This window comes from Oncorhynchus mykiss, chromosome 12 (genome assembly GCF_057628025.1).
Source record: "Oncorhynchus mykiss isolate SJ-2025 chromosome 12, ASM5762802v1, whole genome shotgun sequence".
Classification (NCBI taxonomy): domain Eukaryota; kingdom Metazoa; phylum Chordata; class Actinopteri; order Salmoniformes; family Salmonidae; genus Oncorhynchus; species Oncorhynchus mykiss.
The window spans coordinates 4,896,311-5,040,489 of record NC_143033.1 but is presented as its reverse complement, the minus strand read 5'-3'; the positions used below and the strand labels follow the sequence as shown (position 1 = coordinate 5,040,489).

At 44.3% G+C, this 144,179-nt stretch overlaps 2 protein-coding genes and 1 long non-coding RNA gene across 3 annotated transcripts; 1 reads left to right on the top strand and 2 right to left on the bottom strand.

Annotated features, from left to right (window-relative positions):
* Positions 1 to 39,590: 39,590 nt before the first annotated feature.
* LOC118937618 (uncharacterized) lies at positions 39,591 to 43,910 on the bottom strand. The gene is made up of 2 exons (XR_005034846.2): positions 42,833 to 43,910; positions 39,591 to 42,796 (listed from the first exon to the last, which is right to left on the bottom strand). It is a non-coding gene; the product is annotated as an uncharacterized LOC118937618 (long non-coding RNA).
* A 490-nt stretch (positions 43,911 to 44,400) lies between these two features.
* hook3 (hook microtubule tethering protein 3) lies at positions 44,401 to 106,135 on the bottom strand. The gene is made up of 20 exons (XM_090191567.1): positions 105,562 to 106,135; positions 81,802 to 81,887; positions 81,491 to 81,563; positions 81,182 to 81,365; positions 80,620 to 80,687; positions 80,440 to 80,502; positions 78,040 to 78,123; positions 76,107 to 76,270; positions 70,575 to 70,715; positions 68,005 to 68,206; positions 67,439 to 67,549; positions 62,776 to 62,860; positions 62,022 to 62,091; positions 58,093 to 58,233; positions 57,138 to 57,225; positions 52,924 to 52,958; positions 52,748 to 52,830; positions 52,401 to 52,606; positions 51,989 to 52,060; positions 44,401 to 46,386 (listed from the first exon to the last, which is right to left on the bottom strand). The coding sequence occupies exons 1-20, from the start codon at positions 105,616 to 105,618 to the stop codon at positions 46,246 to 46,248; spliced, it is 2,154 nt and encodes a 717-aa protein (XP_090047693.1). The 5' UTR covers positions 105,619 to 106,135; the 3' UTR covers positions 44,401 to 46,245.
* A 250-nt stretch (positions 106,136 to 106,385) lies between these two features.
* rnf170 (ring finger protein 170) lies at positions 106,386 to 118,783 on the top strand. Its single transcript, XM_036936766.2, has 7 exons — positions 106,386 to 106,465; positions 107,009 to 107,175; positions 107,375 to 107,453; positions 107,688 to 107,799; positions 112,587 to 112,660; positions 112,883 to 113,014; positions 117,084 to 118,783. The coding sequence occupies exons 2-7, from the start codon at positions 107,033 to 107,035 to the stop codon at positions 117,351 to 117,353; spliced, it is 810 nt and encodes a 269-aa protein (XP_036792661.2). The 5' UTR covers positions 106,386 to 106,465; positions 107,009 to 107,032; the 3' UTR covers positions 117,354 to 118,783.
* Positions 118,784 to 144,179: the final 25,396 nt, after the last annotated feature.

The following is a 144,179-nucleotide window of genomic DNA, read 5'->3' as shown; positions in this document are numbered from 1 at the left end:
GTCCCAAATGACACTATATTCAACCATAGGGCTCTGGTCAAACGTAGTGCACGATATAGGGAGTAGGGTGCCGTTTGAGACGTAACCTAGCAGTCACCCGACACAGCATTTAATCACACAGTCTGCTCCAGCAGCCAAGCTTCTCTAGTCTTTTCACGGCTTTAATAAAATGGCAGGTGACAAGTGCATCACGAAAACTCAAACCTCATGCTTGGGCTGTTTGACACAGTGAGAAAAAAAACCTCTCTGAATCGTTTTGACACCATGAAGTAATGACAGCTTCTGACAGATGGTCCATTACAGGGTTCAGTTAATTAAAACAGCCCTCAGTCGGAGCACATAGTCCAAACTCAGTGTGTTCGTTTAGTTGAAACAACCAGCTCTGATGTATCATTTAGTTGAGACAACCAGTTCTGATGTATCATTTAGTTGAGACAACCAGTTCTGATGTATCATTTAGTTGAAACAACCAGCTCTTATGTATCATTTAGTTGAAACAACCAGCTCTTATGTATCATTTAGTTGAAACAACCAGCTCTGATGTATCATGTAGTTGAAACAACCAGCTCTAACTTATCATTTAGTTGAAACAACCAGCTCTAACTTATCAATGTGTTTCAGGTTGGTTAGTGGTCCTCTCAGCAGTCTGTCTATAAAGGAATGGTTCTGTTCTCAACATAAGAGGGGTTTCTGACCATAATGTAGCTGTTTCCACAACCTCAGTGGATTTGATTTCTAAATGTATTCAGTAAAAACACTTCATTCTTCAACACGTATCGTTTTGAAGTCAAGGTACATGTTACACATTCAACTACCATGACATGTGCATCTCATTATACTAGGTTTGTAAAGCTACCGGTATTTTCCCAAAGCTACCGGTCATTTAACAAAATTCACAGAATCTTTGCTAATTTTGGTAATTAGCAAGTTTTCTATGGCAATCGATGGTAACTTTAGTAATTTATACATAAATAACTTTAAAAAAATGTTTTCATATATAGTATTATTTTTACAACTGTGTCCATATTGTCCAGTAGTTTCTAGTAGATAGACCAGATGATTCAAGAGAAAATAGCTTAATTGATCAACAACAGCATTATTTTTCAATTAACTCTTCAATTAACTCTTCAAGCAACTCTTCCAGCTTTTGACTTCTTTTACAACTGTCACCAAAACATTTACAAAATATATATTGACGTTGTAAAATACTGTAAATAAAAGTGTGTACATTTTTTTTTTTTTTTTATAAAATAAGATATTTCATGCTGAAACCCTCATGTTACATACCAATGATATTCACTAAGGTCATGGATTATCTTTAGGACGTTTTACAGCTTTGTCATTCTATTTTTCACGTACAAAAATTATCTTAATTGATTGTTTTATACTGAACAAAAATAAACGTAACATGCAAAAATGTCAGTTCATACAGTAGAAGAAAATCAGTCAACTTACATTTATTAGACCCTAATCTATGGATTTCACATGACTTGGCAGTGGCGCAGCTGCTGGAGAGCCAGGCACAGCCAATCAGAATGAGTTTTCCTCACAAAAAAAGGGCTTTATTACAGACAAATATTCCTCATGTTTCATCAGCTGTCTGGGTGGCTGGTCTCAGACGATCTAGCAAGGGAAGAAGCTGGATGTGGAGGTCCTGGGCTGGCGTGGTTACACATGGTCTGCGATTGTGAGGCCAGTTGCCAAGTTCTCTAAAATGACTTTGGGGGTGGCTTGTGGTAGAGAAATTAACATTCAATTCTCTGGCAACAGCACTGATGGACATTCCAGCAGTCAGCATGCCAATTGTACGCTCCTTCAGAACTTGAGACATCTGTGGCATTGTGTTGTGTGACAAAACTGCTCATTTTAGAGCGGCCTTTTATGGTCCCCAGCACAGGTGCACATGTGTAGTGATCATGCTGTTTAATTAGTTTATTGGTATGCAACATCTTTTAAGTGGATGGATTATATTTGCAAGGAAGAAATGCGCACTAACAGGGATGTAAACAAATTTATGAACAACATTTTAGAGAAATAAGCTTTTTGTGAGTTTGGAAAAATTCTAGAAAATTTTATTTCAGCTCATGAAACATGGGACCAACACTTTGCATGTTATCTTTATATTTTTGTTCAGTATATACGGGGTCAGTCAAAAGTTTGGACACACCAACTCATCCAAGGGTTATTCTGTATTTTTACTCTTAATACTATTTAATACTTATTTTCCACCATAATTTGCAAATATATTCATTAAAAATCCTACAATGTGATTTTCTGGATTTTTTTTTTCTCATTTTGTCTGTCATAGTTGAAGTGTACCTATGATGGAAATGACAGGCCTCTCATCTTTTTAAGTGGGAGAACTTGCACAATTGGTGGCTGACTAAATACTTTTTTGCCCCACTGTATATAAATCATAGAGAGTGTCACCAGCCAAGCACCCCCACACCATCACACCTCCTCCTCCATGCTTCACGGTGGGAACCACACATGCAGAGATCATCCGTTCACCTACTCTGCGTCTCACAAAGAAACGGCCGTTGGATCCAAAATTCTCCAATTTGGACTCATCAGACCAAAGGACAGATTTCCACCAGTCTAATGACCATTGCTCGTGTTTCTTGGCCCAAGCACGTCTCTTCTTATTATTGGTGTATTTTAGTAGTGGTTTCTTTGAAATTCGACCATGAAGGCCTGATTCACACAGTCTCCTCTGAACAGTTGATGTTGAGATGTGTCTGTTACTTGAACTCTGTGAAGCATTTATTTGGGCTGCAATCTGAGATGCAATTAACTCTAATGAACGTATTCTTTGCAGCAGAGGTAACAATGGGTCTTCCTTTCCTGCGGCGGTCCTCATGAGAGCCAGTTTCATCATAGTGCTTGTCACATATACTCCCTCCCCAGCCTCTAGGTCATCAGGCTGCTGATTATCCCGCACACCTGTCACCATCGCCAAGCGCACCAGCGTCTCATGACACTCACCTGGACTCCATTACCTCCTTGATTATCTTCCCTATATCTGTCTCTCACCTGGACTCCTTCACCTCCTTGAGTATCTTCCCTATTTCTGTCACTCACCTGGACTCCTCCTTGATTATCTTCCCTATATCTGTCACTCCCCTTGGTTCGTTCCACAGGTGTTATTGTTTCTCTTTCGTGTTCACTGTTTCTTTTATTTATTAAAACACTTCCTGAACTTGCTTCCTGACTCTCGTTACAGCACTTGATGGTTTTTGAAACTTTCTAAGTTCTTGAAATGTTCCGCATTGACTGACTTTCATGTCTTAAAGTAATGATGGACTGTCGTTTCTCTTTGCTTATTTGAGCTGTTCTTGCCATAATATGGACTTGGTCTTTTACCATATAGGGCTGTATACCACCCCTACCTTGTCACAACACAACTGATTGTCTCAAATGCATTAAGAAGGAAAATAAATTCAAGGCACCCATGTTAATTGAAATGAATCCCAGGTGACTACCTCATGAAGCTGGTTGAGAGAATGCCAAATATGCAAAGCTGTCATCAAGGCAAAGGGTGGCAACTTTGATTAATGAAAATATTTTTCGAACACTTTTTTGGTTACTACATGATTCCATATGTGTTATTTCATAGTTTTGATGTCTTCACTATTATTCTATAATGTAGGAAATAGTCAAAATAAAGAAAAACCCTGGAATGAGTAGATGTGTCCAAACGTTTGACTGGTACTGTATATTTGAGATGTGATAAGGCGGGGAGGGGAGGGGAGGGCCAGAGATGATTTTTTTATTTTTTTATTTTACTAGGCAAGTCAGTTAAGAACAAATTCTTATTTCTTAAGGCCTAGTGGGTTAACTGCCTGTTCAGGGACAGAACGACAGATTTGTACCTTGTCAGCTCGGGGATTCGAACTTGCAACCTTTCAGTTACTAGTCCAACGCTCTAACCACTAGGCTACCCTGCCGCCCCAATTACAGACACCGGTGGTAATCTGAAGTAGAGGGCCAGAGATAATTACAGACACCTGTGATAATCTGAAGTAGAGGGCCAGTGATAATTACAGACACCTGTGATAATCTGAAGTAGAGGGCCAGAGATAATTACAGACACCTGTGATAATCTGAAGTAGAGGGCCAGAGATAATTACAGACACCTGTGGTAATCTGAAGAAGAGGGCCAGAGATAATTACACCCCTGTGATAATCTGAAGTAGAGGGTCAGAGATAATTACACCCCTGTGATAATCTGAAGTAGAGGGACAGAGATAATTACACCCCTGTGATAATCTGATGTAGAGGGCCAGAGATAATTACACCCCTGTGATAATCTGAAGTTGAGGGACAGAGATAATTACACCCCTATAATAATCTGAAATAGAGGGACAGAGATAATTACACCCCTATAATAATCTGAAATAGAGGGACAGAGATAATTACACCCCTATAATAATCTGAAGTAGAGAGACAGAGATAATTACACCTCTGTGATAATCTGAAGTAGAGGGCCAGAGATAATTACACCCCTGTGATAATCTGAAGTAGAGGGACAGAGATAATTACACCCCTGTGATAATCTGATGTAGAGGGCCACAGATAATTACACCCCTGTGATAATCTGAAGAAGAGGGCCAGAGATAATTACAGATACCTGTGGTAATCTGAAGAAGAGGGCCAGAGATAATTACACCCCTGTGATAATCTGAAGTAGAGGGCCAGAGATAATTACAGACACCTGTGGTACTCTGAAGTAGAGGGACAGAGATAATTACACCCCTGTGATAATCTGAAGAAGAGGGCCAGAGATAATTACAGACACCTGTGGTAATCTGAAGAAGAGGGCCAGAGATAATTACACCCCTGTGATAATCTGAAGTAGAGGGCCAGAGATAATTACAGACACCTGTGGTACTCTGAAGTAGAGGGACAGAGATAATTACACCCCTGTGATAATCTGAAGAAGAGGGCCAGAGATAATTACAGACACCTGTGGTAATCTGAAGTAGAGGGACAGAGATAATTACACCCCTGTGATACTCTGAAGTAGAGGGTCAGAGATAATTACAGACACCTGTGATAATCTGAAGTAGAGGGACAGAGATAATTAGACACCTGTGATAATCTGAAGTAGAGGGACAGAGATAATTAGACACATGTGATAATCTGAAGTAGAGGGCCAGAGATAATTACAGACACCTGTGATAATCTGAAGTAGAGGGACAGAGATAATTAGACACCTGTGATAATCTGAAGTAGAGGAACAGAGATAATTACAGACACCTGTGATAATCTGAAGTAGAGGGACAGAGATAATTAGACACCTGTGATAATCTGAAGTAGAGGGCCAGAGATAATTACAGACACCTGTGATAATCTGAAGTAGAGGGACAGAGATAATTACACCCCTGTGATACTCTGAAGTACTAAAAGGACCACTAGAGGTTGTGGTAAATTACAAAATCCTGTAAAGTTAACCACATTTGGGTAGTTTACTGGTAAACTTTGAAAGTTTCCAGTAATATCCCCTCCCTTTGTCAGCCTAGCTATAATTTACGTGATGTGAAGGTTTCTATGAAAACTGAGGCAAGCAACACACACCACCACACCGAGAGAGGATGCATTTGAGTTATCGTGACATTTTTAGCCAGCGTGTCGTGACTCATGCTCTGAGCTCTGTCCGGTAAATCAAATGTATGTTTGAACAGCTGAGGTTTTTCTCACACAGCTTGCTGCAGCGGCCGGGTTGCCGGGAATTGATTAATTAAGCCACTTAGACCTCAGAGGACTGATATCTCAGGCCATAGACCTCAGAGGACTGATATCTGTACCGGAGCACCACATCTAGGTCCAAGAGGCTTCTAAACAGCTTCTACCCCCAAGCCATAAGACTCCTGGACACCTAATCAAATGGCTACCCAGACTATTTGCACCCCCCCCATACTCCTGCTACTCACTGTTATTATCTATGCATTGTCACTTTAATAACTCTACCCACATATACATATTACCTCAATTACCTTGACAACGGTGCCCCCACACATTGATTCTGTACCGGTACCCCCTGTATATAGCCTCCACATTGACTCTGTACCGTAACACCCTGTATATAGCCTCCACATTGACTCTGTACCGTAACACCCTGTAAATAGCCTCCACATTGACTCTGTACCGTAACACCCTGTATATAGCCTCCACATTGACTCTGTACCGGTACACCCTGTATATAGCCTCCACATTAACTCTGTACCGTAACACCCTGTATATAGCCTCCACATTGACTCTGTACCGGTACCCCCTGTATATAGCCTCCACATTGACTCTGTATCGGTACCCCCTGTATATAGCCTCCACATTGACTCTGTACCGGTCCCCCCTGTATATAGCCTCCACATTGACTCTGTACCGGTACACCCTGTATATAGCCTCCACATTGACTCTGTATCGGTACCCCCTGTATATAGCCTCCACATTGATTCTGTACCGGTACCCCCTGTATATAGCCTCCACATTGATTCTGTACCGGTACCCCCTGTATATAGCCTCCACATTGACTCTGTACCGGTACCCCCTGTATATAGCCTCCACATTGACTCTGTATCGGTACCCCCTGTATATAGCCTCCACATTGATTCTGTACCGGTACCCCCTGTATATAGCCTCCACATTGACTCTGTACCGTAATACCCTGTATATAGCCTCCACATTGACTCTGTACCGTAATACCCTATATATAGCCTCCACATTGACTCTGTACTGGTACCCCCTGTATATAGCCTCCACATTGACTCTGTATCGTAACACCCTGTATATAGTCTCCACATTGACTCTGTACCGTATCACCCTGTATATAGCCTCCACATTGATTCTGTACCGTAATACCCTGTATATAGCCGCCACATTGAGGGTTAGATTGAGGGTTAGGTTCAGGGTTATGGGTTAGAATGAGGGTTAGATTGAAGGTTAGGGTTAGATTGAGGGTTATGGGTTAGAATGAGGGTTAGATTGAGGGTTAGGTTCAGGGTTATGGGTTAGAATGAGGGTTAGATTGAGGGTTATGGGCTAGAATGAGGGTTAAGTTCAGGGTTAGGGGTTAAAATGAGGGTTAGGTTCAGGCTTATGGGTTAGAATGAGGGTTAGATTGAGGGTTATGGGATAGAATGAATGTTAGGTTCAGGGCTATCGGTTAGAATGAGGGTTAGATTGAGGGTTGGAATTAGAGTGAGGGTTAGAATTAGAATGAGGGTTAGATTGAGGGTTAGGTTCAGGGTTATGGGTTAGAATGAGGGTTAGATTGAGGGTTAGGGTTAGAGTGAGGGTTAGAATTAGAATGAGGGTTAGATTGAGGGTTATGGGCTAGAATGAGGGTTAAGTTCAGGGTTAGGGGTTAAAATGAGGGTTAGGTTCAGGGTGCAGGGTTAGAATGAGGGTTAGGTTCAGGGTTATGGGTTAGAATGAGGATTAGGTTCAGGGTGCAGGGTTAGAATGAGGGTTAGGTTCGGGTTTATGGGTTAGATTGAGGGTTATGGGTTAGAACGATGGTTAGATTGGGGGATATAGGATAGAATTAGGGTTAGGTTCAGGGTTATGGCTTAGAATGAGGGTTAGGGTTAGAATGAGGGTTAGGTTCGGGTTTATGGGTTAGATTGAGGGTTATGGGTTAGAACGATGGTTAGATTGGGGGATATGGGATAGAATTAGGGTTAAGTTCAGGGTTAGGGGTTAAAATGAGGGGTAAGTACACGGTTAGGGGTTAAAATGAGGGTTAGGTTCAGGGTTAGGGTTAGAATGAGGGTTAGGGTTAGAATTAGGGTTCAATTCAGGGTTAGGGGTTAGAATGAGTGTTAGGTTCATGGGTTAGGGGTTAGAATGGGGGTTTAGCTCAGGGTTAGGGGTTAAAATGAGGGGTAAGTTCAGGGTTAGGTGTGTGTGTGTGTGTGTGTGTCTAATGGTAATTCCTCTGTTCAGTGGTAACATCTCTGTCAGTGGTAATATCTCTGTTCAGTGGTAATATCTCTGTTCAGTGGTAACATCTCTGTTCAGTGGTAACATCTCTGTCAGTGGTAATATCTCTGTCAGTGGTAACATCTCTGTTCAGTGGTAATATCTCTGTCAGTGGTAATATCTCTGTTCAGTGGTAACACCTCTGTCAGTGGTAATATCTCGGTCCAGTGGTAATATCTCTGTTCAGTGGTAATATCTCTGTTCAGTGGTAATATCTCTGTCAGTGGTAACATCTCTGTTCAGTGGTAACATCTCTGTTCAGTGGTAACATCTCTGTTCAGTGGTAACATCTCTGTTCAGTGGTAATATCTCTGTCAGTGGTAATATCTATGTTCAGTGGTAACATCTCTGTTCAGTGGTAACATCTCTGTTCAGTGGTAATATCTCTGTCAGTGGTAATATCTCTGTCAGTGGTAACATCTCTGTTCAGTGGTAATATCTCTGTTCAGTGGTAACATCTCTGTTCAGTGGTAACATCTCTGTCAGTGGTAATATCTCTGTCAGTGGTAATATCTCTGTCAGTGGTAACATCTCTGTTCAGTGGTAACATCTCTGTTCAGTGGTAACATCTCTGTTCAGTGGTAATATCTCTGTCAGTGGTAATATCTCTGTCAGTGGTAACATCTCTGTTCAGTGGTAACATCTCTGTTCAGTGGTAATATCTCTGTCAGTGGTAATATCTCTGTTCAGTGGTAATATCTCTGTTCAGTAGTAACATCTCTGTTCAGTGGTAATATCTCTGTCAGTGGTAACATCTCTGTCAGTCCTCTCATCATCAGATGGTTATGGTAACATCTCTGTTCAGTGGTAACATCTCTGTCAGTGGTAATATCTCTGTTCAGTGGTAACATCTCTGTTCAGTGGTAATATCTCTGTTCAGTGGTAACATCTCTGTTCAGTGGTAATATCTGTTCAGTGGTAATATCTATGTTCAGTGGTAATATCTCTGTTCAGTGGTAACATCTCTGTTCAGTGGTAATATCTCTGTTCAGTGGTAACATCTCTGTTCAGTGGTAATATCTGTTCAGTGGTAATATCTCTGTTCAGTGGTAATATCTCTGTTCAGTGGTAACACCTCTGTCAGTGGTAACATCTCTGTTCAGTGGTAATATCTCTGTCAGTGGTAACATCTCTGTCAGTGGTAACATCTCTGTCAGTGGTAACATCTCTGTTCAGTGGTAACATCTCTGTCAGTGGTAACATCTCTGTCAGTGGTAACATCTCTGTTCAGTGGTAATATCTCTGTCAGTCCTCTCATCATCAGATGGTTATGGTAACATCTCTGTTCAGTGGTAACATCTCTGTCAGTCCTCTCATCATCAGATGGTTACGGTAACATCTCTGTCAGTCCTCTCATCATCAGATGGTTACGGTAACATCTCTGTCAGTCCTCTCATCATCAGATGGTTACGGTAACATCTCTGTCAGTCCTCTCATCATCAGATGGTTACGGTAACATATCTGTCAGTCCTCTCATCATCAGATGGTTACGGTAACATCTCTGTCAGTCCTCTCATCATCAGATGGTTACGGTAACATCTCTGTCAGTCCTCTCATCATCAGATGGTTACGGTAACATATCTGTCAGTCCTCTCATCATCAGATGGTTACGGTAACATCTCTGTCAGTCCTCTCATCATCAGATGGTTACGGTAACATCTCTGTCAGTCCTCTCATCATCAGATGGTTACGGTAACATCTCTGTCAGTCCTCTCATCATCAGATGGTTACGGTAACATCTCTGTCAGTCCTCTCATCATCAGATGGTTATGGTAACATCTCTGTTCAGTCCTCTCATCATCAGATGGTTACGGTAACATCTCTGTCAGTCCTCTCATCATCAGATGGTTACGGTAACATCTCTGTCAGTCCTCTCATCATCAGATGGTTACGGTAACTCCATGACTTTACGGTTCATAAACACAATCAACTCTTTAGACAGTTATGCTTTTTCAATCACGTGACAAATCTCATCGCTGAGCTAAAAGGTTCCACTGACCTAAGACACCTTTTCTTAGCCCAATAAACATCTGGTAGATCGGATGGAGTTGAACCATAGGCTGCTAATGTTATACACAGCCTATGAAAGGAAGGAAGGAGCCTGCGAACAGCTATTTTCAGTCATCTTACTGGAAGTTTAGTTAGTCATAGTTGTTAATAAACAGGACTGCAAACAGAGAACAAATGTTTTCCGTGAACATTCCAAACCCATTGAGAAACGAGATGGAGAAATTCTGGACAGAAAGCATGGATGGACCCAATGAACATTCCAAACCCATTGAGAAACGAGACGGAGAAATTCTGGACAGAAAGCATGGATGGACCCAATGAACATTCCAAACCCATTGAGAAACGAGACGGAGAAATTCTGGACAGAAAGCATGGATGGACCCAATGAACATTCCAAACCCATTGAGAAACGAGATGGAGAAATTCTGGGCAGAAAGCATGGATGGACCCAATGAACATTCCAAACCCATTGAGAAACGAGATGGAGAAATTCTGGACAGAAAGCATGGATGGACCCAATGAACATTCCAAACCCATTGAGAAACGAGATGGAGAAATTCTGGACAGAAAGCATGGATGGACCCAATGAACATTCCAAACCCATTGAGAAACGAGATGGAGAAATTCTGGACAGAAAGCATGGATGGACCCAATGAACATTCCAAACCCATTGAGAAACGAGATGGAGAAATTCTGGGCAGAAAGCATGGATGGACCCAATTAACATTCCAAACCCATTGAGAAACGAGATGGAGAAATTCTGGACAGAAAGCATGGATGGACCCAATGAACATTCCAAACCCATTGAGAAACGAGATGGAGAAATTCTGGACAGAAAGCATGGATGGACCCAATGAACATTCCAAACCCATTGAGAAACGAGACGGAGAAATTCTGGACAGAAAGCATGGATGGACCCAATGAACATTCCAAACCCATTGAGAAACGAGACGGAGAAATTCTGGACAGAAAGCATGGATGGACCCAATGAACATTCCAAACCCATTGAGAAACGAGACGGAGAAATTCTGGACAGAAAGCATGGATGGACCCAATGAACATTCCAAACCCATTGAGAAACGAGACGGAGAAATTCTGGACAGAAAGCATGGATGGACCCAATGAACATTCCAAACCCATTGAGAAACGAGACGGAGAAATTCTGGACAGAAAGCATGGATGGACCCAATGAACATTCCAAACCCATTGAGAAACGAGATGGAGAAATTCTGGACAGAAAGCATGGATGGACCCAATGAACATTCCAAACCCATTGAGAAACGAGATGGAGAAATTCTGGACAGAAAGCATGGATGGACCCAATGAACATTCCAAACCCATTGAGAAACGAGATGGAGAAATTCTGGACAGAAAGCATGGATGGACCCAATGAACATTCCAAACCCATTGAGAAACGAGATGGAGAAATTCTGGACAGAAAGCATGGATGGACCCAATGAACATTCCAAACCCATTGAGAAACGAGATGGAGAAATTCTGGACAGAAAGCATGGATGGACCCAATGAACATTCCAAACCCATTGAGAAACGAGACGGAGAAATTCTGGACAGAAAGCATGGATGGACCCAATGAACATTCCAAACCCATTGAGAAACGAGACGGAGAAATTCTGGACAGAAAGCATGGATGGACCCAATGAACATTCCAAACCCATTGAGAAACGAGATGGAGAAATTCTGGACAGAAAGCATGGATGGACCCAATGAACATTCCAAACCCATTGAGAAACGAGATGGAGAAATTCTGGACAGAAAGCATGGATGGACCCAATGAACATTCCAAACCCATTGAGAAACGAGATGGAGAAATTCTGGACAGAAAGCATGGATGGACCCAATGAACATTCCAAACCCATTGAGAAACGAGATGGAGAAATTCTGGACAGAAAGCATGGATGGACCCAATGAACATTCCAAACCCATTGAGAAACGAGATGGAGAAATTCTGGGCAGAAAGCATGGATGGACCCAATGAACATTCCAAACCCATTGAGAAACGAGATGGAGAAATTCTGGACAGAAAGCATGGATGGACCCAATGAACATTCCAAACCCATTGAGAAACGAGATGGAGAAATTCTGGACAGAAAGCATGGATGGACCCAATGAACATTCCAAACCCATTGAGAAACGAGATGGAGAAATTCTGGACAGAAAGCATGGATGGACCCAATGAACATTCCAAACCCATTGAGAAACGAGATGGAGAAATTCTGGACAGAAAGCATGGATGGACCCAATGAACATTCCAAACCCATTGAGAAACGAGATGGAGAAATTCTGGACAGAAAGCATGGATGGACCCAATGAACATTCCAAACCCATTGAGAAACGAGATGGAGAAATTCTGGACAGAAAGCATGGATGGACCCAATGAACATTCCAAACCCATTGAGAAACGAGATGGAGAAATTCTGGACAGAAAGCATGGATGGACCCAATGAACATTCCAAACCCATTGAGAAACGAGATGGAGAAATTCTGGACAGAAAGCATGGATGGACCCAATGAACATTCCAAACCCATTGAGAAACGAGATGGAGAAATTCTGGGCAGAAAGCATGGATGGACCCAATGAACATTCCAAACCCATTGAGAAACGAGATGGAGAAATTCTGGACAGAAAGCATGGATGGACCCAATGAACATTCCAAACCCATTGAGAAACGAGATGGAGAAATTCTGGGCAGAAAGCATGGATGGACCCAATGAACATTCCAAACCCATTGAGAAACGAGATGGAGAAATTCTGGACAGAAAGCATGGATGGACCCAATGAACATTCCAAACCCATTGAGAAACGAGATGGAGAAATTCTGGACAGAAAGCATGGATGGACCCAATGAACATTCCAAACCCATTGAGAAACGAGATGGAGAAATTCTGGACAGAAAGCATGGATGGACCCAATGAACATTCCAAACCCATTGAGAAACGAGATGGAGAAATTCTGGACAGAAAGCATGGATGGACCCAATGAACATTCCAAACCCATTGAGAAACGAGATGGAGAAATTCTGGACAGAAAGCATGGATGGACCCAATGAACATTCCAAACCCATTGAGAAACGAGATGGAGAAATTCTGGACAGAAAGCATGGATGGACCCAATGAACATTCCAAACCCATTGAGAAACGAGATGGAGAAATTCTGGACAGAAAGCATGGATGGACCCAATGAACATTCCAAACCCATTGAGAAACGAGATGGAGAAATTCTGGACAGAAAGCATGGATGGACCCAATGAACATTCCAAACCCATTGAGAAACGAGATGGAGAAATTCTGGACAGAAAGCATGGATGGACCCAATGAACATTCCAAACCCATTGAGAAACGAGATGGAGAAATTCTGGACAGAAAGCATGGATGGACCCAATGAACATTCCAAACCCATTGAGAAACGAGATGGAGAAATTCTGGACAGAAAGCATGGATGGACCCAATGAACATTCCAAACCCATTGAGAAACGAGATGGAGAAATTCTGGGCAGAAAGCATGGATGGACCCAATGAACATTCCAAACCCATTGAGAAACGAGATGGAGAAATTCTGGACAGAAAGCATGGATGGACCCAATGAACATTCCAAACCCATTGAGAAACGAGATGGAGAAATTCTGGACAGAAAGCATGGATGGACCCAATGAACATTCCAAACCCATTGAGAAACGAGACGGAGAAATTCTGGACAGAAAGCATGGATGGACCCAATGAACATTCCAAACCCATTGAGAAACGAGACGGAGAAATTCTGGACAGAAAGCATGGATGGACCCAATGAACATTCCAAACCCATTGAGAAACGAGATGGAGAAATTCTGGACAGAAAGCATGGATGGACCCAATGAACATTCCAAACCCATTGAGAAACGAGATGGAGAAATTCTGGACAGAAAGCATGGATGGACCCAATGAACATTCCAAACCCATTGAGAAACGAGATGGAGAAATTCTGGACAGAAAGCATGGATGGACCCAATGAACATTCCAAACCCATTGAGAAACGAGATGGAGAAATTCTGGACAGAAAGCATGGATGGACCCAATGAACATTCCAAACCCATTGAGAAACGAGATGGAGAAATTCTGGACAGAAAGCATGGATGGACCCAATGAACATTCCAAACCCATTGAGAAACGAGACGGAGAAATTCTGGACAGAAAGCATGGATGGACCCAATGAACATTCCAAACCCATTGAGAAACGAGACGGAGAAATTCTGGACAGAAAGCATGGATGGACCCAATGAACATTCCAAACCCATTGAGAAACGAGATGGAGAAATTCTGGACAGAAAGCATGGATGGACCCAATGAACATTCCAAACCCATTGAGAAACGAGATGGAGAAATTCTGGACAGAAAGCATGGATGGACCCAATGAACATTCCAAACCCATTGAGAAACGAGATGGAGAAATTCTGGACAGAAAGCATGGATGGACCCAATGAACATTCCAAACCCATTGAGAAACGAGATGGAGAAATTCTGGACAGAAAGCATGGATGGACCCAATGAACATTCCAAACCCATTGAGAAACGAGATGGAGAAATTCTGGGCAGAAAGCATGGATGGACCCAATGAACATTCCAAACCCATTGAGAAACGAGATGGAGAAATTCTGGACAGAAAGCATGGATGGACCCAATGAACATTCCAAACCCATTGAGAAACGAGATGGAGAAATTCTGGACAGAAAGCATGGATGGACCCAATGAACATTCCAAACCCATTGAGAAACGAGATGGAGAAATTCTGGACAGAAAGCATGGATGGACCCAATGAACATTCCAAACCCATTGAGAAACGAGATGGAGAAATTCTGGACAGAAAGCATGGATGGACCCAATGAACATTCCAAACCCATTGAGAAACGAGATGGAGAAATTCTGGACAGAAAGCATGGATGGACCCAATGAACATTCCAAACCCATTGAGAAACGAGATGGAGAAATTCTGGACAGAAAGCATGGATGGACCCAATGAACATTCCAAACCCATTGAGAAACGAGATGGAGAAATTCTGGGCAGAAAGCATGGATGGACCCAATGAACATTCCAAACCCATTGAGAAACGAGATGGAGAAATTCTGGACAGAAAGCATGGATGGACCCAATGAACATTCCAAACCCATTGAGAAACGAGATGGAGAAATTCTGGGCAGAAAGCATGGATGGACCCAATGAACATTCCAAACCCATTGAGAAACGAGATGGAGAAATTCTGGACAGAAAGCATGGATGGACCCAATGAACATTCCAAACCCATTGAGAAACGAGATGGAGAAATTCTGGACAGAAAGCATGGATGGACCCAATGAACATTCCAAACCCATTGAGAAACGAGATGGAGAAATTCTGGACAGAAAGCATGGATGGACCCAATGAACATTCCAAACCCATTGAGAAACGAGATGGAGAAATTCTGGACAGAAAGCATGGATGGACCCAATGAACATTCCAAACCCATTGAGAAACGAGATGGAGAAATTCTGGACAGAAAGCATGGATGGACCCAATGAACATTCCAAACCCATTGAGAAACGAGATGGAGAAATTCTGGACAGAAAGCATGGATGGACCCAATGAACATTCCAAACCCATTGAGAAACGAGATGGAGAAATTCTGGACAGAAAGCATGGATGGACCCAATGAACATTCCAAACCCATTGAGAAACGAGATGGAGAAATTCTGGACAGAAAGCATGGATGGACCCAATGAACATTCCAAACCCATTGAGAAACGAGATGGAGAAATTCTGGACAGAAAGCATGGATGGACCCAATGAACATTCCAAACCCATTGAGAAACGAGATGGAGAAATTCTGGACAGAAAGCATGGATGGACCCAATGAACATTCCAAACCCATTGAGAAACGAGATGGAGAAATTCTGGACAGAAAGCATGGATGGACCCAATGAACATTCCAAACCCATTGAGAAACGAGATGGAGAAATTCTGGGCAGAAAGCATGGATGGACCCAATGAACATTCCAAACCCATTGAGAAACGAGATGGAGAAATTCTGGACAGAAAGCATGGATGGACCCAATGAACATTCCAAACCCATTGAGAAACGAGATGGAGAAATTCTGGACAGAAAGCATGGATGGACCCAATGAACATTCCAAACCCATTGAGAAACGAGATGGAGAAATTCTGGACAGAAAGCATGGATGGACCCAATGAACATTCCAAACCCATTGAGAAACGAGATGGAGAAATTCTGGACAGAAAGCATGGATGGACCCAATGAACATTCCAAACCCATTGAGAAACGAGATGGAGAAATTCTGGACAGAAAGCATGGATGGACCCAATGAACATTCCAAACCCATTGAGAAACGAGATGGAGAAATTCTGGACAGAAAGCATGGATGGACCCAATGAACATTCCAAACCCATTGAGAAACGAGATGGAGAAATTCTGGACAGAAAGCATGGATGGACCCAATGAACATTCCAAACCCATTGAGAAACGAGATGAAGAAATTCTGGACAGAAAGCATGGATGGACCCAATGAACATTCCAAACCCATTGAGAAACGAGATGGAGAAATTCTGGACAGAAAGCATGGATGGACCCAATGAACAGAAACAGGTTGAATTCACATTATTTCCACGTATAAATATATATTTTAAAAAAAAATCTATCTGGTGACAATGCAAAAAGTCATCAATGTAAAGGAATACATTTTTTAAATAAAAAAAAAAAAACAACTTTTAACCTCAATAAAATGACATGTTTCATCGATTTCATGTTGAATTCACGTTAGTTGACAATTCAACGAAATGTAAATCGAATCGAAACGTTGAACTGACGTCTGTGTCAAGTGGAGAGAAACACTAGAACAATGAAACCTATTTCTAACCTTCAGAGAGTATTGTTTTTGGTGCCAATACATTGATTTGAAACGCTCCAAGGGAAATCTTTGGGGAAGGGCTTTACCAAAACATACTAGTGACTGTGAAGGATTACTCTCCGTTTCAATGTCAACAGTCATCTCTAACATGCAGTCATGAACATTACCCAGAACTGAACAGGCATCCCCCACAAGAGAACAGCTATTTGTTCTGTTAAACCTGGTGGTCTCTTGTATTTAGGCCAAAACCAACACAACACATCTCCAAATGAATTGGACAGCTAGCTAGTCTTTACCAAGGAACCTATTTAATCCGGAACATATTGGCGCCATTTTGTGGAAATGTTGGACCTCCTACATACCAAGCAGTCTGCCATGTCAGCGGATGAAAACGGTCCTTTCGATCTGAAGGCTACGGTTTATAAGGTTGGTCAAATAATAAAAAGGATGTGGTTGGTTGAGGAGAGCTATGGATGACATGATTGTCCATCTGCAAGTTCACTGATTCATTTCCAAGGCAATCAAACCCTTCCCATTACAGGAAGTCCTGTTTCATGTGGTTGGCTGACAGGATGACAGGATACATTTCAATGGATCCTCCTGTGAAGATATTCTCCCACACACTGTCACAATTAGGGTAGGAAAGGGAGGATATATTACTGGAAACTACCTAAATTTACCAGTAAAGTACCAGAATGTTGGTAACTTTCAAGGATTTTATGGAATTTTTATCAGATGACAACTAGTGGCGCTTCTGGGTACTTCAGATTACCACAGGGGTGTAATTATCTCTGGTTCTCTACTTTTATCACAGGGGTGTAATTATCACTGGCCCTCTACTTCAGATTATCACAGGTGTCTGTAATTATCTCTGTTCCTCTACTTCAGATTATCGCAGGGGTGTAATTATCTCTGGCCCTCTACTTCAGATTTGAACAGGGGTGTAATTATCTCTGGCCCTCTACTTCAGATTATCACAGGGGTGTAATTATCTCTGGCCCTCTACTTCAGATTTGAACAGGGGTGTAATTATCTCTGGCCCTCTACTTCAGATTATCACAGGGGTGTAATTATCTCTGGCCCTCTACTTCAGATTACCACAGGGGTGTAATTATCTCTGGCCCTCTACTTCAGATTATCACAGGTGTCTGTAATTATCTCTGGCCCTCTACTTCAGATTATCACAGGTGTCTGTAATTATCTCTGGCCCACTACTTCAGATTATCACAGGGGTGTAATTATCTCTGGACCTCTACTTTAGATTATCACAGGGGTGTAATTATCTCTGGCCCTCTACTTCAGATTATCACAGGGGTGTAATTATCACTGGCCCTCTACTTCAGATTATCACAGGTGTCTGTAATTATCTCTGTTCCTCTACTTCAGATTATCACAGGGGTGTAATTAACTCTGGCCCTCTACTTCAGATTACCACAGGGGTGTAATTATCTCTGGCCCTCTACTTCAGATTATCATAGGGGTGTAATTATCACTGGCCCTCTACTTCAGATTATCACAGGTGTCTGTAATTATCACTGGCCCTCTACTTCAGATTATCACAGGTGTGTAATTATCTCTGGCCCTCTACTTCAGATTATCACAGGGGTGTAATTATCTCTGTTCCTCTACTTCAGATTATGACCCTGAAAAAACACATTGTGGAATAACCCCAAAACAACACCTTGTGGAACTTTGGTTCAGAGGATGTTCCTAGAAAAAGGGGCCTCAACCTCAGTGTTACATACAGTGTAATGTCTGTCTAGGAGACTCTATACTCCAACCCCAGTGTTGTCTGTCTAGAAGACTCTATACTCCAACCCTAGTGTTGTCTGTCTAGGAGACTCTATACTCCAACCCCAGTGTTATATCTGTCTAGGAGACTCTATACTCCAACCCTAGTGTTGTCTGTCTAGAAGACTCTATACTCCAACCCTAGTGTTGTCTGTCTTGGAGACTCTATACTCCAACCCCAGTGTTGTCTGTCTAGAAGACTCTATACTCCAACCCTAGTGTTGTCTGTCTAGGAGACTCTATACTCCAACCCCAGTGTTGTCTGTCTAGGAGACTCTATACTCCAACCCCAGTGTTGTCTGTCTAGAAGACTCTATACTCCAACCCCAGTGTTATATCTGTCTAGGAGACTCTATACTCCAACCCCAGTGTTGTCTGTCTAGGAGACTCTATACTCCAACCCCAGTGTTATATCTGTCTAGGAGACTCTATACTCCAACCCCAGTGTTGTCTGTCTAGGAGACTCTATACTCCAACCCCAGTGTTGTCTGTCTAGGAGACTCTATACTCCAACCCCAGTGTTGTCTGTCTAGGAGACTCTATACTCCAACCCCAGTGTTGTCTGTCTAGAAGACTCTATACTCCAACCCTAGTGTTGTCTGTCTAGGAGACTCTATACTGCAACCCCAGTGTTGTCTGTCTAGGAGACTCTATACTCCAACCCTAGTGTTGTCTGTCTAGAAGACTCTATACTCCAACCCTAGTGTAATGTCTGTCTAGGAGACTCTATACTCCAACCCTAGTGTTGTCTGTCTAGGAGACTCTATACTCCAACCCTAGTGTAATGTCTGTCTAGAAGAATCTATACTCCAACCCCAGTGTTGTCTGTCTAGGAGACTCTATACTCCAACCCTAGTGTTGTCTATCTAGGAGACTCTATACTCCAACCCCAGTGTTATATCTGACACCTGTGATAATCTGAAGTAGAGGGACAGAGATAATTACACCCCTGTGATACTCTGAAGTACTAAAAGGACCACTAGAGGTTGTGGTAAATTACAAAATCCTGTAAAGTTAACCACATTTGGGTAGTTTACTGGTAAACTTTGAAAGTTTCCAGTAATATCCCCTCCCTTTGTCAGCCTAGCTATAATTTACGTGATGTGAAGGTTTCTATGAAAACTGAGGCAAGCAACACACACCACCACACCGAGAGAGGATGCATTTGAGTTATCGTGACATTTTTAGCCAGCGTGTCGTGACTCATGCTCTGAGCTCTGTCCGGTAAATCAAATGTATGTTTGAACAGCTGAGGTTTTTCTCACACAGCTTGCTGCAGCGGCCGGGTTGCCGGGAATTGATTAATTAAGCCACTTAGACCTCAGAGGACTGATATCTCAGGCCATAGACCTCAGAGGACTGATATCTGTACCGGAGCACCACATCTAGGTCCAAGAGGCTTCTAAACAGCTTCTACCCCCAAGCCATAAGACTCCTGGACACCTAATCAAATGGCTACCCAGACTATTTGCACCCCCCCATACTCCTGCTACTCACTGTTATTATCTATGCATTGTCACTTTAATAACTCTACCCACATATACATATTACCTCAATTACCTTGACAACGGTGCCCCCACACATTGATTCTGTACCGGTACCCCCTGTATATAGCCTCCACATTGACTCTGTACCGTAACACCCTGTATATAGCCTCCACATTGACTCTGTACCGTAACACCCTGTATATAGCCTCCACATTGACTCTGTACCGTAACACCCTGTAAATAGCCTCCACATTGACTCTGTACCGGTACACCCTGTATATAGCCTCCACATTAACTCTGTACCGTAACACCCTGTATATAGCCTCCACATTGACTCTGTACCGGTACCCCCTGTATATAGCCTCCACATTGACTCTGTATCGGTACCCCCTGTATATAGCCTCCACATTGACTCTGTACCGGTCCCCCCTGTATATAGCCTCCACATTGACTCTGTACCGGTACACCCTGTATATAGCCTCCACATTGACTCTGTATCGGTACCCCCTGTATATAGCCTCCACATTGATTCTGTACCGGTACCCCCTGTATATAGCCTCCACATTGATTCTGTACCGGTACCCCCTGTATATAGCCTCCACATTGACTCTGTACCGGTACCCCCTGTATATAGCCTCCACATTGACTCTGTATCGGTACCCCCTGTATATAGCCTCCACATTGATTCTGTACCGGTACCCCCTGTATATAGCCTCCACATTGACTCTGTACCGTAATACCCTGTATATAGCCTCCACATTGACTCTGTACCGTAATACCCTATATATAGCCTCCACATTGACTCTGTACTGGTACCCCCTGTATATAGCCTCCACATTGACTCTGTATCGTAACACCCTGTATATAGTCTCCACATTGACTCTGTACCGTATCACCCTGTATATAGCCTCCACATTGATTCTGTACCGTAATACCCTGTATATAGCCGCCACATTGAGGGTTAGATTGAGGGTTAGGTTCAGGGTTATGGGTTAGAATGAGGGTTAGATTGAAGGTTAGGGTTAGATTGAGGGTTATGGGTTAGAATGAGGGTTAGATTGAGGGTTAGGTTCAGGGTTATGGGTTAGAATGAGGGTTAGATTGAGGGTTATGGGCTAGAATGAGGGTTAAGTTCAGGGTTAGGGGTTAAAATGAGGGTTAGGTTCAGGCTTATGGGTTAGAATGAGGGTTAGATTGAGGGTTATGGGATAGAATGAATGTTAGGTTCAGGGCTATCGGTTAGAATGAGGGTTAGATTGAGGGTTAGGGTTAGAGTGAGGGTTAGAATTAGAATGAGGGTTAGATTGAGGGTTATGGGCTAGAATGAGGGTTAAGTTCAGGGTTAGGGGTTAAAATGAGGGTTAGGTTCAGGGTGCAGGGTTAGAATGAGGGTTAGGTTCAGGGTTATGGGTTAGAATGAGGATTAGGTTCAGGGTGCAGGGTTAGAATGAGGGTTAGGTTCGGGTTTATGGGTTAGATTGAGGGTTATGGGTTAGAACGATGGTTAGATTGGGGGATATAGGATAGAATTAGGGTTAGGTTCAGGGTTATGGCTTAGAATGAGGGTTAGGGTTAGAATGAGGGTTAGGTTCGGGTTTATGGGTTAGATTGAGGGTTATGGGTTAGAACGATGGTTAGATTGGGGGATATGGGATAGAATTAGGGTTAAGTTCAGGGTTAGGGGTTAAAATGAGGGGTAAGTACACGGCTAGGGGTTAAAATGAGGGTTAGGTTCAGGGTTAGGGTTAGAATGAGGGTTAGGGTTAGAATTAGGGTTCAATTCAGGGTTAGGGGTTAGAATGAGTGTTAGGTTCATGGGTTAGGGGTTAGAATGGGGGTTTAGCTCCGGGTTAGGGGTTAAAATGAGGGGTAAGTTCAGGGTTAGGTGTGTGTGTGTGTGTGTGTGTGTGTGTGTGTCTAATGGTAATTCCTCTGTTCAGTGGTAACATCTCTGTCAGTGGTAATATCTCTGTTCAGTGGTAATATCTCTGTTCAGTGGTAACATCTCTGTTCAGTGGTAACATCTCTGTCAGTGGTAATATCTCTGTCAGTGGTAACATCTCTGTTCAGTGGTAATATCTCTGTCAGTGGTAATATCTCTGTTCAGTGGTAACACCTCTGTCAGTGGTAATATCTCGGTCCAGTGGTAATATCTCTGTTCAGTGGTAATATCTCTGTTCAGTGGTAATATCTCTGTCAGTGGTAACATCTCTGTTCAGTGGTAACATCTCTGTTCAGTGGTAACATCTCTGTTCAGTGGTAACATCTCTGTCAGTGGTAATATCTATGTTCAGTGGTAACATCTCTGTTCAGTGGTAACATCTCTGTTCAGTGGTAATATCTCTGTCAGTGGTAACATCTCTGTTCAGTGGTAATATCTCTGTCAGTGGTAATATCTCTGTCAGTGGTAATATCTCTGTCAGTGGTAACATCTCTGTTCAGTGGTAACATCTCTGTTCAGTGGTAACATCTCTGTTCAGTGGTAACATCTCTGTTCAGTGGTAACATCTCTGTTCAGTGGTAATATCTCTGTCAGTGGTAATATCTCTGTCAGTGGTAACATCTCTGTTCAGTGGTAACATCTCTGTTCAGTGGTAATATCTCTGTCAGTGGTAATATCTCTGTTCAGTGGTAATATCTCTGTTCAGTAGTAACATCTCTGTTCAGTGGTAATATCTCTGTCAGTGGTAACATCTCTGTCAGTCCTCTCATCATCAGATGGTTATGGTAACATCTCTGTTCAGTGGTAACATCTCTGTCAGTGGTAATATCTCTGTTCAGTGGTAACATCTCTGTTCAGTGGTAATATCTCTGTTCAGTGGTAACATCTCTGTTCAGTGGTAATATCTGTTCAGTGGTAATATCTATGTTCAGTGGTAATATCTCTGTTCAGTGGTAACATCTCTGTTCAGTGGTAATATCTCTGTTCAGTGGTAACATCTCTGTTCAGTGGTAATATCTGTTCAGTGGTAATATCTCTGTTCAGTGGTAATATCTCTGTTCAGTGGTAACACCTCTGTCAGTGGTAACATCTCTGTTCAGTGGTAACATCTCTGTTCAGTGGTAATATCTCTGTCAGTGGTAACATCTCTGTCAGTGGTAACATCTCTGTTCAGTGGTAACATCTCTGTCAGTGGTAACATCTCTGTCAGTGGTAACATCTCTGTCAGTGGTAACATCTCTGTTCAGTGGTAATATCTCTGTCAGTCCTCTCATCATCAGATGGTTATGGTAACATCTCTGTTCAGTGGTAACATCTCTGTCAGTCCTCTCATCATCAGATGGTTACGGTAACATCTCTGTCAGTCCTCTCATCATCAGATGGTTACGGTAACATCTCTGTCAGTCCTCTCATCATCAGATGGTTACGGTAACATCTCTGTCAGTCCTCTCATCATCAGATGGTTACGGTAACATATCTGTCAGTCCTCTCATCATCAGATGGTTACGGTAACATCTCTGTCAGTCCTCTCATCATCAGATGGTTACGGTAACATCTCTGTCAGTCCTCTCATCATCAGATGGTTACGGTAACATATCTGTCAGTCCTCTCATCATCAGATGGTTACGGTAACATCTCTGTCAGTCCTCTCATCATCAGATGGTTACGGTAACATCTCTGTCAGTCCTCTCATCATCAGATGGTTACGGTAACATCTCTGTCAGTCCTCTCATCATCAGATGGTTACGGTAACATCTCTGTCAGTCCTCTCATCATCAGATGGTTATGGTAACATCTCTGTTCAGTCCTCTCATCATCAGATGGTTACGGTAACATCTCTGTCAGTCCTCTCATCATCAGATGGTTACGGTAACATCTCTGTCAGTCCTCTCATCATCAGATGGTTACGGTAACATCTCTGTCAGTCCTCTCATCATCAGATGGTTACGGTAACTCCATGACTTTACGGTTCATAAACACAATCAACTCTTTAGACAGTTATGCTTTTTCAATCACGTGACAAATCTCATCGCTGAGCTAAAAGGTTCCACTGACCTAAGACACCTTTTCTTAGCCCAATAAACATCTGGTAGATCGGATGGAGTTGAACCATAGGCTGCTAATGTTATACACAGCCTATGAAAGGAAGGAAGGAGCCTGCGAACAGCTATTTTCAGTCGTCTTACTGGAAGTTTAGTTAGTCATAGTTGTTAATAAACAGGACTGCAAACAGAGAACAAATGTTTTCCGTGAACATTCCAAACCCATTGAGAAACGAGATGGAGAAATTCTGGACAGAAAGCATGGATGGACCCAATGAACATTCCAAACCCATTGAGAAACGAGACGGAGAAATTCTGGACAGAAAGCATGGATGGACCCAATGAACATTCCAAACCCATTGAGAAACAAGATGGAGAAATTCTGGACAGAAAGCATGGATGGACCCAATGAACATTCCAAACCCATTGAGAAACGAGACGGAGAAATTCTGGACAGAAAGCATGGATGGACCCAATGAACATTCCAAACCCATTGAGAAACGAGACGGAGAAATTCTGGACAGAAAGCATGGATGGACCCAATGAACATTCCAAACCCATTGAGAAACGAGATGGAGAAATTCTGGACAGAAAGCATGGATGGACCCAATGAACATTCCAAACCCATTGAGAAACGAGATGGAGAAATTCTGGGCAGAAAGCATGGATGGACCCAATTAACATTCCAAACCCATTGAGAAACGAGATGGAGAAATTCTGGACAGAAAGCATGGATGGACCCAATGAACATTCCAAACCCATTGAGAAACGAGATGGAGAAATTCTGGACAAAAAGCATGGATGGACCCAATGAACATCCCAAACCCATTGAGAAACGAGATGGAGAAATTCTGGACAGAAAGCATGGATGGACCCAATGAACATTCCAAACCCATTGAGAAACGAGATGGAGAAATTCTGGACAGAAAGCATGGATGGACCCAATGAACATTCCAAACCCATTGAGAAACGAGATGGAGAAATTCTGGACAGAAAGCATGGATGGACCCAATGAACATTCCAAACCCATTGAGAAACGAGATGGAGAAATTCTGGGCAGAAAGCATGGATGGACCCAATTAACATTCCAAACCCATTGAGAAACGAGATGGAGAAATTCTGGACAGAAAGCATGGATGGACCCAATGAACATTCCAAACCCATTGAGAAACGAGACGGAGAAATTCTGGACAGAAAGCATGGATGGACCCAATGACCATTCCAAACCCATTGAGAAACGAGACGGAGAAATTCTGGACAGAAAGCATGGATGGACCCAATGAACATTCCAAACCCATTGAGAAACGAGACGGAGAAATTCTGGACAGAAAGCATGGATGGACCCAATGAACATTCCAAACCCATTGAGAAACGAGATGGAGAAATTCTGGGCAGAAAGCATGGATGGACCCAATTAACATTCCAAACCCATTGAGAAACGAAACGGAGAAATTCTGGACAGAAAGCATGGATGGACCCAATGAACATTCCAAACCCATTGAGAAACGAGACGGAGAAATTCTGGACAGAAAGCATGGATGGACCCAATGAACATTCCAAACCCATTGAGAAACGAGACGGAGAAATTCTGGACAGAAAGCATGGATGGACCCAATGAACATTCCAAACCCATTGAGAAACGAGACGGAGAAATTCTGGACAGAAAGCATGGATGGACCCAATGAACATTCCAAACCCATTGAGAAACGAGACGGAGAAATTCTGGACAGAAAGCATGGATGGACCCAATGAACATTCCAAACCCATTGAGAAACGAGACGGAGAAATTCTGGACAGAAAGCATGGATGGACCCAATGAACATTCCAAACCCATTGAGAAACGAGACGGAGAAATTCTGGACAGAAAGCATGGATGGACCCAATGAACATTCCAAACCCATTGAGAAACGAGACGGAGAAATTCTGGACAGAAAGCATGGATGGACCCAATGAACATTCCAAACCCATTGAGAAACGAGACGGAGAAATTCTGGACAGAAAGCATGGATGGACCCAATGAACATTCCAAACCCATTGAGAAACGAGACGGAGAAATTCTGGACAGAAAGCATGGATGGACCCAATGAACATTCCAAACCCATTGAGAAACGAGACGGAGAAATTCTGGACAGAAAGCATGGATGGACCCAATGAACATTCCAAACCCATTGAGAAACGAGACGGAGAAATTCTGGACAGAAAGCATGGATGGACCCAATGAACATTCCAAACCCATTGAGAAACGAGATGGAGAAATTCTGGACAAAAAGCATGGATGGACCCAATGAACATTCCAAACCCATTGAGAAACGAGATGGAGAAATTCTGGACAGAAAGCATGGATGGACCCAATGAACATTCCAAACCCATTGAGAAACGAGACGGAGAAATTCTGGACAGAAAGCATGGATGGACCCAATGAACATTCCAAACCCATTGAGAAACGAGACGGAGAAATTCTGGACAGAAAGCATGGATGGACCCAATGAACATTCCAAACCCATTGAGAAACGAGACGGAGAAATTCTGGACAGAAAGCATGGATGGACCCAATGAACATTCCAAACCCATTGAGAAACGAGATGGAGAAATTCTGGACAGAAAGCATGGATGGACCCAATGAACATTCCAAACCCATTGAGAAACGAGATGGAGAAATTCTGGACAGAAAGCATGGATGGACCCAATGAACATTCCAAACCCATTGAGAAACGAGATGGAGATATTCTGGACAGAAAGCATGGATGGACCCAATGAACATTCCAAACCCATTGAGAAACGAGACGGAGAAATTCTGGACAGAAAGCATGGATGGACCCATTGAACATTCCAAACCCATTGAGAAACGAGACGGAGAAATTCTGGACAGAAAGCATGGATGGACCCAATGAACATTCCAAACCCATTGAGAAACGAGACGGAGAAATTCTGGACAGAAAGCATGGATGGACCCAATGAACATTCCAAACCCATTGAGAAACGAGATGGAGAAATTCTGGACAAAAAGCATGGATGGACCCAATGAACATTCCAAACCCATTGAGAAACGAGATGGAGAAATTCTGGACAGAAAGCATGGATGGACCCAATGAACATTCCAAACCCATTGAGAAACGAGACGGAGAAATTCTGGACAGAAAGCATGGATGGACCCAATGAACATTCCAAACCCATTGAGAAACGAGACGGAGAAATTCTGGACAGAAAGCATGGATGGACCCAATGAACATTCCAAACCCATTGAGAAACGAGACGGAGAAATTCTGGACAGAAAGCATGGATGGACCCAATGACCATTCCAAACCCATTGAGAAACGAGACGGAGAAATTCTGGACAGAAAGCATGGATGGACCCAATGAACATTCCAAACCCATTGAGAAACGAGACGGAGAAATTCTGGACAGAAAGCATGGATGGACCCAATGAACATTCCAAACCCATTGAGAAACGAGACGGAGAAATTCTGGACAGAAAGCATGGATGGACCCAATGAACATTCCAAACCCATTGAGAAACGAGACGGAGAAATTCTGGACAGAAAGCATGGATGGACCCAATGAACATTCCAAACCCATTGAGAAACGAGACGGAGAAATTCTGGACAGAAAGCATGGATGGACCCAATGAACATTCCAAACCCATTGAGAAACGAGACGGAGAAATTCTGGACAGAAAGCATGGATGGACCCAATGAACATTCCAAACCCATTGAGAAACGAGATGGAGAAATTCTGGACAGAAAGCATGGATGGACCCAATGAACATTCCAAACCCATTGAGAAACGAGATGGAGAAATTCTGGACAGAAAGCATGGATGGACCCAATGAACATTCCAAACCCATTGAGAAACGAGACGGAGAAATTCTGGACAGAAAGCATGGATGGACCCAATGAACATTCCAAACCCATTGAGAAACGAGACGGAGAAATTCTGGACAGAAAGCATGGATGGACCCAATGAACATTCCAAACCCATTGAGAAACGAGATGGAGAAATTCTGGACAGAAAGCATGGATGGACCCAATGAACATTCCAAACCCATTGAGAAACGAGATGGAGAAATTCTGGACAGAAAGCATGGATGGACCCAATGAACATTCCAAACCCATTGAGAAACGAGATGGAGATATTCTGGACAGAAAGCATGGATGGACCCAATGAACATTCCAAACCCATTGAGAAACGAGATGGAGAAATTCTGGACAGAAAGCATGGATGGACCCATTGAACATTCCAAACCCATTGAGAAACGAGATGGAGAAATTCTGGACAGAAAGCATGGATGGACCCAATGAACATTCCAAACCCATTGAGAAACGAGATGGAGAAATTCTGGACAGAAAGCATGGATGGACCCAATGAACATTCCAAACCCATTGAGAAACGAGATGGAGAAATTCTGGACAGAAAGCATGGATGGACCCAATGAACATTCCAAACCCATTGAGAAACGAGATGGAGAAATTCTGGGCAGAAAGCATGGATGGACCCAATGAACATTCCAAACCCATTGAGAAACGAGATGGAGAAATTCTGGACAGAAAGCATGGATGGACCCAATGAACATTCCAAACCCATTGAGAAACGAGATGGAGAAATTCTGGACAGAAAGCATGGATGGACCCAATGAACATTCCAAACCCATTGAGAAACGAGATGGAGAAATTCTGGACAGAAAGCATGGATGGACCCAATGAACATTCCAAACCCATTGAGAAACGAGATGGAGAAATTCTGGACAGAAAGCATGGATGGACCCAATGAACATTCCAAACCCATTGAGAAACGAGATGGAGAAATTCTGGACAGAAAGCATGGATGGACCCAATGAACATTCCAAACCCATTGAGAAACGAGATGGAGAAATTCTGGGCAGAAAGCATGGATGGACCCAATGAACATTCCAAACCCATTGAGAAACGAGATGGAGAAATTCTGGACAGAAAGCATGGATGGACCCAATGAACATTCCAAACCCATTGAGAAACGAGATGGAGAAATTCTGGGCAGAAAGCATGGATGGACCCAATGAACATTCCAAACCCATTGAGAAACGAGATGGAGAAATTCTGGACAGAAAGCATGGATGGACCCAATGAACATTCCAAACCCATTGAGAAACGAGATGGAGAAATTCTGGACAGAAAGCATGGATGGACCCAATGAACATTCCAAACCCATTGAGAAACGAGATGGAGAAATTCTGGACAGAAAGCATGGATGGACCCAATGAACATTCCAAACCCATTGAGAAACGAGATGGAGAAATTCTGGACAGAAAGCATGGATGGACCCAATGAACATTCCAAACCCATTGAGAAACGAGATGGAGAAATTCTGGACAGAAAGCATGGATGGACCCAATGAACATTCCAAACCCATTGAGAAACGAGATGGAGAAATTCTGGACAGAAAGCATGGATGGACCCAATGAACATTCCAAACCCATTGAGAAACGAGATGGAGAAATTCTGGACAGAAAGCATGGATGGACCCAATGAACATTCCAAACCCATTGAGAAACGAGATGGAGAAATTCTGGACAGAAAGCATGGATGGACCCAATGAACATTCCAAACCCATTGAGAAACGAGATGGAGAAATTCTGGACAGAAAGCATGGATGGACCCAATGAACATTCCAAACCCATTGAGAAACGAGATGGAGAAATTCTGGACAGAAAGCATGGATGGACCCAATGAACATTCCAAACCCATTGAGAAACGAGATGGAGAAATTCTGGACAGAAAGCATGGATGGACCCAATGAACATTCCAAACCCATTGAGAAACGAGATGGAGAAATTCTGGACAGAAAGCATGGATGGACCCAATGAACATTCCAAACCCATTGAGAAACGAGATGGAGAAATTCTGGACAGAAAGCATGGATGGACCCAATGAACATTCCAAACCCATTGAGAAACGAGATGGAGAAATTCTGGACAGAAAGCATGGATGGACCCAATGAACATTCCAAACCCATTGAGAAACGAGATGGAGAAATTCTGGACAGAAAGCATGGATGGACCCAATGAACATTCCAAACCCATTGAGAAACGAGATGGAGAAATTCTGGACAGAAAGCATGGATGGACCCAATGAACATTCCAAACCCATTGAGAAACGAGATGGAGAAATTCTGGACAGAAAGCATGGATGGACCCAATGAACATTCCAAACCCATTGAGAAACGAGATGGAGAAATTCTGGACAGAAAGCATGGATGGACCCAATGAACATTCCAAACCCATTGAGAAACGAGATGGAGAAATTCTGGGCAGAAAGCATGGATGGACCCAATGAACATTCCAAACCCATTGAGAAACGAGATGGAGAAATTCTGGACAGAAAGCATGGATGGACCCAATGAACATTCCAAACCCATTGAGAAACGAGATGGAGAAATTCTGGACAGAAAGCATGGATGGACCCAATGAACATTCCAAACCCATTGAGAAACGAGATGGAGAAATTCTGGGCAGAAAGCATGGATGGACCCAATGAACATTCCAAACCCATTGAGAAACGAGATGGAGAAATTCTGGACAGAAAGCATGGATGGACCCAATGAACAGAAACAGGTTGAATTCACATTATTTCCACGTATAAATATATATTTAAAAAAAAAATCTATCTGGTGACAATGCAAAAAGTCATCAATGTAAAGGAATACATTTTTTAAATAAAAAAAAAAAACCAACTTTTAACCTCAATAAAATGACATGTTTCATCGATTTCATGTTGAATTCACGTTAGTTGACAATTCAACGAAATGTAAATCGAATCGAAACGTTGAACTGACGTCTGTGTCAAGTGGAGAGAAACACTAGAACAATGAAACCTATTTCTAACCTTCAGAGAGTATTGTTTTTGGTGCCAATACATTGATTTGAAACGCTCCAAGGGAAATCTTTGGGGAAGGGCTTTACCAAAACATACTAGTGACTGTGAAGGATTACTCTCCGTTTCAATGTCAACAGTCATCTCTAACATGCAGTCATGAACATTACCCAGAACTGAACAGGCATCCCCCACAAGAGAACAGCTATTTGTTCTGTTAAACCTGGTGGTCTCTTGTATTTAGGCCAAAACCAACACAACACATCTCCAAATGAATTGGACAGCTAGCTAGTCTTTACCAAGGAACCTATTTAATCCGGAACATATTGGCGCCATTTTGTGGAAATGTTGGACCTCCTACATACCAAGCAGTCTGCCATGTCAGCGGATGAAAACGGTCCTTTCGATCTGAAGGCTACGGTTTATAAGGTTGGTCAAATAATAAAAAGGATGTGGTTGGTTGAGGAGAGCTATGGATGACATGATTGTCCATCTGCAAGTTCACTGATTCATTTCCAAGGCAATCAAACCCTTCCCATTACAGGAAGTCCTGTTTCATGTGGTTGGCTGACAGGATGACAGGATACATTTCAATGGATCCTCCTGTGAAGATATTCTCCCACACACTGTCACAATTAGGGTAGGAAAGGGAGGATATATTACTGGAAACTACCTAAATTTACCAGTAAAGTACCAGAATGTTGGTAACTTTCAAGGATTTTATGGAATTTTTATCAGATGACAACTAGTGGCGCTTCTGGGTACTTCAGATTACCACAGGGGTGTAATTATCTCTGGTTCTCTACTTTTATCACAGGGGTGTAATTATCACTGGCCCTCTACTTCAGATTATCACAGGTGTCTGTAATTATCTCTGTTCCTCTACTTCAGATTATCGCAGGGGTGTAATTATCTCTGGCCCTCTACTTCAGATTTGAACAGGGGTGTAATTATCTCTGGCCCTCTACTTCAGATTATCACAGGGGTGTAATTATCTCTGGCCCTCTACTTCAGATTTGAACAGGGGTGTAATTATCTCTGGCCCTCTACTTCAGATTATCACAGGGGTGTAATTATCTCTGGCCCTCTACTTCAGATTACCACAGGGGTGTAATTATCTCTGGCCCTCTACTTCAGATTATCACAGGTGTCTGTAATTATCTCTGGCCCTCTACTTCAGATTATCACAGGTGTCTGTAATTATCTCTGGCCCTCTACTTCAGATTATCACAGGGGTGTAATTATCTCTGGACCTCTACTTTAGATTATCACAGGGGTGTAATTATCTCTGGCCCTCTACTTCAGATTATCACAGGGGTGTAATTATCACTGGCCCTCTACTTCAGATTATCACAGGTGTCTGTAATTATCTCTGTTCCTCTACTTCAGATTATCACAGGGGTGTAATTAACTCTGGCCCTCTACTTCAGATTACCACAGGGGTGTAATTATCTCTGGCCCTCTACTTCAGATTATCATAGGGGTGTAATTATCACTGGCCCTCTACTTCAGATTATCACAGGTGTCTGTAATTATCACTGGCCCTCTACTTCAGATTATCACAGGTGTGTAATTATCTCTGGCCCTCTACTTCAGATTATCACAGGGGTGTAATTATCTCTGTTCCTCTACTTCAGATTATCACAGGGGTGTAATTATCACTGGCCCTCTACTTCAGATTATCACAGGTGTCTGTAATTATCTCTGTTCCTCTACTTCAGATTATCACAGGGGTGTAATTAACTCTGGCCCTCTACTTCAGATTATCACAGGGGTGTAATTATCTCTGGCCCTCTACTTCAGATTATCACAGGTGTCTGTAATTATCACTGGCCCTCTACTTCAGATTATCACAGGGGTGTAATTATCTCTGTTCCTCTACTTCAGATTATCACAGGGGTGTAATTATCACTGGCCCTCTACTTCAGATTATCACAGGTGTCTGTAATTATCTCTGTTCCTCTACTTCAGATTATCACAGGGGTGTAATTAACTCTGGCCCTCTACTTCAGATTATCACAGGGGTGTAATTAACTCTGGCCCTCTACTTCAGATTACCACAGGGGTGTAATTATCACTGGCCCTCTACTTCAGAGTACCACAGGGGTGTAATTATCTCTGGCCCTCTACTTCAGATTATCACAGGGGTGTAATTATCTCTGGCCCTGAAACAACACCTTGTGGAATGACCCTGAAACAACACCTTGTGGAATAACCCTGAAACAACACCTTGTGGAATGATCCCGAAACAACACCTTGTGGAATAACCCCGAAACAACACCTTGTGGAATAACCCTGAAACAACACCTTGTGGAATGACCCTGAAACAACACCTTGTGGAATGATCCCGAAACAACACCTTGTGGAATAACCTCGAAACAACACCTTGTGGAATAACCCTGAAACAACACCTTGTGGAATGACCCTGAAAAAACACATTGTGGAATAACCCCAAAACAACACCTTGTGGAATAACCCCAAAACAACACCTTGTGGAATAACCCCAAAACAACACCTTGTGGAATAACCCTGAATCAACACCTTGTGGAATGATCCCGAAACAACACCTTGTGGAATAACCCCGAAACAACACCTTGTGGAATAACCCTGAAACAACACCTTGTGGAATGACCCTGAAAAAACACATTGTGGAATAACCCCAAAACAACACCTTGTGGAACTTTGGTTCAGAGGATGTTCCTAGAAAAAGGGGCCTCAACCTCAGTGTTACATACAGTGTAATGTCTGTCTAGGAGACTCTATACTCCAACCCCAGTGTTGTCTGTCTAGAAGACTCTATACTCCAACCCTAGTGTTGTCTGTCTAGGAGACTCTATACTCCAACCCCAGTGTTATATCTGTCTAGGAGACTCTATACTCCAACCCTAGTGTTGTCTGTCTAGAAGACTCTATACTCCAACCCTAGTGTTGTCTGTCTAGGAGACTCTATACTCCAACCCCAGTGTTGTCTGTCTAGAAGACTCTATACTCCAACCCTAGTGTTGTCTGTCTAGGAGACTCTATACTCCAACCCCAGTGTTGTCTGTCTAGGAGACTCTATACTCCAACCCCAGTGTTGTCTGTCTAGAAGACTCTATACTCCAACCCCAGTGTTATATCTGTCTAGGAGACTCTATACTCCAACCCCAGTGTTGTCTGTCTAGGAGACTCTATACTCCAACCCCAGTGTTATATCTGTCTAGGAGACTCTATACTCCAACCCCAGTGTTGTCTGTCTAGGAGACTCTATACTCCAACCCCAGTGTTGTCTGTCTAGGAGACTCTATACTCCAACCCCAGTGTTGTCTGTCTAGGAGACTCTATACTCCAACCCCAGTGTTGTCTGTCTAGAAGACTCTATACTCCAACCCTAGTGTTGTCTGTCTAGGAGACTCTATACTGCAACCCCAGTGTTGTCTGTCTAGGAGACTCTATACTCCAACCCTAGTGTTGTCTGTCTAGAAGACTCTATACTCCAACCCTAGTGTAATGTCTGTCTAGGAGACTCTATACTCCAACCCTAGTGTTGTCTGTCTAGGAGACTCTATACTCCAACCCTAGTGTAATGTCTGTCTAGAAGAATCTATACTCCAACCCCAGTGTTGTCTGTCTAGGAGACTCTATACTCCAACCCTAGTGTTGTCTATCTAGGAGACTCTATACTCCAACCCCAGTGTTATATCTGTCTAGGAGACTCTATACTCCAACCCCAGTGTTGTCTGTCTAGAAGACTCTATACTCCAACCCCAGTGTTGTCTGTCTAGGAGACTCTATACTCCAACCCTAGTGTTGTCTGTCTAGGAGACTCTATACTCCAACCCCAGTGTTATATCTGTCTAGGAGACTCTATACTCCAACCCCAGTGTTATATCTGTCTAGGAGACTCTATACTCCAACCCCAGTGTTGTCTGTCTAGGAGACTCTATACTCCAACCCTAGTGTTGTCTGTCTAGGAGACTCTATACTCCAACCCCAGTGTTGTCTGTCTAGGAGACTCTATACTCCAACCCCAGTGTTGTCTGTCTAGGAGACTCTATAGTCCAACCCCAGTGTTATATCTGTCTAGGAGACTCTATACTCAAACCCCAGTGTTGTCTGTCTAGGAGACTCTATACTCCAACCCCAGTGTTGTCTGTCTAGGAGACTCTATACTCCAACCCCAGTGTTGTCTGTCTAGGAGACTCTATACTCCAACCCTAGTGATGTCTGTCTAGGAGACTCTATACTCCAACCCCAGTGTTGTCTGTCTAGGAGACTCTATACTCCAACCCCAGTGTTGTCTGTCTAGGAGACTCTATACTCCAACCCCAGTGTTGTCTGTCTAGGAGACTCTATACTCCAACCCCAGTGTTGTCTGTCTAGAAGACTCTATACTCCAACCCCAGTGTAATGTCTGTCTAGGAGACTCTATACTCCAACCCTAGTGTTGTCTGTCTAGGAGACTCTATACTCCAACCCTAGTGTTGTCTGTCTAGGAGACTCTATACTCCAACCCCAGTGTTGTCTGTCTAGGAGACTCTATACTCCAACCCCAGTGTTGTCTGTCTAGGAGACTCTATACTCCAACCCCAGTGTTGTCTGTCTAGGAGACTCTATACTCCAACCCCAGTGTTGTCTGTCTAGGAGACTCTATACTCCAACCCCAGTGTTGTCTGTCTAGGAGACTCTATACTCCAACCCCAGTGTAATGTCTGTCTAGGAGACTCTATACTCCAACCCCAGTGTAATGTCTGTCTAGGAGACTCTATACTCCAACCCCAGTGTTGTCTGTCTAGGAGACTCTATACTCCAACCCCAGTGTAATGTCTGTCTAGGAGACTCTATACTCCAACCCCAGTGTTGTCTGTCTAGGAGACTCTATACTCCAACCCCAGTGTTATGTCTGTCTAGGAGACTCTATACTCCAACCCCAGTGTTGTCTGTCTAGGAGACTCTATACTCCAACCCCAGTGTTGTCTGTCTAGGAGACTCTATACTCCAACCCCAGTGTTATGTCTGTCTAGGAGACTCTATACTCCAACCCCAGTGTTATATCTGTCTAGGAGACTCTATACTCCAACCCCAGTGTTGTCTGTCTAGGAGACTCTATACTCCAACCCCAGTGTTGTCTGTCTAGGAGACTCTATACTCCAACCCCAGTGTAATGTCTGTCTAGGAGACTCTATACTCCAACCCCAGTGTTGTCTGTCTAGGAGACTCTATACTCCAACCCCAGTGTAATGTCTGTCTAGGAGACTCTATACTCCAACCCTAGTGTTGTCTGTCTAGGAGACTCTATACTCCAACCCCAGTGTTGTCTGTCTAGGAGACTCTATACTCCAACCCCAGTGTAATGTCTGTCTAGGAGACTCTATACTCCAACCCTAGTGTTGTCTGTCTAGGAGACTCTATACTCCAACCCTAGTGTTGTCTGTCTAGGAGACTCTATACTCCAACCCCAGTGTAATATCTGTCTAGGAGACTCTATACTCCAACCCCAGTGTTGTCTGTCTAGGAGACTCTATACTCCAACCCTAGTGTTGTCTGTCTAGGAGACTCTATACTCCAACCCCAGTGTTTTCTGTCTAGGAGACTCTATACTCCAACCCCAGTGTTGTCTGTCTAGGAGACTCTATACTCCAACCCTAGTGTTGTCTGTCTAGGAGACTCTATACTCCAACCCCAGTGTTATATCTGTCTAGGAGACTCTATACTCCAACCCCAGTGTTATATCTGTCTAGGAGACTCTATACTCCAACCCCAGTGTTGTCTGTCTAGGAGACTCTATACTCTAACCCTAGTGTTGTCTGTCTAGGAGACTCTATACTCCAACCCCAGTGTTGTCTGTCTAGGAGACTCTATACTCCAACCCCAGTGTTGTCTGTCTAGGAGACTCTATACTCCAACCCCAGTGTTATATCTGTCTAGGAGACTCTATACTCCAACCCCAGTGTTGTCTGTCTAGGAGACTCTATACTCCAACCCCAGTGTTGTCTGTCTAGGAGACTCTATACTCCAACCCCAGTGTTGTCTGTCTAGGAGACTCTATACTCCAACCCTAGTGATGTCTGTCTAGGAGACTCTATACTCCAACCCCAGTGTTGTCTGTCTAGGAGACTCTATACTCCAACCCCAGTGTTGTCTGTCTAGGAGACTCTATACTCCAACCCCAGTGTTGTCTGTCTAGGAGACTCTATACTCCAACCCCAGTGTTGTCTGTCTAGAAGACTCTATACTCCAACCCCAGTGTAATGTCTGTCTAGGAGACTCTATACTCCAACCCTAGTGTTGTCTGTCTAGGAGACTCTATACTCCAACCCTAGTGTTGTCTGTCTAGGAGACTCTATACTCCAACCCCAGTGTTGTCTGTCTAGGAGACTCTATACTCCAACCCCAGTGTTGTCTGTCTAGGAGACTCTATACTCCAACCCCAGTGTTGTCTGTCTAGGAGACTCTATACTCCAACCCCAGTGTAATGTCTGTCTAGGAGACTCTATACTCCAACCCCAGTGTAATGTCTGTCTAGGAGACTCTATACTCCAACCCCAGTGTTGTCTGTCTAGGAGACTCTATACTCCAACCCCAGTGTTGTCTGTCTAGGAGACTCTATACTCCAACCCCAGTGTTGTCTGTCTAGGAGACTCTATACTCCAACCCCAGTGTTGTCTGTCTAGGAGACTCTATACTCCAACCCCAGTGTTGTCTGTCTAGGAGACTCTATACTCCAACCCCAGTGTAATGTCTGTCTAGGAGACTCTATACTCCAACCCCAGTGTTGTCTGTCTAGGAGACTCTATACTCCAACCCCAGTGTAATGTCTGTCTAGGAGACTCTATACTCCAACCCCAGTGTTGTCTGTCTAGGAGACTCTATACTCCAACCCCAGTGTTGTCTGTCTAGGAGACTCTATACTCCAACCCCAGTGTTATGTCTGTCTAGGAGACTCTATACTCCAACCCCAGTGTTGTCTGTCTAGGAGACTCTATACTCCAACCCCAGTGTTGTCTGTCTAGGAGACTCTATACTCCAACCCCAGTGTTATGTCTGTCTAGGAGACTCTATACTCCAACCCCAGTGTTATATCTGTCTAGGAGACTCTATACTCCAACCCCAGTGTTGTCTGTCTAGGAGACTCTATACTCCAACCCCAGTGTTGTCTGTCTAGGAGACTCTATACTCCAACCCCAGTGTAATGTCTGTCTAGGAGACTCTATACTCCAACCCCAGTGTTGTCTGTCTAGGAGACTCTATACTCCAACCCCAGTGTAATGTCTGTCTAGGAGACTCTATACTCCAACCCTAGTGTTGTCTGTCTAGGAGACTCTATACTCCAACCCCAGTGTTGTCTGTCTAGGAGACTCTATACTCCAACCCCAGTGTAATGTCTGTCTAGGAGACTCTATACTCCAACCCTAGTGTTGTCTGTCTAGGAGACTCTATACTCCAACCCTAGTGTTGTCTGTCTAGGAGACTCTATACTCCAACCCCAGTGTAATGTCTGTCTAGGAGACTCTATACTCCAACCCCAGTGTTGTCTGTCTAGGAGACTCTATACTCCAACCCCAGTGTAATGTCTGTCTAGGAGACTCTATACTCCAACCCCAGTGTTGTCTGTCTAGGAGACTCTATACTCCAACCCCAGTGTTGTCTGTCTAGGAGACTCTATACTCCAACCCCAGTGTTATGTCTGTCTAGGAGACTCTATACTCCAACCCCAGTGTTGTCTGTCTAGGAGACTCTATACTCCAACCCCAGTGTTGTCTGTCTAGGAGACTCTATACTCCAACCCCAGTGTTGTCTGTCTAGGAGACTCTATACTCCAACCCCAGTGTTATGTCTGTCTAGGAGACTCTATACTCCAACCCCAGTGTAATGTCTGTCTAGGAGACTCTATACTCCAACCCTAGTGTTGTCTGTCTAGGAGACTCTATACTCCAACCCTAGTGTTGTCTGTCTAGGAGACTCTATACTCCAACCCCAGTGTAATGTCTGTCTAGGAGACTCTATACTCCAACCCCAGTGTTGTCTGTCTAGGAGACTCTATACTCCAACCCTAGTGTTGTCTGTCTAGGAGACTCTATACTCCAACCCCAGTGTTGTCTGTCTAGGAGACTCTATACTCCAACCCTAGTGTTGTCTGTCTAGGAGACTCTATACTCCAACCCTAGTGTAATGTCTGTCTAGGAGATCCAAGACTCCAACCTCAGCTCATTTCCCAGGGAATTGGTGAAGGCATTCCTTCACACCATTCCCTGACCAACCACAACCTCCCCTCCCGGCTCCAGTGTGTTCAAAAAGCTGCCATTTGAAACCGCAGTGTCAGTCAGGACGGGAGGCACCAAGCAGGCAGTTCTGCTTGTATTGTAACCTGTAGTAGTACGTTCCGCATCAAGATGGGAAGCAGACGAAGGACAACTCTCTCTCAGCATTACAATGTTAAAACAGAGAAGGGGAGGGAGGGTGGGGGGGTGTTTGACCGTCATTCTCCCACGGACGATGGCACAACACAATCAGTGGCTTAGAAAAAGGTCTTACAACATTGTTTTTTTTTTTTGGGGGGGGGGGGGGGGGGTGGTTAGAAAACGTGAATATGACTTTCTATAAAAAGACTCAAGAGAAACAGGTTTTATACAATATTTATTACAACTCCCTCGCCAGCTGTACATGTTCGCATCATATCAACAAGTTTTACAAGGACAGGTAACTGTGAAATCCATCCGATTTAAAATATCACGTTCTCTTCTCAAATGACCGCGCACTTCCTCGTTCACTGTTTGTTTCTCCCATACGGCGGTGCGTACACATCGTATACAAGCATCAATATAAACACATGGAAAAATGGACAAGGTTATTTGGTAATTCAGTTAAATGTAAAATACAAGTGTTCTTCCTATGAATAAAAATACAGTAACCAAAAAAACCTGCTGATAAATTCTGACTGAAAAGCCGATTATTATTATTATTATTATTCAACTAATATCTTCTCCCAGAGGTTTATTATAGCCTGGTTAAACCATACTGGAACGCTGATCGCCATTGTTTGAAACATTCAGTCTGGTTTAACCAGGCTATAAATGTTTATTGTCCCATAGTTCCGGCTTCCATGTCAAGACCGCACAAACCGATCTGGGACCAGGCTAGGAGACTAACTGATCTGGGACCAGGCTAGGAGACTAACTTGATGTGGGACCAGGCTAGGAGACTAACTGATCTGGGACCAGGCCAGGAGACTAACTGATGTGGGACCAGGCTAGGAGACTAACTGATTTGGGACAAGGCTAGGAGACTAACTGATGTGGGACCAGGCTAGGAGACTAACTGATCTGGGACCAGGCTAGGAGACTAACTGATGTGGGACCAGGCTAGGAGACTAACTGATGTGGGACCAGGCTAGGAGACTAACTGATGTGGGACCAGGCTAGGAGACTAACTGATGTGGGACCAGGCTAGGAGACTAACTGATCTGGGACCAGGCTAGGAGTCTAACTGATCTGGGACCAGGCTAGGAGACTAACTGATCTGGGACCAGGCGAGGAGACTAACTGATCTGGGACCAGGCTAGGAGACTAACTGATGTGAAACTAGCTCTTAGTTCCAAACTGCACCCTATTCCCTATATAGGGCCCATAGGGCTCTGGTCTAAAGTAGTACACTAAGTAGGGTATAGTGTTCCATTTGGGATGCAGTGGGGTAGTTTTACGTTTATCGGGAGACGTGCAAAAACCAAACAGGACAGACGGTTAAGAGACACGTTGCCCTACCAATCATATCAACACACGTCAGGAGACCAGTCTTTCACACAAGAAGAGTCAAACAAAGTTCATCAGTTGCATAATAAGATTAACACATATATTTTTGTTATTATGTGAAAACTTTAATTAAAAAAGACAACAGAATCCAGGATCTACACTACTACAGCCCCTAAACCGTCTCTTCCTCACACTGGTTTTACACTGCCCCTTTAACACGTTCATAACATCCTTGTTGACTTGCTGCCTGTCTGTCCACACCTGGGTCGTGTTCATTAGGGCACATACGTTTCAAAAACATTGTGCAACACAAAAAGGCAAATAGTACTCCCTGTTTCTGTCCATTTTGGTGCATGATGAACATGACATCGCTTCAAAAAGGCTTTTGGGGAAAAGTGTTTCATATCAAATCAGCCTACTAGCTTTATAAAAGGTTAGACAGGTTATCCTCTCTCATTTAATACAACCAGAGAGAGAGAGAGAGAGAGAGAGAGGACTTCTCCCACTACTCTACCATTTAGAGAGAGAGACTTCCTAGCAGCCCCAGCTCCCCAACCTCACTAGAGGCTGTTGTGTCTGGTAGTGTCAGAGACAATATGACCAGTCAGAGACAATATGACCAGTCAGAGACAATATGACTAGGCAGAGACAATATGACCAAGCAGAGACAGGACGGAGACAATATGACCAGGCAGAGACAGGACAGAGACAATATGACCAGGCAGAGACAGGACAGAGACAATATGACCAGTCAGAGATAATATGACCAGTCAGAGACAGGACAGAGACAATATGACCAGTCAGAGACAGGACAGAGACAATATGACCAGTCAGAGACAGGACAGAGACAATATGACCAGTCAGAGACAATATGACCAGTCAGAGACAATATGACCAGTCAGAGACAGGACAGAGACAATATGACCAGTCAGAGACAGGACAGAGACAATATGACCAGTCAGAGATAATATGTTCAGTCAGAGACAGGACAGTGAAAATATGACCAGTCAGAGACAATATGACCAGTCAGAGACAATATGACCAGTCAGAGACAGGACAGAGACAATATGACCAGTCAGAGATAATATGATCAGTCAGAGACAGGACAGTGACAATATGACCAGTCAGAGACAATATGACCAGTCAGAGACAATATGACCAGTCAGAGACAGGACAGAGACAATATGACCAGTCAGAGATAATATGATCAGTCAGAGACAGGACAGTGACAATATGACCAGTCAGAGACAATATGACCAGTCAGAGACAATATGACCAGTCAGAGACAGGACAGAGACAATATGACCAGTCAGAGACAATATGACCAGTCAGAGACAGGGCAGAGACAATATGACCAGTCAGAGACAATATGACCAGTCAGAGACAGGACAGAGACAATATGACCAGTCAGAGACAATATGACCAGGCAGAGACAATATGACCAGTCAGAGACAATATGACCAGTCAGAGACAATATGACCAGTCAGAGACAGGACAGAGACAATATGACCAGTCAGAGACAATATGACCTGTCAGAGACAGGACAGAGACAATATGACCAGTCAGAGACAATATGACCAGTCAGAGACAATATGACCAGTCAGAGACAATATGACCAGTCAGAGACAGGACAGAGACAATATGACCAGTCAGAGACAGGACAGAGACAATATGACCAGTCAGTGACAATATGACCAGTCAGAGACAATATGACCAATCAGAGACAGGACAGAGACAATATGACCAGTCAGAGACAATATGACCAGTCAGAGACAGGACAGAGACAATATGACCAGTCAGAGACAGGACAGAGATAATATGACCAGTCAGAGACAGGGCAGTCAAGTTGTTTAACATGTCCAAATGATAGGTAGAGGATGAAACGATTAATGAACTAGCGAAGTAGAGTTGAGAAAGTTAAAACAAAACATTGGGATTGTGAATTTAAAAAAAAAACCTAACCAAAAAATAAATAAAAAAATTATTTAATTTAGCATCTGTCCTAACCCAAAATCATAAATAACTTTCTCTGTTAGCTGCGCACCTCTGGGGCCCTGCGCACCTCTGGGGCCCTGCGCACCTCTGGGGCCCTGCGCACCTCTGGGGCCCTGCGCACCTCTGGGGCCCTACATTGTCCTGCTTCTGCTCCATGTGCTCTCTGCCTGTTCCATAGCAACGGCTCCGCTCGGATGATGAGAGAGAGACAGAGCTTTCAGCCTCTTTTTCCTTCACAAAAAAAAAAAAAAAAAAAAACTCGACCAAACTCACGTAATAGTATTATTTTCTGTCAGATATTCTCTCGTGTCGAGTCTAACAATGTTTTTCCGGTCTTATATCAGATGAACTCGGTTGTTATTATTTGATGAGGTTGGTTCACTCCTGACACCATGTTATGATGATAAGAGATGACTGTACAGAGACGCTGCTCAGCAGAGCAGGAGGCAGCAAACCGGGACCACATTCTGACCCCTTTTTTTAACATCAATTTTTATTTTTATTTTTAATTTATTTAAAAAATGTTTACAAATCTTGGTTTTTAAATGGTACTTTTAAAATGTTAAGGAAAAATTTCCACGTCCAAAAGCTTAAAGTTCAAGACAAAACCACGAGGAGAGTTGTCAGAACACGTCAACAACGGTCTCTTTTATATCACGTTAAAACGTCTCGTATATCACTTTAAAACACGACGATGATGATACACACCCCTCGCCCCAAAACCCCCTTTTTTTTACAATGATTAATTTTTTTAAAATCAAAATCAGGAGATTCTAACGTTCCTAGTATGAAGTCTGTCTACGTTCTCCTAAATCACAACGGTAGTCACGTGAACACAGCCCAACCCGCTGGCAATCTACTGCTCATTTCATTGGACAGACACCACGGAGGGAGTACAGTACGTTAATTAGGTGGCTCAGAGTTAGACACGACGCATCAGAGAAGGAAAGGCGTAGCGCAGTGAGAACAGGAAATACGCCCCCACGTTAAACCCCCAAGATCAATTTCATATGTTATAAATCCACGTCCTCGTGGCAACAGTGGTTCTTTTACGAGTTCACGTTTTGTATTTCAGAAACCCCTTTTTTCGATACTTTCAAAATGACAATTTCCATCTGTTAGATACAGTCAGATACGACCACTGACTGTTAGTCCACTGCCTAAAACATGGACACTACCGTTTAGAAAGCAGCTGGTACACGACACACTGAAATATGAACGAAGGACCGTTTGTGGAATTCCCTGAAACAACGCAGGAGGACACGGGAGAGAGATTCTTGATCGGTGAATCGCCGGTTCCAATAATCAATAATGACGGCGCTGGCTGATATGAGCAGACGACAGAGGGGAAGAGGGCCTCATTTCAGGATCATTAATAATTCAGCCAATTAAAAAATGGTTTGATTTTAGAAACCAGTCCATTACAAATAGGAAGCTTTCTACTGTTAACATTTCTGATGATGATGATGATGACAATGAAGAAAGGCCTTGTCTAAAACACCCGGGGACACTTGTGGAATATCCTCTACAGCTAAATACACTGCCAACAGGCTAGAGGACTCCCTATACAACTAACCTTTCAAATCTCCCACTACAGGCAACAACAAGACCGTCTAACACGGACAAACGGAACCAACAGCGTTACTGAACACACATAAAAGGACACCTAAAGAGACCAACTCAGAGACATACCATATCCCTCCTCTGGTACTATACATGTCCTGACAGTCACTGACTGCACGGCATTACATCACGTTCTGTAAACATCAGATCAAGATACGAAAATATCCTCAGATTTTAGAACCATTTAAAAAAAAAAAAAAAAAATTAAAACAGCAATCCGCTACCAATTTGTGAAAACTGCATCTCTGCTCACAACATTGTGTTAGAAAATAAATGAGTTGTTATTAGAGAGAGAGGATTCCTGACAGAATGGGAACAGAACGGTATCAGAACAGGAACAGAACAGGAACATGTTTTAGAGAAATCTGAAAACAGTTATTAGATAGAGGATTCCTGACAGAACGGTAACAGAACGGTAACAGAACGATAACAGAACGGTAACAGAGCAGGAACAGAACAGGAACAGAACGGTAACAGAGCAGGAACAGAACAGGAACAGAACAGGAACAGAGCAGGAACAGAGCAGGAACAGAACAGGAACAGAACGGTAACATAACGGTAACATAACGGTAACAGGAACAGAACGGTAACAGAACAGGAACAGAACGGTAACAGAACAGGAACAGAACAGGAACAGAACGGTAACAGTATGGTAACAGTATGGTAACAGAACGGTACCAGAACAGGAATAGAACGGTAACAGAACGGTAACAGAACAGGAACAGAACAGGAACAGAACGGTAACAGAACGGTAACAGAACGGTAACAGAACGGTAACAGAACAGGAACAGAACAGGAACAGAACAGGAACAGAACAGGAACAGAACGGTAACAGAAGGGGAACAGAACAGGAACAGAACAGTAACATGTTTTAGAGAAATCTGAAAACAGTTATTAGATAGAGGATTCCTGACAGAACGGTAACAGAGCGGTAACAGAACGGTAACAGAACGGTAACAGAGCGGTAACAGAGCGGTAACAGAGCGGTAACAGAGCGGTAACATGTTTTAGCGAAATGTGCATAATAATAATAATACTGTCAGTTAAAGATCCAGGTAGACCAACTCATCCATCCTGAACTGAAGGACTGAAGAGGACAGAGAACAGCAGAACGGTACAGGAGAGGTTTAATCCATCCTGAACTGAAGGACTGAAGAGGACAGAGAACAGCAGAACGGTACAGGTTTAGTCCATCCTGAGGTGTCTGGATTGCTTGGCAGAGCAGATGCCCGTTACAGAGTAGCGTCTGTCTGTCTGGTGGATAACTGGAGGGTTCCGGGGCTGGGGTCAGTTGTTGCCGAGGCTACCTGGCCTGGAGGGTCAGGACTCAGGGTGAAGGGTCAGGTAGGGGTCATGGTGCCGTGTCTACCTGGCCTGGAGGGTCAGGACTCAGGGTGAAGGGTCAGGTAGGGGTCATGGGGCCGTGTCTACCTGGCCTGGAGGGTCAGGACTCACGGTGAAGGGTCAGGTAGGGGTCATGGTGCCGTGTCTACCTGGCCTGGAGGGTCAGGACAGGGCTCAGGGTCAGGTAGGGGTCATGGTGTCGTGTCTACCTGGCCTGGAGGGTCAGGACTCACGGTGAAGGGTCAGGTAGGGGTCATGGTGCCGTGTCTACCTGGCCTGGAGGGTCAGGACAGGGCTCAGGGTCAGGTAGGGGTCATGGTGTTGTGTCTACCTGGCCTGGAGGGTCAAGACAGGGCTCAGGGTCAGGTAGGGGTCATGGTGCCGTGTCTACCTGGCCTGGAGGGTCAGGACAGGGCTCAGGGTCAGGTAGGGGTCATGGTGCCGTGTCTACCTGGCCTGGAGGGTCAGGACAGGGCTCAGGGTCAGGTAGGGGTCATTGTGCCGTGTCTACCTGGCCTGGAGGGTCAGGACAGGGCTCAGGGTCAGGTAGGGGTCATGGTGCCGTGTCTACCTGGCGGTGGTAGGCTGTACGTGTCCGGGGTAAGAGCGGCGTGTGCTGGTAGCCTGTCTCTGGCGGGCCAGGAAGGACTGTCCTGAACCCGTACTGGCCAGACGGTCCTCTGCTGCCTTCTTCTGTAGAGCCATGCCCTGAGGGAGGGGGACACACACACGGTGGCTTCATTAAGACAGATATTCATTAAAGGAATTGATGGTTAAATCCCCTGCGTCTGTTGTGGGACATTTCTTCAAACGTTTTACTCACAATCACTGAAACCAGACAGCACCACTACTACAAATAACACACTGAAACCAGACAGCACCACTACTACAAATAACACACTGAAACCAGACAGCACCACTACTACAAATAACACACTGAAACCAGACAGCACCACTACTACTACAAATAACACACTGAAACCAGACAGCACCACCACTACTACAAATAACACACTGAAACCAGACAGCACCACCACTACTACAAATAACACACTGAAACCAGACAGCACCACTACTACAAATAACACACTGAAACCAGACAGCACCACTACTACAAATAACACACTGAAACCAGACAGCACCACTACTACAAATAACACACTGAAGACAGACAGCACCACTACTACAAATAACACACTGAAACCAGACAGCACCACTACTACAAATAACACACTGAAACCAGACAGCACCACTACTACAAATAACACACTGAAACCAGACAGCACCACTACTACAAATAACACACTGAAACCAGACAGCACCACTACTACCAATAACACACTGAAGACAGACAGCACCACTACTACAAATAACACACTGAAGACAGACAGCACCACTACTACAAATAACACACTGAAACCAGACAGCACCACTACTACAAATAACACACTGAAACCAGACAGCACCACTACTACAAATAACACACTGAAGCCAGACAGCACCACTACTACAAATAACACACTGAAACCAGACAGCACCACTACTACAAATAACACACTGAAACCAGACAGCACCACTACTACAAATAACACACTGAAACCAGACAGCACCACTACTATAAATAACACACTGAAACCAGACAGCACCACCACTACTACAAATAACACACTGAAACCAGACAGCACCACCACTACAAATAACACACTGAAACCAGACAGCACCACCACTACTACAAATAACACACTGAAACCAGACAGCACCACCACTACTACAAATAACACACTGAACCAGACAGCACCACCACTACTACAAATAACACACTGAAACCAGACAGCACCACTACTACAAATAACACACTGAAACCAGACAGCACCACTACTACAAATAACACACTGAAACCAGACAGCACCACTACTACAAATAACACACTGAAACCAGACAGCACCACTACTACAAATAACACACTGAAACCAGACAGCACCACTACTACAAATAACACACTGAAACCAGACAGCACCACCACTACTACCAATAACACACTGAAACCAGACAGCACCACTACTACTACCAATAACACACTGAAACCAGACAGCACCACTACTACAAATAACACACTGAAACCAGACAGCACCACTACTACAAATAACACACTGAAACCAGACAGCACCACTACTACAAATAACACACTGAAACCAGACAGCATCACCACCACTACAAATAACACACTGAAACCAGACAGCACCACCACTACAAATAACACACTGAAACCAGACAGCACCACCACTACTACAAATAACACACTGAAACCAGACAGCACCACTACTACTACAAATAACACACTGAAGACAGACAGCACCACTACTACAAATAACACACTGAAACCAGACAGCACCACCACTACTACAAATAACACACTGAAACCAGACAGCACCACTACTACAAATAACACACTGAAACCAGACAGCACCACTACTACTACAAATAACACACTGAAGACAGACAGCACCACTACTACAAATAACACACTGAAACCAGACAGCACCACCACTACTACAAATAACACACTGAAGACAGACAGCACCACTACTACAAATAACACACTGAAACCAGACAGCACCACTACTACAAATAACACACTGAAACCAGACAGCACCACTACTACAAATAACACACTGAAACCAGACACCACTACTACAAATAACACACTGAAACCAGACAGCACCACCACTACTACAAATAACACACTGAAGACAGACAGCACCACTACTACAAATAACACACTGAAACCAGACAGCACCACTACTACAAATAACACACTGAAGACAGACAGCACCACTACTACAAATAACACACTGAAACCAGACAGCACCACTACTACCAATAACACACTGAAACCAGACAGCACCACTACTACAAATAACACACTGAAGACAGACAGCACCACTACTACAAATAACACACTGAAACCAGACAGCACCACTACTACAAATAACACACTGAAACCAGACAGCACCACTACTACAAATAACACACTGAAGACAGACAGCACCACTACTACAAATAACACACTGAAACCAGACAGCACCACCACTACAAATAACACACTGAAACCAGACAGCACCACCACTACTACAAATAACACACTGAAACCAGACAGCACCACTACTACAAATAACACACTGAAACCAGACAGCATCACCACCACTACAAATAACACACTGAAACCAGACAGCACCACTACTACAAATAACACACTGAAGACAGACAGCACCACTACTACAAATAACACACTGAAACCAGACAGCACCACCACTACTACAAATAACACACTGAAACCAGACAGCACCACCACTACTACAAATAACACACTGAAACCAGACAGCACCACCACTACTACAAATAACACACTGAAACCAGACAGCACCACCACTACTACAAATAACACACTGAAACCAGACAGCACCACCACTACTACAAATAACACACTGAAACCAGACAGCACCACTACTACTACAAATAACACACTGAAACCAGACAGCACCATTACTACTACAAATAACACACTGAAACCAGACAGCACCACTACTACAAATAACACACTGAAACCAGACAGCACCACTACTACAAATAACACACTGAAACCAGACAGCACCACTACTACTACAAATAACACACTGAAACCAGACAGCACCACTACTACAAATAACACACTGAAACCAGACAGCACCACTACTACAAATAACACACTGAAACCAGACAGCACCACTACTACAAATAACACACTGAAACCAGACAGCACCACTACTACAAATAACACACTGAAACCAGACAGCACCACCACTACTACAAATAACACACTGAAACCAGACAGCATCACCACCACTACAAATAACACACTGAAACCAGACAGCACCACTACTACAAATAACACACTGAAACCAGACAGCACCACCACTACTACAAATAACACACTGAAACCAGACAGCATCACCACCACTACAAATAACACACTGAAACCAGACAGCACCACTACTACAAATAACACACTGAAGACAGACAGCACCACTACTACAAATAACACACTGAAACCAGCCAGCACCACCACTACTAATAACACACTGAAACCAGACAGCACCACTACTACAAATAACACACTGAAACCAGACAGCACCACTACTACAAATAACACACTGAAACCAGACAGCACCACTACTACTACAAATAACACACTGAAACCAGACAGCACCATTACTACTACAAATAACACACTGAAACCAGACAGCACCACTACTACAAATAACACACTGAAACCAGACAGCACCACTACTACAAATAACACACTGAAACCAGACAGCACCACTACTACTACAAATAACACACTGAAGACAGACAGCACCACTACTACAAATAACACACTGAAACCAGACAGCACCACTACTACAAATAACACACTGAAACCAGACAGCACCACTACTACAAATAACACACTGAAACCAGACAGCACCACTACTACAAATAACACACTGAAACCAGACAGCACCACTACTACAAATAACACACTGAAACCAGACAGCACCACCACTACTACAAATAACACACTGAAACCAGACAGCATCACCACCACTACAAATAACACACTGAAACCAGACAGCACCACTACTACAAATAACACACTGAAACCAGACAGCACCACCACTACTACAAATAACACACTGAAACCAGACAGCATCACCACCACTACAAATAACACACTGAAACCAGACAGCACCACTACTACAAATAACACACTGAAGACAGACAGCACCACTACTACAAATAACACACTGAAACCAGCCAGCACCACCACTACTAATAACACACTGAAACCAGACAGCACCACTACTACAAATAACACACTGAAACCAGACAGCACCACTACTACAAATAACACACTGAAACCAGACAGCACCACTACTACTACAAATAACACACTGAAACCAGACAGCACCACTACTACAAATAACACACTGAAACCAGACAGCACCACTACTACAAATAACACACTGAAACCAGACAGCACCACTACTACAAATAACACACTGAAACCAGACAGCACCACTACTACAAATAACACACTGAAACCAGACAGCACCACCACTACTACAAATAACACACTGAAACCAGACAGCATCACCACCACTACAAATAACACACTGAAACCAGACAGCACCACTACTACAAATAACACACTGAAACCAGACAGCACCACCACTACTACAAATAACACACTGAAACCAGACAGCACCACCACTACTACAAATAACACAATGAAACCAGACAGCACCACTACTACAAATAACACACTGAAACCAGACAGCACCACTACTACAAATAACACACTGAAACCAGACAGCACCACTACTACAAATAACACACTGAAACCAGACATCACCACTACTACAAATAACACACTGAAGACAGACAGCACCACTACTACAAATAACACACTGAAACCAGACATCACCACTACTACAAATAACACACTGAAACCAGACAGCACCACTACTACAAATAACACACTGAAACCAGACAGCACCACTACTACAAATAACACACTGAAACCAGACAGCACCACTACTACAAATAACACACTGAAACCAGACAGCATCACCACTACTACAAATAACACACTGAAACCAGACAGCACCACCACTACTACAAATAACACACTGAAACCAGACAGCACCACCACTACTACAAATAACACACTGAAACCAGACATCACCACTACTACAAATAACACACTGAAACCAGACAGCACCACCACTACTACAAATAACACACTGAAGCCAGACAGCACCACTACTACAAATAACACACTGAAACCAGACATCACCACTACTACAAATAACACACTGAAACCAGACAGCACCACTACTTCTTGTTTTTAATCTCGATGGAGTTTTCATTATAAGTGACATAGGAAATCATACAGCGCCCTCTAGTGTTTGAAATGACTAATACAACGTATTATAAACTGGGTGGTTTGAGTCCTGAATGCTGATTGGCTGACAGCCGGGGTATATCAGACTGTATACCACAAGTATGAACAAAACATGTATTTTTACTACTCTAATTACATTGGTAACCAGTTTATAATATAGCAATAAGGCACCTGGAGGGGGTTTGTGGTATATGGCCAATATACCACGGCTAAGGGCGTTGCATTGTGCCTTAAGAACAGCCCTTAGCCGTGATATATTGTCCATATCCCACAAACCCCCTCGGGCTTTATTGGTTAAATATTGTGCTGGTTCAATATAACACTGACCATGTTGTACCAGGCAGACACTATGAGTTTCTCCTCCTGGTCTCTCTGAGCCTTGGTCTTGTCGTAGTCTTTCTGTAGAGGGAGATCAACAGAGGAACAGTAGGTTAATAAACGGGTCTGACTGAGAAGGTACATGTAATAAAGTGGTGGTATTAAGATCTCTCTCTCGCTCTCGTCCTGTCCTTAACCTAACCCAACACCTTTCTCAAACCCAACCCCTATGTGAAGTATCCTGCAGCTGGTTCTTCAGGGTCCTAACCCTAACCCTAAACCCAGTTCAACCCCTACACCAGCCCCTTGGTACCTCCAGGGAGTGCAGCATTCTCTCCTTCTCCTGCAGCTGGCTCTTCAGGGTCTGGACCTAACCCGTAACCCTAAACCCAGTTCAACCCCTACACCAGCCCCTTGGTACCTCCAGAGAGTGCAGCATCCTCTCCTTCTCCTGCAGCTGGTTCTTCAAGGCCTGGACCTCTGGTGCCGAGCCCTGGTTCTGTTTAGGGTCCAGGGTCCGGATAACACTCTTCGCCTTCTCCAGGTACTTCTTATATCTGTCCTCCATCTGCTTCATGTCTTCATCCTTCTTCTTCAGTGCCTCCTCTAGCTCCTCCACTTTCTGGGCTGGAAGGAGAATCAACAATGACACGATAGTTAAGACTTACAACTAAGTCACTATGGATAAAAGCATCTGTGCTAAAGTCTAATTTGTGTAATATTCTAAAATGTTACACAACTACAACGATAATAGATGTTTAAACTCACAGCTAGATGTGTATTTGGGTTCCAAGTCATCAATGTACGCACTCTTCTTCTGCAGTTCGCTGTTCACCTCCCGTAACTTCTCCCTTTTTTAGAGAACACAACATCAGCAACAAACAAGTCAGGGTCATCACTTAAAAAAAAAAAACGCATCCTTAATTGATCAAATAGTTACTTACATGTGTACATCGTTCTTCTTCTTCAGAATGATTGACTAAAAAAAATAAAAAATAAATGTTTGGTTATGATTTCATCAAGACGAGACACTTCCTTGGCTGTCCACCAGAGGGCGCTGTAAAAGCACCAATGATGTCACATTACATTCAGCCTATACGGTGCTGGAGCGACATGTTAACAGGTTGTCGAGACATAGTACAATACTGTAACCCTGGGAATTATGCCGCGATACACATATTTGATGTTGGTATATTGACTTTCTGTTTTTTGTTCCCCCCCCCCCCCATAAATTAAATGAAAAGGTGAACTGGAAATTGGACTTCCAGGTTCTAAATGAATGATTTAGAGGTTAAGAGTCATATCTCGTGTTTTATGAAACAGGTGTAGCTAGGAGCTAAGAGTCATATCTCGTGTGGTATGAAACAGGTGTAGCTAGGAGCTAAGAGTCATATCTCGTGTGGTATGAAACAGGTGTAGCTAGGAGCTAAGAGTCATATCTCGTGTGGTATGAAACAGGTGTAGCTAGGAGCTAAGAGTCATATCTCGTGTGGTATGAAACAGGTGTAGCTAGGAGCTAAGAGTCATATCTCATGTGGTATGAAATAAGACCTGTAGCTAGGAAACAAAGCCTCTATAGGAGACTAGTAGCACCCTGATTTAAAAATCACCAGCAAGAATACTGAACAAAAATATAAACACACAAAATGCAATGATTTTACTGAGTTACAGTTCATAGAAGGGAATCTGTCAATTTTAATAATATATTTTATAATAATTTTGATTAATTAGGCACTAATCTATGGATTTCACTTGACTGGGCAGTGGCGCAGCCATGGGTGGGCCTGGGAGGGCCCAGCCAATCAGAACTAGTTTTCCCCCCCCACATAAAAATAGCTTTTATTACAGACAAATATTAATCAAGTTTCATCAGCTGTCTGGGTGGCTGGTCTCAGACGATCGCGCAGGTGACAATGCTCGATGTGGTGGTCCTGGGTTGGCGTGGTTACACGTGGTTGTGAGTTTGGCTAGACGCAATGCCAAATTCTCTAAAACGAAGTTGGAGGCGGCTTATGGTAGAGAAATGAACATTAAATTCTGTGGCAACAGCTCTGGTGGAAATTTCAGCGGTCAGCATGCCAATTGCACACTCCCTAAAAACTGTTTTTGTCCCCAGCACAAGGTGCATCTGTGTATTGATCATGCTTTTTGTTCACAAAATGTGAGATAAATAGGCTTTTTGTGCATATGGAACATTTCTGGGATATTTTATTTCAGCTCATGAAACCAACACTTAACATGTTGCTTTTATATTTTTGTTCAGTATAGATTGAAAATGCAATTCTTAACCACTAATCTAACTACACTGAGTGGACAAAACATTAGGAACGTTTTGTACACTCAGTGTATAATGGAAGGAAACTATTGGAGTGAAGGAGTCTAACTGGGATTGATCTCCAAGCCATACTTACAATCACCTGAGGGGGAAGCAGGGTTAGAGAGAGAGGATGATTTAATACAGGACAAAACCAGGGACCCACAGAGAGAGGGGGGGGGCGAGAGAGAGAGGGGGGCGAGAGAGAGAGAGAGAGGGGGGCGAGAGAGAGGGGAGCGAGAGAGAGGCGAGAGAGAGAGAGGGGGCGAGAGAGAGAGTGAGAGGGGGGCGAGAGAGAGAGAGAGGGGGGCGAGAGAGAGAGAGAGGGGGGCGAGAGAGAGAGAGAGGGGGGCGAGAGAGAGAGAGAGAGAGGGTGAGGGGGGAGAGAGAGGGTGAGGGTGGGAGAGAGAGAGAGAGAGAGAGAGAGAGAGAGCAGCATTTCAGTTAGATTGGTCATGCAGTGAGGAGACAAAGACAGGAGGCGGTTACGTCATCACACACAATACTCTTCCTGCAGATGTCATCGATGACAGTTCCATTATCCAATCAGGAGAGCTCTATACACACACACACGACCTCTAACCTTCAACCAGGATAGGTTGGCCGGGTAAATCAATGCCTTTCCAACGCTACAACATGAGTGATGTTACACAGACGACAACCGAGAGAACACACACACACACACACACACACACACACACACACACACACAGTGTTAGAATGTTAGTGACACATAAAACATCCATGCAGTTTATGGGTTGATATGAGGACAACGAAACAGACTAACATTAGTAAACATTCGTAGAAATGTATTCTGGGTAAAAGAGCCAGATAAGAGAATGAACTGACATGACGTAGCAGTAAGAGCCATCTCCCTTCACCCGGATCTAATGTGAACACCCCCAGAATGACACGGTGTTGTGTAGTTTAATGTGAACACCCCCCAGGACAACAGGGTGTTGTGTAGTTTAATGTGAACACCCCCAGGATGACAAGGTGTTGTGTAGTTTAATGTGAACACCCCCAGGACGACAGGGTGTTGTGTAGTTTAATGTGAACACCCCCAGGATGACAGGGTGTTGTGTAGTTTAATGTGAACACCCCCAGGATGACAGGATGTTGTGTAGTTTAATGTGAACACCCCCAGGATGACAGGGTGTTGTGTAGTTTAATGTGAACACCCCCCAGGACGACAGGGTGTTGTGTAGTTTAATGAGAACACCCCCCAGGACGACAGGGTGTTGTGTAGTTTAATGTGAACACCCCCAGGATGACAGGGTGTTGTGTAGTTTAATGTGAACACCCCCCAGGACGACAGGGTGTTGTGGGGGGTTCTGTAGTTTAATGAGAACACCCCTCCAGGACGACAGGGTGTTGTGTAGTTTAATGTGAACACCCCCCAGGACGACAGGGTGTTATGGGGGGTTCTGTAGTTTAATGAGAACACCCCCCAGGACGACAGGGTGTTGTGTAGTTTAATGAGAACACCCCCCAGGACGACAGGGTGTTGTGTAGTTTAATGTGAACACCCCCAGGATGACAGGGTGTTGTGTAGTTTAATGTGAACACCCCCCAGGACGATAGGGTGTTGTGGGGGGTTCTGTAGTTTAATGAGAACACCCCCCAGGACGAAAGGGTGTTGTGTAGTTTAATGTGAACACCCCCCAGGACGACAGGGTGTTGTGGGGGGGTTCTGTAGTTTAATGTGAACACCCCCAGGATGACAAGGTGTTGTGTAGTTTAATGTAACCACCCCCAGGATGACAGGTTGTTGTGTAGTTTAATGTGAACACCCCCAGGATGACAGGGTGTTGTGTAGTTTAATGTAAACACCCCCAGGATGACAGGTTGTTGTGTAGTTTAATGTGAACACCCCCAGGACGACAGGGTGTTGTGTAGTTTAATGTGAACACCCCCAGGACGACAGGGTGTTGTGTAGTTTAATGTGAACACCCCCAGGACGACAGGGTGTTGTGTAGTTTAATGTGAACACCCCCAGGACGACAGGGTGTTGTGTAGTTTAATGTGAACACCCCCAGGACGACAGGGTGTTGTGTAGTTTAATGTGAACACCCCCAGGACGACAGGGTGTTGTGTAGTTTAATGTGAACACCCCCATGACGACAAGGTGTTGTGGGGGTGTTGTGTAATTTAATGTGAACACCCCCCAGGACGACAGGGTGTTGTGTAGTTTAATGTGAACACCCCCAGGACGACAGGGTGTTGTGTAGTTTAATGTGAACACCCCCAGGATGACAGGGTGTTGTGTAGTTTAATGTGAACACCCCCAGGATGACAGGGTGTTGTGTAGTTTAATGTGAACACCCCCAGGATGACAGGGTGTTGTGTAGTTTAATGTGAACACCCCCAGGACGACAGGGTGTTGTGGGGGGTTCTGTAGTTTAATGTGAACACCCCCAGGATGACAGGGTGTTGTGGGGGGTTCTGTAGTTTAATGTGAACACCCCCAGGATGACAGGGTGTTGTGTAGTTTAATGTGAACACCCCCAGGATGACAGGGTGTTGTGTAGTTTAATGTGAACACCCCCAGGATGACAGGGTGTTGTGTAGTTTAATGTAAACACCCCCAGGATGACAGGTTGTTGTGGGGGGTTCTGTAGTTTAATGTGAACACCCCCAGGATGACAGGGTGTTGTGGGGGGTTCTGTAGTTTAATGTGAACACCCCCATGACGACAGGGTGTTTACATGACCGTGTCTGTAGTTTCCAGTTCTTTAACAGTTGTTCTGATCGTTGTAATGTAATAAACCGTGCCATCTCGTTAAACAGCAGCAGGTGAGATGGTCTGAGAGGCTGATCTGAGATCAGTTTAGTGGTACTCACATCCTCTGCTTTGGAGCCCTGTTCCTGAAGACTCCTCTGCAGCTCCTCCACCTGACTCTGACCTTCGATCAGTCTCTGGTTCACCAGTCTGGAACACACACATTGTCACCATCATTCAGTGTGTGTGTGTGTGTGTGTGTGTGTGCGCAGGGGGTTACAATTAGGGTTAGAACTAGGTTTAGAGAAAATAGGATTTGGTATTCACAAGGACATAGACATATGTAGTGTGTGTAGTGTGTAGTGTGTATAGTGTATAGTGTGTGTAGTGTATAGTGTGTATAGTGTATAGTGTGTAGTGTGTAGAGTGTATAGTGTGTATAGTGTATAGTGTGTAGTGTATAGTGTATAGTCTGTATAGTGTGTAGTGTGTATAGTGTGTATAGTGTGTATAGTATAGTGTATAGTGTGTATAGTGTATAGTGGGTATAGTGTATAGTGTGTATAGTGTATAGTGTATATAGTGGGTCTAGTGTATATAGGGTATAGTGTATATAGTGTATAGTGTGTATAGTGGGTATAGTGTATATAGTGTGTAGTGTATAGTGTGTATAGTGTATAGTGTGTAGTGTATAGTGGGTATAGTGGGTATAGTGTATATAGTGTGTAGTGTATAGTGTATAGTGTGTATAGTGTGTGTAGTGTGTATAGTGTGTATAGTGTGTGTAGTGTGTGTAGTGTGTATAGTGTGTATATAGTGTGTATAGTGTATAGTGTGTATAGTGTGTATAGTGTATAGTGTGTATAGTGTATAGTGTGTATAGTGTGTAGTGTGTAGTGTATAGTGCATATAGTGTGTAGTGTATATTGTATAGTGTGTAGTGTATAGTCTGTATAGTGTATCGTGTATGTAGTGTATAGTGTGTAGTGTAGTGTGTAGTGTATAGTGTATATAGTGTGTAGTGTATATAGTGTGTAGTGTATATAGTGTGTAGTGTATATAGTGTGTAGTGTGCACCTGTTCTCTGTCTCCAGTTCATTCTTCCTACTGTTAGCGTCCTCTAGTAAACTCTGCAGCAGAGCGATCTTCTCATTATCAGAACCCTCCTGGGCCAGCTTCAGCATGTTGTTTTCATGCTGCAGTCTGATCAGCTTCTCTCTGGAATACAGGACCAACACATTATCCACATTACTGTCTAACACATTACTGTCTAACACATTATCAGAACCCTCCTGGGCCAGCTTCAGCATGTTGTTCTCATGCTGCAGTCTGATCAGCTTCTCTCTGGAATACAGGACCACCACATTATCCACATTACTGTCTAACACATTATCAACATTGCTGTCTAACACATTAATGTCTAACACATTTCTACATTACTGTCTAACACATTATCAACATTGCTGTCTAACACATTAATGTCTAACACATTACCTACATTACTGTCTAACACATTATCAACATTGCTGTCTAACACATTAATGTCTAACACATTTTCTACATTACTGTCCACCACATTACCCACATGACTGTCTAACACATTACTGTCTAACACATTTTCTACATTACTGTCCACCACATTACCCACATGACTGTCTAACACATTACTGTCTAACACATTACCAACATTACCGTCCAACACACTACCAACATTACCGTCCAACACACTACCAACATTACCGTCCAACACACTACCAACATTACCGTCCAACACACTACCAACATTACCGTCCAACACACTACCAACATTACCGTCCAACACACTACCAACATTACCGTCCAACACACTACCAACATTACCGTCCAACACACTACCAACATTACCGTCCAACACACTACCAACATTACTGTCCAACACACTACCAACATTACTGTCTAACACACTACCAACATTACCGTCCAACACACTACCAACATTACCGTCCAACACACTACCAACATTACTGTCCAACACACTACCAACATTACTGTCCAACACACTACCAACATTACTGTCTAACACACTACCAACATTACCGTCCAACACACTACCAACATTACTGTCCAACACACTACCAACATTACTGTCTAACACACTACCAACATTACCGTCTAACACACTACCAACATTACCGTCCAACACACTACCAACATTACTGTCCAACACACTACCAACATTACCGTCCAACACACTACCAACATTACTGTCTAACACGGTAACACACAGAGACAGACAATAACATGTTACTATCTAACACAGTAACATGTTACTATCTAACACAGTAACATGTTACTATCTAACACAGTAACATGTTACTATCTAACACAGTAACATTAGCTATTATACAGCTTCAACATCATCTACATGTTGTTTAAATGTATGTAAACTACTAAGCCACGCCCCTACTAAGCCACACCCCCACTCCACTGATAGAAGCACACTCACACACACTACATGTTGTTTAAATGTATGTAAACTACTAAGCCACGCCCCTACTAAGCCACACCCCCACTCCACTGATAGAAGCACACTCACACACACTACATGTTGTTTAAATGTATGCAAATTGTAAAGTATTTTGTCTGTAATGTTTTTGTTCGTTATGTGTCCCAGTAAGACTAGCGGTCACCATTGGCGTCGGCTAACGGGGATCCTAATAAAAATAACAAACAAAAATCAGACGCTCTCTGGAACAAAACACAGAGATTTACAAATGATTTAGTCTCGGTCAGGCTTTGTCCACTAGGACCAGACAGCCCAGGGCCCGGTTTCCCAAAAGCAACCGAAGTTCATTGTTAAAACCTTCATAGTCAGCAGCATTTGCCACCCTGCATCCCACTGCTGATCTGTCTTTGAAGCGAAGTAGGGTCGGTCCCTGGATGGGAGACCAGATGCTGCTGGAAGTGGTGTTGGAGGGCCAGTAGGAGGCACTCTTTTCTCTGGTCTACAAAAATATCCCAATTCCCCAGGGCTGTGATTGGGGACATTGCCCAGATGGGGTGTTAAATGGAGGGGGGGGGGGTCATTAAAGATCCTATGGCACTTATGGTAAGAGTAGGGGTGTTAACCCCGGTGTTCTGGCTAAATTCCCAATCTGTCCCCTCATACCATCACGGTCACCTAATCATCAAATCAAATCAAATTTATATAGCCCTTCGTACATCAGCTGATATCTCAAAGTGCTGTACAGAAACCCAGCCTAAAACCCCAAACAGCAAGCAATGCAGGTGTAGAAGCATCCCCAGCTTCTTCAATTGTCTCATTCATCCCTGTAACTATTCCCCAGGTCTTTGCAGTAAATGAGAATGTGTTCTCAGTCAACTGACCTGGTAAATTAAGGGATACATAAAACGATTATCGTTAAATCTCTGAGCTGTTTCCCCAAAACCATCATTATTATTGTTGCACGTGAAAACGCTCCTAATCTAAACGCCGGCGGTTGATGCTTTTCTTCATACACAGAAGATCTCCGATGAACATGGACACACAGACAACGTGATTCCATCGAAAACTTCAGAACAAAGTTTGCCAATGTCTTCGCAATTGATACAAACAAAACGACATATAAAAACAGTCTAAGGCACTGCATCGCAGTGCAAGGGGCATTGCTGCAGTCCCCGGTTCGAATCCAGGCTGCATCACATCCGGCTAGCTGTGCTGTGTTTCCAGCCACTAGACTGAGCTACGCTACGCTAACGCTAGCTGTGTTTCCAGCCACTAGACTGAGCTAGGCTATGCTAACGCTAGCTGTGTTTCCAGCCACTAGACTGAGCTACGCTACACTAACGCTAGCTGTGTTTCCAGCCACTAGACTGAGCTACGCTACGCTAACGCTAGCTGTGTTTCCAGCCACTAGACTGAGCTAGGCTACGCTAACGCTAGCTGTGTTTCCAGACACTAGACTGAGCTAGGCTATGCTAACGCTAGCTGTGTTTCCAGCCACTAGACTGAGCTATGCTACACTAACACTAGCTGTGTTTCCAGCCACTAGACTGAGCTATGCTACACTAACGCTAGCTGTGTTTCCAGCCACTAGACTGAGCTACGCTAACGCTAGCTGTGTTTCCAGCCACTAGACTGAGCTACGCTAACGCTAACGCTAGCTGTGTTTCCAGCCACTAGACTGAGCTACGCTACGCTAACTGTGTTTCCAGCCACTAGACTGAGCTACGCTACACTAACACTAGCTGTGTTTCCAGCCACTAGACTGAGCTACGCTACACTAACGCTAGCTGTGTTTCCAGCCACTAGACTGAGTTACGCTACGCTAACGGTAGCTGTGTTTCCAGCCACTAGACTGAGCTACGCTACGCTAATGCTAGTTGTGTTTCCAGCCACTAGACTGAGCTACTAGACTGAGCTACGCTACGCTACGCTACACTAACACTAGCAGCAGGGAATGCCATTCCATAGCTCATGGAAAGCAGCTAGAACAAAACTGATGTAACTCTGAAGGATCTGGAGACATACTGAACATTACATAATTGACAAGCATAACTCTCAGTCCATAATACATTACCCGGCCAGGCCACTCATCAGCCTTATACAAAGCAGACGGAACAAAACAGAAAAAGCCTTGAAGGTATCTGGCTGTGCCGAGCGGAGTATGTCAAATCGACGAGAGGAGAAACGTCCAGAGAAGAAGAGGTCTAATTGGTTTAGTGTAAAGAACGTCTTTGAAGAGATCACATAAAGTCAATGAGCCTTGATAAGGGTTTATATACACATATGGGGATCTAACGGAAACAGAGCACTAATCTTTGAAATGTTGATAAAGTATGATAACAGATGTCAGCGTGAGGACCGGAGATAGTTAAACAACACACGTGCTAGTTATGACTCAACCGATTTCAACATTCCTCCCTGCAAAACAGAGCCTGTTGGATGGAAGTAAACATGGTGTGAGCTGCATTATGGGTGAATGTAATACGCATGATTCAGTGGGTGGGGGTTCAACAAATCATACCGGATCTCTGGGGTGATGATCTCTTCAGCCAGCGAATCAGAGCCCTCGTTACTGCCGAGTGGAACCATGCCTGGAGATCAGATCAACAAGGGGATACACAGATCAACAAGGGGATACACAGATCAACAAGGGGATACACAGATCAGACAAGGGGATACACAGATCAACAAGGGGATACACAGATCAGACAAGGGGATACACAGATCAACAAGGGGATACACAGATCAGACAAGGGGATACACAGATCAACAAGGGGATACACAGATCAACAAGGGGATACACAGATCAACAAGGGGATACACAGATCAGACAAGGGGATACACAGATCAACAAGGGGATACACAGATCAACAAGGGGATACACAGATCAACAAGGGGATACACAGATCAACAAGGGGATACACAGATCAACAAGGGGATACACAGATCAACAAGGGGATACACAGATCAGACAAGGGGATACACAGATCAACAAGGGGATACACAGATCAACAAGGGGATACACAGATCAGACAAGGGGATACACAGATCAACAAGGAGATACACAGATCAACAAGGGGATACACAGATCAACAAGGGGATACACAGATCAGACAAGGGGATACACAGATCAACAAGGGGATACACAGATCAACAAGGGGATACACAGATCAGACAAGGGGATACACAGATCAGACAAGGGGATACACAGATCAGACAAGGGGATACACAGATCAGACAAGGGGATACACGATGGGAGTGTGTCTGTTTTTCACCTGTAGAGAGTTGTTCCTTCTGAGCCTTAACACAACGCAGCTCCTCAATGGTCTCCTTCAAAGAGTCTCTCTCTGACCTCATACGCTGGAGGGAGAGAGGGATAAAGGGAGAGAGAGAGAGAGACAGAGAGAGAGAGAGACAGAGAGAGAGAGAGACAGAGAGAGAGAGAGAGAGAGACAGAGACAGACAGACAGACAGAGAGACAGAGAGAGAGAGAGAGACAGAGAGAGAGAGAGAGACAGAGAGACAGAGAGACAGAGAGAGAGAGAGAGAGAGAGAGAGACAGACAGACAGACAGACAGAGACAGAGACAGAGAGGGAGACAGAGAGGGCGACAGAGAGGGAGAGAAAGGGAGAAGCTGTTACAGAGTTGCAGGTACTAATGTTGACCACGGCCTCTTCCCGTTACAGACCACCCGTTACAGACCACCCGTTACAGACCACCCGTTACAGACCACGGCCTCTTAACGTTACAGACCACCCGTTACGGACCACGGCCTCTTCCCGTTACAGACCACCCGTTACAGACCACGGCCTCTTCCCGTTACAGATCACGGCCTCTTCCCGTTACAGACCACCCGTTACGGACCACGGCCTCTTCCCGTTACAGACCACCCGTTACAGACCACGGCCTCTTCCCGTTACAGACCACCCGTTACAGACCACGGCCTCTTCCCGTTACAGACCACCCGTTACAGACCACCCGTTACAGACCACCCGTTACGGACCACGGCCTCTTCCCGTTACAGACCACCCGTTACAGACCACGGCCTCTTCCCGTTACAGACCACCCGTTACAGACCACGGCCTCTTCCCGTTACAGACCACCCGTTACAGACCATGGCCTCTTCCCGTTACAGACCACGACCGCATTCTGTCATTATTACTGATGACTGGTTGACTGTCCTATAGTTCTGTAAACTTCAGTAGTACTGAAGTACAGTACTTTAAAGTCAATGTTGTCCTGTAGTTCTGTACAGTACTGTAAAGTCAATGTTGTCCTGTAGTTCTGTACAGTACTGTAAAGTCAATGTTGTCCTGTAGTTCTGTACAGTACTGTAAAGTCAATGTTGACCTGTACAGTACTGTAAAGTCAATGTTGTCCTGTAGTTCTGTACAGTACTGTAAAGTCAATGTTGTCCTATAGTTCTGTACAGTACTGTAAAGTCAATGTTGACCTATAGTTCTGTACAGTACTGTAAAGTCAATGTTGACCTGTACAGTACTGTAAAGTCAATGTTGTCCTGTAGTTCTGTACAGTACTCTAAAGTCAATGTTGTCCTGTAGTTCTGTACAGTACTGTAAAGTCAATGTTGTCCTGTAGTTCTGTACAGTAGTGTAAAGTCAATGTTGTCCTGTAGTTCTGTACAGTACTGTAAAGTCAATGTTGACCTGTAGTTCTGTACAGTACTGTAAAGTCAATGTTGTCCTGTAGTTCTGTACAGTACTCTAAAGTCAATGTTGTCCTGTAGTTCTGTACAGTACTGTAAAGTCAATGTTGTCCTGTAGTTCTGTACAGTAGTGTAAAGTCAATGTTGTCCTGTAGTTCTGTACAGTAGTGTAAAGTCAATGTTGTCCTGTAGTTCTGTACAGTAGTGTAAAGTCAATGTTGTCCTGTAGTTCTGTACAGTACTCTAAAGTCAATGTTGTCCTGTAGTTCTGTACAGTACTGTAAAGTCAATGTTGTCGTGTAGTTCTGTACAGTAGTGTAAAGTCAATGTTGTCCTGTAGTTCTGTACAGTACTGTAAAGTCAATGTTGACCTGTAGTTCTGTACACTATAGTAGTACTGAAGTACCCTTAATGTAAAGTCAATGTTGTCCTGTAGTTCTGTACAGTACTGTAAAGTCAATGCTGTCCTGTAGTTCTGTACAGTACTGTAAAGTCAATGTTGACCTGTACAGTACTGTAAAGTCAATGTTGTCCTGTAGTTCTGTACAGTACTGTAAAGTCAATGTTGTCCTGTAGTTCTGTACACTACAGTAGTACTGAAGTACCCTTAATGTAAAGTCAATGTTGTCCTGTAAACTATAGTAGTACAGTACTGTAAAGTGAAAGCCAACCTGTAGTTCTGTACAGTACTGTAAAGTGAAAGTCAACCTGTAATTCTGTACAGTACTGTAAAGTGAAAGTTGACCTGTAATTCTGTACAGTACTGTAAAGTCAATGTTGTCCTGTAGTTCTGTACAGTACTGTAAAGTCAATGTTGTCCTGTAGTTCTGTACAGTACTGTAAAGTCAATGTTGTCCTGTAGTTCTGTACACTACAGTAGTACTGAAGTACCCTTAATGTAAAGTCAATGTTGTCCTGTAGTTCTGTACAGTACTGTAAAGTCAATGTTGACCTGTACAGTACTGTAAAGTCAATGTTGACCTGTACAGTACTGTAAAGTCAATGTTGACCTGTAGTTCTGTACAGTACTGTAAAGTCAATGTTGTCCTGTAGTTCTGTACAGTACTGTAAAGTGAAAGTCAACCTGTAATTCTGTACAGTCCTGTAAAGTGAAAGTCAACCTGTAGTTCTGTACAGTACTGTAAAGTGAAAGTCAACCTGTAATTCTGTACAGTCCTGTAAAGTGAAAGTCAACCTGTAATTCTGTACAGTACTGTAAAGTGAAAGTCTACCTGTAGTTCTGTACAGTACTGTAAAGTGAAAGTCAACCTGTAGTTCTGTACAGTACTGTAAAGTCAATGTTGACCTGTAGTTCTGTACACTACAGTAGTACTGAAGTACCCTTAATGTAAAGTCAATGTTGTCCTGTAGTTCTGTACAGTACTGTAAAGTCAATGTTGTCCTGTAGTTCTGTACAGTACTGTAAAGTCAATGTTGTCCTGTAGTTCTGTACAGTACTGTAAAGTCAATGTTGACCTGTAGTTCTGTACACTACAGTAGTACTGAAGTACCCTTAATGTAAAGTCAATGTTGTCCTGTAGTTCTGTACAGTACTGTAAAGTCAATGTTGTCCTGTAGTTCTGTACAGTACTGTAAAGTCAATGTTGTCCTGTAGTTCTGAACAGTAGTGTAAAGTCAATGTTGTCCTGTAGTTCTGTACAGTACTCTAAAGTCAATGTTGTCCTGTAGTTCTGTACAGTACTGTAAAGTCAATGTTGTCCTGTAGTTCTGTACAGTAGTGTAAAGTCAATGTTGTCCTGTAGTTCTGTACAGTACTGTAAAGTCAATGTTGACCTGTAGTTCTGTACACTATAGTAGTACTGAAGTACCCTTAATGTAAAGTCAATGTTGTCCTGTAGTTCTGTACAGTACTGTAAAGTCAATGTTGTCCTGTAGTTCTGTACAGTACTGTAAAGTCAATGTTGACCTGTACAGTACTGTAAAGTCAATGTTGTCCTGTAGTTCTGTACAGTACTGTAAAGTCAATGTTGACCTGTAGTTCTGTACACTACAGTAGTACTGAAGTACCCTTAATGTAAAGTCAATGTTGTCCTGTAAACTATAGTAGTACAGTACTGTAAAGTGAAAGCCAACCTGTAGTTCTGTACAGTACTGTAAAGTGAAAGTCAACCTGTAATTCTGTACAGTACTGTAAAGTGAAAGTTGACCTGTAATTCTGTACAGTACTGTAAAGTCAATGTTGTCCTGTAGTTCTGTACAGTACTGTAAAGTCAATGTTGACCTGTACAGTACTGTAAAGTCAATGTTGACCTGTAGTTCTGTACAGTACTGTAAAGTCAATGTTGTCCTGTAGTTCTGTACAGTACTGTAAAGTCAATGTTGTCCTGTAGTTCTGTACAGTACTGTAAAGTCAATGTTGTCCTGTAGTTCTGTACACTATAGTAGTACTGAAGTACCCTTAATGTAAAGTCAATGTTGTCCTGTAAACTATAGTAGTACAGTACTGTAAAGTGAAAGTCAACCTGTAATTCTGTACAGTACTGTAAAGTGAAAGTCAACCTGTAATTCTGTACAGTACTGTAAAGTGAAAGTCAACCTGTAATTCTGTACAGTCCTGTAAAGTGAAAGTCAACCTGTAGTTCTGTACAGTACTGTAAAGTGAAAGTCAACCTGTAATTCTGTACAGTCCTGTAAAGTGAAAGTCAACCTGTAATTCTGTACAGTACTGTAAAGTGAAAGTCTACCTGTAGTTCTGTACAGTACTGTAAAGTGAAAGTCAACCTGTAGTTCTGTACAGTACTGTAAAGTCAATGTTGACCTGTAGTTCTGTACACTACAGTAGTACTGAAGTACCCTTAATGTAAAGTCAATGTTGTCCTGTAGTTCTGTACAGTACTGTAAAGTCAATGTTGTCCTGTAGTTCTGTACAGTACTGTAAAGTCAATGTTGTCCTGTAGTTCTGTACAGTACTGTAAAGTCAATGTTGACCTGTAGTTCTGTACACTACAGTAGTACTGAAGTACCCTTAATGTAAAGTCAATGTTGTCCTGTAGTTCTGTACAGTACTGTAAAGTCAATGTTGTCCTGTAGTTCTGTACACTATAGTAGTACTGAAGTACCCTTAATGTAAAGTCAATGTTGTCCTGTAAACTATAGTAGTACAGTACTGTAAAGTGAAAGCCAACCTGTAGTTCTGTACAGTACTGTAAAGTGAAAGCCAACCTGTAGTTCTGTACAGTACTGTAAAGTGAAAGTTGACCTGTAGTTCTGTACAGTACTGTAAAGTGAAATGAACCATTGTAACACCTACATCCTTTTCTTTCTGGAGAGAGTCCACCTTCTCCTTGAGTCTCTTGTATTCAAACTCCATCTTGTCTGTCTTTTTAGACTCCTCAGACAGCTTGTTCTGCAGCTCTACCACCTGGGGACAACAAGGACAGTATGTTAACCTGTCTCTCTATGTGTGTTTGTAGTGGTGTTCGGTCTCTATCCATACCTGTCTCTCTCTGTGTGTTTGTAGTGGTGTTCGGTCTCTATCCATACCTGTCTCTCTGTGTGTTTGTAGTGGTGTTCAGTCTCTATCCATACCAGTCTCTCTGTGTGTTTGTAGTTGTGTGTAGTGGTGTTCAGTCTCTATCCATACCTGTCTCTCTGTGTGTTTGTAGTGGTGTTCAGTCTCTATCCATACCCGTCTCTCTGTGTTTGTAGTGGTGTTCGGTCTCTATCCATACCTGTCTCTCTGTGTGTTTGTAGTTGTGTGTAGTGGTGTTCAGTCTCTATCCATACCTGTCTCTCTGTGTGTTTGTAGTGGTGTTCAGTCTCTATCCATACCTGTCTCTCTGTGTGTTTGTAGTGGTGTTCAGTCTCTATCCATACCTGTCTCTTGTAGGACTCCAGCTGTCCTCTCGTGGTGTTGGCCTTGCGTACTTCTTCCTCCAGACTGACAGTGTTCTGCATGTACAGAGTGTTCTTCTCCTCCAACAGCTTGACCTGTCTCCTCAGATCTCCCAGGTCCTCCAGCTTCTTCTTATACGACTCCACCATGACCTCCAGCTTGGACACCTTGTCTGACGAGTGTCTGTGTGACACAAACACAAGCTAAGGGTTAGTGTCTATACAAAACGTTGTAGCGCTGCCAGTGGGCTGCAAACTAGTGGACCACTACATGCTACCATGGTTGGGGTCAATTCCATTTCAATTGAGTCAACTCAGGAATTAAATTGAAATTCCAGGGGTTAGAGAGAGAGAGAGAGACAGGTCACCAGAGAGACAGGTATGGATAGGTTGTAGGGGGGGGGTTAGGGTGTAGGAGGGTTGGGGTGTAGGGGGTTAGGGTGTAGGGGGGGTTAGGGTGTAGGAGGGTTAGGGTGTGTTAGGGTGTAGGGAGGGTTAGGGTGTAGGGAGGGTTAGGGGGGTAGAGAGGGTTAGGGGGGTAGAGAGGGTTAGGGTGTAGGGAGGGTTGGGGTGTAGGGAGGGTTGGGGTGTAGGGAGGGTTGGGGTGTAGGGAGGGTTGGGGTGTGGGGAGGGTTGGGGTGTGGGGAGGGTTGGGGTGTGGGGAGGGTTGGGGTGTGGGGAGGGTTAGGGTGTAGGGGGGTTAGGGTGTAGGGAGGGTTAGGGTGTAGGGGGGTTAGGGTGTAGGGAGGTTTAGGGTGTAGGGATGGTTAGAGGGTAGGAAGGGTTAGGGGGTAGGGGGGGGTTAGGGGGTAGGGGGGTTGGTGTGTAGGGGGGTTGGGGTGTAGGGGGGGTTAGGGTGTAGGGGGGTTGGGGTGTAGGAGGGTTGGGGTGTAGGGGAGTTGGGGTGTAGGGGGGGTTAGGGTGTAGGAGGGGTTAGGGTGTAGGGGGGTTAGGGTGTAGGGGGGTTAGGGTGTAGGGGGGTTAGGGTGTAGGGGGGGTTAGGGTGTAGGGGGGTTAGGGTGTAGGAGGGTTAGGGTGTAGGAGGGTTAGGGTGTAGGAGGGTTAGGGTGTAAGAGGGTTAGGGTGTAAGAGGGTTAAGGTATAGGATATAGGGGTTAGGGTGTAGGATGGTTAGGGTTTAAGGGGTTAGGGTATAGGGGTTAGGGTGTAGGGGGGGTTAGGGTGTAGGGGGGGTTAGGGTGTAGGAGGGTTAGGGTGTAGGGGGGGTTAGGGTGTAGGGGGGTTAGGGTGTAGGGGGGGTTAGGGTGTAGGCGGGGTTAGGGTGTAGGCGGGGTTAGGGTGTAAGGGGGTTAGGGTGTAAGGGGTTAGGGTGTAAGGGGTTAGGGTGTAAGGGGTTAGGGTGTAAGGGGTTAGGGTGTAGGGGGGGTTAGGGTGTAGGGGGGGTTAGGGTGTAGGGGGGTTAGGGTGTAGGATGGTTAGGGTTTAAGGGTTAGGGTGTAGGGGTTAGGGTGTAGGGGGGTAAAGGTGTAGGGGGGTTAGGGTGTAGGGGTTAGGGTGTAGGGTATAAGGGTTAGGGTGTAAGGGTTAGGGTGTAAGGGTTAGGGTGTAAGGGTTAGGGTGTAAGGGTTAGGGTGTAAGGGTTAGGGTGTAAGGGTTAGATTATAGGGTGTAGGGGTTAGGGTGTAGGGGTTAGGGTGTAAGGGTTAGGGTGTAAGGGTTAGGGTGTAAGGGTTAGGGTGTAAGGGTTAGAGTATAGGGTATAGGGGTTAGAGTATAGGGTATAGGGGTTAGTGTATAGGGGTTAGGGTGTAGGGGTTAGGGTGTAGGGTATAGGGGTTAGAGTGTAGGGGTTAGGGTGTAGGGGTTAGGGTGTAGGGGTTAGGGTGTAGGGGTTAGGGTGTAGGGGTTAGGGTGTAGGGTATAGGGGTTAGGGTATAGGGGTTAGGGTATAGGGGTTAGGGTGTAGGGGTTAGGGTGTAGGGGTTAGGGTGTAGGGGTTAGGGGTTAGAGTATAGGGTATAGGGGTTAGGGTATAGGGGTTAGGGTGTAAGGGTATAGGGGTTAGGGTATAGGGGCTAGTGTATAGGGGTTAGCGTGTAGGGGTTAGGGTGTAGGGTATAGGGGTTAGAGTGTAGGGGTTAGAGTGTAGGGGTTAGAGTGTAGGGGTTAGAGTGTAGGGGTTAGAGTGTAGGGGTTAGGGTGTAGGGGTTAGGGTGTAGGGGTTAGAGTATAGGGGTTAGGGTATAGGGGTTAGGGTGTAGGGGTTAGGGTGTAGGGGTTAGGGTGTAGGGGTTAGGGGTTAGAGTATAGGGTATAGGGGTTAGGGTATAGGGGTTAGGGTGTAAGGGTATAGGGGTTAGGGTATAGGGGCTAGTGTATAGGGGTTAGCGTGTAGGGGTTAGGGTGTAGGGGTTAGGGTGTAGGGGTTAGGGTGTAGGGGTTAGGGTGTAGGGGTTAGGGTATAGGGGTTAGGGTATAGGGGTTAGGGTATAGGGGTTAGGGTATAGGGTATAGGGGTTAGGGTATAGGGGTTAGGGTATAGGGGTTAGGGTATAGGGGTTAGGGTATAGGGGTTAGGGTGTAGTTCCTACCTGAGTACATCCATTTCGTCCTTCAGTGTCTGGGCCTCGTCAGCCAGGGATGTGAGCTCTTCATTCTGTCCTCTCAGCTCTGTCAGCTCCTTCTCCAACTCCCTACAGTGGATACGATAGTCATCCTTCGCTGCCTCCATTCTGCAGACACCCCAGAGAGAGAAACGTACACCTCAGTCCAAACTGACACAACAACAACACACACAGTGACGACAGATGTGGATACACAAACTCACAGGTCACTCACAGTACCTCAAAAGCTTCAACATGAGATTGGAGGTGATGAGGTTTTCATGCAAAATGAAATTCTGAAAGTTGTTAGAGGATGTTGTGCCCAGTTGGTGCGGCTCCAGGTGAGGGGGGGTACCAAGCGCCTTAGAAAACGCCCCCGAAGGAGAGCGGTCTACCGCCCCAGAAGGAGAGGGGTCTACAGCCCCAGAACGAGAGGGGTCTAACCGGTCTACCGCCCCAGAAAGAGAGGGGTCTAACCGGTCTACCGCCCCAAAAGGAGAGGGGTCTAACCGGTCTACCGCCCCAGAAGGAGAGGGGTCTAACCGGTCTACCGCCCCAGAAGGAGAGGGGTCTACCGCCCCAGAAGGAGAGGGGTCTACCGCCCCAGAAGGAGAGGGGTCTAACCGGTCTACAGCCCCAGATGGAGACGGGTCTAACCGGTCTCCCGCCCGAGAAGGAGAGGGGTCTAACTGGTCTCCCGCCCCAGAAGGAGAGGGGTCTAACCGGTCTCCCGCCCGAGAAGGAGAGGGGTCTAACTGGTCTCCCGCCCCAGAAGGAGAGGGGTCTAACCGGTCTCCCGCCCCAGAAGGAGAGGGGTCTAACCGGTCTACCGCCCCAGAAGGAGAGGGGTCTAACCGGTCTACCGCCCCAGAAGGAGAGGGATCTACCGCCCCAGAAGGAGAGGGATCTACCGCCCCAGAAGGAGAGGGGTCTACCGCCCCAGAAGGAGAGGGATCTACCGCCCCAGAAGGAGAGGGATCTACCGCCCCAGAAGGAGCGGGATCTACCGCCCCAGAAGGAGAGGGATCTACCGCCCCAGAAGGAGAGGGATCTACCGCCCCAGAAGGAGAGGGATCTACCGCCCCAGAAGGAGAGGGATCTACCGCCCCAGAAGGAGAGGGATCTACCGCCCCAGAAGGAGAGGGGTCTACCGCCCCAGAAGGAGAGGGGTCTACCGCCCCAGAAGGAATGGGGTCTACCGCCCCAGAAGGAGAGGGGTCTACCCAGTCTACCGCCCCAGAAGGAGGGGGGTCTCCCCAGTCTACCGCCCCAGAAGGAGAGGGGTCTCCCGCCCCAGAAGGAGGGGGGTCTACCCGGTCTACCGCCCCAGAAGGCGACGGGTCTACCGTCCCAGAAGGAGAGGGGTCTACCGCCCCAGAAGGAGAGGGGTCTACCGCCCCAGAAGGTGGGTTTACCCGGTCTACCGCCTGAGAAGGAGGGCGGTCTCCCGCCCCAGAAGGAGAGGGGTCTACAATGGATGAGCGCCGAAACCCATTGTCCAGCGTTTCCCAAAACTGGTCCTGGGACCCAAAGTAGTGCACGTTTTGGTTTTTGCCCCAACTCATCATCATCAAACTTTGATCACTTGAATCAGCTGGGTGAGGGTGACCTAGACCGCTGGCCCCCAGGGAGAGAGGTCCCATGGGTGAGGGTGACCTAGACCCCTGGCTCCCAGGCAGAGAGGTCCCATGGGCGAGGGTGACCTAGACCCCTGGCTCCCAGGCAGAGAGGTCCCATGGGCGAGGGTGACCTAGACCCCTGGCCCCCAGGCAGAGGTCACATTGGGTGAGGTTGACCTAGACCCCTGGCTCCCAGGCAGAGTGAGGTCTCATTGGGTGAGGTTGACCTAGACCCCTGGCCCCCAGGCAGAGTGAGGTCTCATTAGGTGAGGTTGACTGAGACCCCTGGCCCCCAGGCAGAGTGAGGTCTCATTGGGTGAGGTTGACCGAGGCCCCTGGCCCCCAGGCAGAGTGAGGTCTTATTGGGTGAGGTTGACCTAGACCCCTGGCCCCCAGGCAGAGTGAGGTCTCATTGGGTGAGGTTGACCGAGGCCCCTGGCCCCCAGGCAGAGTGAGGTCTCATTGGGTGAGGTTGACCGAGGCCCCTGGCCCCCAGGCAGAGTGAGGTCTCATTGGGTGAGGTTGACCTAGACCCCTGGCCCCCAGGCAGAGTGAGGTCTCATTGGGTGAGGTTGACCTAGACCCCTGGCCCCCAGGCAGAGTGAGGTCTCATTGGGTGAGGTTGACCGAGGCCCCTGGCCCCCAGGCAGAGTGAGGTCTCATTGGGTGAGGTTGACCTAGACCCCTGGCCCCCAGGCAGAGTGGGGTCTCATTGGGTGAGGTTGACCTAGACCACTGGCCCCCAGGCAGTGTGAGGTCTCATTGGGTGATGTGTTTTTACCTCCAGTGGAACAGGGGCAGCAAGGGGGCTGAGGCCACCACAGGTGGGTTGGGGGCAGGGTGGAGGGGCTGGTAGTCCCAGCTCAACAGAGAACATTGGGCTCTCACTGTCAGAGATGTGTCTGTTACTTGAACTCTGTGAAGCATTTATTTGGGCTGCAAACTGAGGTGCAGTTAAACTCTAATGAATTCATCCTCTGCAGCAGAGAACTCTGGGTCTTCCTTTTCTGTTGCGGTCCTCATGAGAGTTTCATCATAGCGCTGGATGGTTTTTGCGACTGCACTTGAAGAAACTCTTAAATTTTTTAAGTAATGGACTGTCATTTCTCTTTGCTTAATTGAGCTGCTCTTGCCATACTATGGACTTTGTATTTTAACAAATAGGGCTGTCTTCTGTATACCACCCCTAGTTGTCACAACACAACTGATTGGCTCAAACGCATTAAGAAAATAAATTCCACATATTAACTTTAAAACAAGGAACACCAATTCATGGAAATGCATTCCAGGTGACTACCTCAAGAAGCTGGTTGAGAGAATGTCAAGAGTGTGCAAAACTGTCATCAAGGCAAAGGGTGGCTACTTTCAAGAATCACAAATATAAAATATATTTTGATTGTGAGCAAGATGGCGCCAATTGAGATGGCAGCTTCGCTTCTAGTCCTTAGAAATTATTAATAAAAAAACAAAATACAGCACAGTTTACTTATGTATAATTTCTTACATTGTTAGCCCAGAAAACCTTAAGTGTTATTACATATAACCGGGAAGAACTATGAATTATCAACTATAAATATGACCATGACTCCATCTTGTTGCTCCCCTACTATAGGCAGAATCTAAAACAGGAAGCGCTTAGGTCTATCCAACGCTGGTTTGACCAATCGGATTCCACTCTTCGAGATTGTGTCGATCACGTGGACTGGGATATATTCCGGGTAGCCTCAGACAATAACATTGACGTATACGCTGACTCGTTGAGTGAGTTTATAAGGAAGTGTATAGGAGATGTTGTTCCCACTGTGACTATTAAAACCTTCCCTAACCAGAAACCATGGATTCATGGCAGCATTCGAGCAAAACTGAAAGTGCAAACTACCACATTTAATCATGGCAAGGCGACTGGAAATATGGCCGAATACACACAGTGTAGTTAATCCCTCAGTAAGATAATCAAACAAGGAAAGCGTCAGAATAGAGACAAAGTGGAGTCGCAATTCAATGGCTCAGACACGAGACGTATGTGGCAGGGTCTCCAGACAATCATGGCTCAGACACCAGAAGTATGTGGCAGGGTCTCCAGACAATCATGGCTCAGACACCAGACGTATGTGGCAGGGTCTCCAGACAATCATGGCTCAGACACCAGAAGTATGTGGCAGGGTCTCCAGACAATCATGGCTCAGACACCAGAAGTATGTGGCAGGGTCTCCAGACAATCATGGCTCAGACACCAGACGTATGTGGCAGGGTCTCCAGACAATCATGGCTCAGACACCAGAAGTATGTGGCAGGGTCTCCAGACAATCATGGCTCAGACACCAGACGTATGTGGCAGGGTCTCCAGACAATCATGGCTCAGACACCAGAAGTATGTGGCAGGGTCTCCAGACAATCATGGCTCAGACACCAGAAGTATGTGGCAGGGTCTCCAGACAATCATGGCTCAGACACCAGACGTATGTGGCAGGGTCTCCAGACAATCATGGCTCAGACACCAGACGTATGTGGCAGGGTCTCCAGACAATCATGGCTCAGACACCAGAAGTATGTGGCAGGGTCTCCAGACAATCATGGCTCAGACACCAGACGTATGTGGCAGGGTCTCCAGACAATCATGGCTCAGACACCAGACGTATGTGGCAGGGTCTCCAGACAATCATGGCTCAGACACCAGACGTATGTGGCAGGGTCTCCAGACAATCATGGCTCAGACACCAGACGTATGTGGCAGGGTCTCCAGACAATCACGGACTACAAAGGGAAAACCAGCCCCGTCGTGGACATGGACGTCTTGCTTCAAAACAAATTAAACAACTTCTTTGCTTTGAGGACAATACAGTACCACCGACACGGCCCGCGACCTAAGACTGTGGGCTCTCCTTCTCCGTGGCTAACGTGAGTAAAACATTTATACGTGTTAACCCTCGCAAGGCTGCTGGCCCAGAGGGCATCCCCAGCTGCATCCTCAGAGTATGTGCAGACCAGCTGGCTGGTGTGTTTATGGACATATTCAATTAATCCTTACCCCAGTCTGCTGTTCCCACATGCTTCAAGAGGGCCACCATTGTTCCTATTCCCAAGAAAGCAAAGGTAACTGAACTAAATTACTACCGCCCAGTAGCACTCACTTCTGTCATCCTGAAGTGCTTTGAGAGACTAGTCAGGGATCATATCACCTCCACCCTACCTGACACCCTAGACCCACTCCAATTTGCTTACCGCCCCAATAGATCCACAGACGATGCAATCGCCATCACACTGCACATTGCCCTAACCCATCTGGACAAGAGGAATACCTATGTGAGAATGCTGTTAATTGACTACAGACCATGGGTCTTGACCCCACCCTCTGCAACTGGGTCCTGGACTTCCTGACGGGCCGCCCCCAGGTGGTGAAGGTAGGAAACAACATCTCCACGCCGCTGATCCTCAACACTGGGGACCCACAAGGGTGCGTTCTCATCCCCCGCCTGTACTCCCTGTTCACCCACGACTGCGTGGCCAAGCATGCCTTCAACTCAATCATCAAGTTTGCGGATGACACAGCAGTGGTAGGCCTGATCACCAACAATGACGAGACAGCAGTGTGGTGTGTCAGGAAAATAATCGCTCACTCAATGTCAGCAAAACAAAAAGAGATCATCGTGGACTTCAGGAAGCAGCAGAGGGAGCAGCCCCCTATCCACAGACGGGACAGTAGTGGAGAAGGTTGTGTGTTCCTCGGCGTACACATTACCAACATGAATGAACTAAGGATAAAACATTACGTCATATAACATCCCGACACCACCACATGTTCATTGTCATTCATTGTGCTCTTAAGGTGGGGAAGAGAACCAGCTGGGCCACCACCTGTTTGCCGGTCATCCCTCCCCACCCATCCACCTGAAGGTGTTACCTGAAGGTCTCCTCCTGGAGATGTTCTAGCTGTGTCTGCAGCTGCAGGTGTCTACGTCCTACAGGACTGTTCAGGTCTTCTATGGAGTCAGACTGGTTGAGACGCTCCATGAGGATCTGGTTCTCGGCCAGGAGACTACCCCTCTCCTCCTGTAGCGCTGCCACCTGGTGGGGGGGAGGGGAAACACGTCAATACGGTCAACTTTTCCGAGAGGCTCATATCATTGAACAAACCATCTACTATTTAGTTCAGTTTTTACAAAAACACCATAACATGTTTCTTAAAACATAAAACACAGGATTTTTTTTTTTTTTTTCATGAACACACAAATTGATTTCAAAATCAGAAAAAACAAACAAAAAAAAAAGCAAATCACACAAAACAAACCACAACTCTTACAGGACAGTGTAAACTGGGCAACGTGCTTTTATGTGGCCTTCTCAACAACGTGATGGCAGGAACAAACTCACTTCACACATGTTTTATATTTGAGTTAGTTAGCAGACGCTGTTATCCAGAGTGACTTACAGTCAGTACATTCATCTCCAGATAGCTAGGTAGACCAGTCATAGTCAGTACATTCATCTCCAGATAGCTAGGTGGACCAGTCATAGTCAGTACATTCATCTCCAGATAGCTAGGTGGACCAGTCATAGTCAGTACATTCATCTCCAGATAGCTAGGTGGACCAGTCATAGTCAGTACATTCATCTCCAGATAGCTAGGTGGACCAGTCATAGTCAGTACATTCATCTCCAGATAGCTAGGTGGACCAGTCATAGTCAGTACATTCATCTTCAGATAGCTAGGTGGACCAGTCATAGTCAGTACATTCATCTCCAGATAGCTAGGTGGACCAGTCATAGTCAGTACATTCATCTTCAGATAGCTAGGTGGACCAGTCATAGTCAGTACATTCATCTCCAGATAGCTAGGTGGACCAGTCATAGTCAGTACATTCATCTCCAGATAGCTAGGTGGACCAGTCATAGTCAGTACATTCATCTTCAGATAGCTAGGTGGACCCGTCAAAGTCAGTACATTCATCTCCAGATAGCTAGGTGGACCAGTCATAGTCAGTACATTAATCTTCAGATAGCTAGGTGGACCAGTCATAGTCAGTACATTCATCTTCAGATAGCTAGGTGGACCAGTCATAGTCAGTACATTCATCTCCAGATAGCTAGGTGGACCAGTCATAGTCAGTACATTCATCTCCAGATAGCTAGGTGGACCAGTCATAGTCAGTACATTCATCTACAGATAGCTAGGTGGACCAGTCATAGTCAGTACATTCATCTCCAGATAGCTAGGTGGACCAGTCATAGTCAGTACATTCATCTCCAGATAGCTAGGTGGACCAGTCATAGTCAGTACATTCATCTTCAGATAGCTAGGTGGACCAGTCATAGTCAGTACATTCATCTTCAGATAGCTAGGTGGACCAGTCATAGTCAGTACATTCATCTCCAGATAGCTAGGTGGACCAGTCATAGTCAGTACATTCATCTCCAGATAGCTAGGTGGACCAGTCATAGTCAGTACATTCATCTCCAGATAGCTAGGTGGACCAGTCATAGTCAGTACATTCATCTACAGATAGCTAGGTGGACCAGTCATAGTCAGTACATTAATCTTCAGATAGCTAGCAATATACTGCATCTAAAGTAAATCTGGCGACATTAAAATGATGACAAAAAGGTTTTCCATCAGTCCTAAAACGAACGTTCAGGCGGGCATCAGTCCTAAAACGAACGTTCAGGCAGGCATCAGTCCTAAAACGAACGTTCAGAACAATATTAGGTCGAAACTTGCAGCCCGTGATCAGGACACCATGGTGAACTATGACCTAGACCTGTAGCCGTCACAATAATGCAGTCAGAGTCCGAGCACCTGTTCACATAAAGCAATTAAACCAAAACTTGAGGCCAACCTGCATGTCCAGCTCGTGACATCTCTGTGCGATCTCCTCCTTGGTGACTAGAGCGTCGTTCAGATCCTCCACGGTCTTCTTCAGCTGGAAATAAAAACTAATACGTCAGAATTGACATGGAAAAATTCAAAATAAATGCTGATACACGAAAATCATGTTTATTGTACAGTGGCAAGAAAAAGTACGTGAACCCTTTGGAAATACCTGAGTTTCTCCATAAATTGGTCATAACATTTGATCTGATCTTCATCTAAGTCACAACAATAGAGAAACACAGTTTGCTTAAACTAACAACACATAAACAATTATACGTTTTCATGTCTTTATTGAACACACCATGTAAACATTCACAGTGCAGGGTGGGAAAAGTAGGTGAACCCTTGGATTTAATAACTGGTTGACCCTCCTTTGGCAGCAATAACCTCAACCAAACGTTTTCTGTAGTTGCGGATTAGACCTGCACACCTGTCAGAAGGAATTTTGGACCGTTCCTCTTTACAAAACTGTTTCAGTTCAGCAATATTCTTGGGATGTCTGGTGTGAACCGCTCGAGGTCATGCCACAGCATCTCAAATCGGGTTGAGGTCAAGAATCTGACTTGGCGACTCCAGAAGACTATTCTTCTGTTGAAGACATTCTGTTGTTGATTTACTTTTGGCTTGTTGTCCTGTTGCATCACCCAACTTCTGTTGAGCTTCAATTGGCAGACAGATTACATTCTCCTGCAAAATGTCTTGATAAACTGGGGAATTCATTTTTCCGTTGATGATAGCAAGCAGTCCAGGCCCTGAGGCAGCAAAGCAGCCCCAGACCATGAATATTTTGCCAGTAGCACTGTGGAACATCCAGGTGCGCTTTTGCAAACTTCAGACGTGCACCAATGGTTTTTTTTGGACAGCAGTGGCTTCTTCCGTGGTGTCCTCCCATGAACACTACTCTTGTTTAGTGTTTTACGTATCGTAGACTCGTCAACAGAGATGTTACCATGTTCCAGAGATTTCTGTAAGTCCTGAGCTGACACTCTAGGATTCTTCTTAACCTCAATGAGCCTTCTGCGCTGTGCTCTTGCAGTCATCTTTGCAGGAAGGCCACTCCTAGGGAGAGTAGCAACAGTACTGAACTTTCTCCATTTATAGACAATTTGTCTTACCGTGGACTGATGAACATCAAGGATTTTAGAGATACTTTTGTAGCCCTTTCCAGCTTTATGCAAGCCAACGAGTGTTTTTTATAGGACAAGGCAGCTCTAACCAACATCTCCAATCTCATCTCATTGATTGGACTCCAGGTTAGCTGACTCCTGACTCCAATTAGCTTTTGGAGAAGTCATTAGCCTCGAGGGTTCACATAATTTTTCCAACCTAATTAATTAATTAACCTAATTAATTAATTTTTCCAACCTACACTGTGAATGTTTAAATGATATATTCAATATAGACGAGAAAAATACAATAGTGTTATTAGTTTAAGCAGACTGTGAAGATGACATTTGATGACCACTTTTCCAGAGGGTTCACATAATATTTCTAGCCGCTGTATTAATAACCTCTTGAAACTAGGGGGCACTATTTTTTATTTTGGGAAAAATAACATTCCCAAAGTAAACTGCCTATTTCTCAGGACCAGATGCTAAAATATGCATATAATTGACAGCTTAGGATAGAAAACACTCTAAAGTTTCCAAAACTGTCAAAATATTGTCTGTGAGTATAACAGAACTGATATTGCAGGCAAAACCCTGAGGAAAATCCAATCAGGAAGTGCCTCTTATTTTGAAAAAATAAAAGACAGAGGTAGCCATTTTTCCTCTCGCTCCTACTGAAAAGCCAATTGTCCCGGTTGATATATTATCGAATAGATATTTGAAAAACACCTTGAGGATTGATTATAAAAAACATGTGCCATGTTTCTGTCAATATTATGGATATAATTTCAGCGTTGTTGTGACCGGTGGATTTCTGAACATAACGTGACAAACAAACAGAGGTATTTTGGGTATAAAAATACTCTTTATGGAACAAAAGGAACATTTGCTGTCTAACTGGGAGTCTCGTCAGTGAAAACACCCGAAGATCGTCAAAGGTAAACGGTTAATTTGATTGCTTTTCTGATTTTCGTGACCAAGCTTCCTGCTGCTAGCTGGACATAATGCTATGCTAGGCTATCGATAAACTTACACAAACGCTTGTCTTGCTTTGGGTGTAAAGCATACTTTCAACATCTGAGATGACAGGGTGATTAACAAAAGGCTAAGCTGTGTTTCACGAATATGAATATTTTCTAGTAATATTTTTTGACCGTTGCGCTATGCTAATTAGTGTAGTCGATGACAATTCTCCCGGATCCGGGATGGGTAGTTCTTAAGATATAAACATTCTCTGGAACATCGTATCATCTCACCTGTCTATCGATGTCAGCGTACGATTCATTTCCTCCAATAACTGGACACTCTTTGCTCATCAGCTACAAAACATGGAGACAATACACAGTGTGATGTCATCAGTTACAACACATGGAGAGCCTACACAGTGTAGTACGTGTCAAAGCACAAAGTCCTTTCAAATGTTTACAAAGGCCTACCTCTTGAATGGCTGTCATGACAACATGTTGAACAGATTCCTCCAGCATCATTATGGTCTGGATGTTCTCTAGAAGGGCAGAGAGAGAGACAGAGTGAATGACTACATGTTCAGTCTAAGAAGTTCAGATACACCATGACAACAACTGAGCGTGACGAAGCCTTGAGATGTTGAATGTTGAAGATAAACTGGGAGCCTCTCATCTTAAAACACATCCTCAACTGAACTCTGGACACTGTCTAGACCCTTCAAACCTCAACTCTGGACCTCCAAGCCATTGTTTTTATTGTTCCCCTCTAATCAGGGACTGGTTTAGACCTGGGACACCAGGTGGTTGCAATTGATTATCAAGTAGAACAGAAAACCAGCAGGCGCTGAACCTTGTAGTGAAAGAGTTGAACACACTGGGTTTAGACTCGAGGACCGGGCCGTGCCCGTCCAGGCTCGAGGACCCGGGCCGTGCACAATAACAACCAACAGTAACAATCTTGAGCGCTTCTTCAGAGACACAACAGAGACAGCCTATAGAGACATCTTAGCCCATGCTGAGCCGACCGACAGACCTTGTTTCTGCTCACAGTTGACAGCACAGCCCAGTATGAGTTGCAGCATCCTGCCCAGCTCTGCAGCGTCTGAGTGTTCTCCTATCAGGTTGATGTCTGGCAGGGTGAAGTCATTGATCTGCTGTTGAAGGACCTCCTGGTTGTAGTCCAGTATACCTTTCAACACCTTCTTTAGATTACTGATCTGAAAGGAAGGAGGGAAGAGGTGACATTGGGACTGTGGCACTGACAAGGGCTTTAGAGCAGATGGCAGCAACACATAAAGACAATGTATTAAAACCACCATCATCATCATCATCATCATCATACCTTTAGCCGCCAGTTATCTCCCACCTCGGGCTTGATCCTACTGATCCAGTTGTCAGTGAAATAGACAATGTCTCTGGAGGAGAGAAAGGTAAGTGGTCACATACAGGAGAAAGACACAGCAACAACGCCTGGCTACAAAACGCCTGGCAACAACGCCTGGCAACAACGCCTGGCAACAACGCCTGGCTTAATGGTTTCACAAAACTTATTTCCAGCAGTTAAAAAGTAAACAAAAAAAAAAATATATATATATATATATATATATATATATATATATATATATATATATATATATATAAATTGACACTTACATTTTCTGTAGGGCCTGGGCCATGACAACTCCACTTGTGAGATCGTCCACTGTTTTGCATGGTGCCTCCAATCCAAACGTCTGGATCTGTAAAAAAGGACAATTTAGAAAAACAATCATTTCCCGCTATGAAATATTACAGAGATACCCACACCTAGCTGTGCCACTAGAGATTCTGGGTTCAAGTCCGGGCTCTGTCTCAGCCGGCCGCGACCGGGAGACCCATGGGGCGGCGCACAATTGTCCCAGCGTCGTCCGGGTTAGGGGGAGTGTTTTGCCGGCAGGGATGTCCTTGTCCCATCGCACACTAGCGACCACTGTGGCGGGCCGGGTTTAGTGCACGCGGGCATGGTCGCCAGGTGTACGGTGTTTCCTCCGACCCATTGGTGCGGCTGGCTTCCGGGTTAAGTGGGCATTGTGTCAAAGAAGCAGTGCAGCTTGGTTGGGTTGTGTTTCAGAGGACACGCGGCTCTCGACCTTCGCCTCTCCCGAGTCCGTAGGGGAATTGCGGCGATGAGACAAGACTGTAACTAACAATTGGATACCATGAAATTGGGAAGCAAAAAGGGGTAAAAAATAAATAAATAAAAAGAGATACCCACACCTTAAGTCGTATCCATCATCACTTGACACCTAGCCCTCGCCCCTATTCATTCCTCACATGGCCACTGTACATTCCCAACTTCCTTTGCAAAAATGGAATGGAACTCTACAAATGATTAGTTTGAGCCTTGAGGCCACTCTGACTTTCACAGGAAATTAGTAAAAGACTTTGTTCTCTCTCTCTCTCTCTCTCTCTAGACCCAGCAGTGTTTCCAGTCTAAACACCCCCCCCCCCACCCAAATACTGTCAGCGCTCAGATGGAGGTGTCACGTGGTCCTGTTCCTTCCACCTCCTTCAGTAGATAGCTACCACAGCCCTCTGCGGATTCCTAGAAAAACACAGCTGTGAGTCTACTCTCCTGTCCTCTCCCACTCGTTCACCCCTTCTCCGTCTGTCTGTCTAGTAGCAGTCTGGTTTCACAGGCTCTCCACTGACTTGGTGTTGAAATAATGGAGGCTCAAAATGAGTTTCCATCTCAGAGCATCAGATCACGTGATGCCAGCTCAAGTAATAGTGACTGCAGAGTAGAGTTGATAAACTCCCTGTCAATGTGCCTGTGACCTGCTTGTGGCTCGGCTGCTCTGTCAGATAGGATGTCAAGAAAAAGTACTCAATTGTCATACTTGAGTAAAAGTAAAGATTGCTTAATAGAAAACGAATCAAGTAAAAGTGAAAGTCACCCAGTGAAATACGACTTGAGTAAAAGTGAAAGTCACCCAGTAAAATACGACTTGAGTAAAAGTGAAAGTCAAACAGCAAAATACGACTTGAGTAAAAGTGAAAGTCACCCAGTGAAATACGACTTGAGTAAAAGTGAAAGTCACCCAGTAAAATACGACTTGAGTAAAAGTGAAAGTCACCCAGTGAAATACGACTTGAGTAAAAGTGAAAGTCACCCAGTAAAATACGACTTGAGTAAAAGTGAAAGTCACCCAGTAAAAAACGACTTGAGTAAAAGTGAAAGTCACCCAGTAAAAAACGACTTGAGTAAAAGTGAAAGTCACCCAGTAAAATACGACTTGAGTAAAAGTGAAAGTCACCCAGTAAAATACGACTTGAGTAAAAGTGAAAGTCACCCAGTAAAAAACGACTTGAGTAAAAGTGAAAGTCACCCAGTAAAAAACGACTTGAGTAAAAGTGAAAGTCACCCAGTAAAATACGACTTGAGTAAAAGTGAAAGTCAAACAGCAAAATACGACTTGAGTAAAAGTGAAAGTCACCCAGTAAAATACGACTTGAGTAAAAGTGAAAGTCACCCAGTGAAATACGACTTGAGTAAAAGTGAAAGTCACCCAGTAAAATACGACTTGAGTAAAAGTGAAAGTCACCCAGTAAAAAACGACTTGAGTAAAAGTGAAAGTCACCCAGTAAAAAACGACTTGAGTAAAAGTGAAAGTCACCCAGTAAAATACGACTTGAGTAAAAGTGAAAGTCACCCAGTAAAATACGACTTGAGTAAAAGTGAAAGTCACCCAGTAAAAAACGACTTGAGTAAAAGTGAAAGTCACCCAGTAAAAAACGACTTGAGTAAAAGTGAAAGTCACCCAGTAAAATACGACTTGAGTAAAAGTGAAAGTCACCCAGTAAAATACGACTTGAGTAAAAGTGAAAGTCACCCAGTAAAATACGACTTGAGTAAAAGTGAAAGTCACCCAGTAAAATACGACTTGAGTAAAAGTGAAAGTCACCCAGTAAAATACGACTTGAGTAAAAGTGAAAGTCACCCAGTAAAATACGACTTGAGTAAAAGTGAAAGTCAAACAGTAAAATACGACTTGAGTAAAAGTGAAAGTCAAACAGCAAAATACGACTTGAGTAAAAGTGAAAGTCACCCAGTAAAATACGACTTGAGTAAAAGTGAAAGTCACCCAGTAAAATACGACTTGAGTAAAAGTGAAAGTCAAACAGCAAAATACGACTTGAGTAAAAGTGAAAGTCAAACAGCAAAATACTACTTGAGTAAAAGTGAAAGTCACCCAGTAAAATACGACTTGAGTAAAAGTGAAAGTCAAACAGCAAAATACGACTTGAGTAAAAGTGAAAGTCACCCAGTAAAATACGACTTGAGTAAAAGTGAAAGTCACCCAGTAAAAAACGACTTGAGTAAAAGTGAAAGTCACCCAGTAAAATACGACTTGAGTAAAAGTGAAAGTCACCCAGTAAAATACGACTTGAGTAAAAGTGAAAGTCAAACAGCAAAATACTACTTGAGTAAAAGTGAAAGTCACCCAGTAAAATACGACTTGAGTAAAAGTGAAAGTCACCCAGTAAAATACGACTTGAGTAAAAGTGAAAGTCACCCAGTAAAATACGACTTGAGTAAAAGTGAAAGTCACCCAGTAAAATACGACTTGAGTAAAAGTGAAAGTCAAACAGCAAAATACGACTTGAGTAAAAGTGAAAGTCACCCAGTAAAAAACGACTTGAGTAAAAGTGAAAGTCACCCAGTAAAAAACGACTTGAGTAAAAGTGAAAGTCACCCAGTAAAAAACGACTTGAGTAAAAGTGAAAGTCACCCAGTAAAATACGACTTGAGTAAAAGTGAAAGTCACCCAGTAAAATACGACTTGAGTAAAAGTGAAAGTCACCCAGTAAAATACGACTTGAGTAAAAGTGAAAGTCACCCAGTAAAAAACGACTTGAGTAAAAGTGAAAGTCACCCAGTAAAAAACGACTTGAGTAAAAGTGAAAGTCACCCAGTAAAAAACGACTTGAGTAAAAGTGAAAGTCACCCAGTAAAATACGACTTGAGTAAAAGTGAAAGTCACCCAGTAAAATACGACTTGAGTAAAAGTGAAAGTCACCCAGTAAAATACGACTTGAGTAAAAGTGAAAGTCACCCAGTAAAATACGACTTGAGTAAAAGTGAAAGTCACCCAGTAAAATACGACTTGAGTAAAAGTGAAAGTCACCCAGTAAAATACGACTTGAGTAAAAGTGAAAGTCACCCAGTAAAATACGACTTGAGTAAAAGTGAAAGTCAAACAGCAAAATACGACTTGAGTAAAAGTGAAAGTCAAACAGCAAAATACGACTTGAGTAAAAGTGAAAGTCACCCAGTAAAATACGACTTGAGTAAAAGTGAAAGTCACCCAGTAAAATACGACTTGAGTAAAAGTGAAAGTCAAACAGCAAAATACGACTTGAGTAAAAGTGAAAGTCAAACAGCAAAATACTACTTGAGTAAAAGTGAAAGTCACCCAGTAAAATACGACTTGAGTAAAAGTGAAAGTCAAACAGCAAAATACGACTTGAGTAAAAGTGAAAGTCACCCAGTAAAATACGACTTGAGTAAAAGTGAAAGTCACCCAGTAAAAAACGACTTGAGTAAAAGTGAAAGTCACCCAGTAAAATACGACTTGAGTAAAAGTGAAAGTCACCCAGTAAAATACGACTTGAGTAAAAGTGAAAGTCAAACAGCAAAATACTACTTGAGTAAAAGTGAAAGTCACCCAGTAAAATACGACTTGAGTAAAAGTGAAAGTCACCCAGTAAAATACGACTTGAGTAAAAGTGAAAGTCACCCAGTAAAATACGACTTGAGTAAAAGTGAAAGTCACCCAGTAAAATACGACTTGAGTAAAAGTGAAAGTCACCCAGTAAAATACGACTTGAGTAAAAGTGAAAGTCACCCAGTAAAATACGACTTGAGTAAAAGTGAAAGTCAAACAGCAAAATACGACTTGAGTAAAAGTGAAAGTCACCCAGTAAAAAACGACTTGAGTAAAAGTGAAAGTCACCCAGTAAAAAACGACTTGAGTAAAAGTGAAAGTCACCCAGTAAAAAACGACTTGAGTAAAAGTGAAAGTCACCCAGTAAAAAACGACTTGAGTAAAAGTGAAAGTCACCCAGTAAAAAACGACTTGAGTAAAAGTGAAAGTCACCCAGTAAAATACGACTTGAGTAAAAGTGAGTCACCCAGTAAAATACGACTTGAGTAAAAGTGAAAGTCAACCAGTAAAATACGACTTGAGTAAAAGTGAAAGTCACCCAGTAAAATACGACTTGAGTAAAAGTGAAAGTCACCCAGTAAAATACGACTTGAGTAAAAGTGAAAGTCAAACAGTAAAATACGACTTGAGTAAAAGTGAAAGTCACCCAGTAAAATACGACTTGAGTAAAAGTGAAAGTCACCCAGTAAAATACGACTTGAGTAAAAGTGAAAGTCACCCAGTAAAATACGACTTGAGTAAAAGTGAAAGTCACCCAGTAAAATACGACTTGAGTAAAAGTGAAAGTCACCCAGTAAAATACGACTTGAGTAAAAGTGAAAGTCACCCAGTAAAATACGACTTGAGTAAAAGTGAAAGTCACCCAGTAAAATACGACTTGAGTAAAAGTGAAAGTCACCCAGTAAAATACGACTTGAGTAAAAGTGAAAGTCACCCAGTAAAATACGACTTGAGTAAAAGTGAAAGTCACCCAGTAAAATACGACTTGAGTAAAAGTGAAAGTCACCCAGTAAAAAACGACTTGAGTAAAAGTGAAAGTCACCCAGTAAAATACGACTTGAGTAAAAGTGAAAGTCACCCAGTAAAATACGACTTGAGTAAAAGTGAAAGTCACCCAGTAAAATACGACTTGAGTAAAAGTGAAAGTCACCCAGTAAAATACGACTTGAGTAAAAGTGAAAGTCACCCAGTAAAATACGACTTGAGTAAAAGTGAAAGTCACCCAGTAAAATACGACTTGAGTAAAAGTGAAAGTCACCCAGTAAAATACGACTTGAGTAAAAGTGAAAGTCACCCAGTAAAATACGACTTGAGTAAAAGTGAAAGTCACCCAGTAAAATACGACTTGAGTAAAAGTGAAAGTCACCCAGTAAAATACGACTTGAGTAAAAGTGAAAGTCACCCAGTAAAATACGACTTGAGTAAAAGTGAAAGTCACCCAGTAAAATACGACTTGAGTAAAAGTGAAAGTCACCCAGTAAAATACGACTTGAGTAAAAGTGAAAGTCACCCAGTAAAATACGACTTGAGTAAAAGTGAAAGTCACCCAGTAAAAAACGACTTGAGTAAAAGTGAAAGTCACCCAGTAAAAAACGACTTGAGTAAAAGTGAAAGTCACCCAGTAAAATACGACTTGAGTAAAAGTGAAAGTCACCCAGTAAAATACGACTTGAGTAAAAGTGAAAGTCACCCAGTAAAAAACGACTTGAGTAAAAGTGAAAGTCAAACAGTAAAATACGACTTGAGTAAAAGTGAAAGTCACCCAGTAAAATACGACTTGAGTAAAAGTGAAAGTCACCCAGTAAAATACGACTTGAGTAAAAGTGAAAGTCACCCAGTAAAATACGACTTGAGTAAAAGTGAAAGTCACCCAGTAAAATACGACTTGAGTAAAAGTGAAAGTCACCCAGTAAAATACGACTTGAGTAAAAGTGAAAGTCACCCAGTAAAATACGACTTGAGTAAAAGTGAAAGTCACCCAGTAAAATACGACTTGAGTAAAAGTGAAAGTCACCCAGTAAAAAACGACTTGAGTAAAAGTGAAAGTCACCCAGTAAAATACGACTTGAGTAAAAGTGAAAGTCACCCAGTAAAATACGACTTGAGTAAAAGTGAAAGTCACCCAGTAAAATACGACTTGAGTAAAAGTGAAAGTCACCCAGTAAAAAACGACTTGAGTAAAAGTGAAAGTCAAACAGTAAAATACGACTTGAGTAAAAGTGAAAGTCACCCAGTAAAATACGACTTGAGTAAAAGTGAAAGTCACCCAGTAAAAAACGACTTGAGTAAAAGTGAAAGTCACCCAGTAAAATACGACTTGAGTAAAAGTGAAAGTCACCCAGTAAAATACGACTTGAGTAAAAGTGAAAGTCAAACAGTAAAATACGACTTGAGTAAAAGTGAAAGTCACCCAGTAAAAAACGACTTGAGTAAAAGTGAAAGTCACCCAGTAAAATACGACTTGAGTAAAAGTGAAAGTCAAACAGTAAAATACGACTTGAGTAAAAGTGAAAGTCACCCAGTAAAATACGACTTGAGTAAAAGTGAAAGTCAACCAGTAAAAAACGACTTGAGTAAAAGTGAAAGTCACCCAGTAAAAAACGACTTGAGTAAAAGTGAAAGTCAACCAGTAAAATACGACTTGAGTAAAAGTGAAAGTCAACCAGTAAAATACGACTTGAGTAAAAGTGAAAGTCACCCAGTAAAAAACGACTTGAGTAAAAGTGAAAGTCACCCAGTAAAATACGACTTGAGTAAAAGTGAAAGTCACCCAGTAAAATACGACTTGAGTAAAAGTGAAAGTCACCCAGTAAAATACGACTTGAGTAAAAGTGAAAGTCACCCAGTAAAATACGACTTGAGTAAAAGTGAAAGTCACCCAGTAAAATACGACTTGAGTAAAAGTGAAAGTCACCCAGTAAAATACGACTTGAGTAAAAGTGAAAGTCACCCAGTAAAATACGACTTGAGTAAAAGTGAAAGTATTGGGTTTTAAATAACCTCAAGTATCAAAAGTAAATGTTACACCATATTCAGCAAACCAGACGGCATAATTATTGGTCATTTTTTGTTGTTGTTGTTGTTGTTGTTGTTGTTGTTGTTGTTGTTGTTAATATATTGACGGATAGCCAGGGGCACACTCCAACGCTCGGGCATAATTTTAAAATAAAGAATGTGTGTTTAGTGAGTCTGCCAGATCAGAGGCAGTAGGGATGACCAGGGATGTTCTCTGTTTAGTGAGTCCTCCAGATCAGAGGCAGTAGGGATGTTCTCTGTTTAGTTAGTCCTCCAGATCAGAGTCAGTAGGGATGACCAGGGATGTTCTCTGTTTAGTGAGTCCTCCAGATCAGAGGCAGTAGGGATGACCAGGTATGTTCTCTGTTTAGTGAGTCCTCCAGATCAGAGGCAGTAGGGATGACCAGGGATGTTCTCTGTTTAGTGAGTCCTCCAGATCAGAGGCAGTAGGGATGACCAGGGATGTTCTCTGTTTAGTGAGTCCACCAGATCAGAGGCAGTAGGGATGATCAGGGATGTTCTCTGTTTAGTGAGTCCTCCAGATCAGAGGTAGTAGGGATGACCAGGTATGTTCTCTGTTTAGTGAGTCCTCCAGATCAGAGGCAGGAGGGATGACCAGGTATGTTCTCTGTTTAGTGAGTCCTCCAGATCAGAGGCAGTAGGGATGTTCTCTGTTTAGTTAGTCCTCCAGATCAGAGGCAGTAGGGATGACCAGGGATGTTCTCTGTTTAGTGAGTCCTCCAGATCAGAGGCAGTAGGGATGACCAGGGATGTTCTCTGTTTAGTGAGTCCTCTAGATCAGAGGCAGTAGGGATGACCAGGGGATGTTCTCTGTTTAGTTAGTCCTCCAGATCAGAGGCAGTAGGGATGACCAGGGATGTTCTCTGTTTAGTGAGTCCTCCAGATCAGAGGCAGTAGGGATGACCAGGGATGTTCTCTGTTTAGTGAGTCCACCAGATCAGAGGCAGTAGGGAGGACCAGGGATGTTCTCTTGATAAGTGTGTACATTGGACCATTTTCTTGTCCTGCTAAGCATTCAAAATGTAACGAGTACTTTTGGGTATCAGGGAAAATGTATGGAGTAAAAATAACATTATTTTCTTTAGGAATGTAGTGAAGTAAAAGTTGGCAAAAATATAAAATAGTAAAGTACAGATATCCCCCAAAAAACAACTTAAGTAAGTACTTTTAAAGTATTTTTACTTAAGTACTTTAAAGTATTTTTACTTAAGTACTTTAAAGTATTTTTACTTAAGTACTTTAAAGTATTTTTACTTAAGTACTTTAAAGTATTTTTTACTTAAGTACTTTACACCTCTGGTCATGACAGGCGCCATGCTCATGTGTGCTCCAGTGAAATCAAATCAAATGTTATTTATCACATGCTTGGTAAACAAACAGGTGTAGACTAACAGTGAAATGCCTACTTACAGGTCCTTACCCACAATGCAGAGAGAAAAATAGAAGAAAAAAAAAAATAACACAAAAAGGAATAAATACACAATGAGTAACGAATGATTGGCTATAAACCAGCTGTTTGAAGCTGGTGTAGAAAAAACGGAAAGTAGAAGATGCAAAGATGAAACTTTAAGGACAGGAAGCATAGAAATAGCACACACAGAACAGATCTACCGCTTCTTAGACTGGCTCTCAATGAGATAGAAATATGTGTTATAGATCTGTCAATGTGAATTTGGCATTGTTACATATTGCAGCTTTCATACCCAGTGAAGCATAGAAATAGCACACACAGAACAGATCTACCGCTTCTTAGACTGGCTCTCAATGAGATAGAAATATGTGTTATAGATCTGTCAATGTGAATTTGGCATTGTTACATATCGCAGCTTTCATACCCAGTGGATTGATGAAAATAATCATGATATCATTCTGCCACTTTGTGGTAGAGTTTGTCACTGGCATCCACTTTGAGGGGTTATCAGATTGGTGGAATCATTTTGAAAAGTTACGAGATTTTTAAAAAATGTTGACAGCCAGGACACACTATGTTTACATTGGAGAATGCGACACATTTAAGAGTAATTTTCTATTGAACACGCCATACAAATAAAGGCATTTTAATTAATTATATGAAGAGCGCCTTGGTCCTCCTTTCTTTTTTGATGACCAATTCACCCTTTTTTACAAAAGAGCACCTTCTGTCTACCAAAATGTACTATTGCGTACCTTAGTAGCGCTTCCCTTCCTCCTATTTCTACTGTTCAACATGTTTAGTTGATTCCCTACTTAAAAAGGTCAATAAAAACATATTTGGACCAGAATGAGGCTCTACCTGGGCCTCCCTATTGTTCCTGCAGTGATGATTCACCCTTCACCCTCTTCATAACTGCTCTGCAGATAATCGTCACAAAGCCTCGGTCTACCAGTAGCCTATGCGAATTAGGGAGCCAAAATGAACGTCTCTCTCACGGACTGACGAGACTGTCTGGGACAAGCCCCGACATCTTATGAAACCTAAGAAATCATTTGGTTTTACTTGTCCAGAAGTGATGCCATGGACATAACCAAGCTGAATGATTTAGGAACGGCAAAGGGCTAATAGGAGAACCATGGACATAATAACCAAGCTGAATGATTTAGGAACGGCAAAGGGCTAATAGGAGAACCATGGACATAATAACCAAGCTGAATGATTTAGGAACGGCAAAGGGCTAATAGGAGAACCATGGACATAATAACCAAGCTGAATGATTTAGGAATGGCAAAGGGCTAATAGGAGATTGACTTTATTCAGTTTGATACCTTTTATAAAACTAGTCAACACTTGCTGTTCAGTTGTCAATCAGCACACAGTAAATAGCCTACTGTGCCATGACTCCGCATGGCAGGCTATGAGAAACACGAGAAAGAAAATGAAAAAGTGTCAAACAATAATTATTCTATCAGAATAAGTTATTGTTACCACTTACATCACGCTCCGTTATTTAGTCTTATGGCTCGACGGTAGAAGCTGTTCAGGATCCTGTTGGTTCCAGACCTGGTAAATCGGTACCGCTTGCCGTGTGGTAGCAAAGAGAACCGTATGACTTGGGTGGCTGGATTCTGACCATTTTTAGGGCTTTCCTCTGACACCGTCTGGTATAAAGGTCCTGGATAGCAGGGAGCTCGGCCCCAATAATGTATTGGGTTGTAGGCAGTGTGGTGTCAGGACAACAACCTCTCCCTCAACGTCTTGCGGACGTTGAGGGAGAGGTTGTTGTCCTGACACCACACTGCCAGGTCACTGACGACCTCCCTATAGCCTGTCATCATTGTTGGTGATCAGGCCTACCAGTCGTGTCGTCAGCAAACTTAACTTTAAGTGAGCATTATTTTAATTGAGCTCATCACTAAGCTAAGGACCCTGGGACTGAACACCTCTCTTGATTTTTTTTGCAACTGGATCCTGGAATTCCTGCCGGGCCGTCCCCAGGTGGTGAAGGTAGGTAGGCAACAATACATCCGCCATGCTGACCCTCAACACCACACTCGACTCCAACACCAACATTAAGTTTGCTGACAACACGACTGGTAGGCCTGATCACCAACAATGATGAGACAGGCTATAGGGAGGTCGTCAGTGACCTGGGAGTGTGGTGTCAGGACAACAACCTCTCCCTCAACGTCAGTGTGGTGCCAGGACAACAACCTCTCCCTCAACGTCAGTGTGGTGCCAGGACAACAACCTCTCCCTCAACGTCAGTGTGGTATCAGGACAACAACCTCTCCCTCAACGTCAGTGTGGTGCCAGGACAACAACCTCTCCCTCAACGTCAGTGTGGTGCCAGGACAATAACCTCTCCCTCAACGTTAGTGTGGTGCCAGGACAATAACCTCTCCCTCAACGTCAGTGTGGTGCCAGGACAACAACCTCTCCCTCAACGTCAGTGTGGTGCCAGGACAATAACCTCTCCCTCAACGTCAGTGTGGTGCCAGGACAATAACCTCTCCCTCAACGTCAGTGTGGTGCCAGGACAATAACCTCTCCCTCAACGTCAGTGTGGTGTCAGGACAACAACCTCTCCCTCGACGTCCGCAAGACAAAGGAGAGTTAATAATAATAAGTTTGCATAAAACTATTTCATCTATTCTAGAATAAGGCTGTAGCGTAGCAATGTCAAAGTGAAGGGGTCACCGTTGGGATGGTATTGGCCAGGTGATGAGCTGTCCCTGCTTTCCTCCAGATGTGACGCTTGGCATTCAGGCCAAAGAGTTCAATCTTGTTTTCATCAGATCAGAGAATCTTGTTTCTCATGGTCTGAGAGTCCTTTAGGTGCCTTTCGGCAAACTCCAAGCGGGCTGGAGATAGAAGCAGAATTGGTCAGGAGCCTGTAAGACAGCTGCTGTCCAATGCAGCGCCATCTTGTCAGCCTTACCACTGAACTCAGCAGAGGAGGTGACCAGACAAGGAGGCGCCACGACCAATGCCATAATTACAGTCACATAAAAACAGACACACCTCTATCCTGAAACTAATGTCTCCAACTGGTAGGTTATTCCCTACCAAGTAAAACGGTAATACCATACACAAAGTATAATCCCCCCCCCCCCTCCACCCCCCCGTTTGAAACTAACATTTAATCTTATTGGCTTTGTTAAGGCAGTCTTGTAATTAAAATATCAAGTTTATAAAATCGATACTTGTTATGAGTCATGGGATAGGCACACTAAGTTGGAATGAAGATCTATACATAGTATACAGACTGACCTCACTGCAGAGGATAGGTTACTGGTGTGTCAGTGTCGGAGAGTATTGCTCAACGTCCTCTGTTGTAAGACTGATCTGAGCTGTGAGAACAGCACAACTTTACAGGTTAATTTTTCATTCCTTTTTTCAGCTTTCTACTGTTGTCTAGTCAACACAGACACACTGTGATATCAGACACACTGTGATATAGGCCATTACTGTTGTCTAGACAACACAAACACACTGTGATATAGGCCATTACTGCTGTCTAGTCAACACAGACACACTGTGATATCAGACACACTGTGATATAGGCCATTACTGCTGTCTAGTCAACACAGACACACTGTGATATAGGCCATTACTGTTGTCCAGTCAACACAGACACACTGTGATATAGGCCATTACTGCTTTCCAGTCAACACAGACACACTGTGATATAGGCCATTACTGCTGTCTAGTCAACACAGACTTTTTATCTGGGAGTTACAGGCTCCCCCTGACAGGCCCGTCCTACAGCTGTTATAGCGACAGGCTCAGGGAGGGAACCCCGGTGCGGTCCGGTCGGCCAAAACCAGAACAGCTACAGCTAGGTCAATAAGTCAGTCTGATGGGCACGGAATATGCATCCCGACATGGGTGTTACTTGGGATGCAGTGTCATATCCTCTTTAGCAGTACTGAGGTACTGGGCCCGGGGGGGGCTGCGGAGCTGAACCCAAACACTCCTGTTAGTGTGTTACATAACTACGAATCACCACGGAAGGAAGGAATGGTTCACTCATACAGGCTGTGGCAGAGCACTTAGTTGCATCACAGGAGCACAGAACTGAAAGCTGCTTTGTGAGAGGGTTGACATTGTCGTGGTGAAAGACATGACGGAGTAGGGAAGTGGGAAAGAGAGAGAAAGAAGAGTGTGTGTGTGTGTGTGTGTCTCTCCACAGAAAAGCACTAACAGTTGTCCCTTGCTAGTTGGGACTCCTGAAATTGCACAGGTGTCATGTTCGAAATGCTGCAGTAGAGAACTACAGGGAAGGGGAGGGAACACATATGGTGCCATGGTCCCAGACTCCTAGTAATGTGTTAAGCTGGCATGAGACAACACAGGGCATCTCAGTGTAGGCCTAAATATGGTTTCACCATTTAGAGGCCCAGTGTTATCAGGTAGAGGAGGAGGCCCAGTGTTATCAGGTAGAGGAGGAGGCCCAGTGTTATCAGGTAGAGGAGGAGGTCCAGTGTTATCAGGTAGAGGCCCAGTGTTATCAGGTAGAGGCCCAGTGTTGTCAGATATAGGAGGAGGCCCAGTGTTGTCAGGTAGAGGAGGAGGCCCAGTGTTATCAGGTAGAGGCCCAGTGTTGTCAGGTAGAGGAGGAGGCCCAGTGTTGTCAGGTAGAGGAGGAGGCCCAGTGTTATCAGGTAGAGGAGGAGGCCCAGTGTTGTCAGGTAGAGAAGGAGGCCCAGTGTTGTCAGGTAGAGAAGGAGGCCCAGTGTTGTCAGGTAGAGAAGGAGGCCCAGTGTTGTCAGGTAGAGGAGGAGGCCCAGTGTTGTCAGGTAGAGGAGGAGGCCCAGTGTTATCAGGTAGAGGAGGAGGCCCAGTGTTGTCAGGTAGAGAAGGAGGCCCAGTGTTGTCAGGTAGAGAAGGAGGCCCAGTGTTGTCAGGTAGAGGAGGAGGCCCAGTGTTGTCAGGTAGAGGAGGAGGCCCAGTGTTGTCAGGTAGAGGAGGAGGCCCAGTGTTGTCAGGTAGAGGAGGAGGCCCAGTGTTGTCAGGTAGAGGAGGAGGCCCAGTGTTGTCAGGTAGAGGGGGAGGCCCAGTGTTGTCAGGTAGAGGCCCAGTGTTGTCAGGTAGAGGAGGAGGCCCAGTGTTGTCAGGTAGAGGAGGAGGCCCAGTGTTGTCAGGTAGAGGAGGAGGCCCAGTGTTGTCAGGTAGAGGAGGAGACCCAGTGTTATCAGGTAGAGGAGGAGACCCAGTGTTGTCAGGTAGAGGAGGAGGCCCAGTGTTGTCAGGTATAGGAGGAGGCCCAGTGTTGTCAGGTATAGGAGGAGGCCCAGTGTTATCAGGTAGAGGCCCAGTGTTATCAGGTAGAGGAGGAGACCCAGTGTTGTCAGGTAGAGGAGGAGGCCCAGTGTTGTCAGGTATAGGAGGAGGCCCAGTGTTGTCAGGTAGAGGAGGAGGCCCAGTGTTGTAAGGTAGAGGAGGAGACCCAGTGTTATCAGGTAGAGGAGGAGACCCAGTGTTATCAGGTAGAGGAGGAGACCCAGTAAATGTCTGCTAATATGGGTGATTGTTAATGGGACAATTGATGGATAGAACCATCAAACTACTTCTAGTAGTAGTAGTAGTAGTAGTAGTAGCAGTACTAGTAATAGTAGGAGTACTAGAAGTAGTAATAGTAGTAGTAGCAGTAGTAGTAGCAGCAATAGTAGCAGTAGTAGTAATAGTAGCAGTAGTAGTAGTAGTAGTTGTAGTAGCAGTAGTAGCAGTAGTAGTAATTGTAGCAGTAGTAGTAGTACTAGAAGTAGTAGCAGTAGTGGTAGTAGTAGTGGTAGTAGTAGCGGTAGTAGTAGCGGTAGTAGTAGTAGTGTAGTATTGGTAGTAGTAGTAGTTCAAATGATAATTTAAAAAATAATATGGTGAACATTGGTTATAAACTTAATGTTCTATTTATTGTTATCGCATCAATTCAGGCAATTTAATCGCCCAGCTCGAACTGATACTGTATACTGCTTGTTGGGGTTGTAATGGAGGGGTCCATGGGTGACTTTTAACAACAACAACAACAACAACAAATTGTGTGTGTGGGGGGGGGGGGGTTCCTCATGTCTCACTCATTGGTAGGAAGAAGTTTGGTCCAAATCGGATGTTGGGTACTATATTCATTGAATACTATCTGAATCCTATAATTTCAAAATGGCCAATTTGGGTGCAATCAGTTCCTAGACTAATAATTTCTCAGTGATCAAATTATATTTAAACAAAATAATGTTTCAGGAATTATAATCATATCGGTAACTAACCACAGAAGCCATTTCAAAACAAATCAGACTGGGACAAAATTCTATTTTTTGTGCTTTTTGAAGTGGAATGACCCCAGTGGAACATAAAGGCCCCAAACAGGTAGGCCGAATACCCCTGGTAAAGTCAAAAGTCAGTGACAGACTATTCAAATTGCAGGTGAGTGTAAGTGATGAAGCATGACACTGTCAGATACAGAGTTGCTTGGCTGCCCTTGAAAGCGGTCTGGTCCTGGTCATGGTCATGCCCTGACTCTGATATGGGTCTCAGTTCTTCTTGCCCAGTTCCACCCCTCCAGCTCCTGTCTTTTCTCTGCTCCATTCCATTCCTGCTCCTGTCTTTTCTCTGCTCCATTCCATTCCAGCTCCTGTCTTTTCTCTGCTCCATTCCATTCCAGCTCCTGTCTTTTCTCTGCTCCATTCCATTCCAGTTCCTGTCTTTTCTCTGCTCCATTCCATTCCAGTTCCTGTCTTTTCTCTGCTCCATTCCATTCCAGTTCCTGTCTTTTCTCTGCTCCATTCCAGTTCCTGTCTTTTCTCTGCTCCATTCCAGTTCGACCCCTCCAGTTCCTGTATTTTCTGTGCTCCATTCCAATGTACACAGACATTGCAATTTATTGCTCTAGCCACATCTGCAGTCCAGATGCCTCCTTGCAGCATGCCTAAGGCACGTTCATACAGATGAGTAGGAACCCTGGGCATCTTTCTTTTGGTGTTTTTCCAGAGTCAGTAGAAAGGCCTCTTTAGTGTCCTAAGTTTTCATAACTGTGACCTTAACTGCCTACCGTCTGTAAGCTGTTAGTGTCTCAACGACCGTTCCACAAGTGCATGTTCATTAATTGTTTATGGTTCATTGAACAAGCATGAGAAACAGTGTTTAAACCCTTTACAAATGAAGATCTGTGAAGTTATTTGGAGTTTTACAATTTATCATTGAAAGACAGGGTCCTGAAAAGTTTAGTTTAGTTGTGTTAGTTTTATTACATTATGCAAATTAGCCAATATACTGAAATATGACAGTCAATTTTATTTACATTGACTGGTATTTACGTCAGTGAATAAAACCACTGGGATTTTTTCTTCTTCAGGTCAGTTTTATCAGCTTCTATCAGCTTCTATCAGTTTTAACAGCTTTTCATTATCAGCCAAAAGCCGGCAATTGCTGGCTAACAGAAACCCTACCGTGGATTAGCATGGAGGTGATGAGTGACCGCCAGCTCGTTAGACAACCCATTAGAGTACATGTTGACAAAATTGGTGTGGGGTTTTACATTTTTTTGCCCTCGCATGCTGCAGAGGCCGAGGGTGAGCCAGACAATAATAGTCAGCATAGGAGACCCCAACCACCCTATAAGCAATATCCTCTCCAAGAAACATAGATTGGAACAAGGCCCATCCGCATTCTTATGTTAACGTACTCCGATCAAATCCTAATTCATCTGCTAATCTTATTCAGATTATTGTATAACCTCTAAACCCCTGGCCTTGGCACTCAAGGAGCTCGATTTTAAACAGACATATTGTCTGTTTCAGTTGTTTGAAAATGACTGATCTCTTTTTGTTTTAATTCAGTTTCCATTTTTCACATCTGTTTGTAGTATGTTTAGTTCTCCTCACCTCTAAATGAGCTGCACTAGGCAGAGCCTCACTGTCATCTGAGAGAAAGCTAAAATGAGGAAATCCTCCACATCCACACACAATTCTAAATGAAAGGAAACAGATGGGTGGAGCGGATGGGTGGAACTCCCAGGGAAAATGTTACCAAAAAATATAGCTGCAAGCAGCAATGAACGGGGTTCACAGGATGACACAAAGGACAAGATAAGTTGGATAACAAAGCAAGCACACCATGTAGGAACAATGTTAATATTTATGTGCAATCAGTGAAAGCATTACCATGTTTATCTCTCAATAACACTAGTGCTGTAGGTAGCGTTTCACAGTATACAACATTAGTATCTTAAAATATTGAGAACATGTAACACAGTTCTGGGTAAATTCTATTTGATATTAAGAGAATGGTCTCTTGGGAAACACAGGAACATTGATATAAAAATGTTAGTTAACCTCACTAGCATCCCACCTGGCCAACATCCTGTGAAATTGCAGAGCACTAAATTAAAAAAAACAGAAATACTAATTATAAAAATTCATAAAACATACAAGTGTTATACATTGGTTTAAAGATGAACTTCTTGTTAATCCAACCACGGTGTCAGATTTCAAAAAGGCTTTACGGCGAAAGCATACCATGAGATTATCTGAGAACAGCGCCCAGCAGACAAATCATTTCAAACAGTTAGCAGCCAAGTAGAGGAGTAACAAAAGTCAGAAATAGCGATAAAATTAAGCACTTACCTTTGATGATCTTCATATGGTTGCACTCACAAGACTCCCATTTACTCAATAAATGTTCATTTTGTTCGATAAAGTCCATGTTTATATCCAAAGACCCCCGTTTTGTTCAGTAATCCACAGGCTCAAACGCAGTCACAACAGGCAGACGAAAAAATCAAATCAAATCAAATTTTATTTGTCACATACACATGGTTAGCAGATGTTAGTGCGAGTGTAGCGAAATGCTTGTGCTTCTAGTTCCGACAATGCAGTAATAACAAGTAATCTAACTAACAATTCCAAAACTACTGTCTTGTACACAGTGTAAGGGGATAAAGAATATGTACATAAGGATATATGAATGAGTGATGGTACAGAGCAGCATAGGCAAGATACAGTAGATGGTATCGAGTACAGTATGTACAAATGAGATGAGTATGTAAACAAAGTGGCATAGTATAGTATAAAGTGGCTAGTGATACATGTATTACATAAGGATACCGTCGATGATATAGAGTACAGTATATACGTATGCATATGAGATGAATAATGTAGGGTAAGTAACATTTATATAAGGTAGCATTGTTTAAAGTGGCTAGTGATATATTTACGTCATTTCCCATCAATTCCCATTATTAAAGTGGCTGGAGTTGAGTCAGTGTCAGTGTTAGTGGTGGCTGTTTAACAGTCTGATGGCCTTGAGATAGAAGCTGTTTTTCAGTCTCTCGGTCCCAGCTTTGATGCACCTGTACTGACCTCGCCTTCTGGATGATAGCGGGGTGAACAGGCAGTGGCTCGGGTGGTTGATGTCCTTGATGATCTTTATGGCCTTCCTGTGACATCGGGTGGTGTAGGTGTCCTGGAGGGCAGGTAGTTTGCCCCCGGTGATGCGTTGTGCAGACCTCACTACCCTCTGGAGAGCCTTACGGTTGAGGGCGGTGCAGTTGCCATACCAGGCGGTGATACAGCCCGCCAGGATGCTCTCGATTGTGTATCTGTAGAAGTTTGTGAGTGCTTTTGGTGACAAGCCGAATTTCTTCAGCCTCCTGAGGTTGAAGAGGCGCTGCTGCGCCTTCTTCACGATGCTGTCTGTGTGAGTGGACCAATTCAGTTTGTCTGTGATGTGTATGCCGAGGAACTTAAAACTTGCTACCCTCTCCACTACTGTTCCATCGATGTGGATAGGGGGGTGTTCCCTCTGCTGTTTCCTGAAGTCCACAATCATCTCCTTAGTTTTGTTGACGTTGAGTGTGAGGTTATTTTCCTGACACCACACTCCGAGGGCCCTCACCTCCTCCCTGTAGGCCGTCTCATCGTTGTTGGTAATCAAGCCTACCACTGTTGTGTCGTCCGCAAACTTGATGATTGAGTTGGAGGCGTGCGTGGCCACGCAGTCGTGGGTGAACAGGGAGTACAGGAGAGGGCTCAGAACGCACCCTTGTGGGGCCCCAGTGTTGAGGATCAGCGGAGAGGAGATGTTGTTGCCTACCCTCACCACCTGGGGGCGGCCCGTCAGGAAGTCCAGTACCCAGTTGCACAGGGCGGGGTCGAGACCCAGGGTCTCGAGCTTGATGACGAGCTTGGAGGGTACTATGGTGTTGAATGCCGAGCTGTAGTCGATGAACAGCATTCTCACATAGGTATTCCTCTTGTCCAGATGGGTTAGGGCAGTGTGCAGTGTGGTTGAGATTGCATCGTCTGTGGACCTATTTGGGCGGTAAGCAAATTGGAGTGGGTCTAGGGTGTCAGGTAGGGTGGAGGTGATATGGTCCTTGACTAGTCTCTCAAAGCACTTCATGATGACGGATGTGAGTGCTACGGGGCGGTAGTCGTTTAGCTCAGTTACCTTAGCTTTCTTGGGAACAGGAACAATGGTGGCCCTCTTGAAGCATGTGGGAACAGCAGACTGGTATAGGGATTGATTGAATATGTCCGTAAACACACCGGCCAGCTGGTCTGCGCATGCTCTGAGGGCGCGGCTGGGGATGCCCTCTGGGCCTGCAGCCTTGCGAGGGTTAACACGTTTAAATGTCTTACTCACCTCGGCTGCAGTGAAGGAGAGACCGCATGTTTTCGTTGCAGGCCGTGTCAGTGGCACTGTATTGTCCTCAAAGCGGGCAAAAAAGTTATTTAGTCTGCCTGGGAGCAAGACATCCTGGTCCGTGACTGGGCTGGATTTCTTCCTGTAGTCCGTGATTGACTGTAGACCCTGCCACATGCCTCTTGTGTCTGAGCCGTTGAATTGAGATTCTACTTTGTCTCTGTACTGGCGCTTAGCTTGTTTGATAGCCTTGCGGAGGGAATAGCTGCACTGTTTGTATTCGGTCATGTTACCAGACACCTTGCCCTGATTAAAAGCAGTGGTTCGCGCTTTCAGTTTCACACGAATGCTGCCATCAATCCACGGTTTCTGGTTAGGGAATGTTTTAATCGTTGCTATGGGAACGACATCTTCAACGCAAGTTCTAATGAACTCGCACACCGAATCAGCGTATTCGTCAATGTTGTTATCTGACGCAATACGAAACATCTCCCAGTCCACGTGATGGAAGCAGTCTTGGAGTGTGGAGTCAGCTTGGTCGGACCAGCGTTGGACAGACCTCAGCGTGGGAGCCTCTTGGAAAAATCCAAATCGTATCCGTAAATTTCGTAGAAACATTTCAAACGATGTTTATAATCAATCCTCAGGTTGTTTTTAGTCATAATAATCAATATTTCAACCGGACAATAACATCGTCAATATAAAAGGTTAACAAAAAAGGCGCGCTCTCAGTCGCGCGCATGAAAAAGCTCTGGGACACTGCAATGTCCACTCATTCCGAGTGGTCTTACTCCCTTATTTTTCAGAATACAAGCCTGAAACCATTTCTAAAGACTGTTGACATCTAGTGGAAGCCATAGGATGTGCAATTTGAGTCCTAAGTCAATGGATACTGTAATGGCATTCAATAGAAAACTACAAACATAAAATAATCCCCCTTCCTGGATGGATTTTTCTCAGGTTTTCACCTCCCCTAGATCTGTGCCTCGACACAATCCTGTCTCGCAGCTCTACTGACAATTCCTCCGACCTCATGGTTTGATTTTTGCTCTCTCAACTGTGGGACCTTATTTAGACAGGTGTACGTACGCCTTTCCGAATCATGTCCAATCAATTGAATTTACCACAGGTGGACTCCAAGTTGTAGAAACATCTCAAGGATGATCAAGGGAAAGAGCACCTGAGCTCAATTTCAAGTCGCATAGCAAAGGCTCTGAATACTTATGTAAATAAGGTTTTAATTTTTAATAAATGTGCCATTTCTAGAAACCTGTTTTCGCTTTGTCATTATGGGGTATTATGTGTAGATTGTCGAGGGAAAATGCATTGTATATACAGCAGTCACGATAACAGATTACCTCCCAAGAGTTAAGGGTCGGCATTTGACCATCAGCTTTAATAAGTCCAGTTGGAAGGGCAAACAATAGGTCAAGTTGGAGACTTTTGTTTAATGTTAGAATCACCTTTGTTAGAATCTGCAACTGGATCCTTGACCTTCTGACGGGCCACCCCAGGTGGTGAGGGTAGGCAACAACCCATCTGCTACGCTGACCCTCAGAACAGGGGCCCCTCAGGGGTGCGTGCTTAGTCCCCTCCTGAACGCCCTGTTCAACCACAACTGCGTGGCCACGCATGACTTCAACACCATCATTACGTTTGCAGACGACACGAGAGTGGTAGGCCTGATCACCGATGACGATGAGACAGCCTATAAGGAGGATGTCAAAGACCTGGCAGTGTGTTGTCAGGACAACAAGGTCTCCCTCAACAAGCCAAAGGAGTTGATTGAGGACTATAGAATAATAACGAACAGCAACAAATACAATAGGGTTTTACCAGCTTCGCTGCTTGAACACCTAATAACGAACGGCAACAAGGTTTCACCAGCTTCGCTGCTTGAACACCTAATAACGAACGGCAACAAGGTTTCACCAGCTTCGCTGCTTGAACACCTAATAACGAACAGCAACAAGGTTTCACCAGCTTCGCTGCTTGAACACCTGATAACGAACAGCAACAAGGTTTCACCAGCTTCGCTGCTTGAACACCTAATAACGAACGGCAACAAGGTTTCACCAGCTTCGCTGCTTGAACACCTAATAACGAACGGCAACAAGGTTTCACCAGCTTCGCTGCTTGAACACCTAATAACGAACAGCAACAAGGTTTCACCAGCTTCGCTGCTTGAACACCTAATAACGAACAGCAACAAGGTTTCACCAGCTTCGCTGCTTGAACACCTAATAACGAACAGCAACAAGGTTTCACCAGCTTCGCTGCTGGAACACCTAATAACGAACAGCAACAAGGTTTCACCAGCTTCGCTGCTTGAACACCTGATAACGAACGGCAACAAATACAATAGGATTTCATCCAGCATTGCTGCTCAACCCCTTTTAATAATAATTCAGAACAGGCCTCCCGGGTGGCGCAGTGGATGCTGTACTGCAGCGCCAGCTGTGCCATCAGAGTCCCTGGGTTCGCGCCCAGGCTCTGTCGTAACCGGCCGCGACCGGGAGGTCCGTGGGGCGACGCACAATTGGCCTAGCGTCGTCCGGGTTAGGGAGGGCTTGGTCGGTAGGGATGTCCTTGTCTCATCGCGCACCAGCGGACTCCTGCGGCGGGCCGGGCGCAGTGCGCGCTAGCCAAGGTTGCCAGGTGCACGGTGTAGCCTCCGACACATTGGTGCGGCTGGCTTCCGGGTTGGATGCGCGCTGTGTTAAAGAAGCAGTGCGGCTTGGTTGGGTTGTGTATCGGAGGACGCATGACATTCAGCCTTCGTCTCTCCCGAGCCCGTACGGGAGTTGTAGCAATGAGACAAGATAGTAGCTACTACAACAATTGGATACCACGAAAAAAGGGGGTACAAATTCAACAAAAAAAATTAAAATAATAATAATAATAATTCAGAACAACAGACTGCAGTTCATTTAGGGAGATTAAATAGTTTAATTACTGTCCATTATTTCCCAGTTGTCCCAATAAGGAAAATACAACTTGGTATGAGTGTGCTCAAAACAATGGCATAGGCCCAGTCCCCTTGACACCAGTTTCCTGCAGAGGAGAAATTTTAGAGAATACTTGAGTAAACCCACACTTTCCAGGGTTCAGGCTTCAGCGACATGGCCTGTGTATGCTTGCAAGTGTGATGCAACGCTTGCTGACAGAGGAAAACAACGTTCTCTTGTTGACTGTGTGAGTGGTGGCCTGCTTCAGTATCTTTTTAGCATCAATGCTAACAGCTATTTGAGGAATGTGAGCCAACCATATTATTTCCAGAGAAAGGAGCAGGAGCAACTAGTTCTATTATCTTTCTTTAAAAGACATAGCCCGCCAGTTAAGGTTTATCTTGTCAATATGAATGCATTTGAACTACTGTCTGTGGCTCACTAGCTTTGGACCAGTAACATACAATGCTTTTAAAAAAAGTTTTTACTTAGCTATTTAATGGAATAAATAAAAACACACCCAATCATCATGATCAGTTTAGGATTGATGGTGCGGTAGAAGCATCTGAAAACACCCCAATATCAAGAGACATCACAGTGTCACAGTGTGCTCAATGTCCAATCTCAGGGACAGATGACCCCAGCCACGACGACTCAGAAGAGGATGTGTTTTTTTTTTTTTTTTTTATGATAATTTTTTTTGAGCAGTGTTGTACCTTTTACCTCGGCTTTGTACCTGCTTCGTCCGAATAAAAATTTAAACTAGCTAACCAAGCCATATCAGGCCACACAATTGGTTAACTCAACAACTTTCAACACAACACCGGGAACTTTCAATAGACCTGTGTCTGTCTATTCATCCCTATGACACATCTGGGCCCGCTCACTGTTTTTGTGGCCAGTATGCTTCAACCTTTTTGTTATGATAACAAAACTAAATTGACAATACAACTGTTTGTTATGATAGCTGGACAGAAGGTCAAATAGAAAACAAGGTCTCTGTCAACTTCCTTATCAATTAAACATTACATTTTTAGTAATTAGCCACATGACAACCTGCTGTTAGGAAATTCATGATTGAGTGAGACAGAATCTCAGGACAATTTTAGAAGAGGGCTCCTTAGAGAAGAACACATGTACAGTATTGATGTGTCCACTTGTCTATCCATGGGGGGGGGGGGGGGGGGTATCCTTCAACATCTCTGATTAACTTATGTAAACTAGCTACTAGAGTTTTATCTTGTCTGGTTGTTAGAAATCCTGATAGCTAATCGTCTACCCTTGTTAATAAGGTACTTAACATAGTTAAACAGCTGGCTATATGACTACTGCTTGAGGACGATGACAGAGTTTGATGACAGCGTTTTAAACTCTGTCATCATCCTCAAGCAGTAGTCATATAGCCAGCAGTTTAACTATGCTTGTTACCTTAACTAGAATAGACAATTAGTTAACGTTAGTAATCAGTTATCAGTATTTTAACAACCAGACAAGAGTTGTGTGTGTATATATATATATATATATATATATATATATATATATATATATAGGTAACGCGTTGGCTACCATAACTTTCCTAGGTTTGGTAGACTCGATTTTAGCGCTAGCTAAAGCTACATTTCGTCTACAAGCGTTCATCAAACCGAGATAATCAATGTATACGTACCCATGTCAAAAGGCTCTCGCACAGTTCAACTCGATCCACAGAATCCAAGGTACTCATCGTACTGTAGGTAACAGGTCCAGTTAATCCACGTTGATCGCCCTTCTTTATCTGAAAATGGCCAGCCAGCTATCGAGATAAAAAAAAAATCAACAAGACTGACACGTTTGATCAACTGGATAACCAAAACGAGGAATTATTATTTGTAAAAAGCTAACTGATTGGTTTTCCCGACAGGACGGATACGGTCCCACGCTGTTTTCACTTGCATTAATGCATACAACGTCAAAAGTAAATGTTATTTAATCATAAACAGAGACGTTAAGACACATCTACCGGTCGGTCACCCCTTCTGTCAAGCTTTTTCCAACCAGCTGGGATGGTCGTCACTAGTTACCCCGGCCACAAAGTCCTCTACTCTGCCTATTTCTACAATTTATCTTCTTAAAATCAGATTTTAAACCTAACATTAACCACGTTGATAAGCCTTACCCTTAATTAAGACCAAAAAGCTCATTTTTGTTTTCAGACATTTTTTAATTTTTATTATGATATAACAAATGTTGACTTTGTGGCTGTGTTATCTACTGCAAACCAAAAAAAGATACCACTCTGAATTCGGGGAAACATCGAGCCTGACTAGGATCAACCATCTTTATCAACGTTAGTTAGTCCAGAATACCTCTAAAGAAATCAAAATAATCATAAGCATATGTGAAGAAGTACAAAAAAATATTGACTGATTTATTCCATGAAAATGTGAATAAATATATTAGGTTGAATTTAGAGCAGGCAGTAATTGGGACGCCATTTAGAGGAAGGCTGGAAAAAGACCTTTCTAAGAATGCGGAAGTGGAGCAGTCAATTCCAATGGATCTTTCTTATTGTACTTCAGTGCAATGGACAGGTAACCATAACCTTCAGCATACTGCTAACATTTAGCCTAACCTTAATTATGACCAAAAAACACATTTTTATTTTCAAGTGTTGACTTCGTGGCTTTGCTTTCTAGTGGAAACCCAATGGATAGGGTGATACATTTAGCTTGTAAACATGAACATACCTGACTTTATATAGCCCCTTTTCGTTCTTATTATCTGCATTGGCTATAGTTTAGTAGTACGACAGATATAGCCTAAGTCATATTTATCTATAAACTCTGGCTCTGCGTTCTGTGGCTAGCTAATAGTAACGGTTTTTAAAAAACGTATTTTATTTATTTATTTCACCTTTATTTAACCAGGTAGGCTAGTTTAGAACAAGTTCTCATTTTCAACTGCGACCTGGCCAAGATAAAGCAAAGCAGTGCGACACAAACAACAACACAGAGTTACACATAAACAAACATACAGTCAATAACACAATAGAAACGTTACCTCACTATAGCTAGCTAGATTGGGGGAGTTTGGGCTGGAAGTGACTCATATTTACTCTCTCTGTTCTAAACCAGTTCTATAGGATATGATTAAGTGGAATGGATGGAAACAATGAATGTGGCGAGGTGGACTATTTGCTGCAAGATGAAGACTCACTCATAGAAGGAGTCAGCAACCCGGTCTTGTTTGTGGTCGTTCTCAGTGTCACGTTCCTGTGTGGACTGGTAACTCTGCTCTGCAGGTCTAGTAATTCTTGACATTCTTATGGGAATAAATGGTGTTGTGATGTTTTTTTTGTAACCAATTATATAAAAAAAAGTGAATTACTTAAATCAAACATGTATTTTGTTTTCAACTGATATACCAATGAATGTTGTAGTTGGCGTGTATCTGAACCTGAATGTTTTTTATTTATTTATTCTACACATCTCTACCTGCAGAAATGAGCAGTATAACATCCACCCAGAGAACCAGGAACATGTCCGTGCCGTTCGGCAACAGCTACAGTCCGAATCTCAGGTGTGAACATCTGCCTCTGTAACTGTTCCTTTGTACTTTCTGGGTCATGTTCATTAGGCACCAAATGGAAGACAATGTACTGATACAAAGAGGGACTATCCAGACTAGTTTAATCCATTTCAAAACGTTTTTATATTGTGTGTGTCCTAATGAACCGGACCCTGGTATTGTATCTCATTAGGTTCTCATCCATGAAAGTATCATACCACATCCCTGGCTTTCTCTGTCCCTCAGGAAGCTGAACCAGCCGAACCCAGGCGACAGTTCTATACAGACATGACCTGTCCAGTGTGTCTACAGCAGGCCGTGCTGCCTGTGGAAACCAACTGTGGCCACCTCTTCTGTGGTAAGTGTGGCTGTCGCACTCGACTGATAGAAACAAGGAATCAGAACCAGGGTCCATAGCAGAGTGTGTGAGCGGAGCGAGGAGGGCGCCCAATTTGACTGGAGCGAGATTTCCAAAGGCTGGAGGTCGGCCTCTTCGCCCGCTCCAGTTTTACTCCAGTAGCGCTCACTTCAGGAGCACTTTACTTTACTGACTTTGTCCCCATGGGGAAATGTTGTTGCAGTGTCATGTACACGTTTAAAGTGGCGTTTAAATAACTAAACAAAATTGACAATACAACTTTCATAACAGTTACATACCAATAAAAAGAGACTACCCTGCTGGCCTTACTGAGTCTATAGGAACATTAGCCTGCTGGTCTTACTGAGTCTATAGGAACATTAGCCTGCTGGTCTTACTGAGTCTATAGGAACATTAGCCTGCTGGTCTTACTGAGTCTATAGGAACATTAGCCTGCTGGTCTTACTGAGTCTATAGGAACATTAGCCTGCTGGTCTTACTGAGTCTATAGGAACATTAGCCTGCTGTCCTTACTGAGTCTATAGGAACATTAGCCTGCTGTCCTTACTGAGTCTATAGGAACATTAGCCTGCTGGTCTTACTGAGTCTATAGGAACATTAGCCTGCTGGTCTTACTGAGTCTATAGGAACATTAGCCTGCTGTCCTTACTGAGTCTATAGGAACATTAGCCTGCTGTCCTTACTGAGTCTATAGGAACATTAGCCTGCTGTCCTTACTGAGTCTATAGGAACATTAGCCTGCTGTCCTTACTGAGTCTATAGGAACATTAGCCTGCTGGCCTTACTGAGTCTATAGGAACATTAGCCTGCTGGCCTTACTGAGTCTATAGGAACCGAGTCGATAGGAACATACGCCCAAGCTATTTAGGAGGGATATCACACCTGGCACAAATGATTGTCTAGTTGTGTTTTTCCTGCTGAGGGGTGCCCTATACCTGCGCCCAGAGGGGAGTAGTTCAAAGTCTTTGAACTCTGATGCTGTACCTGCTTTAAGTTACAGTTTTACTGTGAACACTGAGGCTGTACCTGCTTTAAGTTACAGTTTTAACAGTGGACGAGTAGGCTACTGTGGCTTTTTGATCATAATGTAGGCCTACCAGAGTGGCCTGCAATCAAAAACAATGGATAAATGTATCCCATAACATTTTACCATGGAAATAGCTGTTCTTTCATTCATCCTCCCATGAGTGACACTGAGCCAATCACGGCGCAACTAGAGAAAATTACTCTGTTTTCGCTGGCTGCCCCTCCTCCACCACAGAAAGCACTGAGCTAGGCTCAAATCAAATCAAATTTATTTATATAGCCCTTCGTACATCAGCTGATATCTCAAAGTGCTGTACAGAAACCCAGCCTAAAACCCCAAACAGCAAGCAATGCAGGTGTAGAAGCACGGTGGCTAGGAAAAACTCCCTAGAAAGGCCAAAACCTAGGAAGAAACCTAGAGAGGAACCAGGCTATCTGGGGTGGCCAGTCCTCTTCTGGCTGTGCCGGGTGGAGATTATAACAGAACATGGCCAAGATGTTCAAAAATTCATAAATGACCAGCATGGTCGAAAATAATAAGGCAGAACAGTTTAAACTGGAGCAGCAGCACGGTCAGGTGGACTGGGGACAGCAAGGAGTCATCATGTCAGGTAGTCCTGGGGCATGGTCCTAGGGCTCAGGTCCTCCGAGAGAGAGAGAGAGAGAAAGGAGAGAATTAGAGAACGCACACTTAGATTCACACAGGACACCGAATAGGACAGGAGAAGTACTCCAGATATAACAAACTGACCCTAGCCCCCCGACACATAAACTACTGCAGCATAAATACTGGAGGCTGAGACAGGATGGGTCAGAAGACACTGTGGCCCCATCCGAGGACACCCCCGGACAGGGCCAAACAGGAAGGATATAACCCCACCCACTTTGCCAAAGCACAGCCCCCACACCACTAGAGGGATATCTTCAACCACCAACTTACCATCCTGAGACAAGGCCGAGTATAGCCCACAAAGACCTCCGCCACGGCACAACCCAGGGGGGGGGGGGGGGGGGGGGGTGCCAACCCAGACAGGATGACCACATCAGTGAATCAACCCACTCAGGTGACGCACCCCCTCCAGGGACGGCATGAGAGAGCCCCAGTAAGCCAGTGACTCAGCCCCTGTAATAGGGTTAGAGGCAGAGAATCCCAGTGGAAAGAGGGGAACCGGCCAGGCAGAGACAGCAAGGGCGGTTCGTTGCTCTAGAGCCTTTCCGTTCACCTTCCCACTCCTGGGTCAGACTACACTCAATCATATGACCCACTGAAGAGATGAGTCTTCAGTAGAGACTTAAAGGTTGAGACCGAGTTTACGTCTCTGACATGGGTAGGCAGACCGTTTCATAAAAATGGAGCTCTATAGGAGAAAGCCCTGCCTCCAGCTGTTTGCTTAGAAATTCTAGGGACAATTAGGAGGCCTGCGTCTTGTGACCGTAGCGTACGTGTAGGTATGTACGGCAGGACCAAATCAGAGAGATAGGTAGGAGCAAGCCCATGTAATGCTTTGTAGGTTAGCAGTAAAACCTTGAAATGAGCCCTTGCTTTGACAGGAAGCCAATGTAGAGAGGATGGCACTGGAGTAATATGATCAAATTTGTTGGTTCTAGTCAGGATTCTAGCAGCCGTATTTAGCACTAACTGAAGTTTATTTAGTGCTTTATCCGGGTAGCCGGAAAGTAGAGCGTTGCAGTAGTCTAACCTAGAAGTGACAAAAGCATGGATTAATTTTTCTGCATCATTTTTGGACAGAAAGTTTCAGATTTTTGCAATGTTACGTAGATGGAAAAAAGCTGTCCTTGAAATGGTCTTGATATGTTCTTCAAAAGAGAGATCAGGGTCCAGAGTAACGCCGAGGTCCTTCACAGTTTTATTTGAGACGACTGTACAACCATTAAGATTAATTGTCAGATTCAACAGAAGATCTCTTTGTTTCTTGGGACCTAGAACAAGCATCTCTGTTTTGTCCGAGTTTAAAAGTAGAAAGTTTGCAGCCATCCACTTCCTTATGTCTGAAACACATGCTTCTAGCAAGGGCAATTTTGGGGCTTCACCATGTTTCATTGAAATGTACAGCGTGTGTCATCCGCATAGCAGTAAAAATTAACATTATGTTTTCGAATGACATCCCCAAGAGGTAAAATATATATAGTGAAAACAATAGTGGTCCTAAAACAGAACCTTGAGGAACACCGAAATTTACAGTTGATTTGTCAGAGGACAAACCATTCACAGAGACAAACTGATATCTTTCCGACAGATAAGATCTAAACCAGGCCAGAACTTGTCCGTGTAGACCAATTTGGGTTTCCAATCTCTCCAAAAGAATGTGGTGATCGATGGTATCAAAAGCAGTACTAAGGTCTAGGAGCACGAGGACAGATGCAGAGCCTCGGTCCAATGCCATTAAAATGTAATTTACCACCTTCACAAGTGCCGTCTCAGTGCTATGATGGGGTCTAAAACCAGACTGAAGCATTTCGTATACATTGTTTGTCTTCAGGAAGGCAGTGAGTTGTTGCGCAACAGCCTTTTCTAAAATTTTTGAGAGGAATGGAAGATTCAATATAGGCCGATATTTTCTTGGTCAAGGTTTGGCTTTTTCAAGAGAGGCTTTATTACTGCCACTTTTAGTGAGTTTGGTACACATCCGGTCTGTACCAAACACCTGCATTTTGGACCGGCTTTATTAACTAAAGGAATTTGTTCAATTTTTTTATTTTACGTTGTTTGCAAACTGATATGTAGCACAAATTTAATGTAAAAATAACATGCAAAATAGTCCAATTATAAATTAGATTTTTTTTTTTTTATAATCATGAGTGCTCACAGTAACCTTTTCCTGGTGTTAATTAACATAATTTTCATTCAAATGAGTTTGTTTCAATAATTTGTTTTCAAACCAAATGGTAGGTTCATGTAGGTTCATCACAAAAATCGATGGGTGTTGGTTAAGTTGTGATTTTATATATATATATATAGCTCCTGATTGCCCCAGCGGTCTAAAGGCACTGCATCTCAGTGCTAGAGGGGTCACTACAGACCCTGGTTCGATCCCGGCTGTATCACAACCGGCCATGATCGGAAGTCCCATAGGGCAGCGCACAATTGGCCCAGCGTCGTCCGGGTTAGGGGAGGGTTTGGCTGGGGTAGGCCGTCATTGTAAATAAGAATTTGTTCTTAACTGACTTGCCTGGTCAAATAAACAAAAATAACATTTTTTTTTTCCTGGAGAGGTTGGAAAGGACGTGGACCGCAGTGTGCAAGCAGAGCTCCATGAGCAAGGGGTTTCTGACCTCTCAACTCTGCTCACATACTCTAGGCCAGGCCTCTCCAACCCTGTTCCTGGAGAGCTACCATCATGTAGGTTTTAACTCCAACCCTGTTCCTGGAGAGATACCATCCTGTAGGTTTTAACTCCAACCCTGTTCCTGGAGAGCTACCATCATGTAGGTTTTAACTCCAACCGTGTTCCCGGAGAGATACCATCCTGTAGGTTTTCACTCCAACCCTATTCTAGCACACCTGATTCTAATAATTATCTGGTTGATAACCTGAACCAGGTTAGTTACAACTGGGGTTGAAAGGAAAACCTACAGGAGGGTAACTCTCCGGGGACATGCTTGGACAGCCCTGCTCTAGGCCATACGAACAAGGAATTAGAACCAGGCCAACTATTGAATGATTAAGCTATTGGATAGATCCATCTGGATTTGATCAAGTTTTCCTTTATTTCTTGTAGGTTCTTGTATAATTGCGTATTGGAGATATGGGACATGGTTCGGTGCGATCAATTGTCCCATCTGCAGACAAATGGTGAGACTAAATGCTGCCTCCAACTTTCCCTACTTTCAACACATGTATTATCACACACACTTAGTAATACAATTGATCCACACATTGTTGAAAACAAAACAGTACCTTTTACTATTCTTTTGTGTTTCTCTTTTGGATGCTGAAATAAAAAAAAATAGCAGTTCCAACAGATGGGTTGTAGCGCAGTTGTTCTCACCATACATTTCTCTCCTATGTGAACAGGTGACCCTGTTGTTCCCGCTCTTCCACGAACAAGTGTCCCCTCAGCAGGTACAGGATGGAACGGTTGAACCGCTCCTCATCCTCCGGGATCTCGGCGACTACAACCGCAGGTTCTCCGGACAACCCAGATCTGTGAGTTTAATTTGTCACGTTGAGTATTTTCTCTCATGCACTTAGAGAGAATTGTTATCACTGGATAGACTGAGAGAGAGTCTATACCAAATTGCAAACTGATTTTATTCATTAAATTAAAATCATAGTCACTCACTCCCCATTCTGTGCCGTGATGTCATAATTAACCATTACTATGGTTACGGTAGCCTGGTCCCAGATATGATTTACCATCTCACTAAACTGTATTTACGTACCAATGACCATAGGAGTTGGCAAGACGGCACAAACAGATCTGGGACCAGGCTAGGTAATGACCATAGGAGTTGGCAAGACTGCACAAACAGATCTGGGACCAGGCTAGGTAATGACCATAGGAGTTGGCAAGACTGCACAAACAGATCTGGGATCAGGCTAGGTAATGACCATAGGAGTTGGCAAGACAGCACAAACAGATCTGGGACCAGGCTAGGTAATGACCATAGGAGTTGGCAAGACGGCACAAACAGATCTGGGACCAGGCTAGGTAATGACCATAGGAGTTGGCAAGACGGCACAAACAGATCTGGGACCAGGCTAGGTAATGACCATAGGAGTTGGCAAGACTGCACAAACAGATCTGGGACCAGGCTAGGTAATGACCATAGGAGTTGGCAAGACAGCACAAACAGATCTGGGACCAGGCTAGGTAATGATCATAGGAGTTGGCAAGACTGCACAAACAGATCTGGGACCAGGCTAGGTAATGACCATAGCAGTTGGCAAGACAGCACAAACAGATCTGGGACCAGGCTAGGTAATGACCATAGGAGTTGGCAAGACAGCACAAACAGATCTGGGACCAGGCTAGGTAATGATCATAGGAGTTGGCAAGACTGCACAAACAGATCTGGGACCAGGCTAGGTAATGATCATAGGAGTTGGCAAGACTGCACAAACAGATCTGGGACCAGGCTAGGTAATGATCATAGGAGTTGGCAAGACTGCACAAACAGATCTGGGACCAGGCTAGGTAATGACCATAGCAGTTGGCAAGACAGCACAAACAGATCTGGGACCAGGCTAGGTAATGACCATAGGAGTTGGCAAGACAGCACAAACAGATCTGGGACCAGGCTAGGTAATGATCATAGGAGTTGGCAAGACTGCACAAACAGATCTGGGACCAGGCTAGGTAATGATCATAGGAGTTGGCAAGACTGCACAAACAGATCTGGGACCACGCTAGGTAATGATCATAGGAGTTGGCAAGACAGCACAAACAGATCTGGGACCAAGCTAGGTAATGACCATTGGAGTTGGCAAAACTGCACAAACAGATCTGGGACCAGGCTAGGTAACGACCATAGGAGTTGGCAAGACAGCACAAACAGATCTGGGACCAGGCTAGGTAATGACCATAGGAGTTGGCAAGACAGCACAAACAGATCTGGGACCAGGCTAGGTAATGATCATAGGAGTTGGCAAGACAGCACAAACAGATCTGGGACCAGGCTAGGCAATGACCATAGGAGTTGGCAAGACAGCACAAACAGATCTGGGACCAGGCTAGGTAATGACCATAGGAGTTGGCAAGACAACACAAACAGATCTGGGACCAGGCTAGGTAATGATCATAGGAGTTGGCAAGACAGCACAAACAGATCTGGGACCAGGCTAGGTAATGACCATAGGAGTTGGCAAGACAGCACAAACAGATCTGGGACCAGGCTAGGTAATGATCATTGGAGTTGGCAAGACAGCACAAACAGATCTGGGACCAGGCTAGGTAATGACCATAGGAGTTGGCAAGACAACACAAACAGATCTGGGACCAGGCTAGGTAATGACCATAGGAGTTGGCAAGACAACACAAACAGATCTGGGACCAGGCTAGGTAATGATCATAGGAGTTGGCAAGACAGCACAAACAGATCTGGGACCAGGCTAGGTAATGACCATAGGAGTTGGCAAGACAGCACAAACAGATCTGGGACCAGGCTAGGTAATGACCATAGGAGTTGGCAAGACAGCACAAACAGATCTGGGACCAGGCTAGGGAATGACCATAGGAGTTGGCAAGACAGCACAAACAGATCTGGGACCAGGCTAGGTAATGACCATAGGAGTTGGCAAGACAGCACAAACAGATCTGGGACCAGGCTAGGTAATGACCATAGGAGTTGGCAAGACTGCACAAACAGATCTGGGACCAGGCTAGGTAATGACCATAGGAGTTGGCAAGACAGCACAAACAGATCTGGGACCAGGCTAGGTAATGACCATAGGAGTTGGCAAGACAGCACAAACAGATCTGGAACCAGGCTAGGCAATGACCATAGGAGTTGGCAAGACAGCACAAACAGATCTGGGACCAGGCTAGGTAATGACCATAGGAGTTGGCAAGACAGCACAAACAGATCTGGGACCAGGCTAGGTAATGATCATAGGAGTTGGCAAGACTGCACAAACAGATCTGGGACCAGGCTAGGTAATGATCATAGGAGTTGGCAAGACTGCACAAACAGATCTGGGACCAGGCTAGGTAATGATCATAGGAGTTGGCAAGACTGCACAAACAGATCTGGGACCAGGCTAGGTAATGACCATAGCAGTTGGCAAGACAGCACAAACAGATCTGGGACCAGGCTAGGTAATGACCATAGGAGTTGGCAAGACAGCACAAACAGATCTGGGACCAGGCTAGGTAATGATCATAGGAGTTGGCAAGACTGCACAAACAGATCTGGGACCAGGCTAGGTAATGATCATAGGAGTTGGCAAGACTGCACAAACAGATCTGGGACCACGCTAGGTAATGATCATAGGAGTTGGCAAGACAGCACAAACAGATCTGGGACCAAGCTAGGTAATGACCATTGGAGTTGGCAAAACTGCACAAACAGATCTGGGACCAGGCTAGGTAACGACCATAGGAGTTGGCAAGACAGCACAAACAGATCTGGGACCAGGCTAGGTAATGACCATAGGAGTTGGCAAGACAGCACAAACAGATCTGGGACCAGGCTAGGTAATGATCATAGGAGTTGGCAAGACAGCACAAACAGATCTGGGACCAGGCTAGGCAATGACCATAGGAGTTGGCAAGACAGCACAAACAGATCTGGGACCAGGCTAGGTAATGACCATAGGAGTTGGCAAGACAACACAAACAGATCTGGGACCAGGCTAGGTAATGATCATAGGAGTTGGCAAGACAGCACAAACAGATCTGGGACCAGGCTAGGTAATGACCATAGGAGTTGGCAAGACAGCACAAACAGATCTGGGACCAGGCTAGGTAATGATCATTGGAGTTGGCAAGACAGCACAAACAGATCTGGGACCAGGCTAGGTAATGACCATAGGAGTTGGCAAGACAACACAAACAGATCTGGGACCAGGCTAGGTAATGATCATAGGAGTTGGCAAGACAGCACAAACAGATCTGGGACCAGGCTAGGTAATGACCATAGGAGTTGGCAAGACAACACAAACAGATCTGGGACCAGGCTAGGTAATGATCATAGGAGTTGGCAAGACAGCACAAACAGATCTGGGACCAGGCTAGGTAATGACCATAGGAGTTGGCAAGACAGCACAAACAGATCTGGGACCAGGCTAGGTAATGACCATAGGAGTTGGCAAGACAGCACAAACAGATCTGGGACCAGGCTAGGGAATGACCATAGGAGTTGGCAAGACAGCACAAACAGATCTGGGACCAGGCTAGGTAATGACCATAGGAGTTGGCAAGACAGCACAAACAGATCTGGGACCAGGCTAGGTAATGACCATAGGAGTTGGCAAGACTGCACAAACAGATCTGGGACCAGGCTAGGTAATGACCATAGGAGTTGGCAAGACAGCACAAACAGATCTGGGACCAGGCTAGGTAATGACCATAGGAGTTGGCAAGACAGCACAAACAGATCTGGAACCAGGCTAGGCAATGACCATAGGAGTTGGCAAGACAGCACAAACAGATCTGGGACCAGGCTAGGTAATGACCATAGGAGTTGGCAAGACAGCACAAACAGATCTGGGACCAGGCTATATGTTACTGCTTAAACACAAACATGTTTAACTCCACTGCTCTCCCTGCTGTCAGCTGATGGACCGGCTGCGTGACGTCCCCACGTTGCTACGCCACCTCTTCAGGGAGATGTTCTCCGTAGGGGGCCTGTTCTGGATGTTCCGGATCCGTGTCCTGCTGTGTCTGATCGGGGCTCTGACCTACCTGATCTCCCCTCTGGACTTCATCCCCGAGGCTCTGTTCGGTGTTCTAGGCTTCCTGGATGACTTCTTCATCATCTTGCTTCTGTTCATCTATATCTCTATCATGTATAGAGAGGTGGTGACCCAGAGACTGGCAGGGTGATGGAGAGAGGTGGTGACCCAGAGACTGGCAGGGTGATGGAGAGAGGTGGTGACCCAGAGACTGGCAGGGTGATGGAGAGAGGTGGTGACCCAGAGACTGGCAGGGTGATGGAGAGAGGTGGTGACCCAGAGACTGGCAGGGTGATGGAGAGAGGTGGTGACCCAGAGACTGGCAGGGTGATGAAGAGAGGTGGTGAAGAGAGGTGGTGACCCAGAGACTGGCAGGGTGATGGAGAGAGGTGGTGACCCAGAGACTGGCAGGGGGATGGAGAGAGGTGGTGACCCAGAGACTGGCAGGGTGATGAAGAGAGGTGGTGACCCAGAGACTGGCAGGGTGATGAAGAGAGGTGGAAGAGAGGTGGTGACCCAGAGACTGGCAGGGTGATGGAGAGAGGTGGTGACCCAGAGACTGGCAGGGGGATGGAGAGAGGTGGTGACCCAGAGACTGGCAGGGTGATGAAGAGAGGTGGTGACCCAGAGACTGGCAGGGTGATGAAGAGAGGTGGTGACCCAGAGACTGGCAGGGTGATGGAGAGAGGTGGTGACCCAGAGACTGGCAGGGTGATGGAGAGAGGTGGTGACCCAGAGACTGGCAGGGTGATGAAGAGAGTTGGTGACCCAGAGACTGGCAGGGTGATGAAGAGAGGTGGTGGACCCAGAGACTGGCAGGGTGATGGAGAGAGGTGGTGGACCCAGAGACTGGCAGGGTGATGAAGAGAGGTGGTGACCCAGAGACTGGCAGGGTGATGAAGAGAGGTGGAAGAGAGGTGGTGACCCAGAGACTGGCAGGGTGATGAAGAGAGGTGGTGGACCCCCATTCAATTCAAACTTCATTGTCCGCTCGACTGCACAGAAATGGATTGTTCAGGACTATATTAGACACAATGCCAGGACCCGTGTCCTATAATCGATTAGTTTCAGGTCAAAGGCCCTCGGTGAGGAGGGTGCTCCGTGTCTGTTTCTTTGGACTGGGAGTTCCACCATGCAAAAGAGTGGGGACTAGTTAATGTGTCTGCTGGCATCAAAAGGTTGAGAGTCCTAAAGTTAATATTCAGACAAGTCATAATGTCTGCTTGTTTTATCAGTTGAGATGTAATATTTTGAATCTGAAAGTGTGTGTGTTTTTTAAATGATTTGTATTATTATTTTAGGAATTGGCTAATTACCAAGCTGCTGCTGGATTCCATCTAGTCTTTGTATAAATACCCTGTAGCATGACTGTGGCATGTAAAAAGAGACTGTTATCTCATCATCTTATGTGTAAGGATTAATAATGTGAAATAATATTTATTATTATTATTATTATTATTATTATTATTATTAATGAGGAAAGAAAACCGTGGACTTATGTTAACAAAAATAATGACATTTGTTACAGATTAAAATGATTGCGTCTATTTTAGTTTAAGGGCTAGACTTCAAGAAATGTAAGAACATTTTTTTTTTTTAAACGCTACAACCCACATTCCTATTGAGTTCCAACCCCAGACTCCCTCCCCCCCCCCCCCCCCCTGGCATTCCTATTGAGTTCCAACCCCAGACTCCCCCCCCCCCCCCCCCCCCCCTGGCATTCCTATTGAGTTCCAACCACAGACTCCCCCCCCCCGGCATTCCTATTGAGTTCCAACCCCAGACTCCCCCCCCCCCCCTGGCATTCCTATTGAGTTCCAACCCCAGACTCCCCCCCCCTGGCATTCCTATTGAGTTCCAACCCCAGACTCCCCCCCCCCCCCCCCCCTGGCATTCCTATTGAGTTCCAGCCCCAGACTCCCCCCCCTCCTGGCATTCCTATTGAGTTCCAACCCCAGACCCCCCCCGGCATTCCTATTGCGTTCCAACCCCAGACCCCCCCTGGCATTCCTATTGAGTTCCAACCCCAGACCCCCCCCCCCCCCCACACAAACACATACCTCATGTCATTGGATTTCAAGTTAATAAACTCAGCAAAAAAAATGTTGTCTCACTGTCAAATGCGTTTATTTTCATCAAACTTGTGTAAATATTTGTATGAACATAAAAAGATTCAACAACTGAGACATAAACTGAACAAGTTCCACAGACATGTGACTAACAGAAATGGAATAATGTGTCCCTGAACAAAGGGGGGTCAAAATCAAAAGTAACAGTCAGTATCTGGTGTGGCCACCAGCTGCATTAAGTACTGCAGTGCATCTCCTCCTCATGGACTGCACCAGATTTGCCAGTTCTTACTGTGAGATGTTACCTCACTCTTCCACCAAGGCACCTGCAGGTTCCCGGACATTTCTGGGGGGAATGGCCCAAGCCCTCACCCTCTGATCCAACAGCTCTCAGATGTGCTCAATGGGATTGGGATCCGGGCTCTTCACTGGCCAGGCACAACACTGACAATCCTGTCTTGCAGGAAATCACGCACAGAACGTGATTTTTGCCAGTCCTGTCTGGTCCAGCGATGTTGTTGCCGGTGATGTCTGGTGAGAACCTGCCTTACAACAGGCCTACAAGCCCTCAGTCCAGCCTCTCTCAGCCTATTGCGGACAGTCTGAGCACTGATGGAGGGATTGTTTACTCCCTCCATCAGGTACAGAATGGCAACAACTGCCATCCTGCACCTGTCCCGCAGGTATGATGTTCGGATGTACCGATCCTGTGCAGGTATTGTTACACTTGGTCTGCCACTGCGAGGACGATCAGTTGTCCGTCCTGTCTCCCTGTAGGCGTCTCACAGTTGGGACATTGCAATTTATTTCCCTGGCCACATCTGCAGTCCAGATGCCTCCTTGCAGCATGCCTACGGCACATGCACGCCAATGAGCAGTGACCCTGGGCATCTTCCTTTGGTGTTATCGTCTTAACGACCGTTCCGCAGGTGCATGTTCATTAATTGTTTATGGTTCATTGAACAAGCATGTTTAAACCTTTTACAATGAAGATCTGTGAAGTCATTTTGTATTTTTACGAATTATCTTTGAAAGACACGGTCCTGAAAAAGGAATGTTTATATATTTGTTTTGCTGAGTTTGTTTGTGGCCCTGGGCAAACCTCGGGTTCATGGTTGACGTGAGAAGTTCTGGCAGAGAGATAAAACTAGTGTCTGGGCATTTGTCCTGACATATTTAATTATGAATTAGGTTGAACAATGGTTCATGAGGATTCTAGCCTGGGGTACCAGTCTGTTTCTGCCTTGTTGTTTGGCATGACAATGCGTGGCATGAAGGCACGAATAGATCTTGTACCAGGCTATGAGTTTACTGGTTCTTATGAAATGGCACTAGTGATGTTACTGTCAGAATAAAGAACCATATGATGAGGTAACTGTTTACAAATTCCACTGACATTGATAGTTCAGCAAGTCAAATGTTATTTGTCCCCTGAAAGATATAAAAATAAAAAATAAAGTGAAATAGTAATGAGGAATAAAAACGCAAATGAATAACGAATAACGATGAGTAAAAATAACATGGCTATATACAGTGAGTACCAGGTAATAACATGGCTATATACAGGGAGTACCAGGTAATAACATGGCTATATACAGGGAGTACCAGGTAATAACATGGTTATATACAGGGAGGTAATAACATGGCTATATACAGGGAGGTAATAACATGGCTATATACAGGGAGTACCAGGTAATAGCATGGCTATATACAGGAAGTACCAGGTAATAACATGGCTATATACAGGGAGTAACAGGTAATAACATGGCCATATACAGGGAGGTAATAACATGGCTATATACAGGGAGTACCAGGTAATAACATGGCTATATACAGGGAGGTAATAACATGGCTATATACAGGGAGTACCAGGTAATAACATGGCTATATACAGGGAGGTAATAACATGGCTATATACAGGGAGTACCAGGTAATAACATGGTTATATACAGGGAGTACCAGGTAATAACATGGCAATATACAGGGAGTACCAGGTAATAACATGGCAATATACAAGGAGTACCAGGTAATAACATGGCTATATACAGGGAGTACCAGGTAAGAACATGGCTATATACAGGGAGTACCAGGTAATAACATGGTTATATACAGGGTGTACCAGGTAATAACATGGCCATATACAGGGAGTACCAGGTAATAACATGGTTATATACAGGGAGTACCAGGTAATAACATGGCTATATACAGGGAGTACCAGGTAATAACATGGCTATATACAGGGAGTACCAGGTAATAGCATGGTTATATACAGGGAGTACCAGGTAATAACATGGCTATATACAGGGAGGTAATAACATGGCTATATACAGGGAGTACCAGGTAATAACATGGTTATATACAGGGAGTACCAGGTAATAACATGGCAATATACAGGGGGTACCAGGTAATAACATGGCAATATACAGGGAGTACCAGGTAATAACATGGTTATATACAGGGGGTACCAGGTAATAACATGGTTATATACAGGGAGTACCAGGTAATAACATGGCTATATACAGGGAGGTAATAACATGGCTATATACAGGGAGTACCAGATAATAACATGGCTATATACAGGAAGTACCAGGTAATAACATGGTTATATACAGGGAGTACCAGGTAATAACATGGTTATATACAGGGAGTACCAGGTAATAACATGGCTATATACAGGAAGTACCAGGTAATAACATGGCTATATACAGGGGGTACCAGGTAATAACATGGCTATATACAGGGGGTACCAGGTAATAACATGGCTATATACAGGGAGTACCAGGTAATAACATGGCTATATACAGGGGTACCAGGTAATAACATGGTTATATACAGGGAGTACCAGGTAATAACATGGCTATATTCAGGGAGGTAATAACATGGCTATATACAGGGGTACCAGGTAATAACATGGTTATATACAGGGAGTACCAGGTAATAACATGGCTATATACAGGGAGTACCAGGTAATAACATGGCTATATACAGGATGTACCAGGTAATAACATGGCTATATACAGGGAGTACCAGGTAATAACATGGCTATATACAGGGAGTACCAGGTAATAACATGGCTATATACAGGGAGTACCAGGTAATAACATGGCTATATACAGGGGTGCCAGGTAATAACATGGCTATATACAGGGAGTACCATGTAATAACATGGTTATATACAGGGAGTACCAGGTAATAACATGGCTATATACAGGGAGTACCAGGTAATAACATGGCTACATCTAGGGGGTACCAGGTAATAACATGGCAATATACAGGGAGTACCAGGTAATAACATGGTTATATACAGGGAGTACCAGGTAATAACATGGCTATATACAGGGAGTACCAGGTAATAACATGGTTATATTCAGGAAGTACCAGGTAATAACATGGCTATATACAGGGAGTACCAGGTAATAACATGGCTATATACAGGGAGTACCAGGTAATAACATGGCTATATCTAGGGGGTACCAGGTAATAACATGGTTATATACAGGGAGTACCAGGTAATAACATGGTTATATACAGGGAGTACCAGGTAATAACATGGTTATATACAGGGAGTACCAGGTAATAACATGGCTATATACAGGGAGTACCAGGTAATAACATGGCTATATACAGGGGGTACCAGGTAATAACATGGCTATATACAGGGAGTACCAGGTAATAACATGGTTATATTCAGGAAGTACCAGGTAATAACATGGCTATATACAGGGAGTACCAGTACTCAGTCAATGTGTAGTGGTACCAGGTAATTGAGGTAGATACGGTATGTACATATAGGTTTTGATACTGCTAAAGCACTCTTATGTAGTACCCCTGTACTGCTCCGGATTTTGAACGACCGTTTAAATTTGAGGTAGATGCTCGTGCCAGAGGTGCTGTTCTACTGCAGCAGGACAAGAGTGGACCATCCTGTTTGTTATTTTTCACAAACATTTTAACACATGTCAGGCTAACTATGCAACCCAGAAGCTCTAGCTTTGTTGTTAGCGCTGCAATACTTGGAAGTAAACATTGGTTCCAGTGATAGTATATTTTTATTTATCAATTATTTTACCAGGTAAGTTGACTGAGGACACGTTCTCTTTTACAGCAACGACCTGGGGAATAGTTACAGGGGAGAGGAGGAGGGGGGTGGATGAATGAGCCAATTGTAAACTGGGGATTATTAGGTGACCGTGATGGTTTGAGGGTCAGATTGGGAATTTAGCCAGGACACCGGGGTTAACACCCCTACTCTTACCATAAGTGCCATGGGATCTTTAATGACCTCAGAGAGTCAGGACACCAGGGTTAACACCCCTACTCTTACGATAAGTGCCATGGGATCTTTAATGACCTCAGACAGTCAGGACACCCATTTAACATCCCATCCGAAAGACGGCACCCTACACAGGGCAGTGTCCCCAATCACTGCCCTGGGGCATTGGGATATTTTTTTAGACCAGAGGATAGAGGGCCTCCTACTGGCCCTCCAACACCACTTCCAGCAGCATCTCATCTCCCATCAAGGGACTGGCCCTGCTTAGCTTCAGAAGCAAGCCAGCAGTGGTATGCAGGGTGGCATGCTGCTGGCATATACTGACCATAACCCCTCAGTGTTTCTCCACCGGATGTACAACCAGAACCAGCGCCTTCTGCGTTGGCCGATTACTGTGCAGAATTATAATTTGGAGATCTGCCATAAAAAGGGTTCTGAAAATGTATTGACAGATTCTTTGTCTCATGTTTTTAAAAATGTATGATTTTTGTGTGTCTCGTTAGGTTCCATTTACTTGTTAGTATTCGTTGTAAATACTTTGGTCTCCAGCCTTATCGGGTTGGGAGTGTCACCGATACAGGTGTCCTGTGTGTATTTGTTGGACCATGTTGGTCCACATTAATTCCTCAGTAATGTGGACCGCGTTAATTCCTCAGTAATGTGGACCATGTTAATTCCTCAGTAATGTGGACCGCGTTAATTCCTCAGTAATGTGGACCATGTTAATTCCTCAGTAATGTGGACCATGTTAATTCCTCAGTAATGTGGACCACGTAAATTCCTCAGTAATGTGGACCACGTTAATTCCTCAGTAATGTGGACCGCGTTAATTCCTCAGTAATGTGGACCGCGTTAATTCCTCAGTAATGTGGACCGCGTTAATTCCTCAGTAATGTGGACCGCGTTAATTCCTCAGTAATGTGGACCATGTTAATTCCTAAGTAATGTGGACCATGTTAATTCCTCAGTAATGTGGACCGCGTTAATTCCTCAGTAATGTGGACCATGTTAATTCCTCAGTAATGTGGAACATGTTAATTCCTCAGTAATGTGGACCGCGTTAATTCCTCAGTAATGTGGACCATGTTAATTCCTCAGTAATGTGGACCATGTTAATTCCTCAGTAATGTGGACCACGTAAATTCCTCAGTAATGTGGACCACGTTAATTCCTCAGTAATGTGGACCGCGTTAATTCCTCAGTAATGTGGACCGCGTTAATTCCTCAGTAATGTGGACCGCGTTAATTCCTCAGTAATGTGGACCGCGTTAATTCCTCAGTAATGTGGACCATGTTAATTCCTCAGTAATGTGGACCATGTTAATTCCTCAGTAATGTGGACCGCGTTAATTCCTCAGTAATGTGGACCATGTTAATTCCTCTGTAATTTGGACCGCGTTAATTCCTCTGTAATGTGGACCGCGTTAATTCCTCAGTAATGTGGACCGCGTTAATTCCTCAGTAATGTGGACCATGTTAATTCCTCAGTAATGTGGACCGCGTTAATTCCTCAGTAATATGGACCATGTTAATTCCTCTGTAATTTGGACCGCGTTAATTCCTCGGTAATGTGGACCGCGTTAATTCCTCGATAATGTGGACATCGAGGAACTTGAAGCTCTCGATCCCCTTCACTACATCAAGGTTTCTTTAATCTGTTTTTTTATACTCTCTTACAACTGTTATCGATGGACTGGTTTGCTGGAAACGTTGGAAGAACGACGCACAAGCTTCAATGGGGCAGAAGGCTGTGAATCTGTATGGCCAGGCAGCTAGCAACAATGACAATGTGGGGGGGATCCAAGCTTCAATGGGGCAGAAGGCTGTGAATCTGTATGGCCAGGCAGCTAGCAACAATGACAATGTGGGGGGGATCCAAGCTTCAATGGGGCAGAAGGCTGTGAATCTGTATGGCCAGGCAGCTAGCAACAATGACAATGTGGGGGGGATCCAAGCTTCAATGGGGCAGAAGGCTGTGAATCTGTATGGCCAGGCAGCTAGCAACAATGACAATGTGGGGGGGATCCAAGCTTCAATGGGGCAGAAGGCTGTGAATCTGTATGGCCAGGCAGCTAGCAACAATGACAATGTGGGGGGGATCCAAGCTTCAATGGGGCAGAAGGCTGTGAATCTGTATGGCCAGGCAGCTAGCAACAATGACAATGTGGGGGGGATCCAAGCTTCAATGGGGCAGAAGGCTGTGAATCTGTATGGCCAGGCAGCTAGCAACAATGACAATGTGGGTGGGGGGGGGGGAAATCCTAGGTGGCTTGTTTTCAGCTTGTTTCATCTTGTTCTTCATACCATGTCTTGTTGTGACTGATATCAGGTCTATGTTAATATGACTAAAAATCGCTAGCTAGCTAACCGACAACTGTAACAATGTATTTGACGAAACAAGTGCTCATTTGTGCAAATGTATTTATGTTTTCAATAAATATTTCTGCCGAAATATAGTTTACAAGTTATCAACCATCTCTAAGCCAATCCTGTCTGTTTTGCCCCATAGTTGCGCACTCACCTGTTTGGTTGCTAAACAACCAAACCGTCTATAACAACCAAACCGTCTATACCATTCCCAGACACAGATTAAAACTAGTCCTAGACTAAAATGCAATTTCAATTGAGATTCTTTGTTAAACATTCTTTTTAGTCCAGGTGCTTAATCTGTGTCTGGTAAACTGGCCCCTGGAGTTCCTGGTTATTGTTATGGGAAGGGTCCCGGATCGAAGAGCCAGACAATGCTGTGCCTCAACAACAGCAGCAACATATTTTTCGGCCTCATAAAATGTCTCATTAAAATGTATTAAGCTCTTATCGTTATGTACCTCTTTTTAAGGGTTTTCTGGAGAATATTTACCTCTTTTTATGGGGGTGTCGTCATGTGTGTCCGTCCGTCTGTCTGGCCGGAACCTGAACCAACTGCCACCACTTCCACCTCCGGGGGAAGTGTGTGTGTGTGTGTGTGTGTGTACACTGTATATCTGGGCCCAGCCAGGCCATTCATGTTTCAAGGGCAGAGCAGATTACAATAACCTCTTATCCTCCTATAGTATTATCAGATCTGTTGTTCAGTGTGAAGTATTCTGGGTAGGTTCTAAGAAACGAGGAGAGAATTAAAATTGTATACAGTACAACTATTGACCCTGAAGGGACACATTGACACAAAAGGGGAATAGTGTATTCAATGAACTGCTATGTTTATCATCATGAGAAGAAGCACACTTAACTTTCCTTATCTATGTTCATACAAATAACTTGTACCATTTAATAGCTAGAACAGCCAGAAGAGGACTGGTCACCCCTCAGAGCCTGGTTCCTCTCTAGGTTTCTTCCTGGGTTTTGGCCTTTCTAGGGAGTTTTTCCTAGCCACCGTGCTTCAACACCTGCATTGCTTGCTGTTTGGGGTTTTAGGCTGGGGGTTTCTGTACTGCACTTTGAGACATCAGCTGATGTAAGAAGGGCTTTTATAAATAAATTTGATAATAAGAGTATGACAAAGTATCCTCAAGTCAAATGATGATCTAATGATACTGTTGTAATTGTATTTGAACACCAGGTGGCAGCATAGCCCAATTTAAAAGACGAGACCAGACAGGCGTTTCAAATAGCTGCATTCTATTCTTTCCGATGGCCCTGTTTCCTCAGCTTAGAGTTGTGCTTTCTGCTTTAAGCTGAGTGATATTATAATTTATTTTCCCATGTTCACACAACTGACTGGAATCCTGCGTTATATCCTCCCTCTACATTTAAGCTAATAAAAATAAGTGTATCACTGAAGATGGGGGGGGGGGGGGGGGTACATGGGACCCTCCATGAACCTGTGACCTCAAATCAAATCCAATTTTATTTGTCACATACACATGGTTAGCAGATGTTATTGGTCACATACACATGGTTAGCAGATGTTATTGGTCACATACACATGGTTAGCAGATGTTATTGGTCACATACACATGGTTAGCAGATGTTAATGGTCACATACACATGGTTAGCAGATGTTATTGGTCACATACACATGGTTAGCAGATGTTAATGGTCACATACACATGGTTAGCAGATGTTATTGGTCACATACACATGGTTAGCAGATGTTATTGGTCACATACACATGGTTAGCAGATGTTAATGCGAGTGTAGCGAAATGCTTGTGCTTTTAGTTCCGACCGTGCAGTAATAACCAACCAAGTAATCTAACCTAACAATTTCACAACAACTACCTTATACACACAAGTATAAAGGAATGAATAAGAATATGTACATATAAATATATGGATGAGCGATGGCCGAACGGCATAGGCAAAATGCAGTAGATAGTATAGAGTACAGTATATACATATGAGATGAGTAATGTAGGGTATGTAAACATTATATTAAGTGGCATTGTTTAAAGTGACTAGTGAATAATTAAAGTGGCTAGATTTGAGTCAGTGTGTAGGCAGCAGCCACTCAATGTTAGTGATGACTGTTTAACAGTCTGATGGCCTTGTGACCTGCACCTGACCTCTGTAACCCCAGAATGCAGAATGAACCGTGTTCCTGTTACACCCCCCCCCCTTTCCTGGTAGTCACAAAGTGGCGAATGAAGGTGTGGAGGAGAGGTGTCTTCAAATCCAACTTTTATTCTGTCCTTGATTTAATTCCCTCATGATTCCACCAGCTTTAGGCACGAGGACATGGCATCTACTTTTTTTCTTATTTTTTCGATAGAAAAACATTCTCCTGCACTGTAATTTACTAATTGATAAGAGCTATTGATAAGAGCTAGGTACATGAGTAATCCGTTTGGATAAAAGGATGGTAAATATAAACTAGTTTTTTTCTAGATCTATTTGACCTTTATGATCGCTGGAGACAAATGTGAAACCAGTCATATGGCTGCAAACTGATGCGTATCAACATTTCACAGTAAACACCATCAGTTATACCCACGTACATATTTATAACTGTCACTTTTGGTGTTAGTTTACTTACATTTTGCATCATTCCATTACATCGTTAGTTTACCTTTCCTCTGTCTCGTTCCTGTGTTTGTTCCTGAGGATCGCTAGCGGACAGTGGATGATATTAGGACAACGCGTTACAAGTTGCGTAATAATCTGGCACATGTAGCCTGTTGGAATCATTATGGAACGCAGACGGTACGTAGCAGTTTAAACCTGGAGCCTGGCGCACGGTTCACGATGACCGGACTGTTGTCAGCTGAAATGTGACAGGTTCTAAAACAATCTAAAACAATTGTCATTTATACCTACAATTCCCTTATCCAAACGGATTACTCATTTACCAAGCTCTCAATAGCTCTTATCAATTTTGTAAAACACAGTGCGTGGAGAATAGTGTTATGTCTATGCAGATGCTTTTTCCACTTTGAAACGGGCAGTTTCTCCCGACTTTATTCATGGATTCTTTCTCACGTAAAGGTGGTGGAATGAGGGAATTAAGTCAAAGTTAGAATCTGTAGACACACCTTAATTTCTTTGTTCTCTGCCACAAACAAATAGTTGATGAATATAATGCTATTCTCGTGTTTAAATTCAAGGTCAGATTAGACGTAGAGAAGAAAAGTGCATAAAGGGAATTACAGTGCCTTCAGAATGTATCCACACCCCATCACTTTATCCACATTTTGTTGTGATTAAATCGAGATGTTGTGTCACTGGCCTACATAAAATACCCCATAATGTCAAAGTGGAATTATGTCTTTTTTTTTTAAATGCTTCCAAATTAATAAAAAATGAAAAGCTGAAATGTCTTAAGTCAATTAGTATTCAACCCTTTTGTTATGACAAGGCTAAATAAGCTCAGGAGTAAACATTTACTTAACAAGTCACATAATAAGTTCCATGGACTCACTCTGTGTGCAATAATAGTATTTCACAGGATTTTTGAATAACTACCTCATCTCTGTACCCCCCACACATACAATTATCTGTAAAGTCCCTCGGCGAACTTAAAACCACAAAGACCAGGGAGGTTTTCCAATGTCTCACAAAGAAGAGCAGCTATTGGTAGATGGTGGTGGGTGGGGGGGGGGGGGGGGGGGGAGAAGACATTGAATAAGTATGAATAAGTATGAATAAGCATGGTAAAGTTATTAATTACACTTTGGATGGTGTTTTAATACACCCAGTCTCTACAAAGATACAGGCATCCATCCTAACTCAGTTGCCAGAGAGGAAGGAAACCACTCAGGTATTATGACGCCAATGGTGACTTTAAAACAGTTACAAAATGTGTTTGTGATAGAACTGATGATGGATAAATAACACTGTAGTTACTCTACAATACTAACCTAATTGACATAGTGAAAAGAAGGAAGCCTATACAGAATAAAAATATTCAACAACACGCATCCTGTTTGCAACAAGGCACTAAAGTAAAATTTCAAAAAATGTGGCAAAGAAATGAACTTTATTTCCTGAATACAAAGCATTATGTTTGGGGCAAATCCAACACATCACTTATACAACTGTTCATATTTTCTGGCATGGTGGTGGCTGCATCATGTTATGGGTATGCTTCTTATCAGCAAGGACTAGGGAGTTTTTATTAGGATAAAAAGAAACGGAATAGATCTAAGCACAGGCAAAATCCTAGCTTTCCAACAGACAATGTTAGACAAATTCACCTTTCAGCAGGACAATGTAAAATATACAGTACACTGGAGTAAATGACCAAAATGACATTGAATGTTCCTGACTGGCTAGTTACAGTTTGGACTTAAATCTGTTTGAAAATTGATGGCTAGACTTGAAAATAGCTGCCTAGCAATGATCAACATCAAACTAGACAGAGCTTGAAGAATTTTTTAAAAAGAATAATGTGCAAATATTCTATAATCCAGGTGTGCAAAACTCGGAGTCTTACCCAGAGAGACGCACAGCTGTAAACGCTGCCAAAGATGATTCTAGCATGTATTGACTCAGGGGGTGTGATTACTTATGTAAATGAGATACATATTTCATTTATAATAAATGTACTGAAATAAAAAAAATAAAAAACATGTTTTCACTTTGTCGTTATGTTGTATTGTGTGTAGATGGGTGAGAGAAAAAATATGGAATTCAGGCTGTAACACAACAAATTGGAATAAGTCGAGGGGTATGAATACTTTCTGAAGGAACATTCCATTAACGCTCTCTTACCTTGGATTTGGAATTCCCCCCTACCACCACACAAAGTGTTATTGAAGTGTGTAATGAATTATCCTTCATTTCTATATCCGTTTAACCACATCTACTAAAAAACTGAGAGAGGAAATCACTCGGTATACATCTTAAATTGACTATGAACAGTTACTCAGAAAATGTGCTGGTTGGCTGTGACAAATAACTGTCACATCTTAGCCCTGCCTCAGTAGCATCTACCATCCCTGTGTTAAACAAGCATGGGCCGTTAGTCATCGTCAGAAAGCTAGCACGTATTCACACGCACACACATACCCACACACACGCAAACAGTTACCGAATGTCAGCTAGACTGTCTTCTGTCCAATCCAACAGTGTGTGCCCGATTTACACAATTTGGCATCATTATATTGGATACGATCACAGTTCCACCTGGTTCCATGTCCCTATAGAAAACCACTATATGTGAAACCTTGTTGAAAACTAATCCTATTGATTTCCCACACAAAGAAGGCATACAATCAGTAAAATATTCTGCCAAACAAACATCAGATTGAGAAGATATTAAATAAATAAATGTCCAGTCCTACATATTGTTGTTGATTTGATTTATATTGTAGATAGTATGAAATGATACCAGGCCAAAACATATAATGTGAATTTGTTCTTGATAAAATAGATTGTAGAACATACAATCAAACATACTGTGAATATATACAGTACCTAAAGATAATATTTATAATATATACAGTACCTAAAGAACTTTGAACGTTTCTTCAAGTGCAGGTGCAAAAACCATCAAGCGCTATGATGAAACTGGCTCTCATGAGGACCGCCACAGGAAAGGAAGACCCAGAGTTACGTTCATTAGAGTTACCAGCCTCAGATTGCAGCCCAATCTTTCACAGAGTTCAAGTAACAGACACATCTCAACATCAACTGTTCAGAGGAGACTATGTGAATCAGGCCGTCATGGTCGAATTGCTGTAAAGAAAACATTACTAAAGATTACTAAAGGAAACCAATAAGAAGAAGAGACTTGATTGGGTCAAGAAACACGAGCAATGGACATTAGACCCGTGGAAATCTGTCTTTTTGTTTGATGAGTCCAAATTTTTGATTTTTTGGTTCCAACTGCCGTGTCTTTGTGAGACGCAGAGTAGGTGAACAGATGATCTCCGCATGTGTGGTTCCCACTGTGAAGCATGGAGGAGGAGGTGTGATGGTGTGGGAGTGCTATGCTGGTGACACTGTCTGTGATTTTTTTTATTTTATTCAAGGCACACTTAACCAGCATGGCTACCACAGCATGACGACACAACAGTGGCCTGATCACCAACAATGACAAGACAGCCTATAGGGAGGAGGTCAGAGAACTGGCAGTGTGGTGCCAGGACAACAACTTCTCCCTCAATATGAGCAAGTCAAAGGAGCTGATCGTGCACTACAGGAAAAGGCGAGCTGAACAGACCCCATTAACATCAACGGGGCTGTAGTGGAGCAGGTTGAGAGTTTCAAATTCCTTGGTGTCCACATCACCAACAAACTATCATGGTCCAAACATACCAGGACAGTCATGAAGAGGGCACTACAAAACCCTTTCCCCCTCAGGAGACTGAAAAGATTTGGCATAGGTCCCCAGATCCTCAAAAGGTTCTACAGCTGCACCATCGAGAGCATCCTGACCGGTTGCATCACCGCCTGGGATGGCAACCGCTCGGCATCTGACCATAAGGTGCTTCAGAGGGTAGTGCGAACGGCCCAGTACATCACTGGGGCCAGGCTTCCTGCCATACAGGACCTGTATATCAGAGGATAGTGTGAACGGCCCAGTACATCACTGGGACCAAGCTTCCTGCCATCCAGGACCTGTATATCAGAGGGTAGTGTGAACAGCCCAGTACATCATTGGGACGAAGCTTCCTGCCATCCAGGACCTGTATATCAGAGGGTAGTGTGAACGGCCCAGTACATCATTGGGACCAAGCTTCCTGCCATCCAGGACCTGTATATCAGAGGGTAGTGTGAACGGCCCAGTACATCACTGGGGCCAAGCTTCCTGCCATCCAGGATCTGTATATCAGAGGGTAGTGTGAACGGCCCAGTACATCACTGGGATCAAGCTTCCTGCCATCCAGGACCTGTATATCAGAGGGTAGTGCGAACGGCCCAGTACATCACTGGGACCAAGCTTCCTGCCATCCAGGATCTGTATATCAGAGGGTAGTGCGAACGGCCCAGTACATCACTGGGACCAAGCTTCCTGCCATCCAGGACCTGTATATCAGAGGGTAGTGCGAACGGCCCAGTACATCACTGGGACCAAGCTTCCTGCCATCCAGGACCTGTATATCAGAGGGTAGTGCGAACGGCCCAGTACATCACTGGGACCAAGCTTCCTGCCATCCAGGACCTGTATATCAGAGGGTAGTGTGAACGGCCCAGTACATCACTGGGGCCAGGCTTCCTGCCATCCAGGACCTGTATATCACAGGGTAGTGTGAACGGCCCAGTACATCACTGGGGCCAAGCTTCCTGCCATCCAGGACCTGTATATCAGAGGGTAGTGTGAACGGCCCAGTACATCACTGGGACCAAGCTTCCTGCCATCCAGGACCTGTATATCAGAGGGTAGTGCGAACGGCCCAGTACATCACTGGGACCAAGCTTCCTGCCATCCAGGACCTGTATATCAAAGGGTAGTGTGAACGGCCCAGTACATCACTGGGGCCAGGCTTCCTGCCATCCAGGACCTGTATATCAGAGGGTAGTGCGAACGGCCCAGTACATCACTGGGACCAAGCTTCCTGCCATCCAGGACCTGTATATCAGAGGGTAGTGCGAACGGCCCAGTACATCACTGGGGCCAAGCTTCCTGCCATCCAGGACCTGTATATCAGAGGGTAGTGTGAACGGCCCAGTACATCACTGGGACCAAGCTTCCTGCCATCCAGGACCTGTATATCAGAGGGTAGTGTGAACGGCCCAGTACATCACTGGGACCAAGCTTCCTTTCATCCAGGACCTGTATAATAAGTGGTGTCAGAGGAAAGCCCATAAAACTGTCAGAGCCTCAAGTATCTAGATTGTTTTCTCTGCTACCTCACAGTAAGCGGTACCGGAGCGCCAAGTCTAGGACCAAAAGGCTCCTCAACAGCTTCTACCCCCAATCCATCAGACTACTGAACAATTCATAAAAATCGCCTCCGGAAATGTACAGTTTGACATCTTCTTGGGTATGACGCTACAAGCTTGGCATACCTGTATTTGGAGAGTTTCTCCTATTCTTCTCAGGAGATCCTCTTAAGCTCTGTCAGGTTGGAATGGGAGCGGTGCTGCATAGCTCTTTTCAGGTCTCTCAAGAGATGCTCGATCGGGTTCGTCCGGGTTCTGTCTGGGCCACTCAAGGACACTCAGAGACTTGTTCTGAAGCCACTCCTGCGTTATCTTGGCTGTGTGGGGGAACTTTCACCCCAGTCTGAGGTCCTGAGCACTCTGGAGCAGGTTTTCACCAAGGATCTCTCTGTACTTTGCTCCGTTCATCTTTGCCTCAATCCTGACTAGTCTCCCAGTCCCTATCGCTGAAAAACATCCCGATGGTGCCAGGTTTCCTCCAGACGTGACGTTTAGAATTCAGGCCAAAGAGTTCAATCTTGTATTCATCAGACCAGATTATCTTGTTTCTCATGGTCTGAGAGTCTTTAGGTGCCTTCTGACAAACTCTAAGCGAGCTGTCATGTGTTCCCAGATGAACTCTGGAGCTCTGTCAGAGTGACCATATGATTCTTAGTCACCTCCCTGACCAAGGCCCTTCTCCCCCGAATGTTCAGTTTCGCCGGGCGGCCAGCTCTAGGAAGAGTCTTGGTGGTTCTGAACTTCTTCCATTTAAGAATGATGGAGGCCATTGTGTTCTTGGAGACCTTCAATGCTGCATAATTTTTTTGGTACCCTTCCCGAGATCTGTGCCTCGACACAATCCTGTCTTGGAGCTCTCCCGACACTTCCTTCGACCTCATGGCTTGGTTTTTGCTCTGACATGTACTGTCAACTGTTAGACCTTATACAGACAGGTGTGTGCCTTTACAGATCACGTCCAATCAATTGAATTAACCACAGGGGGACTCACAGTTGTAGAAACATCTCAAAGATGATCAATGGAAACAGGATGCACCTCAGCAGAATTTCGAGTCTCATAGCAAAGAGTCTGAATACTTATTTAAATAAGATATTTCTGCTTTAGTTAATAGATTTGGTAAAATTTCTAAACCTTTATTCAGTTCGTTATTGTGTGTAGATTGATGAGGATCTAAAGAAAAATGTATTTTACAATAAAGCTGTAACGTAACAACATTTGGAAAAAGTCAAGGGGTCTGAATACTGAATACGGGGGGAGGACCACGTCAAGACGGGGGGGAGGACCTCGTCAAGACGGGGGGGGAGGACCTCGTCAAGACGTGGGGGGGGGACCACGTCAAGATGGGGGGGGACCATGTCAAGATGGGGGGGACCTCGTCAAGACGAGGGGGAGGACCTCGTCAAGACGGGGGGGAGGACCTCGTCAAGACGGGGGGGGAGGACCTCATCAAGACGGGGGGGACCACGTCAAGATGGGGGGGACCTCGTCAAGACGAGGGGGAGGACCTCGTCAAGACGGGGGGGAGGACATCGTCAAGACGGGGGGGAGGACCTTGTCAAGACGGGGGAGGACAACGTCAAGACGGGGCGGAGGACCTCGTCAAGACGGAGGGGGACCACGTCAAGACGGGGCGGAGGACCTCGTCAAGACGGAGGGGGACCACGTCAAGACGGGGGGGAGGACCACGTCAAGACGGGGGGGAGGACCTCGTCAAGACGGAGGGGAGGACCACGTCAAGACGGGGTGGAGGACCTCGTCAAGACGGAGGGGGACCACGTCAAGACGGGGGGGAGGACCTTGTCAAGAAGGGGCGGAGGACCTCGTCAAGACAGGACGGAGGACCTCGTCAAGACGGGGGGGAGGACCTCGTCAAGACGGGGGAGGACCTCGTCAAGACGGGGCGGAGGACCTCGTCAAGACGGAGGGGGACCACGTCAAGATGGGGCGGAGGACCTCGTCAAGACGGAGGGGGACCACGTCAAGACGGGGGGGAGGACCACGTCAAGACGGGGGGGAGGACCTCGTCAAGACGGAGGGGGACCACGTCAAGACGGGGGGGAGGACCTTGTCAAGAAGGGGCGGAGGACCTCGTCAAGACAGGACGGAGGACCTCGTCAAGACGGGGGGAGGACCTCGTCAAGACGGAGGGGGACCACGTCAAGACGGGGCGGAGGACCTCGTCAAGACGGAGGGGGACCACGTCAAGACGGGGGGGAGGACCTCGTCAAGACGGGGGGTCCCACGTCAAGATGGGGGGTGGACAACGTCAAGACGGGGGGAGGACCATGTCAAGACGGGGGGGAGGACCAAGTCAAGACGGGGGGGAGGACCACGTCAAGACAGGGGGGGGGGGGGAGACCACGTCAAGACGGGGGGAGGACCACGTCAAGACGGTGGGAGGACCTCGTCAAGACGGGGAGAGGACCACGTCAAGACGGGGGGGAGACCACGTCAAGACGGGGGGGGACCACGTCAAGACAGGGGGGGGACCACGTCAAGACAGGGGGGGGACCACGTCAAGACGGGGGGGAGGACCACGTAAACTATTACCTGGGCTTGAGGAGATGAGATCAGAATGGGTATTGCTGAACTATTACCTGGGCTTGAGGAGATGAGATCAGAATGGGTATTGCTGAACTATTACCTGGGCTTGAGGAGATGAGATCAGAATGGGTATTGCTGAACTATTACCTGGGCTTGAGGAGATGAGATCAGAATGGGTATTGCTGAACTATTACCTGGGCTTGAGGAGATGAGATCAGAATGGGTATTGCTGAACTATTACCTGGGCTTGAGGAGATGAGATCAGAATGGGTATTGCTGAACTATTACCTGGGCTTGAGGAGATGAGATCAGAATGGGTATTGCTGAACTATTACCTGGGCTTGAGGAGATGAGATCAGAATGGGTATTGCTGAACTATTACCTGGGCTTGAGGAGATGAGATCAGAATGGGTATTGCTGAACTATTACCTGGGCTTGAGGAGATGAGATCAGAATGGGTATTGCTGAACTATTACCTGGGCTTGAGGAGATGAGATCAGAATGGGTATTGCTGAACTATTACCTGGGCTTGAGGAGATGAGATCAGAATGGGTATTGCTGAACTATTACCTGGGCTTGAGGAGATGAGATCAGAATGGGTATTGCTGAACTATTACCTGGGCTTGAGGAGATGAGATCAGAATGGGTATTGCTGAACTATTACCTGGGCTTGAGGAGATGAGATCAGAATGGGCATTGCTGAACTATTACCTGGGCTTGAGGAGATGAGATCAGAATGGGTATTGCTGAACCATTACCTGGGCTTGAGGAGATGAGATCAGAATGGGTATTGCTGAACTATTACCTGGGCTTGAGGAGATGAGATCAGAATGGGTATTGCTGAACTATTACCTGGGCTTGAGGAGATGAGATCAGAATGGGTATTGCTGAACCATTACCTGGGCTTGAGGAGATGAGATCAGAATGGGTATTGCTGAACTATTACCTGGGCTTGAGGAGATGAGATCAGAATGGGTATTGCTGAACTATTACCTGGGCTTGAGGAGATGAGATCAGAATGGGTATTGCTGAACTATTACCTGGGCTTGAGGAGATGAGATCAGAATGGGTATTGCTGAACTATTAACTGGGCTTGAGGAGATGAGATCAGAATGGGTATTGCTGAACTATTACCTGGGCTTGAGATGAGATCAGAATGGGTATTGCTGAACTATTACCTGGGCTTGAGGAGATGAGATCAGAATGGGTATTGCTGAACTATTACCTGGGCTTGAGGGGATGAGATCAGAATGGGCATTGCTGAACTATTACCTGGGCTTGAGGAGATGAGATCAGAATGGGTATTGCTGAACCATTACCTGGGCTTGAGGAGATGAGATCAGAATGGGTATTGCTGAACTATTACCTGGGCTTGAGGAGATGAGATCAGAATGGGTATTGCTGAACTATTACCTGGGCTTGAGGAGATGAGATCAGAATGGGTATTGCTGAACTATTACCTGGGCTTGAGGAGATGAGATCAGAATGGGTATTGCTGAACTATTACCTGGGCTTGAGGAGATGAGATCAGAATGGGTATTGCTGAACCATTACCTGGGCTTGAGGAGATGAGATCAGAATGGGTATTGCTGAACTATTACCTGGGCTTGAGGAGATGAGATCAGAATGGGTATTGCTGAACCATTACCTGGGCTTGAGGAGATGAGATCAGAATGGGTATTGCCGAACCATTACCTGGGCTTGAGGAGATGAGATCAGAATGGGTATTGCTGAACTATTACCTGGGCTTGAGGAGATGAGATCAGAATGGGTATTGCTGAACTATTACCTGGGCTTGAGGAGATGAGATCAGAATGGGTATTGCTGAACCATTACCTGGGCTTGAGGAGATGAGATCAGAATGGGTATTGCTGAACTATTACCTGGGCTTGAGGAGATGAGATCAGAATGGGTATTGCTGAACTATTACCTGGGCTTGAGGAGATGAGATCAGAATGGGTATTGCTGAACTATTACCTGGGCTTGAGGAGATGAGATCAGAATGGGTATTGCTGAACTATTACCTGGGCTTGAGGAGATGAGATCAGAATGGGTATTGCTGAACTATTACCTGGGCTTGAGGAGATGAGATCAGAATGGGTATTGCTGAACCATTACCTGGGCTTGAGGAGATGAGATCAGAATGGGTATTGCTGAACCATTACCTGGGCTTGAGGAGATGAGATCAGAATGGGTATTGCTGAACTATTACCTGGGCTTGAGGAGATGAGATCAGAATGGGTATTGCTGAACTATTACCTGGGCTTGAGGAGATGAGATCAGAATGGGTATTGCTGAACCATTACCTGGGCTTGAGGAGATGAGATCAGAATGGGTATTGCTGAACTATTACCTGGGCTTGAGGAGATGAGATCAGAATGGGTATTGCTGAACTATTACCTGGGCTTGAGGAGATGAGATCAGAATGGGTATTGCTGAACTATTACCTGGGCTTGAGGAGATGAGATCAGAATGGGTATTGCTGAACTATTACCTGGGCTTGAGGAGATGAGATCAGAATGGGTATTGCTGAACTATTACCTGGGCTTGAGGAGATGAGATCAGAATGGGCATTGCTGAACTATTACCTGGGCTTGAGGAGATGAGATCAGAATGGGTATTGCTGAACCATTACCTGGGCTTGAGGAGATGAGATCAGAATGGGTATTGCTGAGCCATTACCTGGGCTTGAGGAGATGAGATTAGAATGGGTATTGCTGAACTATTACCTGGGCTTGAGGAGATGAGATCAGAATGGGTATTGCTGAACTATTACCTGGGCTTGAGGAGATGAGATTAGAATGGGTATTGCTGAACTATTACCTGGGCTTGAGGAGATGAGATCAGAATGGGTATTGCTGAACTATTACCTGGGCTTGAGGAGATGAGATCAGAATGGGTATTGCTGAACTATTACCTGGGCTTGAGGAGATGAGATCAGAATGGGCATTGCTGAACTATTACCTGGGCTTGAGGAGATGAGATCAGAATGGGCATTGCTGAACCATTACCTGGGCTTGAGGAGATTAGATCAGAATGGGCATTGCTGAACCATTACCTGGGCTTGAGGAGACGAGATCAGAATGGGTATTGCTGAACTATTACCTGGGCTTGAGGAGATGAGATCAGAATGGGCATTGCTGAACTATTACCTGGGCTTGAGGAGATGAGATCAGAATGGGTATTGCTGAACCATTACCTGGGCTTGAGGAGATGAGATCAGAATGGGTATTGCTGAACCATTACCTGGGCTTGAGGAGATTAGATCAGAATGGGTATTGCTGAACTATTACCTGGGCTTGAGGAGATGAGATCAGAATGGGCATTGCTGAACCATTACCTGGGCTTGAGGAGATGAGATCAGAATGGGCATTGCTGAACCATTACCTGGGCTTGAGGAGATTAGATCAGAATGGGCATTGCTGAACCATTACCTGGGCTTGAGGAGACGAGATCAGAATGGGTATTGCTGAACTATTACCTGGGCTTGAGGAGATGAGATCAGAATGGGCATTGCTGAACTATTACCTGGGCTTGAGGAGATGAGATCAGAATGGGTATTGCTGAACCATTACCTGGGCTTGAGGAGATGAGATCAGAATGGGTATTGCTGAACCATTACCTGGGCTTGAGGAGATGAGATCAGAATGGGTATTGCTGAACTATTACCTGGGCTTGAGGAGATGAGATCAGAATGGGTATTGCTGAACCATTACCTGGGCTTGAGGAGATGAGATCAGAATGGGCATTGCTGAACTATTACCTGGGCTTGAGGAGATGAGATCAGAATGGGTATTGCTGAACCATTACCTGGGCTTGAGGAGATGAGATCAGAATGGGTATTGCTGAACTATTACCTGGGCTTGAGGAGATGAGATCAGAATGGGTATTGCTGAACCATTACCTGGGCTTGAGGAGATGAGATCAGAATGGGTATTGCTGAACCATTACCTGGGCTTGAGGAGATGAGATCAGAATGGGCATTGCTGAACTATTACCTGGGCTTGAGGAGATGAGATCAGAATGGGTATTGCTGAACTATTACCTGGGCTTGAGGAGATGAGATCAGAATGGGTATTGCTGAACCATTACCTGGGCTTGAGGAGATGAGATCAGAATGGGTATTGCTGAACCATTACCTGGGCTTGAGGAGATGAGATCAGAATGGGTATTGCTGAACTATTACCTGGGCTTGAGGAGATGAGATCAGAATGGGCATTGCTGAACTATTACCTGGGCTTGAGGAGATGAGATCAGAATGGGTATTGCTGAACTATTACCTGGGCTTGAGGAGATGAGATCAGAATGGGTATTGCTGAACCATTACCTGGGCTTGAGGAGATGAGATCAGAATGGGTATTGCTGAACTATTACCTGGGCTTGAGGAGATGAGATCAGAATGGGTATTGCTGAACTATTACCTGGGCTTGAGGAGATGAGATCAGAATGGGCATTGCTGAACCATTACCTGGGCTTGAGGAGATGAGATCAGAATGGGCATTGCTGAACCATTACCTGGGCTTGAGGAGATGAGATCAGAATGGGCATTGCTGAACCATTACCTGGGCTTGAGGAGATGAGATCAGAATGGGTATTGCTGAACCATTACCTGGGCTTGAGGAGATGAGATCAGAATGGGTATTGCTGAACCATTACCTGGGCTTGAGGAGATGAGATCAGAATGGGTATTGCTGAACCATTACCTGGGCTTGAGGAGATGAGATCAGAATGGGTATTGCTGAACTATTACCTGGGCTTGAGGAGATGAGATCAGAATGGGTATTGCTGAACTATTACCTGGGCTTGAGGAGATGAGATCAGAATGGGTATTGCTGAACTATTACCTGGGCTTGAGGAGATGAGATCAGAATGGGTATTGCTGAACCATTACCTGGGCTTGAGGAGATGAGATCAGAATGGGCATTGCTGAACCATTACCTGGGCTTGAGGAGATGAGATCAGAATGGGTATTGCATGCATTTGAATGTGTCTTCATTGAAATTGAGAAGGTCAAATTGTTTTCTTATTTAGTTTGAATGTTATTTAAAGGAAGCTATAGTATATCCAACTAATATCACATTTCATAAGACTTTCAACACATGATCAGGAAATAAATCATAAAATACAGTGTTAAAGTACGTAGCATATGAAGAGAATGGGAACATTTTAATAACTCAGAAATTGTTCTGTTTACTGTTTTACTGTCCATAATTAGACAGAAAGATTCAACCGTTACTTTCATGGTAATCGTCCCAGTCGTTTATTGGCCAACAAGCTACGCAGTAATGATCAATTAGCTGATATAGCAACTACTGAATCTGAAACAAAGGGGGGGGGGGGGGGGGATTACTATTAGAACCCAAATGAATCAATCAAAGATTCTCCCGCTTCTATAAATACCTATGAACATCTGATTGTAAATCCACACCAAGCCAGACTAAGTCCTTTCTACAATAATGGATAACTTCTCTCAACAGAGGAAGCCGGCATGCTGGGAGCCCAAATCTCTCTCAATGAACTCAAAGGGGCATTGGATAGCATATCACCTGGATTTGGGACGATATTCCTCCTGTCTATTTAAAATGTTGGAATCAATTCTGTCCACTATTGCTCGAAATGATTAATACAGCCGTTCACAAATTTGGGATTTAATATGAATTTGGGATAGATGTGAATACAGCACTAATTTCACCTTTATTTAAAAAATGGTCAAGATACTACCCAGTGTTCTCACTATCGCCTCCCTATCTTTGATTTAAAAAAAAAACAGATATTAAACTGTTTTCTAAAATGTTGTCGTCCCACCTCGAGATTTACTTACCCAAATTGGTCCACGCGGACCGAAGCAGGTTTGTTAAAAATCGTTTATCCTCGGATTACCTCCGTCGACTATTCCATATCTTAGATGCTTCATCGGAACCAACAGCTCCTCGGGGCTGTATTATCTCTCTATGCAGAAGAAGCTGTTTGATAGACTAGAATTGTCATATCTCTGGTCTGTCTTGGAACGTATGTGAAATGGCTCCAATTTCATTAATATAATTAAAATACAATATGCTAATCCCTCAGCGGTAGTTATAACAGAACATATCTGCTCTCCTCCGTTCAGAATATCTAGAAACAGCATACAAGGCGATCCAATTTTGCGATTCTTATTATACATGGGAGCCTCTGATCCAGGTAATTCTTCAGTTGAGGGACATAACACCAATTTCCCTAAAATATACTGATCACTTCATCTCATTGTACGCAGACGGTATCTTACTATATCTACACTATGTATCTCAATCGCTCCCAAACACATTGAAGATCATAGATAAATTCAGCTTCATCTCAAGTTATAAAATGTATCCAATCAAATCAGCCCCTCCAGACCCCGGAACTCCATCTCTACTTGTGACATCACAATCGTTTCCCGTTTGGGAGTAGATTTATTTCCTACCTTCGATTTAAAAAAAAAAAAAACATTGCCAGAAGATTTCCTGATTAACAAACTGCCATTTCTACATACTGGAAAAAAATAAGATGAAAGAGCACTCCCCTGGTGGTGTTCCCAAGCCAATGACCTGACATGGGAACCAAACATTGCTGGTTCAAACCCCACATGTGCAGATTGTCAACATAGTGTAAGAATATGGTTGTGTTTGTATGATTTAAGTGCTGTTCAAATGTCCTATACATTAAACATATGAAGTTTGATTAAATGCGGTTGAAATCCCCTATTAATGTATTTGAAATACCGTGTGTCTCTATGTCAAAGCGAATTGCCATTAAATCTTGAGTGAAACACAATGGGGATGTATTCCGGTCTGCTTTACAGAGATGCACATTTGCATTGTGGTAATGTTTAAGGTAAATGTTTAAGGTAAACTTGAGGACTATGAGGACCTCCCAAGACGAGGTAAAATGTGCCTTCAGAAAGTATTCACACCCCTTGTGTTACGGTGCGTGAATGAGGACCCAAAAGCGAATCAACTTAAACAGAGCTTCTTTAATTACCAAACATAGGTAGGCTCAGATGGACCGGCAGATTCCGACAGGACAGGACAAGGTTACAGCAAACATGACGACAGTCTGGTTCAGGCATGAATGACACAAACAAACAAACAAGAATCCGACAAGGACAGGAGCAGAAACAGAGAGAGATATTGGGACCTAATCAGAGGGAAAAAAGGGAACAGGTGGGGAACGGGGTGAATGGGTAGTTAGAGGAGACAAGGGACAGCTGGGGGAAAGCGGGGGAGAAAAGGTAACCTAACACGACCAGCAGAGGGAGACAGGGTGAAGGGAAAGGACAGAGACAAGACAACATGACAGTACCCCCCCACTCACCGAGCGCCTCCTGGCGCACTCGAGGAGGAAACCTGGCGGCAACGGAGGAAATCATCAATCAGCGCACGGTCCAGCACGTCCCGAGAGGGAACCCAACTCCTCTCCTCAGGACCGTACCCCTCCCAGTCAACTAGGTACTGATGACCACGGCCCCGAGGACGCATGTCCAAGATTTTACGGACCCTGTAGATAGGTGCGCCCTCGACAAGGATGGGGGGGGGGGGGGGAAGACGAGCGGGGGCGCGAAGAACGGGCTTAACACAGGAGACATGGAAGACCGGGTGGACGCGACGAAGATATCGCGGAAGAAGAAGTCGCACTGCGACAGGATTAATGACCTGAGAGATACGGAATGGACCAATGAACCGCGGGGTCAACTTGCGAGAAGCCGTCTTAAGGGGAAGGTTCTGAGTGGAGAGCCAAACTCTCTGACCGCGACAATATCTAGGGCTCTTAGTTCTACGCTTATTAGCAGCTCTCACAGTCTGCGCCC

What these genes read in the sequence shown, in the direction of transcription:
- hook3 (XM_090191567.1), bottom strand. Translation starts at nt 105,618, where the DNA reads ATGAGTACCTTGGATTCTGTGGATCGAGTTGAACTGTGCGAGAGCCTT. An exon ending in CTCCAGGAGGAGACCTTCAG is followed by an intron (nt 70,716 to 76,106) that starts GTAACACCTTCA and finishes GGGTGTCTGCAG; the next exon opens with AATGGAGGCAGCGAAGGATG. An exon ending in ACCCAAATACACATCTAGCT is followed by an intron (nt 52,607 to 52,747) that starts GTGAGTTTAAAC and finishes TTCTCCTTCCAG; the next exon opens with CCCAGAAAGTGGAGGAGCTA.
- rnf170 (XM_036936766.2), top strand. Translation starts at nt 107,033, where the DNA reads ATGGATGGAAACAATGAATGTGGCGAGGTGGACTATTTGCTGCAAGAT. An exon ending in AGCTACAGTCCGAATCTCAG is followed by an intron (nt 107,454 to 107,687) that starts GTGTGAACATCT and finishes TCTGTCCCTCAG; the next exon opens with GAAGCTGAACCAGCCGAACC. An exon ending in GTCCCATCTGCAGACAAATG is followed by an intron (nt 112,661 to 112,882) that starts GTGAGACTAAAT and finishes CTATGTGAACAG; the next exon opens with GTGACCCTGTTGTTCCCGCT.